This window comes from Nicrophorus vespilloides, unplaced genomic scaffold (genome assembly GCF_001412225.1).
Source record: "Nicrophorus vespilloides isolate i.1.1-1 unplaced genomic scaffold, Nicve_v1.0, whole genome shotgun sequence".
In the NCBI taxonomy this organism is placed as follows: domain Eukaryota; kingdom Metazoa; phylum Arthropoda; class Insecta; order Coleoptera; family Silphidae; genus Nicrophorus; species Nicrophorus vespilloides.
The window spans coordinates 1,038-145,216 of NW_017096042.1; the positions used below are offsets into that span (position 1 = coordinate 1,038).

At 34.6% G+C, this 144,179-nt stretch overlaps 13 protein-coding genes and 1 long non-coding RNA gene across 26 annotated transcripts; 5 read left to right on the forward strand and 9 right to left on the reverse strand.

Moving 5' to 3' along the window:
* Positions 1-382: 382 nt before the first annotated feature.
* LOC108569211 lies at positions 383-1,301 on the reverse strand (the record flags this gene model as incomplete). Its single annotated transcript, XM_017930672.1, has 5 exons — positions 1,236-1,301; positions 970-1,174; positions 814-917; positions 491-736; positions 383-430 (listed from the first exon to the last, which is right to left on the reverse strand). Coding segments are annotated over exons 1-5 (655 nt in total), but the record flags the coding sequence as incomplete, so codon positions are not given.
* Positions 1,302-7,801: 6,500 nt separating this feature from the next.
* On the reverse strand, positions 7,802-9,047 carry LOC108569220. Its single transcript, XM_017930682.1, has 6 exons — positions 8,975-9,047; positions 8,707-8,920; positions 8,547-8,653; positions 8,244-8,492; positions 8,135-8,182; positions 7,802-8,071 (listed from the first exon to the last, which is right to left on the reverse strand). The coding sequence occupies exons 1-6, from the start codon at positions 9,024-9,026 to the stop codon at positions 7,935-7,937; spliced, it is 807 nt and encodes a 268-aa protein (XP_017786171.1). The 5' UTR covers positions 9,027-9,047; the 3' UTR covers positions 7,802-7,934.
* A 17,460-nt stretch (positions 9,048-26,507) lies between these two features.
* Positions 26,508-27,374, reverse strand: LOC108569221 (helix-loop-helix protein delilah-like). Its single transcript, XM_017930683.1, has one exon. It carries the CDS (start codon positions 27,217-27,219, stop codon positions 26,569-26,571), a length of 651 nt encoding a protein of 216 aa, XP_017786172.1. The 5' UTR covers positions 27,220-27,374; the 3' UTR covers positions 26,508-26,568.
* Positions 27,375-28,818: 1,444 nt separating this feature from the next.
* Positions 28,819-31,329, reverse strand: LOC108569224 (glycine N-methyltransferase). 2 transcript variants are annotated; one of them, XM_017930691.1, is made up of 7 exons: positions 30,540-30,774; positions 30,068-30,284; positions 29,880-30,007; positions 29,682-29,817; positions 29,337-29,457; positions 29,115-29,245; positions 28,819-29,049 (listed from the first exon to the last, which is right to left on the reverse strand). In XM_017930691.1, exons 1-7 carry the CDS (start codon positions 30,598-30,600, stop codon positions 28,887-28,889), a joined length of 957 nt encoding a protein of 318 aa, XP_017786180.1. In that variant the 5' UTR covers positions 30,601-30,774; the 3' UTR covers positions 28,819-28,886. The 2 variants fall into 2 exon arrangements, with proteins under 2 accessions (XP_017786180.1, XP_017786181.1); XM_017930692.1 differs by lacking the exon at positions 30,540-30,774 and adding an exon at positions 31,243-31,329 and having other exon boundaries at positions 28,887-29,049.
* A 57-nt stretch (positions 31,330-31,386) lies between these two features.
* LOC108569225 lies at positions 31,387-34,964 on the forward strand. The gene is made up of 3 exons (XR_001891326.1): positions 31,387-31,427; positions 31,482-31,586; positions 34,882-34,964. It is a non-coding gene; the product is annotated as an uncharacterized LOC108569225 (long non-coding RNA).
* Positions 34,184-96,684, reverse strand: LOC108569222 (serine/threonine-protein kinase minibrain). Of its 7 annotated transcripts, none has more exons than XM_017930689.1 (9): positions 58,575-58,664; positions 55,507-55,533; positions 45,438-45,676; positions 40,422-40,773; positions 39,353-39,639; positions 38,955-39,208; positions 38,541-38,863; positions 38,215-38,284; positions 35,141-35,217 (listed from the first exon to the last, which is right to left on the reverse strand). In XM_017930689.1, the coding sequence occupies exons 1-8, from the start codon at positions 58,648-58,650 to the stop codon at positions 38,262-38,264; spliced, it is 1,581 nt and encodes a 526-aa protein (XP_017786178.1). In that variant the 5' UTR covers positions 58,651-58,664; the 3' UTR covers positions 35,141-35,217; positions 38,215-38,261. The 7 variants fall into 7 exon arrangements, with proteins under 7 accessions (XP_017786173.1, XP_017786175.1, XP_017786177.1 ...); XM_017930690.1 differs by lacking the exon at positions 35,141-35,217 and adding an exon at positions 37,824-37,908; XM_017930684.1 differs by lacking the exon at positions 38,215-38,284 and having other exon boundaries at positions 34,184-35,217.
* Positions 96,685-101,253: 4,569 nt separating this feature from the next.
* Positions 101,254-109,092, reverse strand: LOC108569212. Its single transcript, XM_017930673.1, has 9 exons — positions 108,895-109,092; positions 108,245-108,451; positions 106,403-108,182; positions 105,423-105,429; positions 105,242-105,305; positions 103,128-104,944; positions 103,009-103,069; positions 102,498-102,533; positions 101,254-102,377 (listed from the first exon to the last, which is right to left on the reverse strand). Exons 1-9 carry the CDS (start codon positions 109,064-109,066, stop codon positions 101,302-101,304), a joined length of 5,220 nt encoding a protein of 1,739 aa, XP_017786162.1. The 5' UTR covers positions 109,067-109,092; the 3' UTR covers positions 101,254-101,301.
* LOC108569228 (tRNA 2'-phosphotransferase 1) lies at positions 109,054-109,963 on the reverse strand. 2 transcript variants are annotated; one of them, XM_017930697.1, is made up of 3 exons: positions 109,849-109,963; positions 109,530-109,784; positions 109,054-109,424 (listed from the first exon to the last, which is right to left on the reverse strand). In XM_017930697.1, exons 2-3 carry the CDS (start codon positions 109,782-109,784, stop codon positions 109,071-109,073), a joined length of 609 nt encoding a protein of 202 aa, XP_017786186.1. In that variant the 5' UTR covers positions 109,849-109,963; the 3' UTR covers positions 109,054-109,070. The 2 variants fall into 2 exon arrangements, with proteins under 2 accessions (XP_017786186.1, XP_017786185.1); XM_017930696.1 differs by having other exon boundaries at positions 109,530-109,795.
* A 172-nt stretch (positions 109,964-110,135) lies between these two features.
* Positions 110,136-111,289, forward strand: LOC108569217. The gene is made up of 3 exons (XM_017930678.1): positions 110,136-110,255; positions 110,526-110,898; positions 110,949-111,289. The coding sequence occupies exons 1-3, from the start codon at positions 110,233-110,235 to the stop codon at positions 111,213-111,215; spliced, it is 663 nt and encodes a 220-aa protein (XP_017786167.1). The 5' UTR covers positions 110,136-110,232; the 3' UTR covers positions 111,216-111,289.
* A 12-nt stretch (positions 111,290-111,301) lies between these two features.
* LOC108569214 (histone acetyltransferase Tip60) lies at positions 111,302-113,274 on the reverse strand. Of its 2 annotated transcripts, none has more exons than XM_017930677.1 (8): positions 113,107-113,274; positions 112,984-113,041; positions 112,856-112,924; positions 112,649-112,793; positions 112,293-112,578; positions 111,830-112,235; positions 111,612-111,774; positions 111,302-111,557 (listed from the first exon to the last, which is right to left on the reverse strand). In XM_017930677.1, the coding sequence occupies exons 1-8, from the start codon at positions 113,158-113,160 to the stop codon at positions 111,341-111,343; spliced, it is 1,398 nt and encodes a 465-aa protein (XP_017786166.1). In that variant the 5' UTR covers positions 113,161-113,274; the 3' UTR covers positions 111,302-111,340. The 2 variants fall into 2 exon arrangements, with proteins under 2 accessions (XP_017786166.1, XP_017786164.1); XM_017930675.1 differs by having other exon boundaries at positions 111,830-112,238.
* A 179-nt stretch (positions 113,275-113,453) lies between these two features.
* On the forward strand, positions 113,454-115,387 carry LOC108569219 (exosome complex component rrp45). Its single transcript, XM_017930681.1, has 5 exons — positions 113,454-113,593; positions 113,651-113,745; positions 114,161-114,604; positions 114,663-114,884; positions 114,956-115,387. Exons 1-5 carry the CDS (start codon positions 113,519-113,521, stop codon positions 115,362-115,364), a joined length of 1,245 nt encoding a protein of 414 aa, XP_017786170.1. The 5' UTR covers positions 113,454-113,518; the 3' UTR covers positions 115,365-115,387.
* A 247-nt stretch (positions 115,388-115,634) lies between these two features.
* LOC108569227 (histone deacetylase complex subunit SAP30 homolog) lies at positions 115,635-117,983 on the reverse strand. 2 transcript variants are annotated; one of them, XR_001891327.1, is made up of 4 exons: positions 117,121-117,980; positions 116,654-116,878; positions 116,254-116,508; positions 115,770-115,861 (listed from the first exon to the last, which is right to left on the reverse strand). XR_001891327.1 is itself a non-coding variant. In XM_017930695.1 (3 exons), the coding sequence occupies exons 1-3, from the start codon at positions 117,289-117,291 to the stop codon at positions 115,733-115,735; spliced, it is 525 nt and encodes a 174-aa protein (XP_017786184.1). In that variant the 5' UTR covers positions 117,292-117,983; the 3' UTR covers positions 115,635-115,732. The 2 variants fall into 2 exon arrangements, 1 of the variants encoding a protein (XP_017786184.1); XM_017930695.1 differs by lacking the exon at positions 116,254-116,508 and having other exon boundaries at positions 115,635-115,861; positions 117,121-117,983.
* Positions 117,984-118,034: 51 nt separating this feature from the next.
* Positions 118,035-129,343, forward strand: LOC108569226 (high mobility group protein DSP1). The gene is made up of 6 exons (XM_017930694.1): positions 118,035-118,049; positions 123,132-123,695; positions 125,246-125,662; positions 126,821-126,981; positions 127,981-128,155; positions 128,228-129,343. The coding sequence occupies exons 2-6, from the start codon at positions 123,138-123,140 to the stop codon at positions 128,345-128,347; spliced, it is 1,431 nt and encodes a 476-aa protein (XP_017786183.1). The 5' UTR covers positions 118,035-118,049; positions 123,132-123,137; the 3' UTR covers positions 128,348-129,343.
* Positions 129,344-132,000: 2,657 nt separating this feature from the next.
* LOC108569229 (brain tumor protein) lies at positions 132,001-137,755 on the forward strand. 3 transcript variants are annotated; one of them, XM_017930700.1, is made up of 8 exons: positions 132,001-132,104; positions 133,013-133,320; positions 134,273-134,417; positions 134,486-135,767; positions 136,181-136,530; positions 136,614-136,971; positions 137,037-137,269; positions 137,371-137,755. In XM_017930700.1, the coding sequence occupies exons 2-8, from the start codon at positions 133,166-133,168 to the stop codon at positions 137,473-137,475; spliced, it is 2,628 nt and encodes an 875-aa protein (XP_017786189.1). In that variant the 5' UTR covers positions 132,001-132,104; positions 133,013-133,165; the 3' UTR covers positions 137,476-137,755. The 3 variants fall into 3 exon arrangements, with proteins under 3 accessions (XP_017786189.1, XP_017786187.1, XP_017786188.1); XM_017930698.1 differs by lacking the exon at positions 132,001-132,104 and adding an exon at positions 132,223-132,542; XM_017930699.1 differs by lacking the exon at positions 132,001-132,104 and adding an exon at positions 132,553-132,892.
* The last annotated feature ends 6,424 nt before the right edge of the window (positions 137,756-144,179 follow it).

Sequence of the window (144,179 nt, forward strand, 5' to 3'; positions counted from 1 at the left end):
AAAATTTTGTTGCGAAAACACGTTTATTTTTAGTTTCAAAAACATGATAGTTTTAAAATGAAATTGAAATATTAATAAAAATAAAACCTATGGTGAATAAATATCAAATTAAGAGATTTAATAATAACTTTTTTTTTTATTATTTTATATCAAACATTCTTCAAAAATGTCGATTATTTCTTAAATCTTAGTACAAGTTAACAGAGGTGGTAAAGTGCACAAGCAAATGGCAGACTCAGTATTCATATAGGAATTATATCTGCTTTGGTAGTTTATTATCAAAACATCACCTAGCTCGTATTCGTCTTCTCCAAAACTACATTTTACAGCTAAAATAAATAAACTAGAAACGATTCAATCAACGTAGATAATTTTTACTTACTACTCGAGCTTCCTGATAGTATAATATGTGTTACGATTGCATTTGTAGCTACAATAATAACAAAAAAGTAATTAAAAGTTTTCAATAAAAAAGGTTATCAAAACATACGTTTAATAAATTGTATCGGGCAGCATCGGACTGGACTATTTAGATAAAGTGGAGCACTTTTATCCGAAATCGGATCGTTCGTTAATTCGATTCCGCACCTGATCCTTTCGCAGAAAGGTGCAACAAATTTCCCTGCAAAGTTTGGCTTGCAAATGCAATGAAGGCAATAACCTTTGGGGGTGAAATACTCTCCTTCCAGGTACAATCGACCGGTAACATTGCATATTTCGACGTCATCAAAACTATCTAAATTAAATATTGATTTTTTTTAAATTTATTATATAACTATAATAGGCATCTTTATTTAAAATTTCTAGTATTACCGCATATCTGATCAATTGAACAGCATTTGTCCAAGGTGTTTGCAAAATAGCAGCCTTCTTCGGGACGCTGGTTACAATCAATAACCATGCGACCGATTCCTGAACTAACAATCAAAATTTAAATTGATTACGTATAATGGTCGTGAATGGTCATACCTCATGCAAACAGCTGGCATACATACATTGGTACCATTGAATCGATTACCCTCTTTGTATATAGTACCACCAAATTTGCAAGTTCCATTTTTAACCGTAATTTGGGGACAATCGTACGAAATTGGACATGTATTGTTGTTGCCTCCTTTTGCTTTGCATCCCAGATCTTCGTAGATAAGCGTTCCCAGCGAATCACAGTTTTTACCTGCAAAAAATGTGATGTTACATATATGAAATTACTATTTATTTCGGGTATTTGAAATCACCTTGAACAAATGCAAGCGCTGACACTAAAATCGCAAACAATATGCTTTCCATGACTTCCCAAACAATACTACTTCAATTTACACAATTCGATTATATGTTATAGCGACAATGATTGCTTTATTTTACGTTCTAGTATATTAACTTTGTGTACGAAGTAAAAATAACACGAAATTTAATATGCTTTAATTCCTTATCAATTTTAAATTGTTTTTGTACTAAACAGAAATATTTTTTTAACAACTTTAACTTCCTTTTGAAATTAGTTTGCATAGTTATAATATGGATTTAAAAAATATTTATACCTTGGTTTACGTTACCTCTGATAACGAAGTTTCAATTTAATTTAATCCGCATTTCAATGTTTCGTACTGAAAATTGTTAAATGAAAGACAATAATAAACACAAACATGATAAGATGACCTTTTAGTTAATAAAACTTTTCTTTGTTCATAAAATAGATTTCTTTACGATGAAAAACGTCAATTTTAGCCATAGTATTTTTACTCTGAAAACGAAGATTCGTTACACGAACGAACAGTATACATGATGAAGATTAGGTTTATGTATTTTAGTTATTTTTTGTAAATTTAATAAAAAAAAAATAGTGTAGATTATTTTATACACAATAGATTTACATTATATATTTAATATCATATGATATGGTACAAATATAGTAAATAAGACTTAGTATTTCAGGTTTACACCGCAATATATCAAATGGAAAACAATCAATTAAAATTTAATGTCACTATAAAAAAATCACATATAAAAATCAAACAATTGTTTGACATCATACCTTCAGAAGGCCGCAAAACTATATAATATCTTACAAAATTAATAAAGTACATTCAAATACAATGAAATCATACCTTGTACATTTATATTATGATTTCTTAGGTTACTTAGTTCTTAGTTACACATAAACAAGGTAAGTTATTCAGTAAGTTTATTTTCGTTTTCTAGCATGCACAACGTCATTATATTAGATGTCATTAAAAAAAATTGTCAAATAATCAATAAGTTGAAAGAAATTTTTTTAATTGAATTTTCTTTCATCTTATTGATTAATTTGAAGCATACATTTTATATTTGTACTATTCTTATGATTGGCTAATCGTAAAACTGATTTATCCAGACTTCTGCTTTCAATAATCCTTTTTTGGATTATGTTACAATTTATAGGAGGCCATGCACATGTTTTCAGCTGCCAGCCAAATTGACAAACACCGAAATGCTTTTGTAATGAACGAGCGACGACATCATCCTAAGCGTAGTGATTAAGTATCGAAATCGTTGGGGATATCGGATCAGTGGGGGCCCAAGGAATTTAGAAAAATTAATCAGTTGTTAATTCCGAGGCAATTAATTAATCCGACGACGTACGAAGGCACCGCTCCGCGTTGCTCCCGTTTGATTGGGTGGTCTTCGGATATGATCAAACAAAGAAGCGCTCACGATGCGTCCGCTCGTTAATTTTTCTTCTTCCCAAACCATTTTTTATACTGCTACCGTATTGAAAGAGGAGAAAGAAAAATAAAAATAAAAGAAACGATATGTTTTAATCGGTGGGAAAGAATGCGATCCGCTCCGAAATGATCGGTTGCTGCGGCTACAGCTACAAGTATATAGTTTTTCGTTGTTTTTCGGTTTTAATTGGAGGATGGATGGATGGGTGGGTGGATGAGCGAGCATCAGGAAACGGATTCCGTTGATTACGGCTGCACCAGGTGAAGTGCTGCAACGCACCGATGGGGCCACGGCTGACCCCTGATGATTGAACTACGACCCAGACGCGTGATACCGCGGTAGTCATGAACACGTCTCACTCAGCGCACTTGTATACAATATGCACGGGATATGGTTGCATCCGCGAACCATCATAATTTACCATTACATGTTATACACATACAGTCTTTAACCATTTACCCTCCCATTCCTATTCATCGATTTTATATGAAATTTAAATGACCCCTATTAAGAGATAATAGTTTTTCCTAGTTATTACATAATGATGAAATACGCGCGCACCAGAGAAGATCGACGATTAAGTAATAGATTGTTCAATAAGACTTCAGCAGTTTCCACGAACGTTAATCTTTTTCTCAGTTTCAAAAAACTAGTTGCATGCAAAGATTCTGCAACAACAAACCAATATTTGATGAAGACATATTTTAACAATGTGTTGTTGCTGATTTGACTTGTTGTTGAAGCGATGTTTATTTATTTGATAGTGTGTAGCTGTCCACCTTTCCAACTTTTTCTATTTATTTTTTTTTTAATAATCTGAAGATTTACACATACTTATTTTGTCCTTATGCCCAGAGTGGGTTTAGTGTATCTATTGTATCTACATTTATTGAGTTGCTTAATCATTTGTATAATACTTGGGACCGGGGGAATATCAGCAATTCCTTTTGAACTTTGTACCGGATTACTTTATATCTACTTTGTGGCCAATAAAGATTGATTATTATTAATGCTGCCAAATTGTTGTCATTAAATCTTTCACAAAAAATGATTACAAATCATTACAATGCCGTTAACACCAAAAAAAGATTCTATTTTTTTAATATTTCCAAGTTCATAAAATTGTTATGTTTTAAGAATTTTAAGTACAGATACGAGAGTGTATTTATTCTGACAAATTATAACGATCATTGAATCACGAAAATAAAAGAGTCATAAAAATACTAAAAAAGAACTAACATATTTAATTAACTCCAAATTCTCCAGCAAACAAAATTAGCTTGTTGATGAAGTTGTGGTTGCGTGGAGTAAATTAATAATTTTAAAAGTAAATTAACTTTTCATTTTCTCTCTCTATTAATTTTGAAACTATTGAGACAAAAGACCCCAAACACACGAGTAAAAAATAGGTAAATAAACAAAGCGCGACTGGTAATTATGTAAATACCTTAATATAATCATCAAAAGTAAACGGTGAAAATCCACTTCTTCCATTGTAATTATCGTTTATTGTAATCATCTTTATACATTTTTTACGTCGTTTTCTGTTGCAGTGTGTTTTTCGCCTCTAATTGAGGCATAATTACAAGCGCGCAGCAATTAAGTATGTAAATAAATAAATAAATAAGACCGACCATTGATGTTGGAATAGGCTAAGTAGTCGAGACGTTCAGAAATAAATTATAATCAAAACACACTCGAATACTCGAATGAGCGTTTTACGACGCATAAAGAAAGAAATTGAGAAAGTACTGAGAAAAAACGGAATGTTAATGAATAATGGTTTGTTAGTTTGTATCAACAATCATAATTTTATATATATACAAGAAAATCTTTCATAAAAAATAATAATAAAGTTGAGTTTATTCTTGAATATTTGAATATAAAAATAAGGTAAATTCTTTTGGAATGATGAATATAACGAGATTGGGTCAGGGTGTTTTTGCATGTTGTGCCATTAGAATGAATCGAGTAAATGTCGCAGATTTTTTTTTGTGGGCTCGTTAGGCTTACGCGGAGTGACTTTCGCTCGTTTCTTCAAAAACGAATCCTTCGAAATTATGAGTCGTTGGAAGTGGAGCGGAGGACTATTGTTTTTCGAGATGACTATCGCTGCACCATAAAATGCATCGGGTCGACTCGTTATTTTTGCGCCGCGATTAAAAAGGATCCTTCTCCTCGTCTCCTCAGACGTAGGCTCATAGTTCGTTAGAAAGAAAAGAACCGATGTCTCTCACGATTTGATTCCAGATAGATCGGATCTTGAAGATCCACCCGCAGCATCGCAGTCCAACGAGAACAGGCTAAAAAAAATAACAGAAAACATTGGAACGGAATGGATTTAATTGCGGAGGAATGAAATGCGCGTCTTCATTCTTTTTAAACATTTGTCCATTGATTTTTTTTTGGTTGTTCTTTGCGATCTGCCGTAATTTATTTGCAAACCCGGAAGGCGTGTCACTATATCTATAGGAGAAGAGTTCTTTCATTTTTCTTTTCTTTTCTACTGGTAGAAAACGGTCGGCACTAAAATAGTTACGGGTTCACGGAGCTCACCTTTGATCTCGACGGATGGATGGATGGAGCACGGGCGCGGACCCGGCTCGCGCTCACCTAACGACCAACTCCTCCTCTACCTTAACATTTTTTTCCCTCTTCCTTCTCCTTCGTCTTCCTTGTCCTTTTTTATATATTAGTTATTTCCCGAATCGTAATCATCTTCCTTAGACGCAGGTGCATCTCCCTAATTAACGCAACCACTTCCAATTACCGCAGACTTCGCAACTTAATATCAATGAGGAATTAATTTGCAAAAACATTGATAAACATAATCAACATTTAACAGCAATTATTAAAATATTTGTGATGTTGTGATCGAATCAATTTCAAATAATTTCAGATTCCCTGCATTCGAAATCCTGACATTATCTTTTATTATTTGACAATAAAAAATAATCTAAAATACAATTAGATTATTAATTGTTGTTATTTATAACAATTTATTGACCAAAAAATATAATATAACATGAAAAATACCCGGGCGGAAAGGTTTATTATGAATAAGTAAAGATTTTAATACTGTCGGGATTTCGAATTTTGGGGATTTTGATTGTTGGGATTTCGATTGCCATCGTTGCAGATTAAGTAACATTTTCAAAATCATGGAAATACAATCATCAAACAATGTTTTTTCTTCATTATTTATTAATCTCTAATAACAATGAAGTTATAAAACAAGTTATTTTGTGATTTTAAATAATTGAGATTTCGAAAGCAGATATTTTTTAATAAATAATACGACTTTATACAAAATTAGTTTGTTATTAATTTTTATGCAATATCAATTTTTTTTATGTCGTATAATTTTATTCACAATCTGTTCATCAATGTGGATAATCTTTCCCGATGGATAGTTACCATTATGATGATTTGATTTTTAATTTGTAGGTTGGCTGTCGTCTTGTAGGTTAACTTCAGTAGTATATTGATGCTCTGCGATTCCACTATTTCCTTTGACTGTGAATCTGCTGCTATCCTTAACACTGTCAATGTCCATCGACTTGACTGAAGGTTCATATGCTGAACCTCATTCATTTGACTGTTCATATGTGATGAACAATGGCCTTATTGCTTTAAGCACCGAGAGGGCTTACAAAGGGCCTGGCCTGACCAGGAATCGAACCGGCGATGCAAGTCAGGAAAGGTGGTAAATTGCAAGTACACTTCGCTGTATGTTCTCCACCGAAGATTAATTTCAAAGTCAAGGTGTCTTTCAGGTTGTATTCGGCGTTTCCAAATTTACATTTACTATCTACAATAAATTATTACAATCTATCACTAAAAAAAACAGTTCTTGTAAAACAGACCAGTATTGGTTCTTGATAATACAACATCTTCGGTGATTGAGTTCAAAAACTAGAACAAAAATCATCATTATTTTTTGTTTTAATTACAATTATTTCAGTTCCTTACGACAGATGTAACGAGATGGACAGCAAAGAGCCGATTATTTTTTGTGATAAGCCAGAGCACAATTTTCTGCAATTTTATCTCCGTCCAATTCCACATCGCACTTGATTCTCTCGCGGTAGGGCTCCTCGAAATCACCCTTAAAACCCTCACCACATATGCAGCTCATGCACGTACCAACGGCAATGAAAATTTCGCCTTCCCTGAAAATCTTTCCGTTGGCTTTGCATGTAACCGAATCATTAAAGGATCTAAATATGAATTAGTAGAATAATTACATTAGTTTCATGAATATTCAAAATTACGGCATTTCTGTCCTATAGTTTATCAACCGTGAATTTCGTACGTTCTGTGACATTGCTCGTTATCCTTAGGACCTAAATTACAATTGGCGATGGCGCAAATTTCGGAGAATCTAAAAAAGAGTTTATCTTAAGTATTACGAAGTTACAAATTTAGAGACTCACGCGTCTATTGCGCAATAACAATTTAAAGTGCAAATCCAAGTTCCATTGATTTCCTGACCATCAGTAAACTCCATTCTGCGAAATTTACAAATACCCGGGGTTAAACTGAAATGGGAACAATCGTAAGATGTGGGGAAACCGTCTGTTCCCAATGTTGGGATGCATCCCAGATCATCATAGAAAAGTGTTCCCCGGTTTTCGCAATGCTTAGCAGCTGTAAGCAATTTATATTATTTTCGCTGTAAGTTGAACCAATCGTAAGGTCACCTTTGATGACTACTATGAAGAGCGTAGGCACAATGAGCGACGTAAGTTTCATGTTGCACTAAACACCATTCGCTGCTTCGCTCAACTTTTATAAGATCCAAACACTTGGGAAAACCGTTTTTTATTCTTTAGTTTTTGCAGAGTAGAAAAACTCAATTTTTCTCATATACCGAAGAACGAACGGCTTCGGCTGTACGTATCGTGATAAGGAATTTCCAGAATCAAGGTAGAGTAATTTGTATGTTTCAATCGAGCATAGTAACCTGCAGAGCGCTTGCAGAATCATGTAATATCGCAACTTCTTTAAACAGTTCTTAATTTCTTATACCAAATAGTATATTATACTTGTAAAATTGTACAATATAATTCTGAAATAATATTCACATATTCATGCATTTTTATTTTGTAACTAAATTTTATTGTTTGCTATTTATTGCGATTCGGTCGCATATAATCTTATAACGTATACATTCCGTGTCATCATCAGCATCATCAGAAAAATAAACCACAAATTTGTTTATTCTTAATTTAGTAATCTAAAGTGCAGGTCAGAAGAGGAGGTAAGTTGCAAGCACACTTCGCTGTATGTTGACCACCGTAGGTGTATTTCAAAGTCAAGGTGTCGTGAAGGTTGTATTCGGCGTTTCCGAATTTACATTTACGATCTGCAATCAATAAATTATTACAAATTATTACAATAAATTATTACAAATTCTTGAAAAACTGACCACTCTTGGTTCCTGATAACACAACATCTTCGGTGGTTGATTTCGACTCTAAATTAATAAGAATGATCAATATATTTTTGTTCGAATCACAGTCAGTTTAGTTACGTACGGCATATGTAATATGAAGGACAGCAAAGTGCCGATTTATTTTTGCGATAGGCGGGAGCGCAATTATCCGCGATTTTATCTCCTTCCAATTCCACGTCGCACTTGATTCTCTCGCAGAAAGGCTCCACTAATTCGCCCTTAAAGCCCTTACCGCAAATACAACTCATGCAAGTACCATCACCAACAAATTTCTCGCCCTCCCTGTAAGTCTTTCCATTCGCTTTGCATGTAGCCAAATCGTTGAATGGAGCTACATATTGACAATTAAAATAAATATTTATATTTTATGAATATTAGACTTTACGGCATTTCTCTCCTGAAGCGCAGCAACCGTGCAATGTATACGTGTTGTAGCATTCCTCGTTGTCTTTAGGACCGAAGTAACAATCGACTATGGCGCATTGAGTAGCTCTAAAAAGCAGTTTGGTTTTTTAAACCGAAATTACAAATTGAGAGACTCTTACGATGCTCCTTGACAATAACATCCTCGATTGCATCTCGAAGTTCCGTTGATTATTTGACCACCAGTGTATTCTTTTCCGCGGAATTTACAAACACCCGGAGTTACACTGAAATTGGGACAATCGTAAGATGAAGGGCATCCAACTGTTCCTAAAGTTGGGGTGCATCCCAGATCATCGTAGAAAAGTGTTCCCAGATTATCGCAATGCTTAGCAGCTGTAAGTAAATGAAATCTATCTAGCTGTAAATTTAAATTTAGCGATTGGTCACCTTTGATGGCTACTATCAAGAACGTAGACACGATGAGCGACGCAAGTTTCATGTTGTACTGAGCACAATTCGTTGCATCGTTCGACTTTTATGAGATCCAAACGTCGGGGAAATCCTTTTTCCTTATTGTTTAGCTTTAGCAGAGTGCATTAACTCAATTACATATTCGTGCCGTATTCCAGCGAACGAACGGCTTCGGCTGTACATATCGTGATAAGGAATTTCCAGAGTCAAGGACGAGCAATTTGTATGCTTCAATCGAACAGAGTAACCTGCAGAACGTCTGCAGAATCATGTAATATCCCAACTTCTTTAAACCAAGACAACCACTATAACTTATATAAAATTCTATATCATAATTTAAAACTATTAAAAGAATATTATTATGCGGAAGATTAATTGCAAGGAAAGTTCACAAACTCGCCTGTTACTGTTCATGCATTTTTATTTTGTACATAAATTTTATTATTTGCCATTTATTGCGGCTCGACCGCATATAATCTTATAATGTATACATTCCGTGTCAACACATTGAGTTGAGCGTGCGGCGCAATGCTAGGGAATCGGGATGGTCATCAGTTTGGTGCTTTATGGCGACGACGATGAAATTATAATATCATTGAATGGCTCGTCGTGATTTATCTATCTGTTTTGGGAAAAAAGCGGCCGTTTATGCGTTCCCCGCCTTTGTCCACAGCGTTGATGTATTATGGACATTCATAACGCGCTTTACTAAACGGCGAACATCCAATAAATTATTTATTATTCGCCTATCTATTTATGCTATACAATGTTCGTTTACTATAGTAAATAGCGAATTTGTCTCTGTACATGTAAATAAAAAATTAAGATAAAAAATTAAGAGGTTAAGTATTTTTATTACTTCTTCAACAAATCCAACTTATCGTATGTTATTAATAATCCCAAAGAATAGAAAATTGCAAGGGGAACTTCTGTCATCTGGATTAACCAACATTTACTGAGAATACTGTAATATTTCCAGTTCATATCAGTCCAAACATTTCTTCATCTCCAAGAAGAACTCAATACATATGATGGAGTCGGTTTTTTTACTATACAATAAGATTATTTTCCTCTATCATAAATTAATTTACTAAAATATTTTTGTTTCTTAAGATTGAAATTCTTGTGTATATAACAGCAATAAGAAAATTTCTATTTGGAATGTATCATGTTTGCAATTGAAGCTATATAAAATTGTTTATATCTAGATGGATAATAAAGTATTGTTTTGTTGGTAAGTTAGAGGGGACAAAATGAACAATTGCAGTCGGTCGAAAGGGGAGAGGAGTTTTACAGCAGCGGTAGTAGCAGTCGGAGGATGAAAGTTATTGTTACAGTTTTCGAACGACATGCACGTGCGAAATGAAATCATCATAAAAAGTGATTTGTACACAATCGGAGGGGCACCTTACACACTCGCACATGCACAATATGCAAGTGCATATTACACCATCAATTTATTGGAAATACAATTGAATATATCACATCGCACGTAGTGTATGTTTATATATATATATATATTTATATACAAGGGAACGGTGTTATGTTCTACCACCACTATTCAATATTTCACTGAAATTGCCTTTGTTATATTATTCCAACATGATCGGAAAGCTCAAACAAACTCAACATCCGGCAGGTTTCGAATGGATACCCAATTTCCGCATCGATATTGTAAATTTAGAACATTTTAGAAAAGATTTGAATATAAATTAAAGAAGAAAGTTACATGTTTTAAACTAAAAGATGACATAAATGATTGTTAAGTGTACAACTGCTATGCATAAAATGGTAACTCTGAAAAGAGTGTCACTTTGATGATAATAGAAGTTATTAATTACATTTAGGTTGTCGTAGGTCTTAGACTATAACAAAAGATGCATTCTTGAATCTAACCAATATTTTTTCGTAAATCTCTCAAAATCTCGGATTAAGCTGTCTAATGGATAAGATGGCCTTGGTTATATTTGAGCATATTGAAGACAAGATATAGTGTGGATGATAATTATGTATTTCTGCATCGATTAGGTAAATCTAATGCTGAAAAAAAAATGAAATTTCCGATGAGAGTAAATAGCGTCGTTATGCTAATGGCACAATATCAACAAGTGTTTTATGGGAATTAAACGGCGGGATCGCAGTGTTCTTGTGTCGGTGTATTCCATATAAGAGCACGAGTTTTCCACTACGGGAGTTCTAAGGCGCGTGTCTGCATCTGACCCTCGACTGACCCGATACTGGGTCACACTTCTGGGATTGCACACTTCATAGGTGTGTAGTGCAGCATGGATTCCAACGCATTTGCGATTCGCGCGATCCGTTCGCGAATAACGTCCAAAAAAAAAGGGTACGGATGAAAGCAGAGAGAGGAACAAAAATTAAGTTGGATAGAGGGGAGAGGGAGGAGGACGGAGAGCTTCGGTGGAGTGTACAAAAGAAAGAAGAGGTGAGGTCTCTCGGTGGAATGTTTCTCGTTCCTCATCCATTATTCCCTTATAATGAGATCGTTGTATGTACATAATACGTATTTAGTCTAAAAAATGTGCCCTGTAACGCTGTAAGGAGGCTATTAATGACGGGGCCGTGTTTTATTCTCTCCTCTTTATATACATATATCGAAGAGGTTGTCTCTCTCTTCTTCTTCTTTTTTTTGTTTCTTTTCTTTTCGATTTCCCCTTTTCGTTGTTGTTGTTGTTGTTTGTTTGTCGGTCGGTTATCCTTTTCTTTCATCGTTACGCCGAGCATCTCGCATCTTCCTCTACATTTAATTTGAGTTCCATCATCTCTTCGCAGCGTGCTCGAAGCCCTCCAATCCCTTATCTCGCATCGAGAACTAATTGCCCTCGCGGAGATAATACTTTCGGGGTTTTTGGCGCATGACGTTTATTGCTGTTTATTGTGAGTACATAATTGATCGAGAGAAGGAAGGTTGCTGGATTGGTGGATGCGAGGACCGAAGAGAGCGAACGATTTAAAATCAAATATCATTATAATCTCGAGCATCTCGCGGCCGCTCTCCGCCTCGCGAGAGATGCCTATCTCCGGATGGTCCAGACGGACGGAGATGTACGTGGCATCGTACATCAGCTTCCTTATAGAAACGTTGCAGGACGAAATCGCTTCGCGATAATGTCGTAATAAAGAAATACTGCAAAAATAAAAACCACACATCGGCCGTGGCAGGACTAAAGGATTTCTGTATTTGGGTAGTTGGGAAATTTATTTAACTCTCCATCTCCGCGTCGAGTGGTTTATAGACTGCAGATGCGACCATTACGCACTTTTTGATAAGCCCCTTCTCCAATTGCGAATGTAAATCGTCCTGCCATCCCGCACATTGATGTATCCCATCAAAACGCGCAGGGAAAACAAATATCACATAAACTCGAAAATTATACGAAAGGGTACAGACGCAGAGAGAAACAGAGAGATGCGAACGCAGCTGATGGCAATAATAAGCATAGTTTACAATGGACGTACGTATTTCAGCTCTTATCGGCCGTACGTTTTGGAGGCTCTCGCCTAATTTCCCGGGCGTCCAATAAAATCCACCGATTAATGGTTACGACAAACGGATTTGCATTTTAAAGCGTCTGCCCTGCAGATAAAGTGATAAAGAAATCGATGTTCGTAAAATTCGGACACCGTTTCTTTGCTTTCTGCACATTCCACCCGTAACAGGTGTCATCTTACTAACGCGTCTCATAAAAAAATAAGTAATAACCCGATATCCCCGTTGCGAAACGAACATTTTGAGAGATCTGGGCTAATTTCGTATTAAATTATTCCTGGTTCTCCTGTTTCACAAACTCTGTTAACACTATTCCTGAAAAACAAGATTTTTACTAAGTAATTTTACTTACAACTTTTAAATATCCATAAACTCATGACATAATGTAATAAAAAAAATCCATATTGAAATAGATATTTGATGATTTGTTCCCCGGAGTAAAAGGAAATATTTCCAGATAATTAAGCTCGAATTTATGTAGGCTCAATCGCAGCGAAAATTCCGACGATTATGTCAAGTGAAAGCAGGAAAATTCGATTTAAATGCAAACTGCAAAGTCGTTATTACATAAATGCATTCCACTAATCCGAAAAAAAAAATAGCGGAAAATATGTCGAAATATATTTGTAAAATGCGGTTTATTTCATATGTTAAATTGCAATTGCAGGTGAAATCGTCTGTTTCGATTTTTGTTTAATATAAACGTGATTCAAAGAAGAGGATAGGTTTTAGGAAAGTTATTATAAGTTGTTGTTTTTACTTTATTTTGTTTGTTGTTGATTAATCTTCGAGAGTTTCCGCAATGGATGCTGGAGCGTGATCAATGGGTTGCTGCGCGGTTGGAGTTTAATGAAGATATATTTGACCCCTAATTTCTATAAGCAATCAATTCAATAAAGTCAATAACGGAGGTTCGCATCCAGCAAGTGGATTTCGTCTTCTCGGGGGCGGCGGCGGCAGCGGCAGAGGCGGCTCCGTTCCAAGTTATGTGTGGATAACAGTGCGAAACGGGCGCACTGTGTGTAGTGAACCTTGGAGTCGGTCAAATCGAGAGAAAAAAATGTTATTTCGCGCGCGCAACTGGATAGGATACTATAGGATAGGAAGAAAACTATGCGAAGCATTCCCAACGAGCAACACCCATGGGAACATTTTGAATCTTCCGTCCTCTCCTTCTTCCGCACCTTGTCGTTCTTTATAACTCCATCTATTTTTCCTCATAATATTGTAAACTTTCTTAACTTTTAAAATCAAGAAGTATTTAAGTGAGAAATAACAAATATGATGGGAATTCCAGCAATATAAGCGAAATGGGTAGAGTTAAAGATATTTAAGTAAATAATTTAGGTGAAGTTATTTAACTCGAAATTTGCCACAATTTATATTGGTATTAAAAAAAAGCAAATGAAAAAATTTTACATCGACATATGACTTACTGTTACCTAATAAAGCGGTGCGAAGAGAAAGGGATATCAATATTTTACGCTTTAATATGGATTTATGAATAAAATTGCGTTGGTCCTTTTTCGGCCACCGATCGGCGCTTGTAAATCAAGCCTTGCTCGGATCTGGTCTGCCCGCATTATTCAGGTCAGAACGGTCTCTCGAGTATTCAAGAATCGATGGACGAAGTGCAGCATCTCACATCCATCTATAATGCAATTTGCACCGAATTAGAAAACGGATTTTCGCATTTAAGATGGAAAATATTGACCCAAACAAAAGGTCATCCTAAGAAGAAGAAGGAGTGGGTCAGCTCGTTCCTCTCCTTCAGATGAACACGCCAAATGCCATTACGGGTAAAACGTTAATTAAGAGAAATTGTTTTTATTTTGGCCGCCGATCCGAACGAACAAATTACCGTTATTAACGCGCGCAAATATTACAATATTAATCGACTCACGAATAAATAAATTATTTCATTTATTAAATCACTTTGTGGCAATTATTTATTGTAATTGAATGTGTGTGTGTGTGTGTCTGTGAAATTGCATGTACAACGGAGATTACGCCTTGCGCAACTCTTTTAATAAATTATTATTCATTGCTAGAGGTCTCCGCTCGATGTATACTAATTTGCAGTGGAAACTATATGGTTTGAACGTTGTAATCTTGATTCCTATCATTCATTGATTGTTACTTACATTCAATTCATATTCCGCTTTGATTGATAAATAAATGTTACCAGAAAATTTAAATATCTCAACGTAAAATTATTTATATTTTCCGTATTATTAATTTCTAAATAATTTCTGTACCAATTTCACAAATATTTAATTATTATATAAATAGACACACTTAAAATCATTATTTTTTTAGGAAATAAAATTTTGATTTTTTTTTATATTTAATAATAATAATAATAATTTATTGGCCAAACATTAATACATAAGGAAAAAAAGTACATTCTTTACATATAAATAAATAAATTCTAACATAAAAAAAAAAATATATATATATATATTAATAGGCTGGCCAAAGGTCTGACGACCGGGGTCTTTCCGCCCTTTTTTATATTTAAATTTCATAAAATTTACTTTCTTGATAAATATATAATTGTTTATAACTTTTTTAAATGTAAACAATAAATTATTAATGAATATATGATATAAGTGGATTTTAATTGAAATAATTAGATTACGGCGCGTCTACTAGATGCTATAGAATCTGGAGAATGATGGATGATGTCTTTGGTAATATATTATATTTCTATAATAAAAATGTGAAATAAAATCGAAACAATGTGGAGAGCGGTGTCAGTTGGCGCCGTTTTTTATTATTATTATTCCGAACCGTCGAGGGCAGGAGGAAAATTCCGCGCAATTCGTTTCCAATTAATTTCTACGGTTAATCTCCGATTCCGCATTGATGGAGTTATTCAATTCCGATTTTTGCCATTAAGTTATTTAATAAGAGTATAACGACGATTCTCAGTATAAATATAATATAATTGCGGTGCAGAATGCGGCGCGCTCTGGAGAGTCGTTACATTTTATTTCACGTAACTCGAATAATCTCTCAGGTGGAGTGACTGTACGTCTGCCCTGTCTCTCGCAATCCATGGGAGCAGAAGCTGAAGATGAAGTCAAAGGAAAATAAAATAAGTCATTATCTCATTAGGATACGCTCGGATCGGGAGCGATACCGGAGCAAATTGTTGCCGGAATACCCACATCCTTAGTAAATTGACATTGATTAAGGCTTGCCACGTTTTAAGTGTTATTGATTAAGTCTTTAACCGAAGTTTCGTGTACTTTTGTAATTCAAACAAATAACGTGAGATGGACGAGATTAGGGCGTGAGGTCCGACCAAATACACTTTTACATGTTTGTAACCGAAAAGGTATAAAAGTTGTGTTTCCGTGGGCGCAGCCCTTTAATTCGATGCCATAAATTTCCATTAATTCCTCGGATGGAGAGAGATCGACTTAACGATACTTTTCACGGGAGCAGATTAGCAATGGACATATGGAAAATATGATCGTGTGCGATGGCACACAATGCGTGTGGGTTTCGGGATCCGTTCGATTATTTAACACAATGCCGCCTCTCGTGCGCTGGATGAAAACCAATCACTTTCTAATGCTAAGTGCATGTTACGAGATGTTATAACTAGAAATTACACGCTGCACATATACACAAACACATACATACACAGATATATTCTCCACTTTATTTGAATACAATATTGTGTGTATTTACACTGTATGGTTGAAGAACCGCCGGTTATTCGCTCGCTCCATTCCAAAGCAAAACCAAATTACTAAACAAACAAAATCGATTTGACGTCAATGGGCTTAGTAATTGTTGAAATCAAATTGATTTCAATTATAATGCATCTATTCATCAATATTGTTGACTTTGTTATTCGAATCTCAGGCACACAACAATTTGTTTTATTCAATATTTGCTCTTAATCAACTAAAAATTATCCTATTTTTACTGTAGTCAAATGAAGAGTTGGTTTTCATTTAAACATTAGAGCCTCAACCTTTTCGTTGCTCAATCCATACATACCCAGCATAAAACATTTGACGTAAGGTGACAGCTGTCATTTCGTGAGCAACCCAATATTGCCTTATAGTTTGAGAAAATTTGTTGTGGACAACAACGTTTATAATTGATATAAATTATTAAATTAATCATATTTATGACAACGCTAGTTTAACTTTATGGTGTCGTCAATGAACGTTACATCACCTCACTATGACATATAAATTACATTTATGACGTCAGGCAACGTTAATACATCAAAATTATGTCAGGCAACATATTATGATGTTAATCCACGTCAGTATGACTTCAGAATTACATTAGGTCACGTCACCATGACGTTAGAAAACATCATTATGACATCAGGTAACGTCGATCAAAGTAATGATAATGTTATAATCTAGTGATTCTCAAACATGTTGGTCCGAGACCCCCTTTTGGACATAAAAAGTTTCTGCGAATCTCCAAAGAATGAGTATGTGCAGAAAAACAGCCACGATTGATCTGTCATTAATATAAAATATTAATGCGACCCCCAAATATTTTTCACGACCCACCTGGGCCCACACTTTGAGAATCACTGTTTTAATCCGAGCTACGGTCAATTTTGAAGATTTGTAAACTTTAAAAGTAAAAGTGAATTGCTTACAAAAGAGCAATGATTAAAAAATATATTAAAAACGTATATTTTGAAGGAGATCCTGCGTGTCAGTAATGAAAGGATTAACAGGGTATTAATAAATGAAAAAGACTATACATTAAAACAGCGTGTATTTTTACACCGGTAACAAATTCGTATAATTATTCAAATTGAGTAATAACTTATTTCTTGGGAAGGGAGCAGTTGCGTGCGTGCAGTTTAAAAGCCCGCCATTCGCTGCTCAAATCACAGATCATTAGTATAAGCTTTTAATTTATTCGTGCAGAATCACAGGCATTCGTGTTCGAAAGACGATCGCATTCAGTTGATACGGTGGTAAATTCATTCCTGGGCGGATTTAGTGGAGAGCCCTTCTCTGCAGCGAGAGCAGACCGGACAGATGGATAGGAACGATTAAATGCATTATTATTATTAAGGATGAGTCTGAAATTGATTGCATTTTCGTGGCATTTAGGCAGTCCCAGTAATCTATTGTTGGCGTGCACGTAGATGGTTTATTTGAAGAAAAGTTAGAACGCCTTTTAACAATGTCAGTTGACCTTTTAATGTCTGCTTCGTTGTTTGTACACGAATGCACAACAACCTTGCGGTGGGTCGAAGGGGAGGGAGGTGTAACGCCCGCACAATATCAATAATTCCCTGCGAACGGAGTCAATTGAGCCGCGAGTAATTGATCAATTAAACTAATAAGGCCATATAACTATCCTCCTATAAAATAAACACACCGGCGACTCAATAATATCGTCTGCGGCAATTTAAAGAAGGTTAATCTTTGGCGTCTTAATTGCATCAAATGCTTGGCCTGCGCTTTTGCACGTAGAATGCGAATTTACGGCTCTTATTAGTGAGCCCTCTTTTTGCCATCTTTCTCACCCCCTTTGCACATTTTTATAATATTATTAAATCTTCTTTAATTGCCTTAAAAGATGGAGTGGGCTCCATTTCAATAATTTCATTCCGCTGCGAGTAACGCGATTGCGGGGCTCGAATATTTGGAGTCGCTTCCAGCTGCGACTTAATCGAAGAACGAAAGTTACGAGCCAAAATAAGAAGCGTCTCTCGGTTCCAACTTCGAGCAGCAAGAGAAAAAACGATGAAAACTTTGCGAACAAGCTGCGCGTTACTAGCGAATTACCGTTTAATTATTTAATTCCAGTTAGGGGAGAGTACGGTCGAAATGTTCGACAACGAAGGAGTATGCTGTTAAGATGCTTATTAAAATCGAATAAAGATTCGAGATAAACGGAAATTCAGGTAGTTGCTTTTTTTAACTTCATAACGCTATCTGACTACTACTCGTAAAACATTTACTTTATTCCCAAAGTTCACGTATCGAAATTCGATTTCAAGAAATTCGTTGAACAAAAAACCAAATTCCGATCATAGCTGTTTATTTAAATATGTTATGTATACAGATTACATTTGCATCAAACGCATCAAAATTATAAATATTAGTTGAAATCAATATAATATATTATAAACCAAACAAAGGTTTATTATATAACTAATTCGGTAGTTAAAGATAATTTAATGGTTTGTTGGAGCAGTTTGAAGCAATCAAAGGAATCACCTCTATTCCCATCAAAGAAGCCATCGAACCGTTTACTAATATTTCCTGACATTGTACGACTTGCTGAAGACCACTAAATCATCCGCAAAGACCACACCTCGATAAAACTAACGAACACACCCTTAGCGTAAACCACATTTCATCGCTTTAACCACGTCTCTTGTGCATACAAATTTAGCCGGAAGTTACTTACAACCATGACGGCAATAGTTAGAAATAGTTAGAAATCCAATCCGTATTCAAATTATTTTTTGTAGTTTTCAAACGAACAGCTAAAACATTACAATTTCCTCAGCAAAATGTTTAATTTTCGAATTTTCAAGAATTAATGTTTTGAATTTGTCTATATTAAGTAAGTCTAGTATTTTTTTAACTATACGTCGCCAAATGTATTATTTTTTATAAAAATTGTATTAGTTGAAACATGTTATTAAATGTAATAATTTAAAAATTAATAATTTCATTTAAAACTCTGAAGATAATTAATAAGTTTTCGTTGCTAAAAAAAACTGTTGAAAACAAATTGAGTGGTGGTTAACGATACCATGAATTGATGAAGTTAAGTGTGAGTAAGAGAAGGTGACAGGGTATTATTAAAAATAAGAGGAAATTACCGTGAATTGAACCGTTACAAATTGTATTTCACAGCTCCGATCTTTTATGGCCAGTAAATTTCTGCTAGCTGACAATAGAAGCGCGATTAACGTCGCTAATTACCTGAAGTCAATTAGCTCAGAATGCAGGAGGCAGTCGCGCAGGAGCCACCAGCAATCTTTCTCTTGCATCGAGCAAAATCCAATTCGCTATTCTTTCCATCAAAAATGTTTATACGATGTCACCGTTCGACAAAGCTTTAGTTTTAGAAATCAATTAGCACGGAAGCGCAATTATTATATGGACTGTATAATAATAGTCGAGCGAGATTGTTCAATCTCATCCAATTAACTACCTGCATGGTAGTAACTGCAGAGGATGAAAGATTTACGACTCTGTAAAGATGGCAAGAGAATCCGCAGCAAAACCAATAAGTGAATTTACTTCGCCAATACCATTCGCTCTTGGTATATTTTTCGGGTATAAAATGATGATGATGCCTCTAGCCTCTTCCACATTAAAATTTCCAAACAACAAGTGCTAAGTGGAACGCATATGTATGTTGATTTATCGCACACGGCAAATCCGTTTATTCTCAATCACAAGGCTGCTAAACTAATCCAATTGCCTATTTAAAAATGTAAGGAGTACAAGTAAAAGCAATCGACGCTATTCTACTTAGAATTATTTATACAGAAACTCGCCGATCGGTTGTTTTTTTTTATTTTCTGCTGCATCTACCACTTCTTCATCTTTGTCTCGTTCCTCATGTCGCTAATAACAACATTGCATTTTCGTGCGAAACTTGAGAGTTGCAGATGTACAATGATATTTATTTTAAATTAGCCGCAAATGTCACGGACTGTCGCAGCTCGTCACCGCAATTTGGTCACGTTCCGCGCAAAGAGGATGGAAATTGCGATCGTTGATTGTTTTTTTTTTCGAAATTCTGCGGCAAATGAAAAGAATTGCGAAAATTCGGTACGCTTAATTCATGATTGATGTAGCCGCATCGATCTTACATAACAATTTTGTTATCACTTTACCTATTACATTATTGTATACATCATCAGTTCTCAACCTATTGGGTAACTTTAAATTTGTCACCTTTCGTCAAAGCAACAAAATATATTGTAAACATTTGGGTTGCCGTACAATTATAAACAAAAATGTTGGTTTTCCCTGCTAAAAGGTAGACGAACACTGATCTACATAACATCATAATTCTACAAGACTGAGATTTCTTACTTTTGTAACTTTTATGAAATTTTATATTTTCATTTTTCAAAAATAATTATAACATAACTGAAAGGTAGTTATAATACGCAAACTAATTTAATAAAATTAAACAAACACGACTAGCTGATATTTAAAATTAATATTTTCTATGGTCAATAGTCAAATATTTAATATGTTTATTTTTATGTTTCATTCTTTTATGTTTATAATATATTTTTTCAATATAATTATAATGTTATTTCAATATTATAATAAATAACATAAAGTAAGGTAAATATAAACTGTTGAATGAATAAAACATTATACTAAAGTCGATTCAATTTCTCGTGGTCTATGAAATTGCTTTGAGGAAGTGTAAGGTTTATATAATGATCGTAGATTTGGTTCTTCTCGACTTTAAATTTAACGACTTCGCTGTAGAAGTGGAAAAGTCGCGGAAATCTCGTTTGGTCCATAAAATTGAGCACTTCAAAGACCTCTCCTCCATCCGTATATGAGCCTAGTTGTGTTAGCACCAAACATAAATAATACAGAATGTCGCATTTCTGAAAGCGAATCGCAATTGAATGCATCACAAAATCTAATGTATACGAGGAGCCGATTTGCATATCGGACCCAGGATCTGAGCTGCGGAAACGCGTGGGATCGTGGGATCTCCCCCTCTGATCCGTGGACGACACACGTCCTCCTCCTCCTCCACCTCCTTCATTCGAGGCGAAAACGCGGAAAATGTATACAATTCGAGTCTCGGTATTGATCCTTCCTACTCGTCGTTACAAAAATTTCCTCATTGGTTTCCATGCGTTGACTGGACAGCCAATAATAACAGTTTGCATAAATTTCCTGGATCCCAGATGATGGCGTGGGCGATTTGCTGATTCATCGGAGATATTGGAAATCGATGCTGGCTGCTTTTTGGTTTCTGGTTTGGGATGGAATTAATGGCTGTCGAAACGAGCGAACTCGACGGGATTACGTTATTCTCGTTCTTGCATTTAAGGCATGACATCTTTAGGATTCTATGACCTAATATTTGTAATTGAAACTTCCTTCTCATACCAAAAATAAAACGATACAACTTATTAATATAATCCAATTAAAATGAAATACATTACATTTACAACAATATTTGAGAATTAAACATATTTTTAATAAATTAGTTTTGAGAATATCAATAAATGGATTTTGCATATAGCATATTTCTCTTGTAGCTATAATGGTAAGTATTTGTTATATATTTCCTTAATGTACAATGAAAACAAAGCTCTTTAAGTTAAGAATCGTTTAAACGTTTTTGGTTAAGTAACAATATCTGAATATTGTAATAACTTTTTAAAAGGATTCAACTCAAAGTCATTTGGTATTGTATTAATTTGGAACAGATTAAATGATTAAATCAATGAAGATTTCTTAGTATAAAAATTAGTATATTGTAAGATGACTCATTTATTTAGTTTTCTGAAAACTTTTCAGAATAAAGAATTCATTTGAATGAATTTACTTTTATAAATGGAGACGTATTTATGTTTTGAACATGTGTTATTGTAACCTAATATGACAAGAATGTTTGGCATTAAGTAAATGAGTGTAAAAAATAATGTCAGTTGCATCGTTGATGGTAATGTGAAATGGTGATATAAATGTCTTGGATGTTTAATAAATACATGACGGTCAGGTAATATACAGCGAGTGTGACAGTCAATGATACGAGCCTGTGAGATGTCGAGATAAGCTAAGCTACGATTACAACACTTTCCGATCGATAAAGCCGAACAGAAACAGAAACTTTCTTCTTCCTGCATACAAAATAATCGCCTCTAATTTACATAAGAGCCGAAGAGCGCAGAGCCGGCGTTTAATAAAAGTGTTATAATTCAATTGGAGCGCGGCCAATAAGTAAGTAACTACTAAGTAAGTTACTAAGCTGCAAAGCCCGACTCACGGTCCGCTTTTATAATATGCACACGAACGAAGTGCTCTCACCCCGAGGCGATCGTTTCTGTTTGTTCGCTATAAAGTGTACGAATAAATAATCGGTTATAACGACAATCTAAACGACCCGGATCCATTAAAAAACGTCTCGAGTTCGGGATCCGAATGCACCGAAAGTAATGCACGTCAGGGTACATTCAAAAACGCGTTCAGAATTTAATTAAGAAAAACTCGGCGGAACGGATCAGCAAATGATCTCACGAGAAGTCGTGTAATGGACGCGCAATGAAATTTACTGTCGTTTCGGACGATTTTTACTTTTATGTAAACGCAAATGCGCCGTGCCCGAACGTGTTTATTATGCTTTTATATCGTTTTGATCCACATTTGGTTTGATAACTTCTACATAAACGTGTCAATATTTTCCCAATCAGAGTTAAACCAGTTAAATACCACTTGGCTTTCCATTTCTTCTTCTTTTTTTCATGCTTTATCGTTCGATCTAAATGAAACGTTTAGTACGCCGATTATTTATTGATCTTATAATTTCAATTACACTCGCCACTCGTAATTGTTTACTCTATAGTTCATGTTAAAGTAAACACGTTCATGTTAAGAGATTTATGGAACTTGGAACTCCTCTAAATATTTACAACGAACAGCAATTTCACTTAACCTTTCTTACAAAGTATCTTTGTAATTACAGTTTAGTCTATACTTAAATAACATTTAAAATCAAAAATGTATATAATTATTATTTCAATACTTTTGACATATACATAGAAATAATATATTGTTTGCTAATTAATAGAAAGTCATTGCTATATTTTCCAAGTTCATCTATATATGCATCTATATAGTTATACCTTGTTTAACGTTACATCTAACAACGAAGCTTTCATAAAACGGACACTGCAATTTCAACATACAAATTATTCCAATGCATGACAAATATCTCTGGGAATTGTAGTATTCAAAGAAAATAAGATCCAATAAATTAGAAATTAAATTATCCAGATTGGAAAAAACAGTTTCGAAAGTTTATTGAAAGCAGAAAACAATCATCTTCAGTGAAAGATTTTGAAAACCTTGTTAATAATGAAGAGAAAGAGAATGAATACAATTTTTTAAAAAATGCCTTCTTTAATATTTTTACTTTAGTATTTTTACCTTTTAAACTAAAGTTTCGCTTAACGAAGTAATTTCGTGAAACTCATACCATTGATAAATCGAAGCTAATGACTATATATAAAAATGCTTTATTTTTAAATTTGATTTGTTATTCTATTAAATAAAAACCATTTCATAAATAGTTAAAGTCAAAGCAACTGGATTCGATTTGAAATTAATGAAATGGATTACTTTATGGTTTTTTGTCGATAATTATATCTTAATAGCCGTGAACTAATCGTATGAGCTTCGATTAGATTACATCCAGGTAGACCATCACACAATTATTCAATGAAAACTAGTAAATTATCATCTAATCTCACTGAAGATAAATGTGATACATATTATTAAATCACATAATATATTAAACGATCTGTGGGAAAACTATCCAAATCAAGTTTTTTTTTTATTTTACGATCTTTTTGTTAACGTCAATAAAATGTATCAACTAAATTTGATTACCATTAGAATTAAAGTATACTTTTTACATAAAATAAGAATATGTATCTACTATTACTTCAACGAAATCTAAAATATGATAAATATGGATTATATACAAAATATGCTACTATACTTTCATCGCTTAATTAAGGAGAATCTACAAATTGTTGTTTTTAATTGTTACAAACTGGAAAGAAGGAGAATGAGCTAATCGTAATGGACTAGTGTTTGGGTGGAAAAAGACGACATCCATTAGATAATATATAGATATAGGTAGATGGGTATTTGTGAGAGAGCGCGCTTTTTTTCTTGCTGGGATATGTAGAAGGCTTATTTATACAGCGCTCATGTATAAGGACGGCCGCCCCTTTTATGGTATTTGTTTAGCAGTTTTATGGGTTTCGCGTAGTTTTATCGTTGCACAACGCGTCGTTGTAATTTCGACGTTTACCATCAGCGATGTAATAACGCGACGGATGGGCTTAATAAATTCTTTTTTTTAATTTCTTTGGTTTTGGAAAATTACCAGCAAACATCTTTCAGTTTTTGGTATCACTTCGTTTCCATGTTTTGAATTTTTTCTTATTTTCACCAACCTACTCTTTCTTCATCGACGGTCTCACTTATAAATAATACATAGATTGCTAACGATCCGTACAACTCGAACTACAACTTCTGGTTTGCTTGAGTATTTTTTTCCCTTCAGCTCGTTCTTCTTTTGATTTATAATTAGTTTCGTGCGTTTACGCTCCTTTTTTTTATTATTCTCTCCTCTTTCCTTTCTCATTTCGCTCAAATCGTTCGCAATTTATCATTTGCAATTTATTACGGGAGTCGCGCGGAATTGCGAGAAAGACGTGGGGGTCTTTTTCTGGGACGAATCCAAAAACTTGGTCTCCGCCGCAATTAGCGAACTCGGATTCCGTTAATTTCCATTGTTCGTTTCCTGTTTCGTTTGCTTGTGTTTTTATTGCGTGGAATTCGGTTCGGCTCTTATTTTAAATGTAAACCGGGTTGGTTTCCAGAAGTCGATTGCATAATAAGAATTCGATCATAAAGTTTTTTTTTAGTTGCTGTACAAATTTGTATAATTTACGACCGTATTACCATTTCAAAGAGCATTCACTGATTAAGTAATTTCATTTTATAGTTAGATGTTTATATAAATGCAAATTAAATATAAATTTCTTGATTATTTTATTTTTAAATTCTATAGAAGATCAAGACTTCTATAGAATCCTTTCTCATTCTTGTCTATATAAAAGACATTCAACATAAAACGAATCCAATAATTGCATTAAAAAAATAATTGTGTTACGTTAAAAAAAAACATCAAATTTTCTTTAATAACGACAAGCTTATCTAAAAAATATCACTTAAACATTAGGTAGTAACTAATTGGTTATCAGTTTCACAACTAAACGATCATTAAATCACAGAATTTCAAATTTTAATTGGTCATTAAATTTTATACGATATTATAATATGTAAATTCCTCTAGTTGTTAATTTTTTTTGTAATTAAATTACAAAAAACAGGAAAGTTATCACTCAATAATATTTGATTATTCTAGTAAGATTTGAAGAATTCAAAATATGGAATAATTCCATTTAAAATTAAAAATAATTTATCTTAAATAAGGATTAATATTATTCCATATTCTTTTAATATATAATTAATGCATTAATATGAAATATTTATTGTTAATAATTCCTATTTATTACATATTTACACTTTCTTGATAAATTGATATATTCTGAAGAAATATCAAATTCTTATATCTACTTCAAATAAATTTTAATTGTTAATAATTAAAAAATATTTATAATAAATGTATTGTCGTATATTACGATATTATATAAATAGCTTTATCAAAATTATTTATAATTTAATTATAGTAATGTAGTTGTAGTTGAAATGGAAATGAATTTTCGAATGAGAAAGTTTAATTATTCTTTAAATATTAATGTTAGTAAGTAAAAATATTTTTCGGAGGAGTGTCAATATAATTTAGTTTAAATTAAAAAAAAAGAGTATTTTATGATTATATCTGAACGCATGATGCGACAAGAAGTAAATAACTGAAATGTAATCGAGTCGAGGTTGTGTTGTTATATAATAATGCAATTAAAATTTTCATCGTCGCCGACAGGAAAAAAAAGGGAATTCGCGATGAAATTGGTTGTTAAGTTAATATTTAAGACTGGCTTACCTTCTTATTATTTTTGTGTGTGTGTCAGAGAGTATTTTTAATAAAAATAAACGTGTTTTAGTTTGTTTTTTAATAATAAATTTACAAATAAATATAAAAATGTGTATATATATATATAAAAGTATAGTAATAATTCAAAGACTTACAATATAATAGGACATTTTTCCTTAACACTAGAATCGTTAATAAGAATATGTTTAATTTCGAGTTTGCGACCTAATTTTTTAATTTTCTTTACTAGCACTAATTAACTGAAGTCCGCCAGGAAAGGGTCGAAGTGGGTGAGATGATGGCTGAGGTCCGGCGAGAGGGGTGAGAAGTCGTGCGCGAGAGGATCATCTGCAAAGTCTGCCCCAAAGTCTGCAGAATGGTCGGAGAAGTCCGAGTGAAGAGGCAGAGACTCGCCATCGGATTCCAGCAGGAGATCGAGCTCGGAGCAGTCGGAGATCAAGTCGGGAGATGATGAGGACGACGTATCTGATCCACCGGTGAGGGTGGCGCTCAACGTAGAAATGTACTTCATCGCCAGACGGAGGGTGGTGATCTTGGTGAGCTTCTCGTTGGTGACGGTGTGTGCCTCCGACAGTTGTGGTACGACCCTCCGGAGCGTCTCGAAGGCCTGATTGATCTCCCTCATCCGACTGCGTTCTCTGGCGTTCGCCGTCTTGCGCCGATACTTGCTCAACGGTGCGGGCTTCTGCTTCGGCTTAGGACTCCTCTTCAGCACCGGCTGAGGCACCTGGACCTCATCTTCGACGACCTCTGGGTTCCTCCTGCGGATCGACCTAGGCCGCAACGAATATTTGTCTTTCGTGCTGGTCTTTCCGTTGCTGTTATTGTTGGAATCCGTGTATGGAGGCATTGAGAGCCTCTGGGACAGGTCTTCGTCGTACAGCATTTGTCTGGAGCGCGCGGACGGCTGATGCTGACTGCTGGACCGGCAAGCGGTTACTGAGCCAAGGTAGAGCAGGTATTCTCCCACTATGGCTTTTTTCCCTTTTCTAAACTCCCTCGCTTTCTTACCAAACACCGTATCCAGTTCCAATAATAATCTGATATTAAAACCTAAACAGAACCATCAGTGCGTTGACCAGCTTATTTATATTTTCTTCATCGCTTTTTCCTTTGACATTCATAACAGATTTATTACATCTCTCAATGATGAAAAGGCGCGCTTCTACATTTATTCACTTAAATATTACACTGAAAAATAAACTTTCAGTTCACTTTCAATGACTTCCTTTTTACACTTTCAAAGTTTCACCAACCTGTTGCATACAAACTCATTTCTTATTAACATCTCATAAACCAACATTAACTAAAACACAAACAACCTTGATCAATCACCCCACAAATAAAAACGCATTTATTACAAAAAATATACGTAGATAGTAAAAATATTACGAAATTTAATTGCAAAACACATTTGCAGTTCACGAGCTAATAAGTTCATTTCGAATTCCAATTTCGAATCTAGAAATTGCACCGATATTATTAATTAACATTAACTAGATAAAGAAAAAAATATTACATTTCAGTCACTGATGTTTTAACTTCAATTTATTCAATGTCCTGATTTCATAATTGTAAATTTTGCAATTTCTTCGTAATAACTTTTTAATAAATATTAATATCATAAATAACTAATATCAACAACACAATGATTTTCTTTTTAATTTTGTAGTCCTAAATTTTGTAATTTTTTGCAATTCTTTTTCAGAGTTTTTTTTTTTTTTTTGATATGGTTTGCAAATATTAGTCAAAATCCGCAACAAGATTAAAAATTAATATTTTGATAATGATAATAAAATATATTATTGAAAAATATTTTAATTGTAAAATTATTTTAGTGCCTTCAAAAATGCACTTTTATTTATTTTTGTATCTTTCAAAATTTCACCAAAAATATTGAATTGTATTATAATAATGTTATTCGATATTTTCGTTCTATATGTTAAGAATAAACATTTCATTAAATCAACTTTTATTATTGCAATACTCTCAAAATTTAAAAAATATAAATTATTCATATATAAAACATTAATTCTAATAAATATTGTGGAAATTTTAAGTGTATTTTCTAACAATATTTCTTTTAAGATAGTTTTAAAATAATGTACATATTAATAAATTTTGCTACAGTGTGCTATAGGCAACACATTGTACGGTAAATTCCTGGACTGTCTTTTGGTCCATTGTAAAAGGATAACTTTTAGTAATTTCAGATTCTGTTACAATTTGCATAATTTCATAAGATATGTATAACATATAGATTAATACAAATTCCATTAAATTTGCTAATTTTGATAATAATATCAAATAATTTGTTATCGCCCCATGATTTTGCATGATAATAGTTAAGGATGTTTTAATTAAATCGATAATATGATAATTGTATCAGTCGGATTGCAGTTCTTTCATAATTGGCTTTATCGCTATCATAGCCAATGTTTACAAATTAAGTGTTGTTTTTCGCAGGGCGAAAATAAAACTGAGGTTTAATTTAAAAAAATAAAATGTTTAATGTTTCGTTTAGTGTGTATAATTTATAAGAGGTTGGACCGTTCATTTCTTTTCGACGACGTGGATGTAGAAGTTGGGTATATCGATTTCATTGAGGTGCTTAAAGTCACCGAAGATTTTATAATCCTGCTTGGTGTTGAACGCTTCCTTCAGCATGCGCTTGAAGACCTCCAGCATGTGCGGATAGTAAGAGAGACGGAATTCGCTGTGCGAAGAAAACATCGAATTAGGGAAATTCATTATCAATTAAAAAATAAATGTGATTTTTACTTGATGTTCGAGTTTCCGTTCATTGCTCCGCCCATCGGTTGGGCAATGTTGATGAAGTAGTCCATCATGACCATAGCCGGTTTTCCGGCTTCGTAAAGGACGGACGTCTTGATATCAGTCTTGTGTGAGCTCTGCAAAAGGAGTTATTTTGAAAATAGACGATTAACTCTTGCGCAAGAATCTCTTTTCGAACATAGATAATTGTAACTATGTTGGACTTACGTTGTAGTAGATGCATTTGGAAGGCGTCTGACCGGAATACACGATGTGATCGTAGTTTCTGTGATCGATCAAGAGGAGACCGCCCGGTTTGACGCACTTTTCGAAGTTGCTCAGCGCCTGCCTGCAATTTGAAAAAAAAATGAGAAGACTTAGTGACCCCGCTCACCGTAAACAAAGTTGTTTGTTTCTGTAACCCCGGCGACCCGTTGCGATAGCAGTTCCTGCTGATGTTACATAACACCGAGTCGCAGTACTGGTTTCGGCCGGTTGCTAGGAAGGTATTGTTTTTCGCGATATTATTGTTTGTTGATGTTTTTTTTTGATAATCCTTTGAGGTGATCTTACTTTTGCTCGCGTTGATCTCCGAAGTTGTCCATCATGTGGGCAAAGGAGTTGCCCAGGCAAATGACGGCGTCGAAACCACCCCCGACCATGTGACCAATATCGTCATACAAGGTCAACCAGTTGGCTTCCTCGATCACTGAAGAAAATAATAATTTATGAAACTTTTTTTCTTGGAAAATGTTTTGCGTGTCTTGTTACCCCATTTATCGAAAGCTGGTTCTCTCCTCCTGCTCCAGCGCTCCTTCAGGGCGTATTTCAACATTTTGTCGGAAGCATCAACGGAGGTCACCTCGAAGCCCTCCTCCAGAAGCATGATGGAATCAACTCTACAAAAAATGTATTTTTATGATTTGGTTTTTCATTTCATTTATTTCTTAATTAATTACCCAGTTCCGCATGCAACATCCAAGATCTTTTTGCAACCCTTCTCCCTGAGCATGCCAACTAAAAAGTTCTTGTAGTTCTCAGTCCTGGACTTCTTGTCTCCGATGAAAATTTCCCAGACCTTGGCTGCTTTACCATCGGCGTACTGGTCGCGGACGCCCTCGGCGGAGAGGCCCAACGATTTGGTGCGGATCACGTCCTCGGTCATTTTGGAATTCGCTTCAAGACAAGACAAACAAAAAAAAACAATGATGAATTCTGCACAATTTTAACGGTATACGAGTTTTCGGCGTCGGGATGGTAATCTGTGTTACGTGATGCGCACGCGAAATTGCATCACCTTTGAAGATGCTCAGGAGTAGAGGAGACTAATTTCGGCGGATGGCTTTCTCCACACCGATCGCCGCCCTCTTTCTTTTCCCGTCCGCACGTCCGTCTAACAAACACAACAAACTAGATCGCACATTCACTCACCTTTCTGTCGCCGGTAGAAGAAGAAATTACTATTGGTATTTTTGGTGCAAGTGGACGACATCCCGACGCGTCCGGCCCGCTTTCGGAGAGTGCAGTAGTAGTTACGTGCGTGTTGTTTTCAAGAAAAGGTATTCGAGCGATTTGAAAATTCGCAATGTCAGAGTCGGTGGATCTCTCGTGAAAGACGAGAGCAGAGCAGAAGAGGAGAGGATAATAGCCAGGGGGTATCGGCCATTATGACCAACCAACCTGGCAATCAACCCATCAATTTCTCTCGTCGATTGCATCAGCTCAACTCGCGTTATATCACACACAACATCACTTGCAAACATTTACAATTTACTTTAACTACAATTACCCCAAATATAATTTAAATTAAAAAAAAAAACTTAAATCCATCATATTTAAATTGCACGCGAACAAAAAGAGACACGAATTCATCTTATATAATCATATTTTAACATCCTACAATATTTATTCCAGCAAATCATAACTTTACAAATACGCATCCAATTTAACCATACATAATATTACGTTCATTATCAATTCCAACTAATAAATTTTAAATTATTTAAATTGTACATCACAAAAGGAAATTTGAATGAATCAACAATAGATCAAACGCACTTGCAATATTAATAAACCAACATGTCTCATTCGAAATCATTTAAATTAATTAATGGAGAAAGCGGTGGATACTTACAAGTTACTTTTTTCTAATTTGAAGACTTGAAGAAGTGAACTCCTCGATAAATTGCAACTAGATTTTATATTTGGCTCAGCTCTCGAGTGGGGATGCGATTTGAGACGTTTACTACTGTTTTAATGCTGATAAGAAAATTAGTTGCAACACGAGCGATAGCTTCACATACATATGCGTATAAATATGTATTTTAATATACATTTTCTACGTAATCCTTATTATTATTATTATTATTTTAGTGGACGTATCAAACATTATCATCGATGCTGTTGTTTTCTGTATCGTTCGACTCTATGCACGATTAAAATTAGGCCCCGATTTGCGAAAATCCAGCTAAAAACAAGGTCAGTATCTCTTCAACATACATTTGGTATTTCTACCCATATACACATAGAGCATTTCGCAGTGATAATATAAAAATGAGATAACGTGCTGTAATCTAATACAAAACAATGATCGTATTTGTGTAAGGTATTCGTAGCATGCCCCTAACATATGGTAAAGCAAATAAGAACTATGACCGATGTCCTATTAAACTGTAATCAACAATATTTTTCACACCTATCCATCAACATTGAAAATAATTAAAGAATTTATTTTGCATTTCTCTCAAAAAAAATAACATATTAATTACAAGAACATAAGTTGTATAAATTTACCGTTTTTATGTGCGAGAACGATTTTACATCTAACGCACTAATATTCAACATAAACAGATAGTAAACACACGAGATTGTTTGTGAACTAAATACATCATCTGAGCAATATCAGTTAAAAAAAAGAAAAAAATATGTATTGATCAATATATTTTGCGCTAAGACGAGTTAATCTATTCTGGCGTGATGTTTACTTGATGTAATATATGTAATACGTGCATTAAAAACAAACAAAAAAAATAAAATTGATCATTGTTGAAAGGCGATAATTGCTAGGAAATTGAATACTACTGCGGTAGGTCAAATTCGAGTCAACTTCAGCAAATAATCGATAATTGCAATCGAATTTAATGATTATTTTGAATAAAGATTTAGTTATATTTATTTTATATGTTGGTTTTATTGGTAATTTTATTTGTGTCATAGTTAAGGATTGGAGATTTTTGGGAGAACCATAAACGAAGTAGGAAATAAATGATTAAGAACGTAGTCGAGGCAAGTTTAATATTAATTTATTTAATAACAAAGAGCAAATAGGAATTGTATAGATGGCAAAAAATGCAATATTGTATCCTTATACCCTATAATATTATATCTTTATTTTCATCCATCCATCATCCATCGACTGCCCAAAGAATTGCATTCCTCCTGAACCATTCACCAAAAAGTGTTCTGCATTCCAGAATCGTTTTTCCAGTACCAAAAAAGAAATCAATACACACAAATAAATTTCAGTATTTTCCCAAAACAACAAAAAGCTCAAAATAAAAAGGATAATAATAATCGTACAATGTTCGTGAAATTTTATTCTTTTTTTTTTGTTGTAACCTCCCAATCAAAACTAAGGTGTAATAAATAGGACTTGGTCGCAGTTTGCTGCGCAAAATAAAATAAATTAAATAATAAATTAGTGTCGATACTCTTTTTTTTTAGTTTTCATTTTTCTGTTTTCTCGTATAAATTACAAGTTTCTACTCGATTAAAAGATATTATTTACAAAGAACACACTCGATCCTGAAATGATCCAACGATGCAGATTTTAGTTTTTTTGAAGGTATTTACATAATTTGTTTGCTTCGCAAATGTTGGATTGTTCCAGGAGTCAAGCTAAGTACTACCGATATTTTGAACACATTTACCACCGGTGAAAAAGTGGATTGGATAGGCCCCGGTTATAAAAATAAATCAAAATCCCAATATGCTTATTAATATGTAATAAAGTCTCGAACGTACACTGCTCTGAACAGTGCACGCATAATATAACCAAAATAATAAAAGAAGAGAAAATAAAAACGTTTGCAGTTTGCTCCGATCAAATTGATTCATTTTTTTTGGAATTATCGTTTATATTGTTCATGTTGCTTATAAATATATATATATATACCTCAAATATACATGTTTCATAAGAAAGGAAAGTAAAAACAGTAAACAAACATTATTATCACATCGTTTAGAAAATCATCGTAACACTATAAACAAAAACAAAACAAAACAAAAATTGGAAAAGGTTTAACTCATAAAACAGTAAAAGACAACAACAAAAAAATGATAATAGTTGTTTCCTTTTTTTTCAACTACAAATTGAGGGATAACAACGAAATCATTTGGATTCATAACGAATTAAGAATCTCCTGTTTCTTCTGCTTTCTTTTCCTTTTATTTTCTTTTTTATCCAAGCGGTTTCAAGCTCAACTTAGGCCCCTTTTCATGATCAGGTCCTCGGGAAAAGTAACACAAATAAACAAAAAAAAACTTTCCTAACAATAGAAATTGCTTATTTACTTATACAACGTATACATACTTTTTTTTCATTCACTTTCACGTTCATTTATTACATGTATTGCCAATGCAAATATTACTAGCTCTAAGGAGTGGAGAGATATACATTTTTTTTGTTTGTTTGTTTCGAGAAAGGCTGTGAACAACGAAATCAGGGAAAATGGAACAGTAACAAATTATAATTTCAGTCTTGTTTCTTATTTTCATACACGTTTACGTATGCATATATATGTATTTTTTTTTTAAATATATATATATATATATATAATTTTTTGTAGTTGCTTGTATGGTTTTCTTCTGAATATTCGGGGGGCTTAGTAACAACGGATTAAATGAAAAATTGTTAACATTACTTGAAATTAGAAAATTGATGTTTTTTTAAATTATTATTATTTTTTATTTGGAGCGGAAGGAATTACGTGTCGTTATTTTTGTTTTTGTTGTTGTATATGAATGCATTATTATTTTTTTATCGCAACCAGAGCCATTCTACAGAAAATAAAAATTTGAAAAATCATAGGAAACGGATTTTTATATATTCATAGATATTTCGCTATATTACTTATCGTTTAATAATTAAATACTATTATAAATTACTTTAATATTTAAACTTAGTGCTAATCGAAAATAAAAACAAAGAGGATATTAATAATCAATGAAAATCGAATCGTTTATCTTCAGCGCGCGCGCAACAGAGCGAAAGCTCAAAGTCTGTTGTTGTTGTATTGTTGTCATTAGTTCTTTCGCGATAAAAGTCACTTTCTTTTACAACTTTTTTTTTTAAATCACTAGCGAAACTTTTCAACTTCTGTGTGAGTCCTGTTCCTCCTCCCATCGCCCTATTCTTGTCGTTCTCTTCACGGTCCGAGCGTCGTCCAGTTCTGCAGGCTGCTGCTGTCCGTTTCAACATTCGCCCATCGAATGTTGAAACGGATGGCTCACTGTGTGTTCTTCCCTTTATTTACTCAATTTGTATTTACATTTTACAATTCTCTTTATTTTTAATCTTGTTTTTCTTTTATATATATGAACCGCAAATAAAATATTAAGGATACAGTTTACATCGCGACCTTTGCTTTTCTCTTCATTTTAAATATATACATATAAATATATTTATGCATTTATATATTTATATCTATATATGTGTGTGTATGTATGTTACCATAGTTATCATTAAATACAGACTAATCACACTATTCCCTAGATGCTACGGCTCAGTGTATCGCCACTGGACTCTGTTGAACACAAACGCCGACCATCGGACTTTCGCTCCTACTGTCGTTTTGGGCTGCTGCAGCCTTCGACGGTCCGTTCTGGGGAGGATTATGTTTCGGGGGGGTGCCGTCTGGTACTGAGTGACCAGGATAGGGTGCTGCTGCGTAAGGCAAGTACTGCGTCCCGAAGCTCATGTACGGGACTGGGACCCACTGCCTATGGGGATGGCGAGACGACGGCGATGGATCGCACTCCATCGCAGTGTAACTGGAAGGCTGGTAACTGTGGTTCTGCAGATCCCTTGATCTACCTAGCAGATTTAACCCTACAATAAGAAAAACAACATTAGCACATCTTCATCCTCCCCTCTTGTTATCCTCCGCCTCTCAAGACTCACACATACACCCACCTAGACTCGAAACAATGATTAACAACATGCGAAGTGCTCCTTGTGTAACTCATTTCAATTACTTTCATACTACGCACACATCTTCAATCACCTACATCCAGTATCATCTACAAACTTTATTTTCACCATTAATGAAAATCATTACATAAATCACATTCAATTCCATAAACATTCATCAAAAATAAATACATTTTCTCTTAAATATCATGCATAAATATTGATACTTCATATTATCTTTATAATATGCAATTTCTCATTCAATTTTTATAAAAAACAAATCCATTTGAAATAAGTTTTAAAATAATCTATGATTTAATTAATCTACTCAAAAACATTAACTTAATTAATGTATGATGACAAAAATCTAATTATTTTTACTAACAATAATTTTCATCCACTAAAAAGTAATAGTCAAATTTTAATTCAATAAAATAAACTTGGATATTTCTTGAATTAAAATTTGTTTTTAATATATTAAAAAATAAGAAAATTACTATTTTATCCAAACATTAACAGTTCACAATAAGGATTTGTTTCTGAACTTGAAAGAAGCGACAATGTTAAAAAATCTATGATGGAAATGTAGTGAAAAAAGAATGAGAAACTAATATGAAAATATGATTGAAACGAGCTTTACAAGATACATCTATTAATCACATGCACGTAAACGTCTGGAACAGAGATCCAAACCAGATATGAATGCAAATAAAGAATAAGTGTATTCTATACATCCGCAATGCGTTTTTTTTTAAATCATTTTATTCATTTGATATATATATAAAAGCAACCTGATTCGAACTTGTGACAATCTTCATCGATGTTACACTAATCCGATACAATATTGCACATAATATATCATCGTTTCACTGCAAGGGAAGTGAAAAAGAATATATATGAAACTTAACTGAAAGAGCCAAATTTCGAACGACAAAACTGCGTTTTAAACGAACGAAAATAAACATGTTGTTATTATAATAATAAACAGTAATGTCGATAATTTTGAAGAAAAACAAAAGCCTACCTATTTCATACACAAAAGATTGATCCCGGGCCGCAGCGTTCTCATATATAATTCCTTCAACCTGAAATTTGCGTTAAAAATTTTGGTTCTACATTTTTTTTTATTATCGTAAAAAATAAGAAAAAGATATCGAAAAGAGGGATGGTTTTCAGTGTTTCTGCGTGTTTGTTGGTTATTGTTGTTGTTTTTTTTTAATTAATTTTTATAAAAATCCTTACATTTGTACATTTATTTCTCGTGATAAATTATATGCAACATTATAAATAATTTCGACTTTTTTCTCTTCGTTCTCTCTTTTTTTTTGTTCTCGCAGCCTTTAATAGTGGGATGACGAGAGGAGAAAATTGTATAAACATAACTAATAGTATTTCGCATCAAAAAAAAATAATAATATAAAACGATCACAACAGAAAAGAATAATGTAATTGTCCTACAAAAAGATTATCACTCGTATATTCATATATATCAGTTTGTAATTTTGTTCGGGACTTTTTCCTTATTCTTCCGCACTTGCACACTTCATTGTGATATCAATAATTCACGCAGATATAAAAAAAAATACAAGGCAGACGGCTTTCTCGAAGCCAAAAGTCTGGGGACCTTTTCCATGTGTGTGTGTAAATATATATAATATATAACAATCGAATTATGCTATTTGCTTTGGTCATAGTAATTAGGGCGTGTTTGGAAACGACGAGAACCTAATTATCTGACTACAAGTAATAAATATAACAAATAATGATCCACAACTCAATAATAGATTTAGACCTATTACCGTTAATACGACTAAGAACGTGCAACGTCTTCCTTTTTTTCTTCTTGTTCGTCTAAAACTTCCATCAATCCAAAGTTGTACGTTACAACAATACGCCTAGGTGTATTGCTCATAAACTATACACGATTCAGTGAGGATTTAGCGACAGCTCGCGCTTAAATTACTTTACTTCACAACGCCTTTTCGAGTATTAAATCTAAACTACAGAATAATTGCAGCATCGCTAAATCCTCGTTTAAACGTATATTACCATATATAGACTTAAATCGTACATAATTTTCCTAATTACTTAAGAAGCAGATCAAACATACAAGTGATGGAAATTTCGTTAAATATATTTTAATTATTTTTCTCAATTGTCCAGAAGCACAGATACAAAATAAACGTTCTAGAAAAAAACAAATCTCACTATATAAATTTCTTTACAGGAAATCAGAAATTATCCTAGCGCTCTTCCACCTTACGCAAAGCCGTACAAAACACACGTTGCGTCCATAAAAGGACAACCAATCAATTAATTTAATCGACTGTGTTCCGAAAATTTGGTCAATATTGATTTAGTTTTAAAAAAGTTTAGAAATAATCCCTCGATTTAGGAAATTGATTTTGGTGATTAAAAATGAATCAACATTGACGAAATTTACAGATAAATTTAAAGTAAGCCAGTCTAATATATGTATGTATATTAATTAATATATACTTTTATAATATATAAAATTGAATTAAATAAAAAATAATTTAGATTTAATGCCTGCGGCTCCGCCTATACACTTTCATCTTCGCCAATTTCTGTAATTCTGCACGTGATTTCCTGGAACATATTATATAATTTTGTAGAATTTTCTTTAAAAAATACACAATTTGGCCTAATGAGTAACAAACAAAAAAGAAAATGGTCGTGAACAACGGCGTTTGTTTTTTTTTTCAAAAATAAAATTAAAAATTGTCTACGAAACTCTACTCTATGAATAAACTAAGTTATGGTGGATACACTACGCACTCTAAAATGAAAGAAAAAAGTAAGGGAATGATCGAATAAAAATAGACTAAAAGGTGTGCATATATATAAAGAGAATAAGTAATAATAATAAATAAAATCTACAAAGGATGTTAGTACCTGTGTTAGTGTATTTACGGCAGATTTTTGCCGTAGTTTTATGTTAGTCATCGCTGCAATCCGCTTATATCTGCACACAGACAAAAAAAAAACAAAAATAGTAAAGAAAATAATAGAAAACAAAATCAAAACAAAAATATATCAAGAGCTTGGTTTCGTTTCTTCGGGTTTTGTTTCGAAACGCGTGTTTGAATGTTGCTGATGATGTTGTGTGAGTGTGTAAAATGTATATGCATGAAATTGATTCGATTCTTCTCTTCTTGGGAGATTTAGTATTTTGTACTGTATGTGTATGTTATGTTTTTCAGTTGTTTGTTATAAATTACCATGTTGACTGCTCGATGAGGACATATCGAGGTTGACTGCAGGACTCGAGCTGGTACTGTTCGCAGTATTGGTGCCTTCGTCCGCAGTGCGTCTGAAAAAGTTATGCTGGAGTGCGTAGTAAGGAGTTATCCTCGTCTTGGGGTCATAGTCCAGCATGCGGAGGATGAGGTCCTTGAATTTCAAGTAGTCGGACATCGAGTGACCTGGTTCACCGATCCGCCTGCCGCCGGGTCCTCCTGTTTCGACGCCCAAAATGTCGTGCAATTTCTTCGTGCCGGGCAGTTTGTACTTTTTACTCTCCTTCGATTTCCGCAGGATGTACCTAAACAGAAGAGTGGGGGGAATTCGATTTTAATAACCTGCATAACGCCAATCCTCTCCCTCTCTCATTCTTTCTATCTCGTCTTTCCTACCTTCCGTCCGGTAATTTGTCAAAGAACTTTCGTATCTTTCCGCCCTGATCGAGAAGATTCTTTGGGGGCATGCCGAGCACCTCGATGATTTTATTCAATTGGTCCGCTTCATTGGCGCCGCTGAAGAGGGGCTCTCCCGTGTGCATCTCGACTAAAATACACCCTAACGACCACATGTCTATCGCTAAATCGTACTGAATCCCCAGCAGCACTTCCGGAGAACGATAAAACCTCGATTGAATGTACTGGTATATCTGCAACACACGAGGAGAAACGTTAAAAATGCACCAACTGCGTTCCGAAGATTGGGAACAGTTGAGAAAGGGACACGTATAAGGATGGGGATGAGGACGTGGACAACAGTTAAATTAAAGAATAAAAACAATGTTTATACTAACTCGATGGCCGAGCTGACACGAGCTCCCGAAGTCTACGATTTTGATGGCGGAACGTTTCGGATTACAGAGCAGAATGTTCTCGGGCTTGAGATCGCAGTGGATGATGTTCAATTCGGGCGTCGAAAGGAACAGGAGAGCTGTGCACAGTTGCTGTGCGAATTTCCTCGTCAGGTTCAGCGAAACGCCCCGGAAGTTCGTGTTCCGCAGCAGATCGTAAAGATTGTACGACAACAGCTCGAACACCAAACATAAATGATTTCGCCACATGAAGTGCCGTTTCAGTTTAACTGCAACGAAAAGAAAAAAGAACACACAAAAATGCCAATTAATAAATGACTCAATTAAGATCCATTACTTCACTCTAATTTTACTACTAAGCCGTGCTTTGGATACACCAATTATAGCTTCACGCCTTCTTCACCATTTGCTTCAAACTCACACTTTGTATTATTTAAAAAAAAATGTGTGTAACTGATAATGTATTTGCACTTATATTGCAATATATATATTATTATTAAATGTAATTCAATTCTAATTTTTTTTTGTATAATTGCACACAAAATGGTGAACAAGGGAGTGCACTGTAATTTTCTCAACAGCAATTTCGAATTGGCGATACATTCGAAAATGCAATTTTGCTGATAAAATCATACTTTCCCCTGGTTGTATAACTGCAATAACCATTGTATTTTCAATTAGAGCAGCAAAGTACCTGGGAGACGTAAATCCAAGAAAACATTGTCGCGTTAATAAATAGACGTTCATGTGAAAGTAATTGACCACATCCAATTATTTAATGTGACTTGTATAATTTGATTATAATGAAAAACTATTGCTAGTGGAAGTGATGTAATAATCGAAGCAAATTACTATAAAAATAATGATTATTTAATTTGATTCAATGGACTGACTATTTCTTGAATTTGTCTATAAATAATAACTAGTATATTTTTCAGAACTATAAGAAATTGAATTCTTTATATAAAATGGTGCGTCTTATGGTCCGAAAAATATGTACTATATAAAAATAAATAGGTAAATAAGATTGTATAAAATCGTGATTTATTACCTATATAATTATTACCTATGTAATACTTGTTCTCGGCGTCCGCTCGGTTCATCATCTCGAGCAGTTTTACTTCGATCTGGGCCTGATTGAGGAAGGGTTTCTTGTTTTTGATGATCTTGATTGCGACCTGTGTCTGTTCCTCGTGGTCGAAAGCCTTGACGACTTGACCGAAGGAACCTTTGCCGATTAGGGAGTCTATTTCATATCTGTCCAGGAACTTTTCACCGTTCTTCACGATATAATCGTGATTATCGTCGTCGTACCCATCGTTGTACAATTTCCGCTCCTTCTTGTGCGAACTGTCCTCCCCCTGAGTCGCCGCTGCCCGTCTCTTCTTCTTCGCATAGTAAACCTGTGTGGAGAATAAAAAAGAAAAAAATCACATTAATAAAGTATAAGTGCGCATAAAGAAACAGGAACAAAAATAGATATGAAGAAGATATTGTATAAAAGGGAAAAGAATAAGCAGCAGCAGCGTCGGAGGCGGCGGCAACGACTGGAAATTTCTTGTACTTCGAGATGATTTGGAAACTGGGAGGTCGTAAAGTTGGGGGGATACTGCAAATGAATTTTCGCTATATATGACCGGAGCTCTTCTTGCAAATCGCCGGGGTGGGCAGCCAGCATTAAACTCGAGTACTTTATTGTAGTATCATCCCGAGGAGGACGGAAAGGAGGATAGAAGGGAAGGGCGAAACAAAACAAAAAAATGGGGGACCGTGCACGAGTGCGAGAGAGATGGAAGACGGGAGCAGTTTTCCAAACAACCATAAATTATATTCGGTCCGCGAGCGTTGATACAAATTGTTTACATAAAAATGAGAAATAGTTTTTAATCTGGCCAAAGGGGGGAAAACAATGTATATTAGCGATGCGATTTATTAAGTCGCGGCGACGGAGTCTACAAAACCAAGCAACCCCCTTACTTTTCCACTTTAGCGACACGAGATTGGATTTTCTTGCGGGATGATTGAACTGTAATTTATCAAACGGTATTCCCAAATTAGCGATACATTTGAGAATATACGCGTTCGATAAAAAATCGATCTACCCTGATTGTATAACTTCAATAACCATGGCATATCAAATTAGAGAAGCAAAGTATCAGGGTTTTTAAGGAGGAATGGAAACGACGACGGAGAGTGTGGATTCGGATGGATGATGGAATATGATTAATAATGCATTCGGAAATAAGATTGCATAAATTGGAACTGGAGGGCGGAAGGAGGGAGGTCGAAGCCGAGGGTGGATAGGATTTCATTTTATTACGGGAGGGATGGAAAGAAGGAAGAAAGAAGAGTGTGGAGGAAAGAAAAGCAATTATGTGCGAGTGCGAATTGTCTGTTTTCTCGCACTGATGGTTACTAATGGCGCGTGGAAAGGAGGTTGGACGGCCCCGTTTAAATATGTCGAGAGATGGCCTGTCACTCGGCCATATAACTTTGCGGAGGAGGCATTGAAGGCGCGTGTCCTGCATCTCCAACTAGATAATAACTTTCGCAAACTCTTAGACAAAGTCCCACCAATATATATTACTAATATCGCCGCTCTCGATATCTTTCGTCGCTCCTCCGCATCAGGAAAAGAAAGGCAAACATCTCGATTCTCTAATCGACTCTCTCCCTATATGACCTTCCTCCTAGTCTTTAGTTCATCCCCCTTTTTTCTTTCAGCCACGAATCATCCCAAGAAGGGTGGCCATTATGGTCCAGCCATGCCCTTCACGAACACAATTCGATTCAGCACAAGAAAAAATATACCAAAATTACCAATTCACTTTCCACGCATCCTCACAGCAAACAGAATGATAGCAGGAATCAATATTGAACCAAAATTCATGTTTGACAAGATGAATCAACAACAAGAAATACAATTTTCTTCAGGGTTTTTACCTTGAGCTGTATTTCCCCACAATATTTACATATCCACCAATAGACAGTTAAGAACTAGCAGAGTTCTACAAATTTGAAAAGTAAAATACTTATAATTTTGTATGTGCTACGACTTAGTGCAATACAATTCCAGGCGTGTAGCAAATGCGGAAATATATGGAGAATTTACGAGGCAAGTAATAAAAACTTTAGAAATAACGAAATAGATCCTCATAACAAATTACGTACGAGTACGATTAAATTATATTTTTAATAGCATTCAACAATTAAAATATTTAAAAAATGAATATTGTCCAAGAAACATTACACAAATTTGATTACTTCTTCAATATTTTGAAGTTTAATTTTTTACGTTTCTAGAACTATAAATGGAATTGAGATTTGATATTAAAAATGAAGAAGATTTAATATCGAAATGTAATATTTTAAATGTCTACAATATTTAAACGTTTGTTACTGCTACTTTAAGTAATAATTATAATCTGCATATAAAGAAGAGAAGAAGAAAAATAGAATAATATTGTAGAAGATGTGGTGATTTTTTTTTGGATAGCAGCATGAACATAAAAATAAGTCGCTCAGTTTAGTACACATGTAACCGCCCATGTCGTTGTGACAATACAATAAATTCCCCTCAATTGAACTCAACCTGACTGCATTTATCCGCCCATTCAGTTACGACGCTGCACTTAGCAATTGCACCGCACTCCACTAACTCCAAAAAACGGGACCGAAAAATAATTGAGCGGCGAGGGGCGGCGAAGCCTCTGCTTTTTGATTCTCGAACCGCCCCATAATTATCATCCATAAGTCACATTACTTTATTTCCTTTCCTTTTGCGCGCGCTATTACTTCAAACCGGAATTTTCGGTTTTAATTAAAAATTCTTGGTCGGAGGCGGTGATATCGGCAATTAATAATTTTCTCGTATGTTCCGTAGCCTCAGCCGCCTCCTTCTCCTCCTCGCTCCTCCGGGTGGTTCTTAAAGTGCCTCTCGCTGTTGCTACGCGATATATATATATATATACACACACATATATCTATTATATATATATATAATCGCAGCGGCGGTGGCGGCGGCCTTGCGGATGCCAGACAATGGGCGGGCGCCGCCACAACCCGACGCCGGCCGCCTTCGACGTCCCCACGGTGTCCGACCTCCCTCCCTGCACCCCGTTTCAACCCTCAAGTCCCGCGCCGCCCTCACCGCCTCCTCGATCTCACAGCAGCAGCAGCAAGCCGCTCAAAAAGTATATTTATCTAATGACCCATTAAATCCGAGTTCTCAAATCTTAAATTAATTACCGCCGCCGCCGCTGCCGAATCGCACCACAATCAAAATTAATCTCCGTTACCATTAAAATGTAATCCGAATTATCCAGGTCCGCGTCTCTCTGTTTCAGCTCAGACATCCATCAAATCCCTTTTATACACCCTACGTGAGACGTCGAACTGAACAAAAACTACAGTTTTAGAAGAGAACGAACGCTTTGATCCGAAAACGAAAAACTGGGGTAAAATCTTATTTTCCGAAACGAATCTCGGTGAGTCCATTAAAAATGTAGTCTGGAATACGCAGGTAACGTCTGCTCCGTCCATAAATTCTCTACTTTACACTCCACGTGCAATGCCAATGAGAAAACGAGAGTTCACAGCAGAGTAGGAGAACACTTTGATCTGCGGATACCAAAAATGTCGCACGAACTGGGTCACGGCACTTTATCTTCCCAAACTCCTCGCATTTGAGGAACCACATGACAATTCCGTCGATTGAATTAGGATTTGTTTAATTTACTTAAGTCTATTGATCCCAAAACTATTACGTTACAAATTTAAATCAATTAATATTTATGAATTATTTCGTTTTAATTATGCTTCTACAAAACGTGAATTAATTCCTGAAATATTGTAAATTAATGAAAGCGAATTTATTTAATTTTTTAAAACCATTCAGTGATAAAGAAGTAAAATTATTATTTCTCTCAAAATTAGAATGTTGAAAAAATAAAATTACAATTTGCAAATATCTTGTAATTATTAAAACACACAAAACACATTTTTTATATAAAATTAAAAACTTGTTAGGATTTGCAAACATTTCCCAAATCTTAATGTTGAAAATGAAATAAATCGAATTAAAACATAATTTACTTGATTTCTTATTGTTAATTGGATTCAATTAAAAGGAAATTAGTCAGGCGAATAATCCAATTAGAAGCGATGACAATAATTCACTATGTCATCTTGTTGCAGATAAATCAAATCAAAGCACCGATGCAAATTGAATTCGATAAACAGCAATGACGGTTGTTCGTATTCAAAACGATTTCCCAGTCGCAATATGCATAACAGTAAACACGATTTTCGAAGGAAAATCGAATTGCTGGAAATTTCGTTGATATTTCTGTATAAATCTATTTTCTATTTATAAATAATTAAAGCAAAGTGAAGGAGAGTGGGAAGTGCGTGCGCTCGAAAAGTCTCCGCAATCGAAATGATCAAATCCACCGAAAGTCATTCCTTATTTACCGGCATATTTTATCGATTGCGACCGATTTAATTTATTTAAGTGCGGTTTCGGTTAATTCTTAATAGCGATATTTCCAGTGGAACTATGTGGGATTATCGATAATGGTGAGCACCCACGGTTTCTTTGGAATTTTTTATACAATTCCGAGTCGGTGACAATTTATTGACAGGTCAATCTGCATTTGTTTATTCCTGTAGTTAATTGCTTGGTAACTATGTAAATTTGCGTTGACATTTATTGTTGTTGACGGGAAAGATCGTTTCCCACGTGAAAAAGATAAATCGAGATCACGGGAAAAGATGCAAATGCTGTTGTTGTAAGGATGTGTCCATTATTAGCAAAAAAGCGTCAATTACGGTAGTTGTTAATTATGTTAAAGTTCTTTATCATCATAGCCAAATCTATTTTGTAATGCAAGTTTTTGATTTCTTAACTAATTGTTGACATGTTCATAATAAAGAACAGAATTATATTTGGCTAATTTGAAGTGGATTCGGGATGATGAGGTGTCCTGCGACCGGAAGGAAATTCACTTGTGGGATGATGATGAGATATATAAAAATATTTTGTGTGATGATGAGATGATGTACTGACCTCGTTTATGTGTTTGTATGTTTTGATGAGGTCAACGGAGAGTTTCCTGAGGGGCGCACTTGCAGGTTCTCGGAAGGTATGCGGAATACGGGCTTGCATCGCTTGAATGTCGGCAGGGGCTCCGGTGTTGAGGCCGAGCTGCTCCTCTCCAACAAGTCGTCCATAAAGGGGCACATGCCTTTGCCGCCCCGACGGCTCCGACCCATTGCCGCCTCCTGGACCCACTATACCTCCAGGCACTAAAACAAAACAAAACACACGTCGATCGATTAGCACACGAATCAAATGCAAATTTCGCAGAGTCGAGTAGTACAGGTGAATGAGGAGGCTTTATTACGGCCAAGTCTGCGACGCGCATACAACACAATCAACTCGAATATCAATACCAGGTAGTCCTTCACAATCTGAGCTACGAACTTTCCTCCAAACATTGTTTTCAAACCGACCCGCAAATGCAAACTCAATTGTTCGAACTTCGCTGTCCGAAATGATAATGAAATAACGAAGAATCCGGATTATCTTATCCTCATAAGAATTTCAAATTTATTTAAATTTTAATATAAGCTTATCTTTGTCCACACCAACTTCTATTTTTTTTCTTACAAAAAAAATACAATTATAACTTCTCAATTTCTTAGCATAAACTCAAATCAAATTGTATTTCTGTCTAAAAATTTAATGAAATAGAGAAAAAACAGACTTTTTGTAATTCATGACACATGCAAAATTCATTTTCTTGAAAATTGACTTTATAAAAAGGTCTACTATAACAAGAATATGGAGGTGTCAAATGGTTTGTATTGTATAAGTATTGCAGTTATGTCTCAATTATCTTTTCCTCATTAAAATTTTAAATTTATTTATATTTTAATATAAGCTTATCGTTTTTCTTCCATGTTTTGTTAAATCAAGTAACTTCAGATTATAGTTATTTTATACACAATAAATGCAAATGACAAAAAAAACTAAATGTAAATATTTCCAATGGTATATGAATAAAAAGTAATTACATTTTAAATTGTTTATCAATTTTAAAATAATAACTTAATTTTTAAGAACACAAAAATTATAATTTAACACAATAAATTATAATTTAATCACATAATATATTTAATGATATAAAAGAACAATAAGTATATATCTTTTTATTATGAAGTTCAATATTTAAAAAAAGTTGAGAGAGTAGAGACAAGAGTTGTACGTCGTGAGTGATTTTTCAAATGTCGCCGTTTTCTAATTGGTGAAAGAAGGGAATGCAGTTCAAAGCAATCAATTAAGCAATGAAGCGGTAGAAAATAGGTAACAAATTGATCCATATGTCATTTATGTGGTGAACTTCGGTTGAAGGAAAGAGGAGAAAAGACGAGGAAACCAGCAGAGTTGAAACACAACTGAGGATAAAGAAAAAAAGCCTGCACGAGTGGAGCGAGTTAAATGCAATAAACCCATTAAACATTAAATGTAGTGACGCAATAAATCTTCACCTCATGTTCACTTCAGCAACAGTTCTCTAAAATCCGAGCAAAAAGCCAAGAGGTGTGTGTTTGTGTGTGTGTTCAACACAAGGCTATGATTTACAATAACAAAAACGGAAGAGTTGAAGAGAAGGTTGTTCCCTCTAAACAGAGAGAGAGAGTCGTCGTTTTCTGCTTCTTTTCAACTTCGGTACGCTTATCGCCCGCACTTAGCGTGTCTTGCGTTGTGTGTGGAGGCGGCGGCTGGAGACAAGGGGTGGCGGCTGCATAAATACAATAAATATAAAAAGAACGGTGCGAGGGTTTGGGGGTGGATGTGGACCGAGGCCCGAGAATGATATACCCCATTCGGTAGTTGTACAATGAGCGGACCATTGAGCACGTCGCAGTTGCAGCTTGCTTTATGCGGCTGTTATGATCGTTATTCCCTATTAAAATGTATAGTTCTTGCAACTTTTCCACCCCGTCTCGCATAACTCACCGACAAAATGGCCACATCCCATGGCCAACTTTATTATTGCATTAGACGCAATCGCGCAACGAAAAGAAAAAAACTAACGTTTATCTATCACGATGATAATGAATCAACTAAAATCCCGAAAAGTGTTTAAATAACAAACATCAACACAACATTTATCAATTAAACTAATATAAACTTGACAATTATTTAGTTGAAAACTAAGCTATATTAGGGCAAACATTTTACAACCTTTCGGGGTAAACCCTTAGTGCTATTCAAAGATTTTCCATAGAAATTAACAATGAATGTACTACAAAGTGAATATTATATTATGAAACCCATTATTTAATTATACAGCTTAACTTAAAGTTAAGGGAGACCCCATTAAATTTAGCTAAAGAGGTTAAAGTTTCTACAACTGTATACTAACCAAATCTAATCAAATACAGGTATCCCCCGACTTATAAACTCTTACTTACTTACGAACAAAATTCTAAAACTCTTCCATATATCTTCTTATTCCAAATTAACTGTTCAAATAAAAATAGATAATTTCTTTAATAAAATATAATATTTTTGGAAGATGTACTATATGTGATTTTGTTTCATTTGTTGTTTTGTATTTTAATTTATTTTTTCAAATTTATGCAGTCAGTAACACAGAATTTAACTTACATAAAAGTAAAAACCATGATAAAGTGTGATAAGATAAGTATATAATTTTTAAAATTCCCCCGACTTACGAACAAATTCGAATTACGAACAACCCTTTGAAACGGAATTAGTTCGTAAGTCGGTGGATACCTGTACTACTAAAGTTTTAATAAATACGTTCCATTAGTTGATTTCTTTAGTTTAAATATAAATTATGTTTGTATAGAAACAATATGAAATATATCTAATGTTGCACTATAAAATAATCAAAAATGAATTAATGAGAATTGAGAAGTAGAAACTTTTAATAAGAAATACATAAATGTCAATTTAAAATGCATTAACTTATTCACACCACGATATTTGAATGGTCTGAATGGGCAGAAATAAAGAAAACCCAGATACTAATGTTTACGTAATTAAATATAATTAATAGTCATTAAAATGCGTTTCGATGTATTTGAATCGTTTGAATTTCCGGAGGGTAATTGCATCGCATGTGCAACCTCACGCGTCGAAAGGAACAAATGTTTGTATTTACTTTGCGCGCAACGCCCATTTATTCCCTTTCCTTCTGTGCGTTATTATATGCATTTTTTTTATTTTGTTTGTTTTTTTTGCTAAACAAAACAAAAACAGGAAAGAAACGCGTACATAATGTTGGAAAGGAGAGTGCGTGAACCTAAGCAACGAGTGGCCTTTGACCCCTTTCCACAGGCACGTGGACTCCGATTATCTTATGTTTGTGTGTGTATATATATATATATAAATACAGTGGAACCTCGCTTAACGTGCATAATCTGTTCCAGAATTTTACTCGTATACTGAAACATTTTTCTTACAATTCATTTTGCTCGTTAAGAGAAATGCTCTTTATGCGAGATACCGCGGACTCCTAGATTATAAAACTCGTCGTATATTTTTATATTATTTAAACGAAACAAAAACACACATTATAATAATGTATGCATAAAAATAAAATAGTATTTCTAAATAGCATTCACTTAATCATTCGGGTCACACAGGTGTGCACGACGGGGGAAAAATAATCGAATTTTAGAGCGAAAACCGGGTCACGGACTTCACAATAATGGATCTTTGTTTACCGAGTATAGTTAGTGAATGAATAGTTTACGTTTTAAAATGTTATATGAAACGTAGAAGCCCGGCGCATCCACGCAAAAAATATCGACACTTTTTATAGGCAATAGAAAATTATTAGAAATATTATTAAGGTTAGTTAACGTTAAATATATTCTATTCAAAATATTGAAACCTGGTACATTCGACAGATATTAGAAATTTGTTAAACTAAAACTAAACAAATAATTGACACATAATTATTTAAAAAAACACGTTTTCAATTCAACTAAATCTTAACTCTTTCAATTATTATAAATAATATTATTCAATAAATCTTCAAGTAATTTGGAATTGTACAAAAATTGGAAGAAAACATATGTAACTTACCCTATGTTTTCTAAATAAAAACGCAGTTCTTGCGTTGCAAATAGAATATTTTAGAATGAATTGAATTTCTTAAAAGCCGAATAATTGTAGCAAATTTAAAAAATAAATATGGAAAAGAAGTTTTATCAATTTCGTTTTACATTTATCACCATAAAGAAAACAACTTTACGATATATACATTTTAAAATTCTGGTAAGAAAATATCATGAAATGTAGAAACTATTAATTGATATATAAATAAATAAAATACTAGAAGATTCTATATACAGTGGAACCTCGCTTAATGATCATTTCGCTTAATGAACAAAATGAATTATAAGCAAAATGACATGCGTAACGAGCGACGATGAGAAGAGAATTGTACACATATTATGTGTATTTTTGAATATGTTACACTATACGAGTATTTCACTAAGCGAGTAAAAATCCGAAAATTCTGGAACGGATTGAACTCGTTAAGTAATCATAAAGATTTGATTAAAACTCCATTATTTCATTTTGTAAAGAATTAATTAATTTTTGCTAATCAAACTATTTTAATGATATTTATAATAATTTTGTCATATGGAAGTAAATAGAACCAAAAATCAAGAACATAATTATAATTATGTTTCATTATTGTCTGGAGTATTTTTTCAGCCTTCTTTGAAGTACGAAATCAGTATACATAAATAATTTTGTGTATGAATGGAATATGTGGAGACACAAGTTGGCGCGTTTCTTTTAATTTTTCCATCACACACGTCGAGCGCACAAAGAGCGCGAAAGAAATACTGAACAAAAAAAACGCAACAAGAAGAAGAAATAATAACATTAGTCCGTAATCAAAGAGAGACAGCTAGAAATATTATGTACACAAAGAAAGAGATTAAATATCCGGTATGCACGTATGTTTCTGCATAGCATTTTTCTTTTCACCCGGAAGCGTGGAATAAAAACGTTAATTACCTGAGATAAAGGAAAGAGAAAAAGGAAACGAAATACGAGGTGTCAGTTTGTTATACGCGCAATCATGAGAAGGGGGGCGGCGTTTTGTTAATTAATTTGTAAAATCTCGAGGGTGGACCGCCCGTCGTTGTATCAGCTATAAATTAATTAGAAGAGGAAAAAAACAAGAGCCGATAAATAATAACCCCGGAAGGAATGAGGAAGCAACAAATAAATAAAAAAAAACATTAAGAATAACGCTAATTTACGTTCTTTTTTTCGCTCGCATTCACCATTTACATTTATTATAAGCGTACATTCTCCCTCTTCCACCCTGACCGTAACTCACTTATAATCTATTAAGAAACCAGATCTTATTCTTACGTAAAGCGCCGCTCGAATAAATCAGATCCGGGTAACGAGATTACGGCCGCATTAATATATATCGCCGGGAATTTCTTGTGAGTGATTGCCGTATTTATCCAGAATGGATATTATATTACGTACACAATGGCATCCATGGTCTTAATGTGAGCTTGCAAAGAACCACGGTTTAATCTTCATTATCGAGTAGTTAAAAAAATAATGAATAATTAAATAGAAATGTTTCGAAATTCGAACAAATATTTACTTCCAATATTTGTTCGAATTTCAAATCCGATTTTGAAAATTCAACAAAAACTTGAAAGTAAAGAAAAGCACACGTTTTAAATTAAAACAAAAACAAATAACAAAATAGTTTTTATACAAAGGAATATCAATATTAATAAAAAATCACTTTGTAGTGAATATAATTATATAATAAAATTATTTTTCACTAGAATTTTCTCAATATTTATCAATTTAGTATATTTTCTTAATTTTGTCAAACGTTTTCTTTGCTAATCCTTCGTCAACTTCGTTTAAGATTTTTGTGCCAGCAAGAAACATTTTGGAAATCTGAAAGTAGATTCGAAGTTCCACTGTAGTTACTTTTACTTTATATATTCTAGTATGTAATTATCAATATTTCAAAAGAATCTAATTGTTATATTAAATTTGTTTATGATGTCTGTTTTAGTTGAAAAATGGATGTGAGATTTCATTTAAGATTATGTAATTAATATATGATATAGGTATAATGGAGATTGAGAGAATGAAGGGATGATGTCTCGAGTTATCTGGAGGAGACGATTGTTAAAACCGGGTAAGGGTTGTTTCGTCCGAGAGGTCGAGGAAGAAATAACGAAATGCTGAGAGTACAAGCAAAGAAGAGATAGAGAAAGAAGAAAACGAAAAAAAAATAGGGAACAGGCAGAGAATACGAGAAGTTCTCGAGATATAAAATCAATCTGTGAGGAGTGTATAGATATATGAGCAGCAACCATAGACGTTCATTGGAGCGACGATTCCATTACTGGTGAAGAGAGTGGCCTGCTACATGCAGCACTCCCTTACAGATTTATTATTGTAAAAGTTCTCCGGACGTAATTAAAAAAAAGGCGCACACAAGAGTTGCCGTCTCCAAAATAAATAAATTAAAAAAAAAAACAGAAGAGAGAATGAGCACAAGGGAAGAAATCGGAACGCCAGATAAACCACATGCACACAACAATAATAATAGTAATTATTATTATTATGTTGGAGAGGAAGCACTGTTTGCCTCCCTCGCATTATTCGCCGCGCAATATCGTAATTACCTTTAGGTTTTAAATTGCATCTTGTGTATGTGTGTAGCGTGTGCAATGTATGGACGCAAAACTAATTATAATTATAGTGTATAAATGAGGAGGAGGCGGAAGAGAGGGGCTGTTATATAAATATGTAAATTAAATGATGATTACCGCTCCAACTTTCTGGCCCTCTTTCTTGCGCGCACAAAAACCGCAAACGAAATTGAAGAAGGAAGAGCAAAGAAATCATTTGCACACAAAAAAAAACTCTTTTTTTATTCTTTCTCCTTCGCCCTTTTCGGTCCATCTTATATAAAATTAATTATCTCTGTGCACATTTATTGCAAAGACACGATAATTGCCCGGCATTCCTTTTGTTCCACTTCTAAATGTTTTAACGTGTAATCAACACCAGCGCGATTTTTCTTTTCTTTCGAGGGGGGGAAGAAACACGCAGAAGAGTGATTAACCTTTTGAACTGGATTTTATTCTAACTTAATTGATTCAAACCATTAACATATCGCTATACAAGATTTCTTTTGTATTGGTACAAATTCATAGTTTTCATCATTTCTAAAGCACAAAATACAATAAACAACTAAATTTGCTAGACAATGACTGAACTATGTATCAATTTAGATAACAAACAAGAAAGTATAGAGAAATATTCCCTAATTTTTTATTTTATATTTAGGTGCATTGTGATCGAAGCAGTAAATTAATATCTTAGCTAAATTCACCAAAAATATGAAGAGAATTGTATTTTTGAGCTTTTAATCAAAATACCTTTTTTAATAAATATAAATATTACTTTTGTGTATAATTATTTTTTGATATAATATTAATTTATATAATATTTAGTGGCAGAAAGGCTTTAAAGCGGATCTAAATAAAATCTATAAATTTTATAATAATTAATAATTTGTCTTTCGTAAAATTTCTACTTTATTATTTAAGTTACAGTAATGGTGCATTGAAAGCAACATATGTTTCTTCTTGTAAGTAAAATAATGTTGATATATTTTCCACACGTTCATGTAAATAATATAAATCTAAATGCGTATTTGCGATTTCCATAATGTCTTTATTAATCAAGAGAGTGCGCTTCCCCCATGCTGGTTCTTTTCTGGATAATGCGACGTCCCGACTAATATTTCCTTCCCGGGATGCCGTTTTTCAGCACCAATTCCTTCTCCTTCTGCCAGTTCTTCTATCTTTTTTTTTGTGTGAGCAGTCGAGATTTATTTAAGATGAATTTCGGGGAGGAGAGTTGATGATTCGGGCAGTTTATTGAATCCGGAAAACACTCGTTAATATGTCCTCTCATCGCCGTCGTCGCATCGTTCCTTCTGTGCGACGACGATCCACGTTAGGACCTCTGCCAATTCCTTGCAAAGCCAAAAACATTCACAAAATGGGATGGGGCGGGTATGATGGTACTAGGACTATCGAAGAAATGGAACGAGGACACTATCGACGCCCATCATCGTAACCATCATAACTAATTCCAGGACGAACGATTGATAGTTGTTGATGGTTGTGTCTATTTTGTCTGAGAGTTTTGGGGGAGGAGGAAATCGGAGACAGTCAAGAATTTATCCTCGATCTGTTTTTGATTCCTTTTTATCCGCACTAAATTCAAATTTATATATATTATTCCGGTCGACGCCACCCTGCGAAGCCATTGTTATCAATCCCCGTGCAAAAACCCACCCCCCATCCAGATCCGACGCTGAAACGGTTTAAGGAAACAATAAAGGAAATAAATGCTTTTTACATGCCGGAAACGACGAAAAGATGGTTTTAAAGTAAGGTGAATCGAGCGAAATAGCGGAATTATGTTGTGGCCGGACCCGATGCACCACCTTTGTGCATTTGAATAATTTGCGAGGCACGAATCGCCACTTAATACCACTAAATTATATCACTTAAACCACACCGATTACGTATATTATATATCGTATATCAACGTTAATTTGAAAAAAAAACTATTTTAAATACAATTTTCACATAAATCTGAGATATTATATATTATTAGATAAGTGAAATATCAAGAGCGAATTTGATTATTAGCAACACTTTAGATTTATAAAACTAGTCATTCGATGATTTTCAGACAATAACATATTTTTATACTGTCAATTCATATAATTGCTGTTAAACTTTGCTTTTAGATATATTGTTAAGATATTAATTTATCCAAAAACAAACGTGTGTATCCCAAATGCAAAAGACATCAAGGATTTGTAATCATCAGGTAGTCGATTCTGTCAGCTTGCCAAAGTTAAGCAAGACTTGGGGCGAGATGCAATCGGAATAATCCAATTGCACCATGAAAATAGCATCAAAGATGCGCCTCGAACGAGGAACTTTGATGCAACGCTAAATCAATTAAGCAGCAATTATTAAATTCTTGCGAGGATCCGGCTCCGAGGATGCGCGAACTCCGTACTATAAATATATTGGGGGGAAGCGGAATGAGGAGGAATAAGAAGAGGAGGAGCGGTCGAAAGCGTGGGCGGAGGATTCGTTCGTTTATTTCTGTTTCGACCAATCAATTTGGTCACGGCTATGTTAATGCAAGGGAAATCGACAAAATGTGCGCGCGAGTATATGTGAGTATATGCATTTGTTTGAATGTGGGTGTGTATGTGTATTTGGCACAGAAATGAATAATTTAAATAATTGGCACGGGGATGGCCAAAATGATGAATTTTAAATAATTCACTGGGGCTACTGAGTACATAGTAAATGCATAAGGTGTATTCGTAACCCCGACCTGTCAATCTCAATTAAAAATTTCGCTTCATACCCCCCGCCACCCCGAAACCCATTCAAAAATTGGTAGGCGAGCGAGTATATCGATCTGCCCAACAAACTAACTCTCATTTCTCTTTCTCTCTCTCTCTCTCTGCAGCTTCCGTTCTGCTCCTCTAAACCGTTGCATTTCACACGTACACGTGAGATCCGCAAACGAGCAAACAGCATAACAGACCAGAAATAATACAGCTACAACTAAAAAGTGCACACACACCATACAAACATCGAGTATGTTCCTAACACAATAATGAATGAAAACTGTTTTTATTTTTAGCCTTCTCCCTCCGCTTGACGTTTGCATTCGAATACTACTCGGAATCATCGTGTGCGTCACTGGAACTCGACTCTCTTCCACACAGAACAACATCAACAGGGAATACCGAAGACGTGTGAGAGAGAGAGCCAATGGTTTCCGCATAAATTAGGACTCTGAATCAGGATTATTGCAGTTAACACAATGGAGACGATGCACTTGATTATAAGATTTATTAGCCGCACGAAATGGACGCATAAACCAGCTCACATCTTAATAGCCAAAACATAAACCGCAACGACAAACTAATAAGAATATCGCCATAACACCAACCATCAATTTCAAACCTATACTTTACCATTGCTTCTACTCTTCGGACACTCACCTGAAACAAAATAAAAAAATAATTAAAATGACTGAAAAACTTCAATCAATATAAAATTAAAACACTTATAAAATCATCTAGGATTTTCATCGCGAAAATCGCAGGTTTCGATTATTAATTAACAATATTATATTTATATATATATATACACGTGCAGGCGAAACTTTGCCCAAATTAATCTAAACATTTCCACAAACGTACCAGCGAACCTAAATCTACAATCCACTGCTAGAACAAATATTAGTGGCAGCCGTTCTAATATTTTCTTAATATCTAACAAATAAAATTGTATACTGAATGAAAATATACCCCGATATGCTCTAATGAAAGTGTTTTGTCGATATATATGGGAATTTAGAGAATATTTTGATTTTAGTCAAAAGTTTGAATTTAGCAACTATAAAAAATGCTAAGTTGGATAACAATAATTTAAGTATAAAGCTTAAATTAGAAAATATTTTTTATTGCATATTTCATATATTATTCTAAAAAAATATTAAGATATTACTGATATTGACTTATCTTAATGAATTAGGGAATTTAAGAAACAACATTTTGCAGTTTTAAATCAATAATTATATAAATAATTAATTAGAAAGGTCACGTTAATTGATTCCGATGAATGAAAGGAAGTGTGCGCTAAAAATAGATATTTTCTTATACAAGATCCGGATCCAGTTAATGAAATGTATACTACACTGGTGTCAGGAATAGTGATGAGCAATTAGAATCTATTTTTAGTCCATTCAACGCAACACATACATACACACTCATGACTCATTCATAAAAATGTCATACAAACTATTAAGAAAAACCCAGTAATTAATGTATTCGAATTAAGAAAATAAGAATTCAGACTGCGAATATGGAAAAAATACATCCGCTTTCAAATACAAATATTGTTGAAACTGGCAATAATTGAAATGCAATAAAATGAATAATATTCCCTTTGGCCAGCCTATTAATATATATTTTTTTATTGTATGTTAAAATTTATTTATATATAAATTGTACTTTTTTTTCTTCTTCTTATGTATTGATGTTTGGACAATAAATTATTATTATTATGAATAATATGCAATAAAATGAAGACTTATTTTCATAGGTATTTCAAATTGCAGTATCCAAATAATAATTTGAGTACAAAACAAATGGTTTGTTCAAACTGGAATCTATCAAAATGGATACGTACTTTTCAAATGTTCATGGGTATTTCAATTTACCAACATAGGTTGAAACGCAATATGAAATATTTAATTTGAGGGAGGAGGAGAAGGACGTGCCCTGAGGGGACTGCATGAAAAGTTCGTTATTTATGAAACGAACCGAATGATTCCAAGCACGAATAAATTACGTTCGTGGTGTAAAATTACAAGGGGATCGCGATACTCTGTTTAATTAATACATTTCAAGAATCTTGAATAATGGATGCGTGCGTGCGGTAATGCGACAACAATTGTTCAAGTTTTTTTCATCGATACATCTTTGTAACGTATTTGTTGAAGGAGGACGGCTCGGTTCCCCAAAATGCGTATAAAAATCCATGAATTTATAATGCAAAGTTGTAGTTGGCTTGTTGTTGTTTTTCTTTCTGAGTAGTTCAAAGGGTGAATTTTGTCTGTGTTTCTTTCTTTCATCTTTCCCGAATATTATTTTGTTCGTTTTTTTTTCTCTCTCGGTCTTATTGATGATGGAATCGATATTTAATAACATATCGGATGTTTTATGCGAGTGTGTCTAGACTCCTGAATGTGTGATCCGTATCTAAGTGGAGTATCAACCCCTTATAACGTGTCGGCTGTGCCCTGTGTGCCATTATGTAAAGGAGCCTTAGGGTAAGGTGCATGGTTCCGTTATAGTGAACGATAACGATACTCGATATGGTTAGAAGTAGTGGACAATGGCCGGGGCCGTATCCACACACATACACTCACCCCAAGCCTTTATATATGTACACACATAACTATGTATATAGTATACAAGTATATGCATGTATGTGTCCAGTGGGGAGAGAGATCATTTATATAATGCACATTGTGGACGCGCTATAAAAGGATTTTGCTTTCCAGGACCAGAACGACGTTGATGTTGAGATAGGTCCTCACAGCGCACACACACACACAAAAAATCAAGATTATTTTATACTCCAAACGAAAAAAAGAGACATAAAAGCACCCTTGATTCACTTTGACACCACCACCATCATCTGAATAATAATATAATTGCTTAACTCTGAACCAAATAATCGGATCATCGACTTTTTCTACTAATAATTAATCTAAATATATTTTTCCCTTGAACCTGCATGACATAACCAAATAAATTAGCTTGCATAATAATAATAAAGCTGGTGCAGATGTAGCAAGTTTAGATAAGTGGGACTTTCGAATATGCCATTAAAATTTATACGCGGAGACAGTTGGCGGAGAACAACCATAAAGAGTCGTGCCGTTCGTCAGTTCAGATCATTGACGTAGTACGAGCATTAAAACCGCTACGACCATGTACACATAACTATGGATAATTAAAGAAGAAAACATGCACGAAAATCGCTAAGGAGAAACATGCCGAACACCGTTTACTATGACAGTGGTGAAATATATAACTTTATAACTCGCTGTCAAGCTAAGGCTAATATACTGCGGGATCACGAAATCGCTAAATGCATGTTGCATGAGGCCACGGGTACTACTAATTATTTATAAAAAATAAAGAAAAACGATGTAATCGGTTGCTTTATGAAACGGTACTAGTTTTGAAGATTGATTCATTTTGATACAATCAAATAATTTGTACTTAGCATTTCAAAAATCATTTAAACAAAATAACATAAATAACATGAATTTTAGTTTTTTATATAATCAAATTTAGTTGAAAACTTATAATCTTCTTATTTATACAGTAAAAAATCCAAAACTACATAAGACTTGTGAATATAGTTACTTATATAATTTGTCAATTACTCTTCAATTAAGACCAATTTTTTACTGCAGAACTTATTTGTTTGATATTAAAAATAATAAAATAGTTGAAAAACTTACAATCTCGTAACAAACTGTTTCTCTTTTCATCTATTCTCCAGGAAAAATCCAAAACCGTGTAACTTATAAGGAGCATTTTCTGATGAGCTATTAATTCCAACTGCAACGAAAACTTCAATTTGAGCCTTTATATATAAAGAGTCAATGCAATTTCGTATTTTTTTTTTTGGCCGAATCCCCAAAACTTGGTGATTCACAACAAATGATGATTTCCGCGAAATGACACATGCACAGTACTGATTCAGGTTCAAAGTCATTATGAATCTGAGTCGAATCATTGTCTAGACTTAATCACTCGTAAGAAAGCGAGAGCCTTAACCTTGCTGCAGCGAGATTGACCGGAAACGAATGCGCCGTTGAAATTGCTACGAATGAACCAATTTCATTTAATTGTTTTCATCGGTGATCTGCATTAACGAACGGTGAAATTAATACCGCATCTAGAATATTGAAAATATCGATATTTATGCATGTAGATAAATATATATATATTTTTTTGTTTTAATTTCGTGGGTGGAAACGCTGGAGTCATTGTGTCGATATCAAGATCGTATCGAAATCAACATACAATTTAACATGCTATTATCAAAATGTTATTCAAATGCATCTGATCGATATTTGATGCACGAGGGCAACAAAACATTATTAGTGAAGCTACTCTCTTTTTTTTGCTCTGTTTGAACTGCATTAAAATATATGAGGGGGTTGATAAAAAAAAAGCGAGTAGGCGATTCCGAAAAGGTCAACAGACATTATTTTCATGCAAATTATATGTTATTTGTAAGGATAGACATATAATCTATATTCGTAGTCACAAACCCTACAACATCACCCCTTCCTCCCTCATCATTGGAGTTTCCACAGTGAACATAACAGTGGAAGCGCGTAGTGTAGAATTGATTGTTAATTATCGATTTCTGAAGTAGTGGCAGGCTGCAGTAGCAGCGAACGTCTGCTCGTGTGCTGTATGGATGTATGTGTATTAATAGATGGTTTGAAATGGGGTGCTAGCAATAACTAAATGCATGCACCGAGGATGCAAATACGTGCACACGAAGAGGAGGAGGAGACAGAGATGGAGGCACAAGTGCAAACGTACGTACGTATGTATGTATAAGGGAGGAGAAAGAGGAGGTGGAACTGGATGGATGTGTCTGTATGGCAATGTTTTGCATATTGCACACGGACATCATGGCTTAATGCAAGTCTGGATCAATACGAAACCGGAGTGGAGTAGAGTAGAGAGACGACTGTTGCATTACATTGAGGTAGGTTATAGTAATACAGCCGACGTCTGATTGACGTGACCCATTGCACCCAAACACTCACATACGTTCACCTCGGAAATTTATTCTTTCGTCCAGCCCCGATTCGCCCGTTCATCTCCAACCACCTACTCCTCCCTCTTCGTCCTTTCTCCGTGGCCACTGCTCCGGCAATCACACTTTGACTTCAAACTACACCACGATGACGTACCTACTCAGGTCCTAACTTTATTAAAACCCACATCGATCCAATTACCAGCCGTAACGAATCCTCGTCAAATATTTCGATTTCTCACAAACTTCTTTACTATTTAAACCTTGGGACACCTCAAAATAACTTACATTTTACATAACAACTTATCACTTCAACAATTGAATGATTTTATAATAACTCAATTTCTTTTTTCCTTCATTTTATTAATCTATTCTCTTCAAATATTTTAATTTTATCCTATAAATCACATTCATTTTCATTATTTTTTAACATTTGTAGATCTACCAATTAACAATATTTTATTTATAACTTTAACGAAACGAAACATTTACTATTTGTTATTGACGATTGGAGATGATTTAATAAATATGTTTTATAATAATCATTGAGTACTATAAATAATGGACGGAGCAAAAAATTGAGAAATCTACAATTGCAATAGAAAAGGCCTGCGTAATAAGCGAAGCAATTTTCAACCGTCGGGTAAATTATGCAATATCTAATGCATTCGATGACAAATTACCCCAATTACCGGCCTCGTTGCATTTTACCAATGTACTTGGTACGTATTACTTTGGTATCGACTTTATCCACACCAATGATAACATCCGATGCTAGTATAACTTTACACAAATTACTTCAACAGTAATGAAGGTAATAATGGTGTAGTCTCAATTATTGTTGAACAAAACACTTTATTACTTTTATTATTATATTTCCTTTTTATAAATTAATATTATATTGAATGACTTTCTCGAAAGATTTTTTTAATATTTTATATACAATATTTGAATTTTCTAATGGTGTATTTCTTTGTAAATAGGAGATGTATGTATTGAAGTATAATGTTTACATTCATATTTAAAATAAAAAATCGTTCTTACTTTATTTTGGGCGTGTATCCATCCATTCGTTATGCATGAATACTTGAAATGTTGATGCACGTTCACCAAAAGACTGCGCTTAATTAAGAGAAAAGTATAGAGAAGACGAAGCGAGGATTTCGTACGAATTGTATGAGGATCGGAGACGTCGCGAGGCTCAGGTCAGTCAACTGAAGGGCTCCCCTGCAAATACCGGACTGACCGAAGGGACGACAAAAATTTGTCAGTGAATAAAAACCGGGCGCATAATGAAAACATACCGAAACCGGACGGAAAGGACCACCCTAACAACTTAACAAAGGAAGACGAGTACCGGCTGAGGGAGCAATTGAAAGAAGGAAGAAACACCCTTCGGTACAGTCTGAATTTTAAAGATTGAGGATGTTTTTTTTTTGCAATTCATATTTCACCCTTTAAATCTCTGAACGTTCGCGAATTAACGTGTTTAACATAATCGGTGTATTTTATTTATGGTAATTGGCGGTCGCGCAAAACGGGAATTACGTATTTTCCCTGCGGTGCGCAAAAATTACGGAAACGGAACTACCATTTTGCAATTTAGTCACAGCGCCCTTCTTTTCGTCGCTCGCCTCATTTGCATCAGACCGTATTTATTATATCTTCTATATACTATATACATGTATATTCTAATACGTTTCAATTTTTGGCCGCTTGTTAAATGGACAAGTCGCCAAATAAAATCGTGCACAGCATGATGGCACGACAAGAGTTTTCCAAAGTAATTGAATTAATTTTGTTGTCATTCCATGTGTTTGTTAGGCGGGAAGGACTCGGTCGGGTTTAACAGTGGAGTACGGAATCCTGAAATTGTAGTTTTAGTGTCCGGGAATGAAGCGCACAGAGTGAGGACGTCCTTGTGAATACTAATTGCTGCCTGCTGCAACTTCACTCACAAACTGAAAAAAAAACAACTAGTGCTGAAGAGAGGAAAAATAAAGCGCACGAGTCCAAAACCCAAAAAAGCGGACAATTAAAATGTTCCCATCCCTGTTTTATCCGTCATCATCATCTTTGCCTTAATTTCATTTTTATCCCTTTTTCGAAAGTGCTTCGAGTTCCGCGATCCGCCCACGCCGATATTAATAGATCATCTTTCTGGTCGTTTGATGCGTGGGATGAACTCTCCGCGTCGTCATCGTCGTCGACGTCGTAGTCTCGTAGGTGGCTACATAAATAAAATAAATGATTTTTATTTTTTTCACTTCTCTCTTCTTCATCGACCATCATCAACCATTCCATGGACAAACACCGCCGGTGATGGTTTTAATTGATGATCGAGGGTGCAGAATTCGGTTTTAATAACTCTCCACTTACACGATATTTTTCGCATCATACCGAGATTAATCATTCTATCCTCTCTCTTTTTTTATTCCATTGAAACATCCATAGTTGCAACAAAGCAGATAGTAGGCGGTGGTTACATGCGCTCGATAAACTGGATCAATGCAGTGATAAGTGCTAGGAACAAGATGTACAGTCCAGATGTTTGGAATTTCACATAGATTCAATTCATGTACTACATCCTTACACGACACATATCAAAGAAGACACTTTGAATTACGTTATATAACAATAAAAAAAAACAACAAAGAAAATCGTTTTAATAAAACAAAAAATCTTATATTTTGTGTTATGAGAATAAGAAATTAATATTTTCATATTTGTCTTTATAATTAAATATAAGTTTATAGTTTGCGTACCAGAAGTAATTTGTAAGATGTATAAATAAAAATGTTAAAATTGAAAGTGAACGTAAGTAGGAGGACCAGGGTCGTCTTGTATTTTTGGAAATTTCCAAAGTTGCATCCATCCAAGTAAAGATGTTTGACTAGTATTGCAAATATGGATTATATTAATATTGTTTTGTTTGTTTAAATATAAATATGGACGGCTGCTGCTCATGACAATGGCAAACTGATTGTAGTTAATGCTACCGAAAAAGAAAATTATGTGCGAGGAGTATCATGAAAATATAGATTGCAGCTGGACGTTTCAAGTTAGCGCGCGAACACCGTTGGTGGTCTCGTTATGTTAATTGTGGTTTTTAGTCACCGCAAATAAATTACCGACGACAAAACATATGATCTCATACGTGTCCACCGGCTCATATATATATAAATGTAGTTCCTCGTCCGTTCGTTTCATGAATGTTCTCTTTCTCACTTCTTCTGCTGTTGCTCCTGATTGTGGTGTGATGTCGCAAATCGCAGAGGCCGTTCTCATGACGGTACATAGCATACCATGGCATATGGTCGTCGGCAAACGATCTTGCATATGCCTCGCATTATCACATTAAAACCTTTCACCGAGGACGCGGAAAAATCCACCCAAACAAAGACCGTTGCCGCCGTCGCCGACCGGATCGGATCAGAACGGACTGGTCAGTCGCTAGGTCGTGCTGACTCATTGCATTGAATTCTTTAAACACAACGATTGCTGAAAACCAACTGAGACAGTTAGGCATTACTTTTTTTAACACCCTCCCCAATGTCACCGACAAAATTCATCATTTCATAAACATTATGACCTACAAGCAACATTGACTGCACATAATAAAGTACATATTTACGTTTATATAAAATACATTAAAAAATCAACAATAATTGTGATTTATTTTGTCTTGTTCCTAAAAATCAAATCTAATAATTCTCGCCGTCGTTATTTATTATTTTTAATGTATGAATATATAATATGAATGTGGGAATCAAATAGATCCGGCAGCAATTAGTGAATCATCAAACAATTGCGAAACGCAAGGACGTGAACTGAATGACCTAACTATATGGCTATATGCATTTGCGTATGCGTGTGCTCCGTATTTCTAACTATGCGGTTTATGTTGCTCAACCAGCACACCTGGTTTTGCATTCCTCGCTTTACAATTTTGCAGCTGAAATTAGAAACACACAGATCATAATTCGCGAAGACAAAGAGCAGTTATCTCGAAAACGACCCAATTACAATTGTTGCAGTAACCTTTTCTATTTATTAGGAGATTGATGATTTATTGCATATTTCCGTTGATTTATTTAAGACCCACTGTATACGAATTCAATCATTTATTTTGTTTTTTTTTATAAATCCAGTATACATTTGCAATGCAAAATACATTTATATTTATAAAGCAAAAATTTGCATCATTGACAAAAATAAATTGCAAGTAACTTTCTTTTTTAATTTTCTTATTAAGAAATGTTTATTGAATGGTTTCAATTATTCATTTCAATTAATTATTTTGAAATGAAGAATTTATGATTGTTGTAATAGTCACTATATTTCAGTAAAATATATTTGTGAAATAACTTTGATTATATACTTGCTTAATAGGTATAGGTTCTTTGAGCTTGAACAAGAGCTTGATTCGTAATTACTTCTCAATAATAGAGTATTTTGAATTATTTAGCAAAGGTGTAAAACATTTAACAACTGTAAATGATAAACAGTTAACAGCGGTTATGTTTATTTATGTTTCAAATATTGTTGTCAAGGGCGACCTATCATATGTTGTTCCGATTGCGTCATTTCCTTACTTCCATGCACATATGATCGCATTCATACATATTTATGCCGACACCGAAACATAACATGCTCGATTATTTATCGATCTTATATATTTATACTTCGTATGACTCTTTCGTCGTTTCTTTCGGCCCGAATTTCATTTTCCATCGTCGTTTCGACAGGCAATAAATTCGGACTCTGCCCAGCCTGCCGCCAAACCGACCATTATGTAATTCATTTTTATATTTTTACATGTATTATATGCAAATGTAAACGCATTGTTTATTTATCGAATGCAAATGATTGAAATGAACTCATTTCGTATATTAGATCATACAAAAAACCTAAAAAAAAACTGATCATGATATTATTTGTGTTGCAAAGTCTCCGATTCAATTAATAAGAGGACAGTGCATGTTCGAGTTGAAAAGCTCTTGCGGTTTATTCGCATCCAAAGGAGGAGTAAAATAAATAGCAGAAGGAAAAGCAATGATTGTAAACGATGGTTTGTTGTTGCTATATGAAATATATTTTATTTTTTTCAACGTCCTTGAACTTGCGCGGCAGACAGAGGCCAGACGCAAATCCACGTTTAATTTAGAGCTTGTGCACGTCGTTTCGCAGCTATCGAAACAACACTGAATTTTCAAGCAGGTGCAATGCATGTTGGTATGTGCAAGTGGTGTTACGTAGACTCCTGCTGGCCAGCAGGATCCACGGCTGCTGCTGCTATTGCTGCTTGCTATGACGCAACGCTTCTGCGAGAAATATGCACAGCTTCTACCTTCTATCTGTCTGTTGTTGCTAGGCGAAGCTTCGCTCCTTCACTCCACATCCTTTCAGTCTACGACGAGTTAGAGAGAGATACAGAGAAAGGGAGTTAACGAGGGAGCGACAAAGGCCGGGATAGAGACCAGTCGCGCGGTCTTTCAAAATAAGTATGTGTATGTGTGTTGGTATATTCATGCAAATTTATACAGTTTATTGGCCTAAATGAATAAAATAACTCATTAGTGCACGGAGCTGACCGTGTAAATTGCTGATTAAAGTCCCGCGTGTGCCTCCAGACTACACACACTCAATATTGTTACTAACCCAAATGAAAAAACACTTGGTTTATTTAATGCTCTTCTCCTCCTTCTTTCCAAGCAATCCCTCGTCTTCTGTGTCTGTCGCGAGTCAAGGCCAATAAACCCGACGAAGAAGCGCGTCTGGCCATATCGCATCAACCCCCGAAGGGCGATTTCCCAACTTCATTTGTTTTTGTAAGGAGATTCTTACAAAGAGGGCAGCACCATTTAGTTCGATAAGCTATCGAACATTAAAAGTTTGACACCGTCGTTTTGTGTCCCATTATAACGTCGACCGAAGAAGGTATTCCATTCTCATCCAGCATTGTGCGAGTAGGTTTTATGTGCTTCTGCTGCTGCTGTCGTCGTCTCTCACCCGGCCCAGCCACTTCAATCGCTTATTAACACTTCATCACTAATCAAATCAACACTTGAGAATCTTCACTCGCTGACTGACGCGTTCGCGAAATGGAATTTTCATGTAGTCTAAATACTATTAAGTCGATACACGTTCAAGGAAACATCTCCGTCTGCTGCTGCTGCCTTCAATTTTCTTCGCAGACCGCCACCCGGGCTCGGGTCGTGTATATAACTTTTATTTCGATTCAGATTAAGTAACCGATTTTAAAACAAACGCACGTCGTTCGCGTTTTTGAAACACAAGCGCATTAACACCTCAACGCTAATCAAATCAACACTTATTATTATTTATTTTAAGAATCTTCTAGAATCTAAATGACATGTTTATGTCTTCGTGAACGATTTTAAATTGAGTTTTCTTGTTCAGCTTCTAGGATGCAATATTTTATTTATTATTTATTTTAAAGATTTGTATAACTCAATTTTAGTCTTGAAATGCTTTATAACAATCTCAAGTTGGACTAAAATTGGATTAAACCATATAAATATGTCTTGTCGGACTTATTTCATTTACTAAAATTGGAAGATTTTTTTTGAGGAACAAATGTGAAAATGAGGGAGTAGTGAGTGGGGTAATTGAATTGGATGGAATCAATACGTGTATGGTATAAAATTGTCTGGGTGGTACGAAAAGTGTAAATGTTATTACCTAGTTATTAGGAATGGACGTTGTTTTTGCTATAGCCTGAAGGCTATGCTATGATGCTATTACAAAATAGGGTGTATGCGGTTATTGAGTTGGGATGAAAAGAGGAGGAAGATGATGAGGCGGGAATGCGTTCTGTCCGTGTGCCAGGGCGTCGGACGAGTGGCGAATTTCAAAAACGACGACAACGACCTTTTTATTGGCACCGAGATGCAGTTATTAGATAACCGAGACGAAACCCGAACCATTAATCAGCTCCAAGTCCGAGGTGGGCTCATCTCGCGCTTTCGCTGAGGAAATGAACGGTCCTAGGCCTATTTTTAAAGGCGGAGGCGGCGACGGCGGCAGCAGCTGATGCTATGTCTGCGGAGTGACGCAACGGGGACGATTTTATATTTAAACTGCCATTTTCGGCGCATCCGAAGAGATCCGGTTCTTTACGCTTTCTCCTCGATATTTTAAATATGTGCAATGACTGTGAGTGGTTTTTGGGGTGATTGTACGTTGTCCAAGGGAAGAGCAGCGAAGTGGCTGAGGAGGAGCCGTAGTCGGCGTTTTATTTGACTAGGCCAGTCTATTTGATCTTGCAATGTGGAACCGCTGCGGTGGCCTTATTGTCCGTCAGCGGTCGAGAGAAGCTTGTTACATTCCTTGCGTGCCGACGCGGTTCTTCACCTCACCAGCGCTCCATGGATCATTGGTCTTTGCCCGTGTGTAACAATGAGGAAACTTGAGATACACCAACACACATATCCACTATAGTGCACCATACACCCTGGACTCTCTTCCTTTTTTCCTCTCATCCTCTCCAACCAAAATCACATTTTTAAATTTGTAACAGGGATATGCCTTCAGATCATATTTTCATATACGTCAAATTTAAAATTTAGAAAAATCAAATTCTATTCTAACAGTACGATTTATTGGCAGAATATACCGAAAAAACAGTGCTATTCATAAAAAATATGAGTCAACATTCATTTATAATGTCATAAAAGGAGTGTTGCCAAAATAGCTTTTGTTATTTTTATAAATGTTGAAGTTCTATCAGTTTTCATTCAATCTAATCTTGGAACGTTTCACCTTTCAAACACGTGTTATTGCGTTATAAAATCATTACCAAAAGCAATCAACCGTCATGTTGAAGAACTTGGAATAAATCGGGAATTCAATTGAAGCAAGAGCAATAAGAAAATGTCCATAATCGAAGACAAAATGTCTTTAGGCATTCAATATATTTTTCCAATTCGTTTATAGATACATCCAAAATCATGCAGTCACTTGCATTTAGCTAGTCCACTCGTATGCATCCATCTAAATCGTATTTTTCATCTACAGCACAGAAATGTCATTGCCTATAATCAGGTGGCTCCGGGGCACATTTTCAGTAGCCTTATTTATTCCACCGTCAGCCGATTGAAATTTAATTCAGGACATTGCCTGTCTACCGCAGACTCCCTCAACCCCCCAGAGAGGACGTCGTCGTAGAAGAAGAAGGGGTTTCAGCCAAGCTTTACCCCTCAAGCCACACTACTTAATTTACTTCGCTCGCTCCGTATTCTTCTTCCTCGTCCACCGCAAATCACATCACGAAAACCAAAACGAATATAACAAGGAAAATATTCTTGTTAAATTGCCTTACAAACTTATCTCTCCAAATTCTATCAAAAAAAAATATATCGTATAATATTTATTTACAATCTATTGCAATGTATTTTATATATTAGCTAACAGTATTATTATATTTTTTGTAATTGAACTATTTGAGAGGTTGTCATGTAATTAGTATATTGCTATGAAACACGTGAATTTATTTATATGTTACTATATGAAACAACAAATGTATTTTTTCTCATCCGTTTTTTATATATTAACGGTTGAAATTTACTTAAGAAAACTTTATCAAGCACTTTAGGTAATAATCCATAAGCATCCCATAGTTAAATTAATTTCCCCTCTCAAGATGCTAGACCGCAACAAGAACAAAAGAAAGATCATACAGTTTATGCATGTCTCTGCCCGTGTAATGCATACTGGAATATTGATACTTGGGGACCCGAGGTGCATTATGCAATTTAAGATTTAGCGGCGGCTTCGTTAATTATTGACTCCTCCCGGAGTTTAATAGAAAATGTGCTTTATGCGACCCTCCGTGCGCCACCAGGCTTTTAGATGGCCCCACAAAGTGTGATCTTTATTATCGCATCTCGACCGAATTGTGAGAGAAAGAGAGACGTAATCCTTATGCAATTCGGTCCTCCGACCAAAATAACGTGTTGTTTCGTAATAAGATAAAGTGAGGAATGGCTAATGACCCCACACTTTTATTTGCCAAAAAATGTCCTACTCCGTTCTATATTTAAACGGATTAAATAAATAGTGTATATCAAATGATACACCGAAAAGCAGCTATGATTAACCAAAAAAGAACTAATGTACATATTAAATAAATATCATATAACATTTCTTAAGCCGTTCCCTTTTTATGAAATTTATTACATTTTTGAGAAATTCTGCTGTTAGTAAAATTTGCGAAATGAATCAAATTTCAATTAAAATTTAATTGCCTCTCGTACAGACGGTAAGGATAATTGTGATCAATCGAATATGTGATTTTCTTCTGGCCTGTATAATAATGATGTGATGAGTTTGTGCGCTGCGACTGTAAGTGAGTAAATGGGGCGTAGTTAAAGGACTAATTCCATCCGAACTGTGCAAGTAATTGATACAATATAATCGTGCGGCTATCGGTAATATCGGTAACAAGAACACCACCGGAATTACATCGGATTAAAACCAATAATCCGTAGCGCGAACAGCGCGTTACATGTGCAACCAATAGGGTTTGCTTGCATCCCTTGCATCGCGCAACACATACAAACATACACACGCGTTCACATACAAAAACAACAATTTGTTTTCTTATTATTCACATTGTGATTTGATTGATTGATTGATTATATAATAAACTCATATGATTGAATATTTATTGCTAAATAATTAGATGGTGATATATTATGATTATGAGAATTTTTTAATTATTTCAACTGTGCAATGCACTAATGTTAATTAGGTACAGTGATTAATAACGTCGTTGGCGCTGAAACAAAAACTCGGTTAACGATAAGATAAATACACTGGTCTCAAGGTCAACCTTTGTTTACCAGTCTCCCAAAGCTACTGGCTGCTGCTAAGCCGGATTGTAAAGCGTCTTGAGATAAACATTGAGAATAAGAGACTGGGGAAGTTTAAAATTCAATTAATTATGATATGCAAGGTTACTCGACTATAATAGATTGTAAGATATTATACAAAAAAAAAATGCATTTGCAATACAAAATCTTACTTTTATTTTCTTCGCTCGATGATTATTATTAATTTTTGTAATCTTCACCATAAGGCAGACAGCATCAATTGAAATCGAGTCATGCCGAGCTTTGTGCGCGTCTAATAATATACACATTATGATAGTGCAACATTATCAATTACAAAACAGATCATTTAACTCGGGACTATTAATAACAAACATTTTCATCCTGTTTTCGAACTGCTCGAGCGATTTGATGATGCATACATTTCGAATAATTGCATAAGTGAGTTCCATATATTTATTTATTTGTTTCGTTTGTATTGTTATTTTAGTCGTTTCGCGCTCGTCCTTTCGTCGCATCCTGTGCGATATGATATTTCCTCCTCTCGCATTTTTTTTTTCCATTATTTTCGGTTCGAGAACTTATGCGCGTTTAGTTCCGGCGCCAAGATGCAAAACGATCATAAACTTATGTGCTGCAGATCATAAAGCCGAGTTTACAGCATTTCGCGCAAGGACGCTCGGCCGACCGACCAAGGTTGTAACCACTGCAAGTAGACGTAATGATAGGTTATTTTTTATTTATTTACTTATTTTTCCTCTACGTTTTTTGTTGTTGTTATTATTGCATGTTATGCAGAAGGTAAGAGAGAAACAGAACTCGAGAGAGGAAACAGGAGTGACACAGGCAACATTCGCGCGCGCATTAATTATGTGCAAAACCGGAAATAGCTACGCAAAAAAAGGATCAAGTGAATATAAAAAAATTAAATTGTTAATAATTGTGTATATTTATAGATCTGGGAACTGAGAAGACTGTGTCCCGAGAAGAAAGAGTCTCAGTCTCAGCATTCCAATTATCATTTATAGTTCGTAGATTGGAAATTGGGTCACAGGCGTATCAATGTATAATGCTCGGCCTAGATCATAGTCCTTCCTAAGCGCAGATAATGCATAGAAGATTTTTTCAGACTAAAAATAATGCTGCGACCTGACGTTTTATCTTCTGTAGACATTTATTTTTTTCTTTCCACATGACCTACTGCTTTCATCTCCGACTTTAACATTCCTATAAAATACTACTAGATAGTTTCAAGTTACGTTAGCCTAGGTCGGATTAACTATTACACTTTATGTCCTTCATTACCAAATCAAACTAAAGTTACATTCCTACATCAAATGTTAAAAAAAAAAAAAAAAAATGGAATTAAAATATTTTTATGTGTGATAACATAAAATAATGTATTTGATAATAATTAAAGTTAACATATTAAATTGAAAAGTAGATAAAAAATGAGTTTACCTTTCATGGTTTGATCTTAACGTTCAGCACAAATGTAAGATGGTATTGGTGGATAGGCTCAACACTTACCTGAAAAAAAAGAGAAACATGAGGTGAATAAAATGACTCAAGGTGTTTGAAATTTAAACATTCCGACGATATCATCATCATCTTTATTATTATTGTCTGTTGCCATCTGGAAAGCGAGTAACCTTGCTAGGTATTCGCTCTTCTCTGCAAGCAAGTATATTGCCATTTGGCTCCTAACGGTACATCCGCACAATAGAAGGAAGAATGGAAATAAAGAATAACGACGTTTTCTTGCAAGAATAAGCAAAATCTGTGAAGTAGGCGTTTCAATGCATTTTGGTTCTCCTACGCTCCAAATGATCTGCACCAGCAAAAGCAATATGATGCAGAGAGCTAAGAATTCCGCAAGTCGGTGGGTTTTTGAAAGTGAAGAGGAAGGAAAGATAAAAATGGGCAGTGCTAGTAGCAAATGGCATCTCATTAAAGCACCGTTTTATTTATGATTTATTTTTTCTCATCTTAACTCCTTCCTTCCCTACTCCTTCATCGCAATCCACGACGCGTGGGCATTTTCATTCACTCTCTTTTTGAATACAAACCCTCACCTACGCCAACTTATGCAACTTCCTTTCGTGATTAATCGTTGCGAAAAGAGTGGATGCATGAATTAAATTAAATTTGTTTAGACGAAGGCATTGTTTCCTTCTGCTCCGAAGAGATTAAGTGTGCATGCCCAGGCGTGGTCGGATGACAAATATGCAATTCCTCCGGTGAAAATAAATTTCATTCTTTTTCCCTGTTCCTTTTTTTCCACGAACACACGTGAGCATTAATTAACGTTTGATAAATGCGCCGAGCAGAAGTAATAATTCGCTTCTTAGAAACACATCAACTAGGGCAAACTCTTATCAGCTGCAAGGAAAAAATCTATTTTCAATGCATTTCGAGTGGAAACTACCCAAAAAAGGCGACAGCTGATGGTTTCCATAATGGCATTATGTTCGAATAACATATTTTCACAAAAGGTTTTTTTTCTATCGCTGCCAGCTGTCATTGACACCTTACCCAAGAGATACGTAGCTATGAAAGTATTACGTTTCGGTTAATCGACGGCTATTTCGCAAAGAATGTATTCATTCCTTCGCTTTTAACAATTATTACGTAAGTTGCAAACTTCGCAGTTAAATTAAAATTAATATCAATTAATCGTAGCTAAAAAGTTTTCTGTATCGTTCGTACAGTTATATTTTATCCTTCAGACAATTGTACCAATTAAAGGACAATTCATATCAATCGATTAAAAGGGAAACTTTCTTACGTTGCTTTCCTTTTTTTGCGTAGCTCGAAACATAATCGCCTATAAAATAAAGTTGCTTGTTGATCATTAAATGAGATCCTTCCGCGTAATCCAATTTGAAGGAATTAAATCCACCAACAAGAAGGAAACTAAAGAAGTATACATAAAAAAAGAAGACCAAAAGTCCTTAAAGAGATTATAAACTTGGTGTAAGAGAAGCCAACATTTACGTTCGTGCGAAAATTGAACAAAAGTAACATCAGCATATTGTGAAATTAATATTTCCATTACCTGATTCTTTTCTCTTTTTTTTTCATTACTTGAAAGTTTTCAGTGATTTTTTGCAGCTGCTACTGGTCATAAAGGTTAGTAATTTTGGGAAATGAAACATGGTCAAACGATTCGTCCTTTGAGACGATATAATTACGAGGTAAAGGGCCCTCTTCCTCTTTAACTGCTTATTTCCAGTTAAATTCTCTACATTATTTTCTCTCTCTTCTTCCGTCGTTCTTCAAAATATAAATAAGCGTTTATTGAATCGTAACAAAAGCTTTGTCAGATGTAATCGCGCTGTCTTCGTGTAACAATGAGACTTCCTGTGCGAGATGGGAGACGACACGTAACAATAGCAGAACGTTGTGCATTCTCAGCACGTATACATGTGATCGGATATCCCCCAAAGTGCATCGCACATGCATGTATGCGGTTACTATTTTATTTTACGTGTGGTGTGGTGCTCGCCCTCTGGTCTATCTCTATCTCTCACCTAAAGCCGGATAACATCTTCCATCGCACAACTCTGGGGTGGTGCGATGTGGTCCGAAAATATATCTATTTCCCTTTCTGGTCAACTAACAGACTAAAGAATTTTATGGGCATCCTTATTATTCATTCCGAGACGCAGACCTGGCAACACACTAAAGTTCAACCATATTCTGGCCTGTTTGTATTCTCCAGCTATTACCAATGAAGCCAGTTTCATCTACCAAACAAACTACATTAAGAACATCATTTCCAACATTTCTATATAATATCAATCTAAACGCAATAAACACGTTTAAAATATAACGTATTTTTTCAGATATTACAAAGATTTGTGAATATTTTTAAATAATTTCAAATTCCATACTTGCCTAATAACTTTGAAAAGAAAAATTAATAATAATTGAGAAATTAAATATTTACTAAATAATTTTATATAATCAGCTTCGTTTCATTGAAGATTAACTAAATTTAATGATCCTAAAATTAAATTCCCAATTTCTTAAAATCTTTGATCTACTGAAAACATAATATTTTAACTGTTAATGGATGTTTTGATAATGTTACTGCTTTAAATATAAAAACTCTAAATATTTCATATTAATTATATAAAAAACTAATTTTATTGTTTTTACAAGTAATCAAAAGAGGGCGTTAATAATCAATGTTGAGAAACTTTGATTTCGATAGCAATTAGAGGTTTGTATGGGTTTACGTTTTCAATGCATTTTTGTGGGAAATTTAAACTTGTTGGAGTAACGTTGTGCTGCTATCCTTTTAGAGGGTAAATGAAATATAAATATCGATAAATGGATAATAAATATTTCGAAGTGAGTGTTTGCATGGGTGGTGTACGGTTGGTAAGGCAGTGAGACGGGGCGACGGAGGAGGGTTGGATGCTGCTGGCACCGGGGCTGCTCTGCAATTTATTTTGCACTCGTTGGAATGACGGTAGCCCTGTGATAATAAGGAGCGCGCGCAGTAATAAACCGTGGGATTAACAACCCCCCGCCGTTCGAGCCACCTTCTCCCGGCTGCCGTCTCCACCGACGCCGCCGCCACCACCTTAAACTACCCACTCTCCGCCGCCCCAGCCATCTCTGGCTCACACATTCCGAGACGATCCGCAGACCAGAGAATCCAATTTCCTGTACCACACACTCTGCAACCCCTCGCCGTTCGCACATGCACATACACACACACTGAACCCTCGTAGACGTTCACATATTTTATAGAAAAATGGGAGTGCGACGCACAAATAAAATGCCGCCTCGACGACAACCATCCGCAAATAAAGGATGCAGAGGGCGCGCAAACAAAAAGAAAATTTTATAAATGAATGGGGAAATAATACGGCTCTGTCAGACTGAATACCACTCGATATTTTAAGCTTTTCCGTTTCACAACTGCTTATTTCATTCGACAAAACAAAATAAAAACCATATTGTTTGGACTCTCTGCAGTAATCCCACAATATGTTATCAAATATTAAATGCAGCTGAATCAGGTTTCCCAGTGGATAGTGTTTAGAGTCCTGTTCTATATCGTCAATAAACTAAAATCCGAATGATCAGATTGAAATGAATATTTACAAAGATTAAAAAAAACTGTCCTTCACATTGCAAATCCCAAACTTGATTCAAAATAACTCAGTTTATTGCATGTTTTTAGGAATTGAATGTTGCAAACAACGTTTTTGTGTATAATTTTTTTTATATGTAACATGATGCATCTGCACTCGGTACAGACAATTAATAGTGCAAGTCTCTGCACAATGCGCGACAGATATTCGAAATCCCGATTAAGTTCTGCATCGACATCAACACAAACAATAGGCAAGGAAATTGGAGATTCTCCGATATTGACATTATGTTTCGTAACACTGCATAATCCATATTCAGTTCGCGCTAATTGTAGACATCTTATGTAAATTACATATCTTCCCGTGCAGTTCAGTACTTTAATTAGAGTTACTATAATTGTTGCGCGCTTAATAATTTAAATGTATAATCATATCCGATACTAAAGCAAACAGAAACGGGGGTTGTTTCCCGTAATACGATACTTAATCAAACGCTTTAAGTCATATCCAGTGTGAGGAGATTTACGGCCGCTCCGCACTAAACTCATCCGATGGAAAGGAAAGAAGCAGAAAAAAGGAGAAACGAATCTAGACACCAGGCAATAATGTACATTTTCCTAGCTACGATTTTCTCCAGTTTTCCTCGTGAATTATATATGTTTTCATCCCCGTCCTTTACTTCTCACCCTCCCTACTTTCTTCCTTTTCTTTTTCTACCCCCGTCTCTTATATTCCGGCGCAATTCTTCGCGGAGTGGACAAAGTGTAGTGCTAAAATAGATTAGAAGAAAAGTGCATTCTAGTGTAGTTGTGGCGTCGAGTACTGTCCTCTTTGAACGCCGGCATATAACTTTCCAAGTTGACTCGATGCGCACCAACTACCACCACATCCACCATTCCCAGATTTATTCTCCTCTGCCACTTTTTATGCATGCACTCTTTCTCTCTCTATCCTAGACTCTACGGATTTGTTATTAAAATATAAATCAACGGATGAGACTAAATAAATTACACATTAACGAGCACTAGAAGAAAACAAGCAAAAAAAGCAAGAAACAAACCAAAATCCGTGACATTTTTCTCACAATAACAGCTCTCTGCATATTCATTAAAATTGCACATTACGGTGATGTCATCCCATTCGATGTTAACCAATCCACGACTCTTACAACATCTCGATGTTTTTTTTTTGTTGTTCTTGTTAACTCGTTCTACCGTTATAATTGACGAGTGCATTAATTTTAACCAAAGTTTAACCAGATTTAAATAAAAAGCTAACAAAATTTATTTGAAATGTACGTAAATTATGCAATTTTAAAGTTCGCCATTCCGAAGAACCTTGTCTCAATTAAACTCCTGTAAGTAGGCTAATATTAGAGGATCGTTGTAAAAGCCCAAGCAATGAAGCAATTAAGATTACAATCTAAGTCCCTCGATCTTTTGCGCGTCGAAACAATCCCGACGACGTTTTCGGCTAACGCTAATTCAAATTATTGGGCAACAGATGAAATTTGCGAAATACTTCTTTATTTCGTTTTTTATATCTCCGAAACAAATGATTTCTCTTTGGGTTCCCAATTTGACTTTCGTATTGCGAAAGAATACACACACGTGTGGTCACCTAAGTGGGCTATGATTATTTTTAAATCCAGAAACCAGGAAAAGAGATGTCCCGGATATCAACGACATCGTGAAATGTGTAGATGCGAACTTCGCAGCATCGCGTTTTTAATTATGTTAATGTTGTCAGCTATATTTGGATAAATGAATGTAGAAGAATGACTTGACGTCATTCGAGAAAAAAAAATGTCTGAGATCATCACCTAGAAGACAATCTATTTATTGGTTGTGATCATCATTAGTGTTAATTGAATAATGTAAATATTTTGCTCCCTTAGAATTCCGCGAAACTGTTAGTTCAAAAATACATGGTGAAGGTAAATGTTGTAAATCAACAGCGCGTTTGAGCAGCGGAGGCTCAGGAAAAGCGTATGGTTTCTTGAAAGTATCGCAAGGACCGAAGAAGCGACGAGAATCGATAATCTGTTAATGTTGTATATTTAGTAATGCGTGTGTTCCAATATTTGCGGAGCGCACTGGAAATGTAAATATTTTGCTCGCTGCAGCAGGTAGAGAAGGTAGCAAATGTTTTGAACGTTTTCTCGTTATTATTATTGCTACTTCTCTCTACCATTTGCATCTATATTTAGAAGACAACCTTGATGCATTATTTATTACGATATCCGAGAGACTGCGTTAAGAAGGAAACAAAGTCAACGGCGAAATAATGGTAGTCTCTCATACTCGTAAATGCAAAACCCATTCGATCCAATAAACGTATCCGGGATTTCTGGGAAGAGAAGTCTTATCTAATCTGAGAGAGGGAAAACGGTGATTTCGCTGCTGTTGTTGCGTGTTCGGCGCGCGAATTTTTTTCCCGCCGCTCGCCTTTTGGCGCCGCTAATTGTTTTTCCACTTTCGAGCACGAATAATCCGGATTTTCCCGAAAAATATGTTTTCCCCGCGAATGTCGATAACGCAGGGCTTTTCCCTCACCTCCCAAAAAGGAAACAACAAACTGTTACTATCAAACAAACAGCAGAAAAATAGTTTTTGCAACTACTATGATAATAATTGTATTTAAAAAAAAAACAGGAACGGTGTAAACGCGGTATTTTCAAAAGCAATGTGCATAAAATGTGACCTTGACATAAACACATTTTTTTATGGTGGTTATTATTATTTTGGCACGATCGTAAAATGCAATACCTTGGTTAGTTAAACGACATGAAAGCGCTTTCATATTTCCATTTGGTCGATATTATTATATGCGTATTACAAAACCTATAGAAAAAATATTTTGTGCGTTGCAATTATTAATAAAGATTTCTTAGATTTCTGAGAATAATTCATAAGAAAATACACAGTGTTTGGGGTGGCGCTATCTGCAGTAGACAACAAAAAAAAACATTGATAGCAAATTTTACTATTGTCTTCTAAATAATTTCCTTTTAAAAAAAGATTTATTAAATCAAAACAAATAATGTTACCTGTATTCAAATAAATTGAGAAATTGGTATTTACAACTATTCATAGATGTTTAAACTAAAGTGGAAAACCACCTTTTTGGCTCATGAATGAATGCATGAACAAACAGTTGATACTTATAAGAACATAGATATGTAGGTTTATTCAAAGTTCAGTTCGAGCGGAAATGGCTGTCACCGTGAAAACGAGCCAAAAGATGTAGTAGCAGCAGCGACATGCCTGATGAAAATTCCAAACAGAAAATTGATCGAGAGCGTTGAGAGAAAAAAAAGCATACGAAGAGTAGAAAAAAGGAGAGGTAGGCCAAGTACATTCTTTTAATACCGCTTCATTTTCAGCGTTTGCATTCGGCACGCGATTCTTTCCTCCACTTATTAAATAGATTAATTCAAAATTACATTCCCTTCGCTTTCGTAACCCAGCATATGTATAACAGCTGAAATAGGTCTGATCTATACACGTCTGATACAAATACATTTTATAATTGACCTATTGACCATAGATTTTTCGTAACGTCAAATATGACATTTCAAAAATATAGTATCTGTCACAAATCTATAACAAAACAAATGAAAATCCTTAAAGTGAAAAGTAATCATCTGTAACTGGAGATGATTAGTTAAATGCCGTTGTGTTGATTAACTAAAACAGAGTTTCCCCTCAACTGCAGTATTTCCATAAACACAAGATTTTAATCCGATGCCACAAAATTAACTAATTAACAATTCCAACTTTGTTATGTGGGCGTCGCTGTCGGGAGGCGGCGGTGGCAGCGGGGATTCCCCGTCCCCCCATTCATTGTGTTTACGTTGCGTACATAACCGTACGTACACGGTTTTTCTGTTGACGCGATAAGGGGAAGGAAATGTCCGCGCTGGATTTAATTACAAAGCAATCAAAACACATTTTATGCCATGGCCTTAAAATGAAGGAAAAACATTGCTGGGGATGGCGTGCATTCGGCCGCATATGCAGAACTTATGTTTATATTCGATATTACCTGCATAATTGGAAGGTAACATTGATTGCGAACATTTGGTGCGTTCATCACGAAACGAAAAAAACAAAAAGTACATAGAATATGAAGGGAAAAAGAAGGTTGATGAAGATGGAGTAAGTAACAAAACCACTCGAAGGGGATACATTCGTAACGGCGGAACGCGATCGCTATCGGCGCGGCATTAAATTTCATTTCGAATGGAATTTGCTTAGGCTCAATTAAAAGGCAGTAAACATCGCAATTTATTCCGGAATTCGTATAAAATGGCATTTATTATGGCAACGCGATTATTATAAGTTTATTACCATACGGCTGAGCCAATTACGGAACTTAGCTGTTTCCTCCAGTCGCTGGATAAAAGAGAATGAAAAAAAAGACATCGTAAAGATTGCATGGCACAATAAATAGTTGGCCAGCAATTAGATCGTTTACCATTTGTTTTTAAAACTAAACCAAAACAAAAGATTAAATTCTCTTTATTTCTTTCGTTAGTAATTCGGTGCATAATGAACGAAAAAACTCATATATTTTATAATTATTAATTTAGTTGGGAATGCTAATGAATTATAGAGTTGAAGATTCATGTAAACGTTAATGTCTATTATATTAATATTATTTATAAAAGAAATATTATGAAATTAATCATTTTCTTTATATAGAAAAATGATTAATTTAGTTATTTTTTTAAGAAACCATTTTATAAATTTTCGTTGGAATTATTAATAATAATATTTCATAGAATTTTAATTTCCCATTTATGTTTTCGTATACATCAATACTAATTTTATTATTTAACATATAAATAAAGATGCAAAATAATCTATTTATTAAATTTAATACAAGTAAGTTTGTTTTTCACTAAATTAGAGAAACGTAAAATAAGAAGTACATTTACAAAGATTACCTGAAAACGTATTTAGTTGGACTTTGTACGTGCGACGTTCCAGGAAAACAAGTTTTGTATTAAATCAGTAACTTACGTATGTGAGAGTAATCTGGGAAAACGCTGATAAAAACCAATTCCATCGAAAATGTTCCTCGTTTATTTGCCGTGTAAATATTATTTTAAAGTTGAAATTTATAATATTATTACCGAAATACCCAATCGTCTAGACTTTCTAAACAAATTGAACAGAAAACAAAAATCAGATTTGCTTACACTCGTACAAAATATTTTGTTTATCGCGATTTGATCATTCCTTTAAAATAGTGATGATTGTGTTATAATACTTAGTAATTAGTAAGTGATAATTAAATTTCGTCTAATATACTAATTTTAACTTATCATAAATATAATGATTCTTTACTTAATTAGAGGATTTTCATATTATATTCAATAAAGTGTGTTAAATTAATGGAAAGTGTTAAATGATAAAATTTTAGGAAGTCTCTTGTAATAAGTGCACCTATTCCACTTTTTTTTCTGCGCCATAATTACTTTGGACTTCAAACAAAGGGCAAGTCAAGGTTACGAAGATGCGGCCCGATTTTACGAGTGTAAATTAAAGCAAAGAAAGAAGAGTCGTTGATAAAAATTTAATGAGAAGCCGAGGAGAGATCCAGCAGCCGCGTTGCCGCCTCTTCATCCGGCAACAACTCGTAAACGCCTGCGAAATTCATCCAAACACTAGACTCGATTATTTCCTTTTTTGCTAATTGAACTTTGCCTCCCCCTCATCTCGAGTCTCATTCAAACACTTCGCGTTTTTTTTTCTTATAATTCTCTTGTCGGTGGTGAAAAAACTCGCCCCCCATCCCGACATATTAATAATAGTTTTTTATTTTTTTAACATTTATTGCTTAAAAAGCAGCACTTGTTTTATGGTAATTCTAAGCCGTTGTGACAACAACGATTTGCATTGGTCGTCCAAAATTTATGTATTTTCTACGAGATGTCCACTATATGTATATACTAAACCCCATCAAAATTCAAATCGTCGGCACCCAAATTTTCACAACAATGAGTGAGCAGCAATTAAGGGATATACGAAGGTCTTGCGATAAATCCCCATTATCCCGAATCTATACACAATCGGGAACGGAAACAATCCTTAAAACCCAGCACCGCCGCCGCCAGATTAAACAATACCCATCCTCCAAAAGGACAACGATGTTTATTTTATTTATTTAACCCTTTTTTTTTCGTGCTATTCTAGTGAACCAAATTTATTTGTTTGTTTGTTTGCGAATGCGTAAATTCGCTCGATTTTTGAGCCGTGTTACAGTCATTGTGTTGCTGCCGTTGTCAAAGGGCGCGTACATAAAACTGGATTATTATAGGATTTATAGTCATAACGGCGCATCACAATTTAACGCCGCGATAAATTCCGAATTTTCGCTTATTAATTATTTAATTAACGCGATCCACCGCAAACAACGCCGAAGAAAAAGTGAGTGAAACCTATCCCAATATTTCACGCAAATCGATTACGCACGAAGTTTAAAAGCACGTTTGCTTTTTTTTTGTACATTATGTAATTAATTTTTTATAAATCAAATATTCAGAGTATTTTGTTTACATAAAAATTCAAAATAAATTAAATCATTTCATTATCTAAACTAATTTATTATAATTGTTTATTCAGTAAAATGCCGATTATCTGTTGTAATTTGGGAACGTCAAAGCACGGATAATTGATAATTTGGTCGCAGACCAAAAAGTTTGAGAAACACTGGTTTAGTTAATAAAATAAGTAAACACTAAGTCGCCAGCAACCACTACTATTGGTGTTTTACTGTAATAACTTACATTATTACCGAAGAAATCGAAGAAATCGAAGAAGATATAATTTAAAAAGCGTTGACTATTTAATAGTTTCATGAGATTATTTATAATGATGATTTGTTTGAATTACACATCTTCTTAAGAAGAATTATCTGAACTAAGAATTGATTTGAAACTTAATTATAGTATTTGTATATTTTTACTGGTCCTAATTAAATTAACTAAATCTAAAATAATTATGATGAGAAAGATTTAGTACATTTTGTGTTTATTTGTGATCTTGAATCTTAAAATTCATTGATTTCTTACCATAAAATAGCATGTTTTGGAAATACTTGGTAAGTATGAAATAATCAATAGATAAGTAGTTTTTTTTTTTAATAAAAATAGAAATAACATTACGTGAGATATTATAAAAATTATTATAAATACGAAAATTTATAATGCGAAAATCGTATACATCTTTAAGATAGGAATGATAGCAGAAAACTGTTGAGAGGGTTGGTTTGCGTTAGGTAATAAGAATGAAGTTTTGGAACGGTTATATCACCCCCATCTGTGGGGCGCCGCGCGAAATTTACGCGCCGTGCACGATGAAAACATATTTCAGGTTTAAATCATTTCCACGGAAGGATCCTAGCCGAAATCAGATCAATTACCGAAACTTACAACCCCAAAATTGCGTAACGTTTTATTATATGCGCAACTATTGCAATTATCTGTTTATAAACATAATTTTCGTTCGCATTAGTATATTATGCTTATCCAAGTCGTTCGTTCGAGATGCATATTTAAAACAATTGTTCTGGTAGGCGTGATGGGTTGGTTTAGGCAAAATTGAATTTTCTCGTGATGAGTTTTGTTTGGCGAATAATGGAGGAGGGACTTGTTAATAAAATAGGGGGCGCGGTGGAGGGTGGATGAGGACGGAAGCGCCAGATATAAAGTTCTGGTTAAAATAGTAAACTGGAGAGATTGTATTTAAGAAATTCGAGCCGAAGCGAATTCTCAATTATAGAAAATAAGATGCGCATGCATCCCTTCGTGAACGGTTAGGGAAAAGGGAAGATGGCGTTGGGGGATGGGTGTGGGCTTTTCTGCTGCGGGATTTATTATTTTTGGTTGCGAAAAATCGCGGCGGCGGTAGCAGCAGCAGCAACAACAACAAACGGCAACAGAAGCGCAGCGCACATCCTTCTATCCCTCTCTCTCTCTCTTCCCTCGTTGTTGTTTCTGTTTGGAGGGAAGGCGGATGGATGTGTCGGTGTATGTATGGATAATGTATGTATGTAGTGAATGTAGGCGCAGTTATACATTTTATCTGAACGTCGACGGCGCCCAGCTTTGGCGCTGCGCGGCGCAGATCAATATAAAAGCAACAGACCGCCCCTCCGCCCCCGCATCCACCCCGCGCTCCACGGCATCGGCAGCGGCGCGGGGCGCATCGTCTCCACCTTTGCAGGTGGGGACCCCCGAACCATTCTGCGAGTCATTACCTCCGCCAAAAGTGTCTGACGGTCAATCGAGACATTTTATTATTACAGAAAATTACCCCTCGTCGCCCGACCAAAGAAATCAATAAAAATAATGCAAACGAAAAAGAAGCGCACGATCCCTCATTTAAAAAAATAAATAAACAAACAACTAAACAAACACGTGAAATCCCAAAAACACGTCCACCTTAATTGATTTCGACAAAGCCAACCGAATGCAAATAGTTGGGAGATTTAATTATTTTTTTGCGTACGTTTGAACCAAAATTCCAAACATATTTCAATCCGCCAGCGCTCTTCCCAAAGTATTATGGCGTTAATTAAGAGAGCTTTGCTCCATAATTTAATTACCTTATTTAATATTTACGGCGCGGAAATAAGATTGAAACTGCGTGCGACGATAACGCGACGTTTAAATTGCGGAAACAACGTACAATATTCATTACTCATATCACATTCTCATTTATATAATCAAGAATAAAAGGACTTTTTTCAAATATCAAAGACGCGAAATTGCACTGAACTGACTAAAATTTAAAAATCTCAACCAAAACATTTAAACTACTTAAAAAAATAAGTAATATTTTAAGATACCAAAGAAATAGAATATATCGTATATATTATATAAGACTAAACATTACACTGGAACCTCGCATAAGGAGCATTTCGCTTAACGAGCAAAATTAATTGTAAGAAAAATGACTCGATTAACAAGCGACCATAAGAAGAAGTCCCGGATTGCGCGCACTCTACATCATTTTTAAAACTTGTGTACACATATTATGTGTATTTTTAAATATGTTTCACTATTCGAGTAAAAATCCGGAAATTTTGAAACGGAGCAGGTTTCCACATTTATTATAAAGAAATTTGTAAAAAAAAATATTTGTTACTAATTTTATTAACTTTAAACATTGTATTATAGTGAATCTAGGATTTGCTTTTGGGAATAGAAATTCTATAAATCAAGTGGGTTTAAAATTTGTTCAAAACAAAACACTTACTATTTGAAACCTTGAAATTCCTATAAAATTAGAATTCTTAAGTACTTCAAAAAAAAAAGAGTTAACATTGCGTGCGTTTAAATCTATTAATAAATATGGTTAAAATTGACATTATTATAAACTGCTGGAATATTGCCGTCCATGTTTTTTTTAATATACTAATAAAGTGAAATATATTTGTACATATAATGCTTACTCTTTTTGTTTATATTATATTACATAATAATTTAATAGTTTGATTGTATACGAAAGTTAAGCACATTTGATGCAAATAGTATATGGATGAATCATAAAAAAAATATTGTCAATTAAATTGAGTCGTGATGAAAATATTGGGAAAAAGTCTGGTGATAAATTACGTTGTTTCTTATAGCGTTTAGCGTAATAATAAATCTGTAGAGGAGTGGAAAATAGGTTTTTCGAATTTGTATTTAAATGTCCAAAATAGAGTACGAATGTGTTAAATGTGTGTGTGTCTGTCTGCATTATATTTATATATTGCCCCAGTTGTACAGTTAGTGTCTCGCGTTACGTAAAAATAGCCGGTTATGCAAGTGCGGCAATTGGAAATGATTTCTCGTTTGAGAAGAGTTTCACAAATAGCCGTGACCAAAAAAAATGAGTTTATATATATTTATATACCTGGCAAAATAAAAATACACAAACAGAAATATGTGGACGTGTGAATGGCCCGAAATAATCTCGTTTCTTTTTTTTACTACAGTTTTCCTGAAATTCCTCCTCACATTTTTATTATATTTATAATTGCGCAAGATCTTGCTCAATTTGGATCATTCTATTCAAAAATAAACTGAAATAAAATATTTTATAAGATGAATTTGCATTTCTCTAATAACATGAAAATATAAATTAAAGTTAATACAAATTTTGTAGAGAATAGAAAATTCTTCAAAATCTATTTATTTTACATATAGAAACATAACAAATTAAGGATCAAGTAGGTCCTTTATATACAGGTATCCTCCGACTTACAAACAAAGCTTGTAACTTGTTACAAGGAGATATAAAATGATACAAAAATTAATTGTCCAAACAAAAATTGATAATTTATTTAATAAAATATAATATTTCTGTTTTGTTGCATTTTTTCTTTTATTAAATAATTGTTATGTCTACATTGAAAAGTATTTGTAAGTATTTTGTTTATTTTAATATATTTTTTCAAATTTATGCAGCCAGTAACACGGAATTTCACATATATAAAAAAACAGTAAAATGTGTGGTCTGATAAGACTATTATGAAATTTTATAAATTCCCCCGACTTTCGAACAAATTCGACTTACATACAACCTTTTGTAATGGAACTAGTAAGTCGGGGATACTTGTATAAGCTTCTACAAGAAGTAACTGATACTAAAATAGTTTCAATTCTCTATTTTCAACTATAAATTTAAATGATAAAGCGAATGAAACTTTTCAAACCGGAAATAAATTTAATTTACAATATGTACTGGGGAAAAGATTGTATTATTTATGATCTAAAAATATCATCATTAAGTGCTCGCAATTGAATCAATGGATTTCAAGGGAAGGGAAAAAAAACAAAAAAAAGTAAAGGAAGGAAGCGTCCGCTCCGCAATGAAAAAGGACCACCGAAATCTAATTAATTAGTCCGTCTGCGAAGGTTAATTGTTAATTAAAACGCTCATAATATCTACATACATACACACACACTATTATTAAATATGCCGGAAAGTGGAATGGGCCCCAAAAAGGGTCGCCGGATGGCATAGCGTGTTGTGAAACGAAGAACTTTGATAATTAATAACGCAAATTGTCTACTTGACTAACGAAAACAACCCGAAATAATATCGAGAGAGAAAAAAAGAAAACACACAACAAAAGCGTAGAAACAAAATGCCCCGTAAATTAATTAGTTATAATTCGCATTGATCAATTTTTGAAACGAAAAAAGAAACTCATTATTTTCGGGGTATCATCATCAATCTAATGCAACGATAACAACCAGAATACACAAGAAAATCATAAATTCCCAAATTGCTTTTCGCCGTTCTTGTCTGTCCTCCCCATTATGAAATCCCTAAATATTTATTTAATTTATTTATTTTTTATCATTCGCGCGCGAAATTTATTGTATGTTGTTTGTACGTGTTAATGCGTAAAGATTGATCGTTCCATTCGAAATGATGTGCATCCGAATTTATGACACGGCGCGTTTTCGCTGTGCTGTATGCTTTTAGGCCTACGTACTTTTTTTTTTCAATGACAAAAAAAAAGATCATACATATACGTACTGAACAATAAAAAAAAATAAACATCCCGTAACGTCGGCGTTTCGCAGATTCAGACACGCAATTATTGCATCCATTAATTACATCGAAAATAAAAACAAATTAATTCAGTCCTTCGAGTTTTAATTGGACCGTAATTGGATGATCGATGTTTGTGTTCTTGTACCTTTAACATGTGAATGTAAGGTCCAATCATACCAAAATAGAACAGCTTGTAGGTGCATGTATCGGGTGTTAGAACTATTTATATTTTTTTTTGCTTTAAATCTATTTTTTCCGTTGGATACAAGGATCCAAACTCTTTTATCTTTTATTCTAGTAATGTTTCCAAATTTAAACTGCAAATTGTTCTTGATTTTTTTTTGTACGTCTAAATTTAAATATTGTTGTAACCTTGAGTATTTAATAACATTCCCTCATTGATTATTATTACTTTATCCACCAATATTAGCAAAAGCAACTTTAGAAGTATATTTTCTAGTAAATTCAATATATTAAATTTATTTTAAGTTAAATACTAGTAAAAGAACCATTGTGGTCCCATTACACGCAGTTATGAAGACTAAGAAGCAATTTCAACATTAAATTACTTAATGGATTAAAATCTCATACATTTGTCATATTTAAAACTAAAAATAATTAATTCCAATTATTATGCAAATGTGATATTATGATATAAAATTTGTAGCAATATTTTCGTTGCCAAAACTTGAATCACAATGCAAATGTTTTGTTTTCGGAAATGCATGTTTGCTCGTGGTCTAGGATAGTCAGATAAGCAACGTAAACTATTTTTAGATCAGATCAGTACCGAGGTTTAGTATTCCAAATAAGCAAATTCCGAAACGATAACGGAATTGGTTATTTTGTGTTGATGGTGCATGAAGTAAACAAACATAGAACTCGCACATATATAAATATAAGCAATGCGGTATGTGCGACGCAAAGTTCATAGTCCATGTGCTAGCAGCCTCGATTATTTATCAATTTTGCAAATAAAGCGCGCGCAGAGTTTGAAAGAAAGGACTTGACACTTCTTCTCGATGGTTGCCTCGCCAGGAAAGAGATGCTGCATGAAGCACACCGATGATGGCTCAGCAACATTTTGTTGAGCGAAACGCAGACGACAGTGTGTAATGCTGCTTATCGGAACATTTAATAAATCGGGCCAATGTTTAGCAAACAATGCCATGTGAAAGTAGCCGTGAATGTGATCATCAGTTATTTCCACGCGGGCGTCGACAAATGATTGCGACAGAAACCCACCGACTACCACCCCTCCCGGTAATACTCGTTTATTTTGTAGAACAGACATTGTCTGCGCAAGGAGAGGAAAAGAAGAAAAATCACGAATACGAACCTATTTATTCGACAATCCATTTAATAGCAATACCTTCAATTAGTCCAAAGCTTTAACAATTCCAATTGCTTTGTTTCATCAAAGTAGTATTACTCTAAAAATAAAACTAATTAAAATATGATTACTATTTAATGATTGCAATATTAAAGTTTCCAAATTCATTGACGAAATATGTTTACCTATTAATTAAACAAAGTATTAAAAAAGAAGACAATGATTTTAAAAAAAAGATCGTGTTATTTTAACAGTAATAAAACATGCAGAACAACACATAATAGTACTTAACGTGCCTAATTGGTTTCTATAAATAAAACGATGAAAGTTCTTCGAGGAGCATTCCGGCTCACAGAGTGAAACAAACGTCGAGAACGCTTAGTAAATTGTCGATGTGTAGACTTTAACCCAGGAAACGCAGTAAATTGGTAACAACTAATGTGCTATGATTGACCCTTGGCACTCGTTTGGTTCTAAACAAAGGCTACGTGGTATGGCTTTAAAGACTTTGGTGCGAAAGGCATCTCTCCTTACACTAAAACTTCTATATGAATGAAAATAAATAAGTACACAACACTAACAAATTAAATGTTTTGCACAAGTACAAAGCTTTCAAAATTCAACAAAGCTTCTTTTATTTATATATAAATAAAAATAAGTAAACACTTCAGTAACTACAAAGAACGTCGGAGTAAAACGCATTTAAATTAAACACGGAAATTCGCAAATCATTTATATACGTTTCAGAAATAAGTCTGAATCACACGTGGGTTAAATTGCGTGTGTAAGGTACATCTAAAAATGGACATAAATCCAAAATTCTTCGAACTAAATATATTAAATTTGCAAGTAACAGCAGATTAGTTTCGTTCTTTACATTCATAAATACATGTTGTTTTGAATTTAAAATTATTTAGAATATAAGTGTCTTTAATTGTTAAAATAAATTTAAAAAAATTTCATCATACTTTCAAATACATAAAATCGTTATAAAAGTAAACAAATTTCTATGGCGAATCTTTTATTTATTATTATGCATCTTTCAATATTTACTCTTTGATTTGTACAAATATTATTGCCGTGACCGTTTTGGTAGATAAACTCTCAGAATTGGTCGAATTTTTCGGGCCTTTTTCAACTGTTTACATATAAAGTAAAAGCCATCGTTGATAACGTGTGCATTATCAAATAAAAAAAACATTTTGGGCATTCTTCTTTCGCACAGTAATGCCTTGTGCTCGTACCGCCTGCCTTCCTTTCCACTTTTTTTCTTAGCGTCTTATCGACCTTCGACGTATCATTTTCTTCGCACGTCAAAGGTTAGATTCATTCTTGGAATTGCAATAAAATCGAAATACATTCTAGTACAATAGAGTTTCTTATAACTCTCATTTTGTAATATTCGGTATGAGTAAGTCTACTTGGAAAAATATACTTGAACAAAGCAAAATGCGTTTGAGAGTTAGATTCGAGGTAAGTCATTATTATGTTCAGATAACAAACTATTTACAATCCAGTGGTATATTGTTTTGGAGAAAGTAATTGAAATAATTCAGCGATTACAATAAAAAAATGCGAATTTATTGAAAAATATAAAATAAGGGTTGATTATAAAATTTGTAATAAATAGTTGTATATAATATAAAGTACTGTTGCAAAGAAAAAAAAAATGTAGTTTATTTGATTTATTATGAAATTTTGTGAAACGTTTCTTTATTGGTCGATCGCGATTGGATCAAAAGTCACTAAATTGCAAGTGTCAGTCGTGCCATGTAAACGATTTAAATGCAAATAAGAGTGTCTAATATTGCGATAGCAGAGAAAGAGAGCTGGTAATGGTCTGAATAATATATTCGGCTTCGTGCTTTCGTTCTTGCAAAACAGAAATATTGGGCGGACACGTGAATTCGATACTGCACCAGAAAATAATTTGCGCGTTTCTTTTCGGTGAAAGAAGAAAGTTGATGTGAAAAAAGTGTAACTGGACGACGGCAAGTGTGGAAACGGATCGCGTGCAGCAAATTTTTCATTTTTCATTATATATTTTATCCTCCGCATAATATAAATATATTGTAATTATAATTCAAATATATTTACTTCCATGAGTTATAGTTTCCAAGATACGTAAACCCTTTGATTTGTTAATTTTTGTATACATATATATATATATAATCATTAAACACACCGAAAACGCCCACAATTTTGCCTTATCTGCCTTCAACTTATTCGCATAGTGTTATATTTTGTTCCATTTTTATAATTCGCTTCAGTCGGCACGTGATATTTATTGCCAGTTCGGTCTCGCATAGACAGTATATCATACATATCTGTGCGAAACTATATAGTTTTTCTTGTTGCGTTCCGTATTCGTGTTTCGTGATTAATGCGCGCGCATTCATTAGGTTTACGCGCATTATCGCGCGAACACTCGCCGCATTTAATTAACATAATAGCAATCAATTATTCGCGAGATGTTTGAGTGCGTCGCGAGGCGTATGCGAGTTTACGATATGGGGAGGAAGCATGTCTTTCTCTCGAAAACTACCCTCAGCCCTCCTCTCTGCGGCCCAAGCAAATTGCCGGAATTTATCTGGATACAAACAGAGACATATCCCAACCTAAAAAAAACGAATTAATACACCACCACTCATTAGGTAATCGTCGCGTTCTATCATTGTCGAGTGGCCCGTCATTAAGTGATTAGACTGGATGGGGTTCGGCTTACGAACCATCCACAACCCCTCTCGAAACCGAGATTTTTATTCCCAGCCGCACTTGAAACCTTATTTGTACGTTTATTTTATCATCGTAAAATACACCGCTTTAGTCCTGGATTGAATCGTAAAGAAAAATAATATCTGTCTGTGATTTTTTTTTCGTCAGCAACGTGATCCCACTAGCAAACAACATGAATCTTAATTTAATCCTATGAAACATATTACTTCAGTCGATTTGTTATCCGAAAATGTTCAGTTTCGATTATTTAACAATGCTTCGCGAAATGAAGGAAATTATAGTAAACTAAGGGAATAACAGGAAATCTCCGAAATATTTTCAAACATAACGAAGCTAAATTGGTGTGAGCCGACTATAAATACTGGGCAGCAGTGAATCATGACGGGGCGTTAAGTATAGAGTATTTCGATTTCGTTTCGGAGCGTTCTTGCTGGAAGGAAGGAAGAAATGAGAGGTGGAGGAAAAAAAAAATAGAGAAGGACAACAAAAGCAAAGTCGAGTTCATTTCCTAATGATTTCGCATTAAGGATGCTAGTTGCGGCCAGGTTCGGTCCGCTAATAGCTAGTAGATGACTTCTTAGCAATGCGGTCGACTCTGTCTATTTTCAGGTTGCGTCTGCTTCGCTTTGTAGCGAGACAAAGCGCCTAGGTATTTATAGCCCGCCGCGATCTTTGTAAAGAGAATGAGCCCTAGCCATTTCCTCGACGCGCTGCACCTACTACACACTCACCACACTTTTAAAACAACCGCATCGGTGCTTTCCCAACCATATATACCTGACTGACATCATCTACTAGTCATATTATCAGCAAAAACAAAACAAAAAACACAAAATGGTTTTGCTTTCTTTCATTAATAATGTAACGTAATGAGAAGGACAAGGAAATGTTTATGCAGAACAAAGGCACTTATAAATCAAGTCGCAGCCGATTAATTAATTCCGAGAGTATTCCGTTTCGGCGGCCGCCTTTTATCGCCGTTACCAATCGAGACACGCCGCTGAAAGTAATTTCCGACCACCCAAATGAAAATGATTCAATATTAATCGCCTTTCATTATATCTTTTATACTATTTAAGTATGCATTATCGGGCGGCGATCTCGAGTTAATAGACCCATTCGGGCGCGACAAGAAACAGCAACACAAGCAATCCACAACGTAATTAAACAAAAGCAAAATACGACGTCGCGATTGCTAAATTACTGATTGTAGCTAGTAGAAGTAGCAGCATAAAACATCTACTTTCGTCAATGCAATTCAAACAATAACATAAGCAATCAATTTCTAATAAAAGCATAAAATGTTACAACTATAAGAAAACTACTGCTGTATAAATTGATTTCAGTATGAGATGCATCAAAACTAATAGGAATTAGTAAAACAACCATTACTTACTTTCCAAATCCCATAGTAGATTTCGCTGTAAAATATAACCGCATCGTGCAAGTTGCAAAGAAAAATAACTCGCGGTTTCGCTCCGCATCTCTTTTTATCCGTTAACTTTGTTGATGCGCGCTACTTTACAGTCTCGAAGATCCGGTACAGCACAATAATACCGTCCATCTCCGGCACGCGATGATTATACTGAGGAAGTCTATGATGAAGAAGGTGACTCTCTAGCGCACTCTTTTAATTTAATAATTATCTTCGAAATAACTAACGGCCGAACTGCACGTCGATTGCAACTAGACTAAGTCTGAAGGTTATTACGAAGAAAAGTAATAAGCGAAAAACGCACAATCTTGGATCAACTCGCGTCCGTGGCCCTCCTGAACAGATAACAGCAGAGAGGAAAACGCATCATTATCTTTCTTGCAAATAAGTGAAAATACTACATTTCAATTCGAAAGTATTTGTCGTCTAAAGTTACTTAACTATATTATAATCTGTTTTATGAATCAATGTTATAGGGTTAATGACCTTAACTCAACATCCTCCCCCTATGTGACTACTTTAAGATGCATTTAAGGTATTTGTTATACCGGAGTTGGATTTAAGTGCGCATTTGACTGGATCAACATCTTAAAATTAGGCCTTCTATTTCGGTTCAAGGATTATCTACGATACGAAAATAAATTTATTTAAACTGTTTGTAAATAGATATGCACTTTAAAAACGTCAGTTCAAATTCATAGAAGTTTTCCTTGTCAAATACAAGTGAAAGTATTTTATTTCTGACGTATTTTGTATTTCAAAATCCTCAAATGAAGGACATTACATTTTGCTCACCAAAATTCTCATTAAATTGGTGCATGCAGCAAACGCAAGACCGGACGACTCCTCGGAGGGATAATTTGGACCGGCTTCAGGGACCATTCGAATTCCTTCAAGTGCATATAGTAATGATTATGATTATAGAAAATTCCGACGGGTCGAATGAGCAAATTATGAAAGAACTGAGAAGCAATGGAACAATAATCTGAAGGAATTTACGTAATTCGAGATGTGTGCATAGATGCGCGTTCTCTGGAGAAACAGTAATTAAAGTAAATATTTTTTGGCGCCAATTAAACTAATATTGACACAATCTCCGAGACGATAATGAACTAAGTAAACAAATCAAGTGAGGAAGGCAAGATAATGTTCCGTTTGTTGTTACTTTAGTTGCTTTTTTTTCGTAACATACACATTTATAGAAAGTAGAACATATATTTAAAAATAAGTAAAACTAATATAAACCCTTAATAAAAAAATAATCACCTCAGAAAACTTCTTATTGTTCATTAATGTTTAATTTAAAAAAACATGAAATATTTGTTATATCGTTAATTTTCAAAGTTGATTCAATGACTTCCGTTGTTACTTGAGAAACAAACAGCAATTTAATATGTGCAAATGATGAAACAACAACAATAAACCAATTGTGTCTGGACTGTCGGTTAGGTAAGGTTATGCCATGTTATGTTGTGCATCCTCCAATGACGTGACGATTGAAGCGATCCGCGAATCGCAATAATATACGGACTGCAATTGCGTTTCGTAAATAAGTAATGGACTGTTGTGCACTATTGCGAAACATCATCGATTCCACAAACGCCACTGAATAAATAAACACGTGAATAAGTGAATAATAGAAATAAAGAAAAAGTCTGAGCAAAATCCGTCATTACGTGACCTTCCTAATTGTTAAGAATTTAAAGAGCGGAAATCAATGACTGTGGGAAGTACAAATCGAACGTTTTCTTTCTGCTGCTACTGCAGCAGAAACAACAACAAAAAATTAAAAGAAAGTAACCAAGGATTCACGTGATCTCTGCGTCGTTTCTTAGTTAATTATATAATTAAATGAACAACCGCAAATGCGTTACTAAGGTAAACGTATCCTTCGGATCGGCCTTCCTGCTGCAAGGAGAATGTTTTTTTTTTGCTTTGTCATTAATATTTTAGCCGAAAACTGGATATCGCGCTGCAACGCGAGAATTTTAAATAATCAAAAATCCTGTTTCTAACCTTTCGATATTTGCGAATTCGACACAAAATAACGGTATTAAGGATGTCAATGTCTTCAGCATATAATAATCGAAACCCGAAGCTTAGCTATTTTTCTGTTTGATTTTTTTTTTTTCAAAGAAACGTATTAGCTGCTCCGATTCTTGTTTAGTATTGTTTTCTTGCTAATTGGGAAATTCTTCGGGTTTCCTAATGGCTGCAATCAATAAAGCTTATTAGTGCTGTAGCTACTAATTTAGATGTTAGATTTTTAACCTAGAATAAATAAACATAGTTTGCTACATTCATTTAATAGCTGTGATATTTGTGGAAAGTTTCGCTATTACACTGCAAAACTATAATGGATAATCATTTCAAATTTGTAACACAATTAAAATGATTCAATAGTACAACTGTGGTTTGTTGTCACTAAGAAGGGTGAATTCCCAATATTTCATTTATACATTACTATTTGAATTTATGATGGAAAGTTACATTTTTTTTATTACACAATAATAAGTAATGTTTCATAACAGTTTTTACGTACGATATTTAATTAATGAAAACATGGCAAATATGAAATAAATACTGACAATTAAATTAATAAAATGTTAGTATATAAACATTTTTTATAATAACAATATTTTAATTTATAACAAAAAATAAATGATATACATTGATTGATTGATAAATGATATACATTGACATTTATTATATAAAATATTCTTGGTTTGTTTAGTATTAGTACGAAAACATAATAAGTGAGAATTTTTAAATCCAATATTAATTAACAAGAAAATTCTGCAGATATATTATAGTAATTTGTCATGTAACTTAATGGAATGTTTTGAAACTATTATTAATTATATTTTTGTTAATAAATGTACGTATTGAACATTCGTTTGTCAATATAAAAATAATAAATATTTAGTGAACAGTTTATATTTAGCAACTGTATTATGTTTATATTGTTAAAGTAAGTGGCATGTATAAATTAGATTTCTGCAGAAGGATTTTCTTGTTTGCAAAGTCTAATGTGCACTTACTTTTAGGTTTTGATAGCATGTGGTGTTCGTGCTTGTGCCACGCCATAGGTTCCATGGACGGGGCGTCCAACTGCCCCTGGGGCTCCAGGTCTCTCACAGAAACACTAACATAATATCACTCACTCACTAATTGAAGACCGCAAGCAGCATATCTTTCGTCAACAAAGTATACTAAAAATTCCAAGGGTGTTATTTTGTTGCAAGAGAAGGAAAAAATTAGAACTCTTGTGTTTGGTGTTTAGTATGAGTGTATACAAGGATGTTTGTTGCGAGGGGGTTGGTAAAAGGGCGCGCGTCCGCCGTGTGTCGGACAGAGAGAGAGCAATCGGTTCAATAAAATTTGTTTGTGGGGGGTTCAGCGGGTAAACAATCCGGCGTGTTCGGTGTACTAAGGGGGGCAGTAACCTCTGACGCTCAAGGCCAACTGAGTATGGATGCTGAAGCCTCCCGACAGACAGAGCAACTTCCGCCCCGCACTTGCAAGAGCGAGACAGAGAGACAACAAACTATGTCCTCTCTATCTCTCGCACACTCGTTCTGTCGCTCTAACTCACTCGCCGCTCGTGTTTGGTCAATTAGAGCTACCGACTTCCGGTTGCATGGGAGGCAGCGAATGAAAACAATCGACAACCGTCATATTCTGGTGACGCTTTCCTTATTCCAGACACCGGGCTCTCCTTTCTCTTCTAGCACTCGACATTCCTCCTCTTCGCTTTATTCTGCGTGTTTCTAGGGGAGTCGAAACGGCGACGATCATACGCACACATCCACGACCAGCACGGTGTGCGAGTGTGCATGGATTGTGTATGTATATATATATATATGCGTGCGCCCCCCGTCTGCGAGAAGAATGGACTCTACTGGGCCACCACTCGGCTCGTCATTGCCTTAGCGCTCTCTCGGGTCAAAAGCACACAAGCAAAATAATAACAAATGTGCATGGGATTCACGTTGCCAAGCCCGACCGACTCGATGTCCGCGCACTTCGCACCCCGTCGACAGCGATGAGGATGACGACAACACCACCACTCTGTAGGACTGCAAGGTCCGTTCTTCCCTCCCTCGCGCGCACCCAAATCAACAACAACAAACGCTGAATATTGCAGCTTTGGTCACCACTTCCTGGAGGACCAGGATACTAGGAGAATGTGTTGAAGGACGCGAATTCGGGATCACCTGTCTGCGCGCCTTCTTTCTTCCTTCGCCGCTGCACTCTTCTCGCTGAAACGACTGGCCGCAGCAACACGCTCTCTCTCTCTCGCACCCACATGCAAGCAGGGCTCGCTCACTCCCTCTGGGCCGCTGTGTAGCGCGGATCCCTCGGTCCTGTCGTCTACGAACCACCACCTATGCGCTATAACCGCATCCACGACGCCTGTAACAAGCGGTGGAGTTGTCCAGTCCTTCTCGATGTAACCCACGTGCATCCAGCGATCCACTGCCTGACTCTGCACCCAACCAACACTCGGATCCGCGACGGCGGTCACCACGTTCGTTTGTTTGTTTGTTCGTAGCCAACAACAACACACTCCGATGCGATGCGACGATAGCAACGCACACGATCGTAATTCACGACGGATCCAATGAAAACGAACACACGACGGGCCTCCGGATCTTCCCTGATCGCTTTTTTTTTCACAACTTGCACTACTGGTCTTATCGCACGCCCTGACTGTATCGCAACATGGCAACTGTTACTGGGCGCAGGCGAATATTTGTCAAGGCGTATCGCGTCGGTGCTGCTCGGCGGGGCGTCGAATTCGACCGAACCTAGGCCGAAGAGCCGCCGGTGCCGGCGTGAGCGACACGATGGCGTTGCTTTCCAAGAAACGTAAACACAAACTACCGCACGCTGCCAACCAGATGAAAATTAAAACTACCTAAATCAAATACGACACTCATTTCTTTTTATTTTACTATACATCATTAATATTTATCCTAAGATCAATATACTTTTAGATTTTTTCTTCATTGTCTTTAAATTAAAATAATTAAATAATCATTACTTTTGACTCTTAATTAATTTATTATTTTAATTTTCTAAGCAACAAATCTGATTTATTATTATCTTTAAATTACATTAGTTATTATTTATTTAACATATTCATTGACCACAATTATGACCAAAGCGCTGAGAAAAACATGTAAATAAAAATTGTAATGTTATTTTCAAAAATTATTTTTATTTTTTTTTAAACCGTGTAAAAGTAGAAAAAATTAAAGAAAGTACAGTGTAAAACGAGAAATAGGTGTACTCATAAATATTAGATAATCTCTTACAACTTTGATTAAGACTTCAATTATAAGAAAATTAATATATTAAAAACCCAATATTTTCCCTATTTATCAAATAGACAAATCTTAAATTTATGATATTTATATAGAAAAAAAATATACACAAATATTATTTGCCATTTTATACTTCTATTACCTTTGAAGTCTTTTGGACATTTTACCTGTAAATTTCTAATTGATTTATAAAGTTCGATCTTATATTTAAACTCTCAATACCACAAATGGTTAGACTCAAATGCTATTTATTTACTAATTAACGGGTATATTCCATCAATTGTAATTATTTATATTTGGTTTGTTTACAATTTCTATTAGTCTATTTTATGTTTATGTTATACCATATTTATTTTAATCTTAAGTTCTTTATAGTATATGGTTCAATCCTAATAGATTCACAATTATATTTATTAACAAGCTATGGAACGTAAATGAGTGAAGTAGAAGATTTTTTTGTTCAATACTCTTTACATTTTTTTTATTATTATTTACAAAACAATCTATCTACAATAAAAAGAAAAACAGATAACATGCTCTAGTTCTGTGCTTAATAGTGAGAAAATTTAAAAATATATATTGGAAATTGATCCAGCCAAACTCCACAGAATGCTTATAAAAGAAAAATTCACGAACACATACACGCAAGCAAGTCTTATTGTCAATTTAGGCACTATCAATAACTTTAAAAGAGATTAGGGAGGTCCTGTGGTTTCAATCTTCGTCGATGAGATTCAGTGTGTGAAAGTTCAGGGGCAAGTTGGTTTGGATGGTCCTCCAGCCGATGTTGGTATTTGCTGCTGAGTTCCGTTATCTCATCCTTCACAAATCGGACTCCAGTGTATTGATGTATGTACTCGTTAGTCGAAAACCAGGGAGCATTGGCAATTGCTTTGAGCGTTTTTGACTGAAACCGCTGTATGATGTCAATACTTGTATTACAAGCAGATCCCCATAGTTGTAATCCATAAGTCTATATCGGTTTTATTATCGTTTTATATATTAAAACTTTTTTATATATTAAAATTTAGCCATCAGCCAATGTAATCTCTTTACTGTCAGTCCCAACTGTTTTCTTTTTGTCATAATATGCTTTTTCCAGGTGAGTCGACGATCCAAATGCATGCCAGGATACTTAGCATCATCAGCCTGTGGTAGAGCACTGCCAGTCAGTGTAACAGGTGGACAAGTTTGTCGACTCATTGTGTACGTTACATGCACAGACTTAGTTTTATTAGTCTTAATTCTCCACTTTCTGAATCAATGTTCTATGCTATTCAGACTTTTTTGAAGTATCTGTGAGGCCGTAGTTCGGTTTTGGTGAGATGCTAAAACAACGGTGTCATCAGCAAATGTGGCTATTGTGGCGTGCTGAGGGGTTGGTAGATCAACTGTGAAGATCAAATAGAGTAAGGGTCCAGAAACACTTCCCTGCGGGACACCAGAGATGATTGGGCGTAGCGAGGTATCTTCGTTCTTGTGCTTGACCTGGAAGTGCCTCCCATTCAAGTACGATTTGAATATGACGTAATATTCATATGGGAGACACTTTTTAATTTTATATAGTAATCCTCCATGCCATACTCCGGCAAACGCCTGTGAGGAAAGCTGCAGAGCAGTACCTCTCTCCTCAAGACTTTTGCCAATCACATCCACCACACGATGCACCTGTTCCACAGTGCCATGTTGCTCACGAAATCCGAACTGGTGTTCCGGAATGAGATGACTATCCAACAGCCAGGGCTTCAGTCCTCGCAGCAACAGCTTCTCGAACAGTTTAGACAGTACCGGCAGGATGCTGATGGGTCTATATGAAGACGCCGCGTCCGTTGGTTTCCCAGGTTTGGCGATGAGTATGATTTGGGTTACCTTCCACTGTGATGAAAATATACAGAGTCTCAGGATTGCGTTGAAGATAAGCGTTATAACCCTAATGCCTATACTGGGGTTACTGCCTCAAGACCTCTGCTGCAATCAGGTCATATCCTGGCGCTTTTTTTAGCTTTAACTCTAGTATAGTTAGCTTAACGTTCTTATTAAGAGCGGAATTTTCCCATACAGAAAATGTACAATAATTTGTATTGCATATCTTTGCTTCTCATATATGTTGTTAATCGACTCAAAATATGCAAGTAAAAAAGCAACAAGATATGTCTAGAGATCTTGGAAAAGCATTGGGTATTTTCCTGCGGCTTAGTACTTTCCCCGAACCTATCTTAAATACGTGCATCAAAATATACAAATATTATGCATATTATTATGCATTTCCAGAAAAGTCATGATTTCTTCTAAGAACGAAAATCGGTATATATTTTCGCTTGCTATTTTTTAGAAATATCAATCAATTATAAATTAATTTATTTTGTAATGTAACTTTACTAAATACTATGACAGCTATTTTTCAGGATAACTTTAATATTTTGCTATAATAGTTAAGTCCATTATTTAAATTACAAAGTAGATTTCTATAATATTTAAAATAAAATTTCAGCCAAGTAGAACATGTGGCTCCATCTGTAATCTAAGACACGTTAGCTAAAGTTAAGTAACTTACTTGAAAATTGTAGACAAAAATCCAGCAATTATATCTGCCATATCTGTTACACAATCGTCAATTTAAAAGGAGTTAAAAAAAAATCGGTTACAAAGATAACAATTTCAGGTTGCAATTTATTTTTATAAATCTGAAATACAATACACATATTTTTGTTAATGAATTTTAGTTATTAGACTGTAGACCTAATTAAAATATGATTTCACTTTTTTTAAATCTGAAAAAAGTTTTTTTTATTATTAGAGTTTCTCATATAAACAAAATCTTACTATTTTACATATATACTTGATTAATTACAGTTCATTTCAATAAACATTTATTTTTATTAACTAAACTGCACTGAAATTGAGATGATTTCCAACTTATTCATAAGATAAACTGTAATATTATTCATATTCACTGAACATAATTTTACCTGATAAAATCTTCAACAAATTTAACTATGCACTGCTCACTTTGCACAGGGAAACACTTTCACTATGCAGACAACCATCTAAATTATATTGTAGCAATAAATAAATATAATTATCTTTATTGGTCGAAATAGAAACAATAAAATTATAATTATTAAATTTATATAAGAGTAATATAAAAAAATACATAAAGTTTAATACTTTTGAAAAAATACTTGAAATCGAAATTAGTTTTTTCTAATTAGCGTAAAACATTATCAGGGCCATTGCAAACAAGGGCCAAAGTATTATGATATATTTTGTGATGCGAATGGATGGTATGAAGAACATAAAGAAAAGTGAGATTATTGCGAATGATTATTAAAATATAGATTACGTAGACGAATATTATAAAATATCCACAATTAAGTTCCAAGTATTTATCATCATTTATCAATGAAAATAAATTGATTTCCAAAGACGAGTAATAAGAAATTGTAATTTAGTGTAAAACAATGTAATCTTAATAAGACCGAAAACCACATAACGTTGGTTAATAGTTCAAAAGGTAAACTGAACAGTCAAATCTCGACAATAGGTCGTAGTTGAACAACATTCTTTTAAAACATTTTATTTCGAGTTATGAAGTGAAAATACATGTATCTGTATAATGAGTAATAAAAACTTTTGAACATATAAATAAAAAGTTAATACTATTCACTTTTTCAGCCAATCAACAACCGAGTTTCAAGAAATATAATGTGTTTTCCTTATCAGAAAGGGAAAATAATAATTTTAAATATATTTATTGTAATTTTTAAACTTTTTTTCATGACGGAAAACATAGGTAAACATTTAATCGACTAACAGGTTCAAATAACATTGTTTTTATAATTGTAGTTCTTGACTTTTGCCACATTTATATATACATGATATATACAAAATTGGAATTTTGTAATATAAACGATGGCCTAAGTTCAACTTAAATATATCAAATATAAAATTAAAAAAAAAGAAACAAAATAAATTTGTAAATTTATATTTGGTAGACAAGTGTGTATATATATACAAATAAGTATATATATATACAAATGTATGTCTAGTATCTTCTTGCATTGAAGAAATGTCCTGGAGTCACATCTTCGGTGAAGCTATCGTGGGATGGTCCGTTGAAGTGGGCGTTATTAAATCGTGAACCTCTCTGCATCAGCGGCGGTGGATAGCGGTTGGTTACACTTCCACTTCCTCTGCTCATATCATCCCAGATCTCAGATTCCCTCCTGTATGGTCTATTATAATCGCCGCCGTACCTCCTCTCATAACAGTCTTCCCTGGACCACCTGGTGTCTTCCATCAATGGTTGAGGATCATCCGCGTACCAACTTTCTTCCACTCTCCAATCCAGTGAATTGGACCTCCTGTCATTCCTGCTGGTATCGTAGTTGTCCCTGGACCATCTTTCCTCCATTCTGCTGTCCTCATCCGGTATAGATCTTCTACCTTCCATCCTGTCCGTCGAATGATCTCTGGGCCTCCTCCGATCGTAATCTCGGCGAGTTGCATCAGTTTCAGTTGATGGCTTCTCTGTAATAACCTCGTCTGACTTCCTTGAAACAGACACGGTTTCCTTCAGGGATTCAGCTTTTTCAGAAAGCGATGCCAGTATTTGAGCGGGGGTCAAAGAAGCCAAGGACTGAGTCTTGATGAGATTCTGCAAAGCCGATCGGGCAGTAGTCAGGAAGTCATCTTCGCGCACCTGACATCCAAAGTCTACACTGCCAGAACTTTCACATTGAATGCCGACATCGACGTACTTTATCTGATTTCGTTGCTCACACTTCTCACAAGTTTCTGGTTCCGTTTGAGTCATCCTCGCGCACATGCTTTCCTTCGGAGGTGGTTCTACCACATCAACATCTACGTCCTCTATTATTGGTTGATTGCTCGTAAGTCCTAGCTTGGCGAGCAGCACCGACATCGGTGTCCTCAGAGGCCTCTCGTTCTTTTTAGTGATGAAACTGAGACGAGTGACCGGAGTTTTGCGCAATGGTGACCAGTTGCTCAAAACTTCCTGTTTGTCCGCCAATTTGTTTACAGTATTCTTAAAAATAAAACGTCCAGACGGTGTGGAGTACTCGGTTGCTATTTTTATAGCATCCTGACTTTGGGCTATCACTGGAATCGGAGCGGATATATAAACACCAAATAGAATTTGCTCAACATATTATTTTTTTGTTTCAAATTATAAAAAACAGAAATAAACAAATATTAATTCAACTAAAAGACGATACTCACCTTTGATCTTATTGCCTATATTTGCAGGTATTTCATCTATTGAAAAAGATAAAGAAAATATAATCATTAATCTACATAATGAAAAACCCGAAAAAAAAAATACATTAATGGACACTCAAATAGTGTGCTCACCTCAGGAATCGTTACGTGTGAACATAAAACATTTAGGTGGAACAATAACTATTCGAATAAGATACTCCTAATAAGGTTTCAAATATCTCCATTAAAAGCACATATATTTATGCTGTAAATAGATGTAAAGTAGATATTATTGTATTTTTAGTATTTTTTTTTATATATAACGACCTAATTGTGTACCTACGCTATACTTAAATACAAGTATAATAGAGTAGCAAAAAAAATATACTTGAAACTATCTGATATATAAATACTATCTGATATATAAATTTCCTGAAGTATTTGTAAATAAATTTCAAAAAATGTACTTCGTAAATATTGCTGATAGTAGATTAACACAGGTATGTAACATATCTATTAATTAGATTCTTACCATTCGCTCGACTAGTGATGCACAAAAAGTCGGTCAGCTTAATTTTATCATCATTGAAAAGCTAGAAAAAAAAATAGTCAGGTTAATGTGTAATTAAGTATATTAGTTTTTCAATTTACTTTTTCAACTTCGTCATTATGATTTTGTTGAAATGAAGAATTAGGCTGAGCATTATACTGGTTGTATAAATTTGGCTCTGGTGTAGGTTGGGCGTACGTTGGATGACCAATAAAATATTGTTGGTCGTAAAGTACGGATGCGGGATGGTTGTACATTTGCATATTGTATGGCATTATTTGAGGTTGTACCATTTGCTGCATGAGTGGAACTATGGGCGGAGCAACTGGCATCGGGATGGGTGCTGTGACAGGCATTGGAGCGGGAACGGGAGCTGGTACTGGAAGAGGAGCTGAAACAGCGGCTGCAGCTGCAGCAGCAGCAGCAGCTCTTCTGCCGTTGATTTTTTGTTGTATTTCCTGCAAACGCTTCTGCGCCAGTTTCTCGTCCAATTCCTCGAGAAATGTTCTCTTGCGGGGCGGTGAATCTCGTATCCTGTCTCTGTTCGGAGAATCCCGGCTCCAGCTTCGTCTCCTTTGTGGAGAAGGTCGGATATACCTTGACCTGAAAGGAGATCTTCGTGGGGAATATTTGCGAATCGGCGATATGCTGCGCGATTGCCTGAATGGCCGAACGCGTTTTAACGGGGATGTCTTACGCAAATTATCCAACTTTCTGTCAGGAGAATACCGCCGATCGTAACGTCTATCGCAAGAACGTTTTGGTGACGGACTAAGTGACAATAATGGCTTGTAACCGGATGGACTCCTAGTGCGTTTGTCATTTTTTTTAGTAGTGAACATATCACAATCCATTTCTGTACCTGGTGGGACCAATCCCGTCTCTACTACACGCAACTTTTCAGAGATCAACTTGGCTTCTTTGTCTTTAGCACATTTAAGTTTATCACGCTCGATATCTCTATCTCTTTTTTTCGGATCCCTACGAGTTTCCAATTGCTTAGCAGTTTCTTTTTCTTTCTCTTTTTGCTTAACATCTCGACGAATATGCTGCTTTTTTCTATCATCGGACTTCAAAGAATCTTTAGACTCACTTCTTTGTCTTTTAGTTCCGTGTTTCTCTTCCACATTTTGCTTCACTTTACTATCCCTTTTCACAGTTGAAGTTTCTTTAGTATTTGCACATTTGCTCTTATTATCTACAACTTTCTTCGGAGCACTATCTTCAGGAGAGGCAGTTTTAGAACTATTCACAGAGCGATTTGAGTTTTCCTTACTTCCATTCCCAGATGGCTTTGTTTTAGTACTAGATTTTGAATTTACACTTTCCTTTTTATTAGTGCATGTTTTATTAATGAGACTATCAATTGGTTTTAATGAGACATTTAGTTTCTTTTCTTCATTTCCTTTTTTTATTTTAGTATCATTCACTTGACTATCCGTGGATGTTTCTAGCTTCTTGGAACTTCCACTATCACTTGGTTCTTCTTCAGCATTAACTGCAGAAGTTAACTGTTCCTGTTTCAAGTTGTTTTCTGTTTTCTGTGGCACTTCCAATTCTTGTTTAACCAATGTTTGGATATCCTTTATATCTTCATTTTGTTTCGCTTCAAATCTTTCCATATCACTTTTCTCTGGAGATTTTTTAGTTTTATCAACTTTCTTTGGTTCAATGACCTGAGTTGCACTAGTTTCCTCAATCTCCTGTTTAATTATATTAGATACATTACCATCTATTTTATTTGTTGATACACATTCCTCTTCAACATTCTCATCACAGACATCCTCTTTAGCATCAGACGCCCCATCCCATGCATCAACGACATCCAATCCAGCAAGAAACTCTTTATTCGAAAAGTCATCAAAGAAATCATCAGGAACTTCCTCCAATCCTGCATCATCTTCTTCATCAGAGACATCTAAAATAAATTATATATATTTTATCACGTAACAATATTGTTTAATTGAATTATTTATTATTAACTTTAATTTGTTGACATTCATCATTTTACCATTAGAAATTCACAACTTAATAATATCATACTAATGGGTAAACTGAAGTTCAAATTAGTCAATAAACAATGAGTCAATCACTTACTACATGAAGCAACTGCATTGATTACAAATAAACATTAATTTTAATTGTTGATGAACATCAACTAAACACATATGAGCTGTCTTGTTTATAATATAATATTAAAAAAAAAACTACTTACGCTCCACTTTTAATTGGCAAGTTGCGTCCTTTACATCCATTGCAATCAGTTCATGCAGTATAACCTTAAAATATTATTCGCTTTCCAGAAATGTATCACAAAAATTATACATTATATAATTCTTTAAGAGTAACCTCGATGGCGTCTCTCCAATAAAAAAAAGTTTACCTGTGCAATTTACGTCAATACTTTAATATGATAGAAGAGATACATGAATCAACTCCATCAAATATCGTTCATTCCGTACAATTCCTTTTTGACAACACTAATTAGCCATTTTGTTTTTTAAGCAGCAAAATTAAGACTTTAATAAATAAAAAAAACAAACTCATTTAGGAAAGCAATGTGTTTGTTAATTTTCCTTATTGACAATAATTCTCTTTGTCAAAATACAACTGAAAGCAAATACAATCACCAATCTTCCAAAAGAAGCCACCTAGCGGCGACGAATGTCCTTTCATTTGGCGCGTTTTTTGTAGTTAAGATGAAAATATGTTGACAAGGGTCTATATCGCAAGCCCGACAACCGAAAGACCGACTACCATAATCCCGACTATATCGAAATCCAGACAGTGCCTTTTATTATTATAAATTTCTACAATAACATTTTTATGGTAGTCGGGATTTCGATATAATCGGGATTTTGACATAGTCGAGATTTCAATATAGTCGGGATTTTGTGCCAGCCGGGATTTCGGTTGTCGGGCTTGCGATTGTCACCGGTTGACAATTATTATAAAGCGAATAAATATTATATCTATATCAGTTTGAATGTGAAATAATTATAACTCACAAATTTCTTTTTATAAAAAATCAAAGTCAATTTATTTGTTAATCTTAAAATCTTATATACTTATTTTCCAAGTATGATAATTATACAAAAAATAGAATCTGTACTTTACAATGAAATAACTAATATAATCTTAGAAAGGTAAAAGCTAACCAGTACTGTTCCTTAAAATATTAGCAAACTAACAAAAATACAATTTTACAACATCATAATATAATAACGGAATACTCATTGAATTATGTATACAAATTTAAAATGAAATCGACAAAATAACGAATGATATAATCTACACACTTATGCATATGAAAATAAAGGATCTATGGCTCTTTCTACTAAAAGGTTAGTTAAGTATTTTTTTTAATATATATCGCTATATTTTGGTTAAAGCATCTGTTTTGATTTCCTTGTCAGTTTCGTCTTTGTTCTTGCCTTTTGCCTCGGCCTTGGTAGTCTTCTTCCACTGGTTCAATTGGTTCTCGTGGTATTGATTGTACCACTGAGGTATCCACATGACGAAACACCGCGCGAATGTAAAAAAGTCGTTGTTCTTGGTTTCCCCCGTTGTGAGTCCTAACTCAAATTCCATACAGGTCGGATTTACCATATACTTCATTAGCAAGGAAAACTCAAATATAGATGTTTCAAATGTAATATCTTTGTAGATGACTTCGGAAATGTAATTGGAAACTTGCATTTGCTTTTCCAAGACGTTTAAATTAATATCTATATTCAAGTCCTTCGCGATAAGTTTCCGACGTAGCCAGGTATTCTTCCGTTGCACGCAATTGAATTTCACACAGTCGACGCTCTTCTTATCATACACATCGGCTTGTCCATCTAATTTTATTGCTTTCCCTTTAATTTCCTTCTTGCTTATATTTACTTCCGACATGAACACTTTCTGCAGCACCATTGTTATAAAGGTATTGATGGATTCATACCAAATTTCACGGATTTCGTCATTTGTAATGGTCTTTTTTTCAGCAAACATATAATCCAGATTGCATGGCATATTAAGTTTAAAAATACACTCTCCATCTTTGAGTTGAAACTTGTCGTCGCCGGTTTCCTCAATGAACAGTCTATAAAGACAAGGCGAATTTGTCAAAATTTCGTGGCCGTGCTTGCAGAGCTGCACGAACTCCTCTAAAATCCTCGAAGTCACTGCTCTGGTGATATTATACGAATGCTCAAATGGATCCTGCACACATATCGCAGTATTCGTGCAGATCGGTCCTATGTACTCGATGTTACGGCAGTATAAGTAATATTTTTGCGGCGGTAAAAGTTCGGGTTGCATAAAATGTGTTCTTGGTATCGAGCAGCCCAAGTATGGCGCAATCACATATAACGCATAGTCAAATTTAGCGTAAAAATCGAAAAACTGCACAATGATATCAATCATTCTCGTGGAGTTTAGCTTTGACAGTAAAGGTCTAAAATTACCATCGATACCACCATTCCATCGATCCTGTATATTAACAGGCGCATTTGGATGTTGAAGTACTTCAACTGTGGGTAATTGGTAGAATTTCTGAAGAAAATGGATAAACATTATCATCAAAGAGTATGAGGAGAACTTTGTTGGGCCCACTAGGTCATGAACCTTTCCCCAGAATTTCAATATAACCATCATTGGCTTAATCTTTGGGTCAAGATTTATATAATAACGTATTAGATAAGAATTGCAGACGCCAAGCATATTCTTGAAGTTAAAATCGCAATTTATTTGCGTAGGCACGTGTAGGCATTTAACGATAGGGGTTTTCGCTCTAGGTATTGAAACTACATGTGCAAATCTGTTATGCTTCTCTAGATGCCTCTTGGATTTGTCAACATGAATTGACGCCATATTAACGTTATTTTTTACGTTGTTTTGGGGTACATGCACATATGCATCGACATCGCTACCAGCGAAATCGAGACCCGTCACCGTCGATCCAAACGGATAAACAACGCACACGTGGAACAGTTTCTTCAAAACCTCCTGCAGGTCTCTACACAGGCAGTCATATTTCGAAATATTCTCAAACTGACTAGGTTGCAACCATTTCAGCAGTTCTTCCAACTGCTTGTCAACACCATCGACATGTTTCAATTTCAGAACGATGGCTTTTAGAGCGTCATCCGACGTAGTTTGGTAATCGATATCTAAAGCAATCAATAAAACGTATTGTAAAGAAAAAAATAAACAGATATGATATCAATAATACCATGCCTCTCGCGAATTTTTCGTTTCTGCACTTTTATTTCCTTCCCGTTTATTGTCAGTTTCTTCTTCAACATCTCTTCTACGACTGAAATATCTCTAAACTGCACAAAAGCGAATGTGTTGTTGTGTCCTAAATAACAATCTGCGATCTCGCCAAATTCGGAGAAATACTCCATGATCACTTCCTTCTTTTCTATGTTTGGTAAATCTGAAAAATTATGATTTTTATTATCAATCAATCAAAGGAAATATACCAATTCATACTAGATTTCGTACAACAACAAACACAGTTGAAACATGCAATGATTGTTAAAAGATTCAAATATTTCTGGCATTCCATTTCTCAAAATAAATGTAATTCTATGCTCATAGCTTGTTACTTTAAGTGGTCAACAATCCGACACCAAGATCATGAGTTTGTAACTTGAGAATCAGATTTTTTTTTAAATCAAAAAAAAGAATGAAATCTAATTATTACTGTGTATTTTAGGAAATAAAATATAAACATAAAATATTTAATTATATGTACTAGCACAATATTTAAAAGTTTAATTATATACAAGAAATAATCTTATTTATTATAATTATAGTACATAAATAGATCTTTAAGAGAATATTCCTATTATAATATATTTAATAATTACAACTCACCTGAAACATAAATGCTATGTGTTTCTTTCACATTGTTGATATAAGCACGATGTACTATCATCTGATGTTTATTACTCTTCAGGTGATTCTGATATAGGTTGATGTTCTGAAATGCCAATTTGCATATTATGCAAGTGTTCTCAGTGGTTGAATTACTGGTTGAATCAGCCATCTTTTCAAAATTTCAATATGTTCCCAGTCTCTTTATCTACAACTCTTAGGAAATACCTAGGTAGAATTAAACCATCCGCATCACCAGGGCTAAGCACAACCCCATTGGAAGACAAATAGAAGGTCAAGTTATCCAACAAAGACTTGTCAAGATCTATGTAAATGTATAATTCACAATCCTTCCTGATTCCACTGACTACACTTTCATGAATACCAGTGGCAAAATGTATATGAAGCCTATTCATGCGATTTAATCCTGTTTTCCTGATGCTATTCCAAAATTTGTAATACGTGCCATGTACAACAACAGGTGCATCAGCTGCAGTCAATATTGGTGTCAGCTCCAGATTATTAACAGCCTACAAATAATAAATAGTTTCAATATTTTTTTTTATATAAATATATACTTTTTGAATATTGTGTTTGACATTTTATATGGATACAGATTTTAAACAAAAACTAACCTGAATTGAATGTCCTTGATTAGCTCTTATCAAATAAACGTCATCTGCACTGAGAACCAATTTGAATCTTTTCTTATCATTGCATTCAACCACCCTCTTGATATCATCAATTGTTGCTTTCTTCAATTGCCTGTGCTTCAGAAGATCGTCTACCTTGATAAATCCATCACTCTGAAGAGGAAATCCCTCTTTAACAGCAGCATGTCTCAGAAGCCAAGATAATGTTTTGCTGATATGAATGTCATTGGGGTTCATCTATAAATAAGCTTTTTAAGACAAAGGGTTGAGTTTAGTTGTATAATAGATACATTGAACTCACCCAATTGTTATATTTAAATTAAACAAAAAATGCACCTGTATGATGATCGGAATACGAAAATAAAATTGCTGATTAGGAAGTTTGACATTTAACAATTTGGTCATGTAGCCAACATTGGAAAATCATTCTTGCTTTATTATTAATTTGCTAATTTAATAAAAATATATTCACTGTTATTATTAATCTATATGAACATATATTAATAATATTAAATACGATATTCATTTGTTACCTATAAAGTTTAAATATCTGCAAATTAGACTTCACATTCATACAGTTTCTTAGGTTATATTTTGTGTTTATGTTTTTTACGGCTTATGCAGGTTAATAATATCAAACATATGCCATATATTTCTACATTTAGTTACATATTGTTTATAAAGAATGAATGAATTCAAGAAACAAGGGTAAGTTATTTGAAATAGTTGTGTAGCTAAATTGTTGTTATATGTTGATAATTATTTAATCACCCATCCAAGTGCCGCGAAACAATACACTGCTTAACTTTCATAAACTGTCAATATAAAGAGCAGTATTCTGAATAATAATATTTATTGCAACCATATAAATTCAAAATAAAACCTTAATACAATAATAATTTTCTTTCTGCCCTCGGTATTTGATAATTTACGCACAATGTGCATCTTTTTAAATAATTTATTTTGTACCCATTTCAGTCAATTGCATCACCGAAATAAAACTCGTTTCAAGGATCATGCGAAGTTCGCTCCTAAGGCAAACGGTCAACAGAAAAAAGATTTGCCCGTGAATGTGCTTCCAAAGAATTGGTCCAGATACGATGAATCCGACGATGAAATTTTGGAAGATGACGAAATTGTTTCCTCTAAAGACTTTGGTGTTTTGAGTCAAGGGCAAGTGTCGCAGGGCGCGTATTTCCAGTTCAAAACTGATAAACAATTTTTACCTGATGATGATACCCAACTGCAAATCGACAGCGATATTTTCCAATTGGATTTAAATGTTCTCAATCTAGGAATCTCCAGTATTCCGTTCTACGAGAGGATGAACATCGATCCAAAGATTTTTCTAGTACATAATTTTAATATATAGTTCTTTTTTTACTTATTTTTTATTTATAGCCTCAACATTTGGAAGAGATGCATTCAACAGCTACCAAGAATAAAGCAATTTTCGATACGTTTTTGGAGGGTCACTCGATCAATAAAGAAACAATCGTTGAAAACAAATCATTCACGTCGAATCTTGTGGATATGATCGAAAATGTGGATATATGTGATAATGAGATTAATGATCAGTCGGAAAACAAACCTGCTGACAATAATATCTTTACCAAGAACAAGGACGTGGAAGAGTTAGAAGATTGGCTAGATGATATTTTAGGATGACTGCTGTTTGTGATTTCCAATAAATCATATAGTTACTAAACTACGGGCAATAAATAAGAATGTTGGAAATAAATAACATGTATCTTTTTATTTTTTTCAGTCATTAAAATAATAAAAAGTATTTTTTACCATTTTGCTCGTTTACCCCAATCCTTGGGTGTCCAATGCAAATACTTAGGATCTATCCTAATCAATCGCACTTCCATGGCTTTCCTATGGCTCTCGAGAATCTCTTTGTTTAGTGTAATAATATATTGACCTTTATAGTAGTTAATTAAATTTAAATTTTGTAACGTCGATATCACATCTTCTTTTTTTATACTCGTGGATTCGCAAATTTCGCTGCAAATTCAAACATAAGCCAATTGCATGGTTATAAACGTAAAAAGAACTCACTTGATTGTGATTTGCGGCTTTTCGTTATCACCGACCGGCTTCATAGAAAGCAAAATTTCCATAATTGTTTGCGCCCAGTAACTCCTATAAGATAGCAGACCTAAATCAGATAACGGTTTCTCGGGAGAACCAGTTTTACCTTCAAACTTGGACAATTCGTAACCTAAATCATGAAAGATTAGTAAGAAACAAAGCTGAAGGGAAGCTGCTATATTAACTGAATTCTATGAGAAGTTTTCCATATCCTTTTCGTTGATACGGAGGCATCGTCAAAATGCAAGCGACATTGTAATCCTCCGTAGATTCCTTTTCTTTAGAAAAGTACCCGACTATGTGAAAACCGCGGTTATCGAACACTGTCATGACGTAAAAAAGGAAAGGATCTGTATCATAGTACAAAGTTTTATGGTCGAGGAATAACTTGGCCAGCAGGCAGAGATTTTGCGCGTAATTTTTGTTCTTTCTGCCGTCTATCTCGAAGAACGAGATGTGCTCTTTCCTGTAGATTTCGTTGCCTGGAGGATGTTTCAAATTGCATTTAACCATGTGCCTCTCCAGACATTTTCTGCTCTTCCTGTACTTTAAACAATATTCGCATATATAGATGCAAGGTATTCCAACCATCTCCTAAAAATTGTAACTGATTTACTAGCACCACGACAATATTGGGGTAATAATAACCTGTGGATACGGGGCAAAATACCAAGGTTTAATTCTGTGTTTGCCTAATTCTATCATATCAACGTTCTTCATCCGGGTGATGACATCGTCGTGATGTGCAACCATGCTCCCAGACTGCCTAGGGCCAGGTAGCGCAGGCTGTTGAGCAGGTGGCGGCGCATCCTGAGAGTCTTCATTTTCTAATGATAAACCCTTCCGTTTTTTATTATTGTTTATCCTCTTTTGTAGTGCAGCTGCTAATACAGCACTACCATTTACAAGTTCTCCAGTAACAGGACTTGATGGCCTAAAATCATAACAAAAACATTAAGTAAATGTTCATTTAAAAAAAAATACTAAAAATAAGTATAGGTCACCTTGAGACAGATTGGCCACCAGTTCCTACTGGAGCCCTCTTTGGAGTAGATACACCTGTGTTTATAACGCAGTCTCTTCTGGGAAAGTGCACCTTCCTTGTGTCCAATAAGTCTTCTGTGACCCATTCATCTAACCTCTTATTAACTGTACATCAAAGTTAATGTATCAACAATATATTAGTTTAGTTAATAAATTAATCAACTTACAATCAACATAATGTACATAATATAGCCTAAATCCTGGTGATTCCTTAATACTGATCAGTTCCGCCAAAGCTACAAAGATATGAGAATTATAATAGCATGCATTTCATGTATGTAAGTAATAAACCTACGCCAATCATCAGTGCCTTTCATACGCACAGGTAGTCTGCATCCTTCTACCAGTGAATTCTGTGGAAACAAAGCGGACTTTTAGGTTATATTTACATACACCCCAATTAAACTGTTTTACTGACCACAGAATCACAAATTGTCGTGTCGTCCAAGTCATCCATCATTTCCACTTTCATCTGTACGTTAATTTTGTTTACTTTCTAACAAAATACTATTACAATTTGCTTTTAATACAAAACAACCACAGCTTTTCAATCTCGAGCCCATTTACTTGAAGTTAGACAAAAACAAATCACTTTCTCTCAAATTCCAACAACTACATTCAATAAATAAACACTAAGTGTACATCAGAATGCAATTAATTGCAATTAGAGTATCTGAAATTCTTATTTGCTTGTTGTTAAAGACTTTTTAAGTAAAACAAATTATTTTAAAATTTCAAAATTTGTCGCTGCAACTTCATGGTAGTTGTTTTATAAACATGCTTTGTACGATAACCTCTTACAACAGATTTTAATTTAATATAAGATTATTATGTCCAAGTTAAGGGATTCCGTGGTTTCGACCTGCGAAAAGAAATTTCTTTTAAATTTACTTAAAGAATCGAAGGTAAGTGTCTTTGTTTCATTCAAGTGCATTAGAATTATTAACCTTATTTGCATTTAGAGATTGGATGGAAGAGCCTTCAATGAGTTTCGCGATTTGAAAATCGAATTTGGTAAGGATTGGGGTTCCTGTTTCGTTTCTTTAGGTGAAACACAGTGAGTACAAAAATTTTCAAGTTCTACATATTAAGTGTGAACATTTTAGGTTTGTAGTTTACTACAATCTAATGAAGTAGTTTGCATAAATAAGCTTAGGTAACTTTCTTTTTCATTCTTATACTTTTACTTGGCTCTTGACAGTAATGTACCTGTAGAGAAATTGTTATTATTGTATAATTTTAGGATTATATTTGTCATATTAATGGTTTACTACCTTTTAAAATAACTCAATAAGAAGCAATTATATTTAGTAACAATATTGTAATTAATTATCAAAATGAAGACCTACAGACAACCAGATCAATTTTGGAATTCTGCTGAAAGACTTCATTTTAGATCATACAAATTTATAGAAATGAAAAGTCTTACATTGTCAATCTTTAAGAACCATCCTTCTTCATATAAATTCCAGAGTTTTGGCCCAAGTTTCCTGTGAAATTCAATTGCCAAAGTCCACGAGACCAAGTGAAGGAATCCTCTATATAAATTTGGAACTGAATCCAATTGCTGCGCCACAATTCGAGGCCGGTAGACAATCCGATCTCTCCGTGCAGTTGAACAGAATTTTAGAGAAATGCATAAAAGATTCGAGAGCCGTAGATTTAGAATCATTGTGCATCAAAGTCAAGGAGAAGGTGTGGGCTTTGCGAGTAGATTTAAATGTACTAAATCACGAAGGCAACATCTTGGATTGCGCCTCGGTCGCAGCACTCGCAGCTCTCAAGCACTTCAGGAGGCCTGATGTGACTTGCGATGGAGAAAACATTATAATTCACACGTACGCCCAGCGTGATACGATCCCAACTGTGATTCATCATTATCCTGTGTGTATTTCTTACGCAATCTACTCAAATGGGTAAATCTGATCGGAGTGATGTTCAAGTTTAGTTCAATAATTAGATTTGGGTTTTCAGTGAAATCATTTTAGCGGATCCCAGTTTATTAGAGGAAAACGTATCGGAAGCACAACTCATGTTAGGTTTGAATGCCTACAAAGAATTGTGCGGCTTTTATCTAGGCGGTAGCGCATCCGTTAGTGCAGATGTTATTTTGAAAGTCACCAATAGAGCTGCCAAAAGAGCTTTAACTGTGATTGATCAACTCAAAGAAGCTGTCGAGCAGGATGATTTAAAACGGTAAATTTTTGATAAAAAATTTATTTTTCAGCTTCAAGAAGTTTTTATTGAAATGTTGTTATTGCTTTTAGGCAACAAAATGAAGAAATTGGTTTCCAACATAGTCATTCATTCAGCAAAGATTTGTCACAGAACGGAAATAAATTAGCAGACATTCTGAACGCCTGGAGAACGGTGCCTACAAAAAAGAAAAAAACGGAAGTGAAACCGGAGATAGTGGAACAAGCAAAGGTGGAACCAATAGGAAAAGGAAATCAGTCTGCGGTTCTTCTTCCACCCGAAACAGAAAACAGCCCTTGGAATGTGAGCAGCGACGAATCCGAAGAAACAGAAAACTCGACAACCAACAAAACCACAAATCAAAACAACAAACAGGAAATTATGGAAGTCTCCTCTGGTTCCGATAGTGAGGAGGACCAGGTGATCGTATTGAACGCCAAAAACAAGATGAAAAAGACCAAAACAAAAACGAAAAAATGATTTAACTAAACAATAAATTTTTTGAAAAAAAAAAAAATCGTCATATGTATATTTACATAAAATGTTCATGGCTTCTTTTTTTACAAATCTATTTAGTAACAAAAGAGAAAAAATAAAAGGATGTTCATAACACACAAAAATTAATAAGTAAACAAAAACAATAATTGCACTTTTAACAGGAATGTCAAATGTGGTTGCTACATATTATATATATATATATAAAAAAAACATCGTTTAAAACCAATAAATACAAGTCCAAATCATCTTTTCTTTTTTTTTCTTCTTTTTTTTTGTAACAAACCAATTTGGAATCCCTATTAAATGATACAATAAATAAAATCAATACTCTGTCTTCTTCATTTCGCACTTCAAGTGTTCTCACTGTTCAGGCCATTTTTTTGGTCGAGCTTATTACCGTTCGTCTTCACAGTGTAGATGAAAAATGTTAGTACTTCCTTTTCCTTCACCGGTATTGATTTGAAATGTTTCATCAGCGTCTGAAAAAAGAACAATATTATTAGTAATGTTTACTTCTGATAATTATTTCATTCATATTTCATCTACATTCTAAAGTTCTGAAACCATAACAAAATTGATCTTAGATAATAAATAACTTGGTACAAATAATATATGATAATTAATATTATTTACTCCTCAAACAAAGCATTATTTGTAAAGGACCTGAATCAATGAGTGTAGATATCAAAAGACTAATATTTGATTAAAAATGTAACTGTAATATTAGATAAAACGAATTTTGATTGATTTCAAGCATAAACAAAATATACATTACTCATCATGCCTCTGTTTGATTCATGTGTTACATAAATTACATTATCTAAAGTATAAAATAATTATGTTTTAGAATCAAAGGTGGATGTTAACTTACTTCTGCTTATTGACTTTTATTCAGGCAAGTGCAAAATTTGAACATCTATCATTAGAACACAGAAACGCCATGTGACGTCCATCGGGTGATGTTAGATGGCATACGAAAGAAAAGCAACGTTTGGATCGAATTGTACTTGGATGGGTGATCGTTACTTAGTGGAATTGAAACGATTAATAAGTCTGCACACCACACACTATACACACGACACTATACACATAGACCTCGTGGTTGGTGACCAATTGGAAGGGAAACCTAACATACAATGAAGTATCACACATTTTCCCTTAATTACAATTGATGAAAATTGGATCTTAATTATTTTAATGAATGCAGATAGAATATTTTTGCACATAGCTCTTTAAAATGAACTTGAAATGGTAATTTTATGTAAACTTACTTCTGCTAATTGAGTTTTATTCAGACTTGGCCTGGAAGTTACTTTGTAGTAACGCTTATATCTTCTGAGAGTGTTCACTTGCAGTTGAAAGAGATCAGCTTCAGGCAATTGTGTATCCACTGTGTCTGTCTCATTGCTATCATCTTCAGAATCTTTTCGGCGCCTCTTGTTCCTTGCTGATTGGATCATCATTTTGTGGTAATCACAGATATAAATGTGCCTAACCTACAAACATCAGATAAATCAGTTAAAGCATTTCTTACATTTAAATAAAATGTGCTTCTTTCATTCAGATGAAAGTATTATATGAAATGTATTCTAATTGAATTTTGTGAATAGGAATTGGATTGTAGCATCATGCCATATGATGTGGTTGTTGCTGAGTTGGGAGTTGATTATGGTGGTGGCTTTAAGTAGAGCTAAGGCTGTTGATGGTTTTGGGGCTACTTTGAAACGTGATTACATACAGAACGATCTCTGTCCAGGGGTAGCCTCCTTTGTGTGACGGTCTTCTGGATTCGATTGCTGTAGGATGCGTTGCCAGCGGTCTTCTGGCAGCGTTCCCCGGAATCGAGGAGACAACAGGTTTGGTCTGTGGGACCGCGAGAATCTTCCTCGCCGGTGCTGAAGCCGTTCATCCTTTAGGGTTTTGGGGGCCCTTGGTCAAGAAGATCCTCATCTGACACTCACTCACACGCGAACCGTAAACAACTGGCGGCCGTTGTCGACTGTACTTGAAGTAACCAAATCAAATCTGACAGATTCAAGATTCGGGACGTTTGAAGAAGGAACAAACGAACCGATTTTAATTGACAATACCGCAAATAATCGTATAATCGCTTTTGTTTATACGCTTGTTGCTACCAACTGAGGGCCTGCCAATGAACGACGCCCTACTTTGCCCATTTGTTTTCGGAAAGGTGCGCTCCAATTGGTTCGTTCGAAACGGGACTACTTTTTCCTCCTTTTACCATGAAATCATATGATTATTTAGTTGGATTGATATGAACATTTTTGTGGCGAACATCCAAGGGTCCGCGAAGCCACGGATAATTCGAAATACAAAGAAAGCGTTTGTATGGATTCATGCGGCGTTGGTTGGCTTTCGTCGGATTTAGTTTAATTTCCAGTTTCATATAAAAAGGCGCGGGTTTTATGTTTACGTACACAAAAAACTCATTCCTACTATTGCGCAACTGAAAATATTATTGGCTGTCAAAAGAATTGTAACTAAAATGGGAAGCCGCGTTGCGCATTGGACGGTTTTTTGCGGCAGATTTGAAAGCGGCCAATAGCGGCGCCGTATGGGACCCTATGTTACTCTTGTACGCGGCGTAAGTGGCGTGGGGTCACGAAATACAAAGCTCTATCTTCAGTTTGTGCGAGGCTTGATCAGGTAAGAAATTTTTATATTTTCGCTTGTAGAAATTGTCACTTGTTCACGATTTATTTACGCGTTGTACTGGATGCTGTGTTTCCGAATTGTCGTCCGTTTTAACGCATCCCATTTGCGATCCGCTGAAACTTAAATGTATAAACCGATACGTGCTACACTATATAACAGGCGAGCAAATGGCTGCCATAAGCAATGCATTGGGAGAACCGAAACGGCGATTCCTTTAATTTTTATCTCGACTTGCCGGGGCCGCAGGGGCTTCGCGTATTTTTTTCCGGGGATCTAATTTTCCGCTGGATTTTCTGGCTAAATTTCAGCTTCCCAGGCCGAACGGGTCTCTTCTATTTTCGATTTCTCGGCCGGCCCGCTTTGTTCATATGGCAAGCCGTGTATAGCGCATAGGACTCCATTAGCCCAATGTATTTCTACGTGCAGGCAATATAAGCCGTATACCGTGCCTTGGCCTATGCTCTGATATACGGATTTCTGCATTGGAAATTACACTTTTTCCATCGAATTATCAATGCCCAACAACAAATTCTTATCGATTCCAACATTTTCAACTAATTCATCTACAGTTTCATTGATGACGTAGTCTATTTTTCGAACCTTTGTTCCAAATTACATCAATACATTTTCAGACATTCCGTTTTGCCGCCAATAATAACCGACACTACTTCACATATATATATATATATACATATATACACAACACTATCCCCATATACACAATGTATCAACTTACATATCAATCAAAATTATTAATAATTATTATTCAATCAAATTGATTTTGTTTTTTCAACATTTGCACCCTTCTGACATCGAACAATTATTTCTCATGAATATTTACAGTCCGGAGTCAAACTAATATTATCCAAACAATGGCCTCTAATTACTTTGCCTCGATTCAACTAATAATTATCTGAAATATAAATTATTATTTAATACATCAAACACCAGGAATTTATTTTGAAACCAGAATATTCTCTTTATTATACATAATGCTAGATTATTCATAGATGATTATTAACACTTATTTCTAAAACTATATACACCTCTCTGAAACTAGGTACTATATTTAGTAACCATATAATATTCAAGCCAACTATTACTGATACAAACAACAGTAGTCATAGTTCATCAATGTTATTAAATCTCTAACAAGTAGTACTATTAAAATAGAAGAATTATTTAATTGTTAATATTTAATATAATGCCAATTATCCATTTAATACAAAATGCTATAACATTTATTAAAATTATTTAATTTAACTATCTAATTAATGTTCAATTTATTTGTAAATATATGCAAATTCAATTTCTATATGTATTTATATTATTTTAATCAATATGAAATAAGAATAATTTGAGTATTGTATTAAATTACCATTCATAATCATATACAATGATTACGAATTATTATTCAACGCTTTTAAAGTCTCAAATCCAATTACACAATGCCTATCAAAATGATTACCATAAGCATATTAAGTTTACTCGAGTTATTGTTACACTTAATATATAATATATTTCGAAAACTAATATAATTAGTCAATGTTTATAAAGCGTTCAATTTCAATAATAACGATATTCAAGCAATGTGCATTGTTACAAGTCCAGTATGAATGAGTCCGCATTTTCCAATTCGACAATAATTCATAACCATTTAGCGTGCAACACAAGTATCCCAGATTAATCGAAAACCCGTTGACTTGCCTTAATTGAACTATCCTATTTGCTCTTTAATAACAAATGCATTACAGCACTTCCCTTAACATATCACACTGCAATTATAGAATTATCTAAAGACTGTTACATAATTGTTACTCAATTTAGTTAGAGAAGGAAATCTTAGACTTACAATATGTAACCAATTATAATTGCGTTTACAAATGTAATTTTATTGTTTGATTTCTAATTGTTCTTATTAATTTTGATGTTATTTAATTAATTACCGTGAGAAATAATTATCGAATTGTTAATTAATTGTTTATTTGCATAGTCATTTTAATTATCGTTAAATCTCTGTTTTAAAAACTAATTGTCGACAAATTATATAATTAAATCCGCTTCATTTGTGTTTCTTGAATTTCAATGTTCTGGAGAATATTTAAAACATATTTTCGTGGATATTTGCAGCTGAAATTCATTCCTATAATTTTCTTACAAGTGAAAGCTTTCGCAAAGCTATTTCGAACTATAGTTTTATTTTTGGCAATTGCCAAGCATTAAATTCTTGGCGATATGTATCATGGAATATTCTTTACTAATTAGAAAATAAACATCCGTGCATAAGTATGACCATTAACCATTAAATTTCCATTTAGACTCTCATATGAATTTAGCACCTTTAAAGTAAAATGTGGCTGTAGAATACAGTATTTCATAATTGGTATTATTTATTTTCACAATCTATCAAAATAGTGACCTTTGATTAAATTAAAAAAAATAAGTTTTATAAATGCCAGAGACTAAATCAAAGAACGGTTTAGATAGTTTCATATTTCGTTTTTCAATACTATATAAACATAACTATTTTTTGTATCTATAAGATATGGGGTAATCTTGATAAAAAGAAGGCTTGTTTGGAAGCATTATAAAGAGTGATAAACATAATCAAATAATTGAATGTGTACAATTCATATATTAGATATAAGAAAATTTAATATCTAACGTTATTTCCGTTTACATGTATTTAATTGTTACAATTAACTATGTCTTTCAACGCTATTGATTAACTTCGAGCGTATATATTTTGGTTTAATATTAATGCAGTTAGTTATTATAATATATATAATAGTTTAAATCTCTATTCTCTCTTGTATGTATAATTAAAGTAATTTAAATAATCAGGTATTTGTTTTCAATAAATTTGTTCAATTGTTGCTATTGAGAAAATTAAATGTAAAATGATACTTTCAAAAAAATTACCATAGACTTGTTCAAATATATAGGTTGATGCTACTTAAATTTGGGTCTGTCGTTGTGGAAGTCGATAGATATATAGAGAGAGTGCGTATTTCGAGAGATATCGTATTGAGAATATAGATTTCTTTTCTGGTCTCGCGATCGGTGCCGAACTCTAGCGGTGCGTGTCTGGAAGCAGTGAAAGCGGGAATTTCTTCTTCGACGAAAGAGAGGTTAATGCGAGAGAATATACTCACACTCACAAAAAAAGGTAGACCCACTTCTGCCTACCTGGGTCTGGGTATCCCTTTTGTTGTGTTCGTTGTTTTCTCATGTAGAAGGAATTAATGCCGCTGCCATTTCTACGGTATTGATCTAGTTCAGGTTTTTGTTTTTTCTCTTATATCATTTCGTTTAGAGAAATCCTTCCAGAAATTGTTGCTATAACTAAACCCTTGATCATGAATTTATATTAATTTTGTATTAATGGCCCAGTATCGTTCTTTGTCCCTTTTAATTTTCTGGAAGTTTCCAGATTTGTTTGCGCATTGATCTTCGTTATATTAGGTTGATATATTGTTTTTTGTCTTGCATTATTTTGGAGGATTCTAGATTTACAAATATAATTATTCTTAATATTACAAATTTTCATGTAGGAAGATTAAATCTTTAATTATAATATTGATCTAAAAATAATTGGGTGTTAATCTTTATGTTTTCTATTTAAAATTCTGATATTGTTGATTTGTTTCTGGAGGGATGCGGAATTTGTTGTTGGGGACGTCGAAATCCATGTTTTAAGAAAATATATATTATACTGGAATATATGTGCTAGTCTTTTGTATTTGAAATTCAGCAAAACGGTTTTTGTTTTACGAGTTTAATTTTACCCTCCGCCATCGCACTCGTCTGTGCTTTGAACTTGCGGGGGGTGGCGGCGGTGGCGAACCACCATCGCCGGATGGTTGAAAGGAGAGACAGAGAGAGAGTGAGAATCGGTTTTGGGTGTGTTTGTGGGAGCGGGAGGAAGGAGCGTGTATGAGAGAAAGAGAGAGAGGTCGACGTATGGCGGATGAGAGAGAAAGAGAGGAGCTGCGCCGGGCCCCAGGCTAAACCCTGGGAATGTCTTATTGACCGGTTGTGCTTCTGGGTGGGGGGCTGAAGAGGGGAGACGCCCCCCGCCGACCCCGGATCTCTCTTGTTCCGCGTGTGGCCACTGCGTGCGGTGGCGCTGTTGAGTATTGGCGTCCCTTAAACCTGCCCGTGTTGCCAGATTTCAGCAACACTCACGCCGTGTATCGAAAGGAATTTTACGAACCAACCAAACCAAACCAACATACATACACACATACCACGAAAACTCGCGTGCCCGAGCGGGGCAATTTCGTTTCAGAACCCAACTTTTTTTTACCCTTGTTCGTATTATTTCTCGAAACGAAAAACAATAATAATTTTAATCGCGAAGGAGCGTCGTTCTATCTCCTCATTACGCATACGTACCGATCTTTTGAAAACCGCCGTCGCCGCCGCCGTCGTTTTTCCACCGCCGCCAACGTCGTCGTCGTTATCCGTTCCTCCTGTGCTCGTTCTGTGTATGGTGGTGTGCGGAGTGAATGTGCGAGAGTGAGTAAGAAACGTTCCGAAGTTTTTTTTTGTTGGTTCCATCTGTAATTTGTGATATACATCGTGTGGTTGGTGTGCGTCCTGCATATTTCTTCGTTTACCTTTCAACAACGTCTTCTTGTTGGATTTACCTAGAGCAGCAGCATACATAGCCGAGTATAACAACCATCATTAGTGAAAATAATGTGGACCGGAGCGTCGTGGTCTCCTAGGAAAATCTTAAAAACATTCACGCTCGCCGGTTTCTGCCGTCGGTTGTAAGAAACCGAAGTCGAACTTCATCTTCTTTCCACCCGACGCACACTCACGTCCGTTTCGGCTCTTCGCTCTCTTCCGTTGTTTCGTCCTTTTTATCATTTATTTTTTCATTTTATTTGGTGGTCGCTTTTGCACACTCTTATAATATTTATATATTATAAATATCTACGTACACACGACTATAGATAAATCTCATTATATTTTGCGTACTATTTGTATCCGATTTCTTGGAAATCGCATGTTCTTGAGCGCCCATAAGATTGAGTAAAACGGGTACGACTTTGCTACCCCTAGGTAGTCATGTCGGAACATCACAGAGGCAATTGGGGCGGTAGGGAAGACGGGATGTGGTGGTCTGGAGCGGTCGCCGCTGATCAGCAGACCCTGCAGCATCACCAGCACATGCTGCACCAGCAGCAATTGGCGGCGGGGCAGCCACCCCCACAACAGCAGCAGCCCCCATCCCAAGCCCCTCAGCAGCAGCAGTCGCAGCAGCAACAACAGCAGCAGCAAATTAGCACGGCAGCCCCGACTCAGCAAGAGCAAATATTTTCCTACAAAATGGCCAGTAGCTTCCAGAATCCCGCGACCACCATCTCGAATGTGTCTTCCACGTCCCCGGTCGGGGCGGCGGGTATTAGGGGTTATGATTATAGACTCGGGGGCGGCATGGCGGGCGGAAATCCGGCGATGAGCGCGCCAGCGCCTGCCGCCCAATGGTGGTATCCTAGTGCAATGGACAATTCTATGCAAAGTAATAACATGCAGCAGCCTCAAAATAACGGACAAAACAATATGCAACAACCGAACAATCCTAATATGCAAAATATGCAACCTGTACATACTCCTCCTCCAGTGGTAGGTATATTCAAAAATTACGAAAACAATACACTTACATAAATCTCTCTCTCTCTCTATCTATCTTTAGTTATACACACATATTTTTTGTACTGAAATTCAAATAACGCGTGCATATAAATTGTAAATTACAAGCGCCCCCAGCCCCGTTTCGTGCACAAAGCAAAAAAAAAGAGAATGTATCGCCATACATCATACCGACCCTACGGACGTCCAAATCAATTGCAACTCGCAAAATTTCTATTATGTAAAACCCACCCTACTACACATATAAATCAACCCCCTCTTGCTCCGGCTGCAAGAATTTATTACACTCCAACGTAAATAATATTTAAATTAGCCATGCTCCCGTACTTAATTATTACAAACCGTTTTTTCTTGTTTCATTTATATATTTTTTAGGCCTCGATCTAATTTAATTTCGCTCTGGTCTCTCCAATGTAATTTTATTCATTTCTTTCTCTTTTTTTTTATTCTTTATTTATTTCGGAACGTGATGGTGTCTTCCAATGGCTCGCCACGGTTATAGGGTCATTATCTGTTCGCCTCATTGGAGGTCAAGACAGGTGGTCTTGGTTCTTGCTCTTGGGTGCGGCACGACCATTGGCGCTCGTATATATATATACACACTCACACAGCCTCTCATAAAATAATTGTTAAAAATCTACTCTATAGCCGAATCGATTGGGCCCGAAAAGCCGTGGGTCAAAGAAAAACCCGTTTTTCTGTTCCACGCAACGTGAAACATGTACGAAGCACATTTGGTACGCGACGGATCGATGGAAGGAAATTCATTAGATTAGAACATTGCGTTCCCGATATCGATCGAGTCTAGTTCGCTAAATATCCAATCTCCAAATTGTGGAAAAGTACTGGGCTCGTCGCGTTACCCAGGTATATATTATTTTCCATGGTCTAACGGAAAATAGCCTTAGGGCCCAGCAAAGGGGGTCCAGCTCATAAATAAAAGATACCCGACTTCTACGGAACAACACAATGCCTTTAGAATTTGAAAACAATTTTGGGTAGAAAAACTAATCCTGAGAAAATTCTCAGGTATATGAAACCCTAAAATGTTGAAAATGCAATAATAAATTACGTTTCGCGCCGCGTAGCTTTAATAATAATGCAATGAGAGCGAGAATCATTTGCAGCTTCAATTGAATATAATTAAAATACATTAATGATTTCATTAGCAGCACAGGAAGTAAATAATTTTACTGAAATCTGCTGTGCGCGCGTTCTTATATAGTTTCATCGCAACAATAATAATATTGGGACAATGGGACCGTAAAACGGAACGGAAACGCCGAGGGTTTAACGATTTCAGAAAGTTTCCACGACCTTTTTTTTCTCGTTATTTTGTTTTGTTACACGTCCAACCTTTTAGTTTTTCTACCTACCCCCTACTCTAATTCGTACCCTTAACAACATTTTTGGATGGGGGGAGAGTCGTTAGAAATTAGAGATCGTTTGGCAATGCTCATTGCAAAATAATATTTACCCTTGTGTGTGCAGTTGTACGTAAAGGCCTATTGCTTTGGTTTCAGTCACAGTCCCAGCAGCAGGCTAACTTTGCAGAGGCTCAAAGGCAAGAAGTACAGAGACAACAGGCAGAGGCGCATCATAGACAGCAAGTCGAGGCGCACGAATTGCACAGGCAAGCCGTTGAAGCAGCACATAGGCAACAGCAGGCTAATCACCAGAATCAGTTGCACAGTCAGCAGACGCAGGGCCATCCACCTGTCGCAAATCATCAGCTGAATCATCATCAGATAACAGCGGTACATCCACCTGTACCTCACAAGACCAGAATGCCGCGTGGTAAAGCTGATGCTAGACCCAGGGGTCGCATGACCGCCTACGCCTTCTTCGTTCAAACTTGCCGCGAGGAACACAAGAAGAAACACCCAGAAGAGAACGTTGTATTTGCCGAGTTCTCGAAGAAGTGTGCTGAAAGATGGAAGGTAAGTGAATAATCGTACATACATGTTTGTTATCCTTTCAATGGAAGCTTTCATTATATTAAGAAAGCTCAACTCGTAAGGGGAAAATCAATTTCGAGCCTTGCTTGGGCTTCGAATACTTTTGTTTTCCGCCTGCATCCTGGGCATTACTTCTGAAATTCAGTAATAAATTTAATAGAATCAACTTTCCTCTCGCTATCTACATAAGCAAGGAATGTTGTTTACGTGGAAGGGAACACAAATTTGTTTCCTATCCTCTTACCATTCCTCCTCGTGTTGGCGTTGCCCAGGGGCGGTGTGACGTAAAAAGGGGTTGAAGCTATTGATTTTTTAATTCTCTCTCCCCGGCTCTTTCATCTTGCGTGTGCTCCCACGCATAGCCAATTATAATTTCTCCTAGGCCTAAATAATTTATAGCGGGAGAGATGGAACGGGGTGGGGTGCAAAAAGACATTACTTTATACATAATTATTTTTCTTGTTGTTCTTAAATTGCTGTCGGGTCGAAGGTTTATAGGAGCCTTAATTTTTAGAACGGCGGGCATTTCATTTAACCCCGACGGGCAGGCGTTATATTACCTATCTCGTTCGAAGGTAAACAGGTTTTTCGATGCTGTAGCCACAACATATATATATATCCTCTCGCACACACATGCAAGTATATAATATAATAGCCATGGAGCAGCGTTGCCAAATAAAATAGTTTCCAAAGAGAAATAGCTTATTCAATAAAACATTCAATATTTTATGATCACAACTTTAATTTGTGTTATTTTTTTAGTTACCCTTGAAGGTTTTGGCTGATCAAATGAGTTTCAGTTCATACGCACGCGCATCTTTTTACTTTATGAAAATCAATGCATGGCTTATATATATATGTACGTGTGTGTTAGTGACTGTGTGCGCTAGGAGGGTTGGGAAAACTCATTGGAAAAGAGAAGGCGGTAGATCGAAAGACTGAGAACGATATATATATATATCTTCACATAAATATGCATCTATGGTTTTGCAAGAAAGAGCAGCTACGAAGAATGCCTTTATGTTTGCTATGTTCAACCTTTTTAGCTCGATTCTGAATTACGCGCGAACAGTTTATTTTAATTAGGCGTTATGTTTATAACGTTGTTTTCTAACCGATCTTTCGATGTTTTCTTCATAGACAATGGTTGATAAGGAGAAGAAGCGTTTCCATGAGATGGCCGAGAACGACAAGAAGCGTTACGACCTGGAGATGCAACATTACACACCACCCAAGGGTGAGAAGCAAAGGGGAAAGAAAAGGAAGCAAATCAAGGATCCTAATGCTCCCAAGAGATCTCTGTAAGTACTATTTCATTTTTCATCATTACATATATTTAAAAATGTGTACTACCTTTTTGTCGTAAAGAACAATATGTTTATAATTAAATAGTAATTGCCAGTTACAATCTTCAATTATTCTCGGCACAAGTGCTCTACAGATTACTTGTTACCGAGAGGCAATCAGGAAAATGTTTATATATTTTCTTATCAAGTTATAAATAAAAGCAACAATTCATTCAACGCGTTTTATGCTATCGCATATTTAATACGAGAATAATCTTTTTTTTTAATGTATATATTCTCTGAACTGGCGACTGACTACACAAAGAAATTTGCAATTCCGCTTTTATTATTATTTGGAGCAGGCTGCTGGGAGCGTGACAATGGTTGAATCTGTTTCGAATTAAACTCAAATAATTGTTTTGTAAGGGATTTTCAATTTCGCCGCTCGCAGCATCCGAAATTCGTTTTCGGAACGCGGCTGTATCAAAGCTCTCTCCGGGACTACTCCATTCCCTCCCCCTCACTTGGTTCGCTGCCACTCTTTTTTCCCTTTCACGTATACCAGGGGTTGGGATTGGGTTAGGGGAAAATGGCGTTAATTCAGGGAATACATTAAAGTCCTGGCTGGCGACGTCGCCTACATGTTTTAATTAAATTTGCATTTTAATTAAAAAGCCTTATTTATGTGCATTTTCGGAGCGAAGCACACGCGGCTGGAATTTCGATTTCGATAGGTTCTGCTTCTAGTTTATTATTTTCATTGCGTGCTTGCATTTGACTCGAAACAATTATTACTTATTTTGTGATTTTAGGATTTCATTACATGTCTTGTGATATTGAACATTTCGCTTAGATTGCTCGAGTATGTAGGTCAATATTAATTTGATATGTTCAATCCCAAGTGTAATAATATAGATATGCATAATCTAATGGATATGCTTGTTATGCGTATATGTAAATGTGTATTTCAGACTTCATGCGTTATTGATTTTCTATTTTGTTTCGAAATTTTAGATCCGCTTTCTTCTGGTTCAGCCACGATGAGAGGGGTAAGGTCAAGGGCGCTAACCCCGAATACGGCGTTGGTGATATTGCCAAAGAATTGGGAAGAAGATGGTCAGATGCAGATCCGGAGACCAAATCAAAGTACGAGCAGATCGCCGACAAGGACAAGGCTCGCTACGAGAAAGTAAGTCACATCTTGATTGTCACCCTGACGAAGGAACATCGGCTAACCGTTTTTGTCTATTTCTCTTTGCAGGAAATGACTGCTTACAAGAAGAAAAACAATCCTCTCATGGTGCAACAGCCGGCACCTGTACCTGAACCGGAGGAGGAGGAGGAAGAAGAGGAGGAAGTAGAAGAAGACGAGGACGATTAATCATAAAGAAGAAACGAAAGTCTAAGTCACCTCTCGCGCATCGCCTTCATTCATTCCTTTGATATATTGTACATATATAGCAGTGTTGTGTTCTCATATTTTTACATGCGTCTGTTTGATTGAGCGTACTTACAAGGCAAAAAACAACAACAACCAATTCAAACAACAAAATTATTAGTATATATAATTATATATAAACTGAATGTGTGAATGATTCTCTCGAATGATTCGTGAACCGTCTCAAAACAGCAAAATTAATTAAACTTCTTATAACTTAATAATGAGAAGACTGTTTTTTTATCATTAGGCTGGACCACACTCAGCGGAACAGCTGAGGAATAGGAAATGTTTATATATTTCATTACATAAATATCGAGTCAAATTTTCATTTAACGTTACTTATCTATATATTATTTTTTTAATTATATTCGTTTAACCGATGTCTCGAGAGACCCATGAATAGAGCGCTTGTCGTCATCTAGGAGGAATTGTATTTTGTTGTCAATACTTTAATTTAATTTTTGTTTTACTTCTTTAAGACGGGTTCAATTTAAATTCTCATATATCCCCTTACAAAAAAAACATGCATACATCCACCCCAGCCCCCCGATTCACGTTGACACACAAAAATAAAAAACTTTGATGGCAATCCCCCCATTGCTTTTCGCACGTTTGGACGAAAGAGCAAAAGAAGAGGCGAAACAATTGATCAGGTGAGTACATTTAGTTCAAATTGTGCAATAAATGGAGAAGTGATATAAGTACAAATAACTTTCGAGATATATTTCATATTTTTCTTTTAATATTTATTGCCACAATTGGAAGTAGATGTGCCGCATCGGATTGCCTAAGAAAGTATTTTCTTATTTGTATTTTATATTTTTTTTTCTCTAATTAGCGACGGCATACGTAACACTATGTATGTATGATGTACACGCGTCGCTCGTAATCTTTAGGTTTTAATTGTTCGTTTGTTTATATATTTTTTGAGAGAAAGATGATGATCATGTGAGAGGGTGCGCTTTACGATAATATTTCTCCTCTATAATAACAAACCCTTTTTCCCTTTATCATACTCTACCCATTTTTTCCCTTACATTATTATTTTTTCACCATCCCAAACTTCATATAAATTATATAAACTATATAAAGTTTGGATATTCTTGTTTTCTATATATTATATAAGCAAAATAAAGCCACATGAATTTGTAATTTAATTTAAACGAAAAAAATAATAAAATAATATGTTTCTATTCGCAAATTTGCTCTCTCACCCCTTTTATGAATATAACTTTGTTTCTCTTCAAATATGTTTTTTTTTAACGGATATAAAGCGCATAAGATAACTTGTAAATATTAGTTATGTTATTCTCGTTTTTAATTAACTATTATAAATTATTTATGTGGCTTTCATTACTCTGGACAAAAAAAACATTTTCTTTGTAAACCCCCGTAGGATAAGGAGAGCAGAGTATTTTTATTATAATTTAGATATTGTTAAATAATATAATTGTAAGGTTTATACAAAAAGAAACGTAATAATATGATATGATAATGAATGATTTGAGTGCGCGATGGCTGGAAGGAAGAAGTAATCTTGTATAACACGATCCTGCGATTTTATGAAGTAAAATCAGTCGTCGATGTTTTTTTTTCTTTCAGTATTTTTTAATCTGTTGGTTTAGGATTTGTTCTTTATTTTTTTTAGACTTATTATTTTTTTGAAGCTATAACAATTAAAAGTCTCCGTAATCCAAGTTTTTAGTTTTTGTTTATTTTCATTGAGAGGGGAACACTTGAAAGAAAGAAAGAAAGCGCGAGATTGAGAATCTTGAATCTTGATAAAACACAACAAACCCCCCTGAAAACCAAGGCACACTCTGTTACGTATTCTACGTAAAATATTTTTCTTGAATGATTGGGAGCGGTTTCATGTATTTGGAGATGATGCGTATATTTGTAACTAGACTATTTTAACACTTATTTTTTAACTATTGTTTTCCAATATTAATAAACTAGTGTTCTTTCTATATGTATTGAAAAGAAAATTAATGAAATTAAGATGCTAAAAAAAAGAAGTCAATTTTATTTTGTGAGGAAAAAAAAAATACAACTATATTCACGCGAACCTAGATTGAACAGTCTTGGTGATGATACTGTTGGAATTTAATGATATCTGTGAACAACATTACTCTCTTCTCAGCAACAACAAAAAAAAACACTTGAACAGCAAAAACATAAAATAACTAAATATACAAATAAACGTGCTCTGTGTTATTTTAGGGAGATTGCGTTAAAATAACTGGAGACTAATAATTGATGAATAACTTGAATGAAAAAAAATCATGAAAACCTTTTTAAATAGAATGAAGCAATGTTTGTTTTTTGTATCTCATAGGGATAAATAATAAAATGAAAATCTGTAATGAACATTGTTTGTCCCATTATTTCCAATTACGATAGTAGTTACCTTTCTATTTAGGATTAGCAGGAATTTAAGATGATTCGAATATATAATCTACTTCAAAACTTATAAATTTATATACAAAAATATCTCAAATTGCTCAATTTTAAATTTGTATTTTTAAAAGATAACAATTCTTTGCAAAATAATTTCAGCTTAATCCAATATTAGATCTTTAAAAATTAATGAATTCAATTCATTTATTTTAGTTTTCTTGAAATTATAACGAAAGAAATATCTATTACTGGAGATTCTTTTTGTACTTTAAGAATTTTAGTTGAAACATGCATGCATTTGAAGATGGAAGCTGTTTTACATCATAATTATCATTTATACTTGTATATAGGATATTATTTTCTACTTACAAGAAAAATAATCTGCATAACAAATGATTTGAATAATTCACCGTTTTTACAATCAAGATTTATGACTATAAATAATCATCGATTTAAATAACTACCTATATTTGCATATCCATCGACTATAGATTACATGAATGTATAAAATAAAACAATACGTTTCGTCATTTTGTATATACATCAAAGTTGTAAATGGTTTCGAAATTATATTTTATTATGATCAATTTATTACACATTTGTTTTGAAAATATAATTTGCTCTGACTGTGATTGCCAGATGATTTAACTGACTTAATTGGATTAAACGTAGAACAAGCTGCGGTAAATGAGCTTATTGCTTTAAGCAGTTTGAATTATGTTAGTTTGTGTTTAGTTACATTTAATGTATGTGTTGGTAGCATTACAATTAACTGGTGCTAAGTGGAACTAATGAGATGAATATATCAATTTAAATTGATGATAGATTTGTACGTTATTACAAATATATTTGTGTACCTATTTAAAATGATTAATTATATTAATCGTTGATTTGGTAAGTTAATTACTTTAAGCAGATTTTTGTTTATTTTTTTTGTTGCTATTAATTATTATGTTGGTATCGTGACAACTGGTTTGAATTATGTGGAACATATTAGATTATTATTTAAATTTTAATTTAAATTTCTGAACGATTTGTTTGTTTGTATGCTAATTATGTATTAATAATTGAAATTATATTGTATTTTTAAATATTTGATAGTTGCATTGCCGGTGTAAACCGATTGGGAAGACTTTTGATCGGAGTAGTCTATGATTAGGAAAAACAAAAATTATGTGCAAACAAAAGTGGCCGGGGACGCGGTTAAACAATTGCAAAACTCTTGTTATTTCGATGTGCCTCAGTAGCAGAAAGACCAGACGTTTCAGGTAGTTTCTACAGGAATCGCCGCTATATGGTAAGTGTAACTCTCGTTAAATGTGTTTCGAAAAATGGTAAATAAATGTGTGTGAACGCACTGAGCGGATAAAAATAATCATTGCACGCGATAACCTAAAATTATATTTTTTTGGCCGTTACATATTATTTTCCCTCGTAAGAAGAAAAACCGGAAGCATTTGTCTAACGCGTTAAATAAGTATCAAGTAACAATTAACCCCCAAGTATCTTTGCTGGGGGTGCGCGGACAGATCGCGTAGGTTTCGCGCGTTTCCGGCCCTCATCTCCGCCGAATCACGAAAAAGTCCCTGGCTCGAGTCTTGCGGATATTTCGGTGCCCCTCGTCCCGCGCCCATGCGTCCTTCCGCCCGCCCTCCCCACATCGTGAATGCCCTTGCGCTGCTCAGACGCAGAGACGCGCCATTTGCTAAACAATTCCCTCGTCATGGCACTACTGGTAAGTTTCGAAAATACTACCGCACCGTACCATACGACCACCTAAAAACCCAGCACCCATCGACCAATACCAAATAATACCCTTTACACACACAACCCACCAACCATAAGGCTATCGCAGTGCATCGGCAATGGATGTACGGTGTCCCCTGCACACCTAGCCTGCATCTATGTGTCCTGCGTACATCCACACGCATATATATGCCAGAAACAGTTCAAGGTTTGCAGCAGCAGCAAAAAAAAAATAATGTTTTGTGTTGAATACTGTTGTGTGCATGTGTATTAGAGGAGAGCTGCCAAAAGGACTTCTCGCATCTGCATTGAAGCGATACCTCTCTATCCATGTCCTCCGTAAGTTCGCCCCAAAATTCCAATTGGAAACCAGTCGGAAATCTGATCGATTTTTGTTTATCACGCGTAACCACCCCCTCCCCTCACATCTATTTACATCAAACATTTCTCTGTCCACAGATGAACATTTCTTGGAATTGAGTACAACACATTTGTTTTGCAAGATAAGGCCTACCTACAGCTACCATTGCTGACCAACTACCAACCACTGAAGGAACAAGACCACTTATTGAATTTTGTTTGCTGCGGGTGGCTGGAACTTACGGTGCTGCAATGGATGTTGCAGCAGGTTTGCAGGAGGTCGCTGACAATAAGGAGGAGTTTGGGGATCTGGCAATTACAATGTTCGGTGATGGAGTCAAGAGTGGCCATTCTAGTCCATTGGAGGATGCTCTGCTGGGTGACCCAGACAATTGCAGACTCTGCAGGTAATTAAATCAATATATTCATTTTACTTATATATACACTCGGCTCTTACCTGTATTATTATGCAACTGTGATTCACATATTGAATTATTGTTGTCTGCAGTCTGCAAAATAAATGTTAAATTAATGTAGCTTTCAATCTAACTGAAAATCAATTAAAATCAATAACTTACATCACTGCAGTATTAAAAGTTTTTTTTTAAATTGCTATTAATAATTAGTGATTTAAAATACACACTAATTTAATAGTATATGTTTTTACTGGATATCTCTAAAGTTAAAAATAAAATTACATTAATAGAAAATTAACAATATTCAGATTCACCCCTTCATTTTTTTTTTCTTATATAGGTTAACTATTAATAAAATTGTAATATCCTTATGTTTTTACCATTTTTTTTTTATAAAATTGTTTATGTTATAGTTTATTCTATAAGTGTGCATGATAATGATTCAATTATTAATAAATTTTAAGTGTTTCTTAACTTAAATTGAATTTTTCATGATTTCTTCACTTTTTAATAATTGGGAGTGTTCTTTATGGGGATGATACCTGTTCTTAATAATTCAGAACATAATATTATTGATCACTAGTTTCCTTCAAGTTCCAATACATTAAAGTTTAATGATAAAGTTACAACCCCACAACCAAATGATCAACTGAAATATAGAAAGCTTATGTAATATTTATTTTTTTAAAGTTTATTTAGTTGAAACATAGTTTGTATTCTATTTTTTTTGTTAATAGTTAATGTTTTCGGTATTTTTTATAATTATTAATTTTCTTTCCAACACTCTCATTTGTGTTTACATATTATTATGTAAGTTTCTAAAAATATTACGTAATAAATTTACCTGCCTTGTCAATAATTATAGTTTACATATAGTGTATTAGTGTATAGAAAACATGCCAGAATGTTTATATTTATAACCATTATTATTTTTTTCTTTCAGTGGTCCATTAAATGTGCCACGTTTGTTATCATGTTTGCATGTATTTTGCGAACATTGTTTAGACAAAAAGTTAATTGACGAAGGTGGTGATGCTGGTACATTGAAGACATCTCTAATATGCCCATTGTGCGAGCAAGAGACGAAGGTTGTAGCATTACAATTAAACGATTATTTGTCAACAATTAATGTTTGTGTTGTTCAATTAATTTATAGGTGGGTACTAAGAAATTAGCTTCCCTGCCACTGGATGTAATGACTACAAACATCTCCGATGTTACAAACTCACTAGAATTGCAATGTACTAGTTGCACCGCAAAAGAAATGGCAGTGTCGCGCTGCTCAACCTGTCACAATTTGTTATGCGGCAATTGCGAGAAGGCCCACCGCTTCATGCGCCTTTTCGAAAAGCATGTCGTGATCTCTTTGGAAGATATGCGCAAGGAAGGCAAAAAGATCACGATTCATAAGCCGTTGATATGCCCCCAGCATGCGGGGGAACATGTTATTTATTACTGTAGTACCTGTAAAGTGCCCGTTTGTGCTGAATGCGCAAAAGTTGAGCATCAGGGGCATCAATACGATGCCATCCTTGATTCCGAAATGCGTGTTCGCCAAGAACTTGAGCGAATGTTGGAGGACACCAAGGCAAAGAGAGATGTGATGATGAAAGCTTCGAGCGAGATCGATAGCAGCCTCGAAGAACTGGCTAATCAGAGGAGCTCTTCTCGCGATCTGATCAACGAATCGTACCAAAGCTACAAAGCAGTGTTGGAGAAATGCCGCGACAAGGCTTTGGTTGATCTGAATAATCTATATCGTGAGCGAGAGCTCAAAGTAATGGACATGACTCAGAAAGTTGGAAAAGAAATCGACTTGCTAGAGGATGCTTGTAAGTATGCTGCAAGGGTTCTTGAAATAGGGACCGTTGCCGAAATTATGTACCTGCGAAATGTAGTTGGCACTCAACTACAGAATCTTATAAAGAATACTGCGAAACCGGAATGCAAATACTCATTGGAATTTCTTGCCGATTACAATGAGTTCAAGTCGACTTTGAAGAAGGTTTTTGGACATTTCCGTACCGAGAATGGTGATACGTGTAAACAAGCCAAAGAAAATGGAAACTTGCCCGTGAGTTTGGCGCCGCTCGCAATTAACGGCCCACCCGCATTGAGCAATGGCTCTCTGTCCAACAGCAGTCCCATATCATTGCCCACGTCAATGCAGTCATCTTTTGACGGCGGGGATTTAATATCCAATCTACAAGGACTGAACTTAGCTGCACAATCGCCTCCCGTGTCACAAATCAACCAAGGATTGCAAGGATTCTCGAGCATCGCCGAGTACAATTTAGCTCAATTGGCTAGCTTAGCTGAAACTAATGAAAGCACTACTACCTCTTCAAATACACAGCCACTTTTTACAGATTTATTTACAGACACAGCCTATAAAAATCTGCAATCGCTTGCCAAACTGGGTAATTTCAACAATACAGGTAATTTTAATTTCTTAGATCAATGTAACTGGTGGAATTAGTCTACCAAGAAAAAAAAACATCTAAAACCAAAAAAGATAATCAAAATTTTCCGTGTTAGTTCCTTTCATGTGTGCTGAGTATGATTGTCATGTGTGTGATTTTTTTTGTAACGAAAATTTAGCTAAATTAGTTTACTGGTTGAAACCAAAAATAAAGACATTTGCTTTTTACAAACTACACACGAGTTGCTTATTTCCTAAAATTAATAATCTGCATTATATTAACACTTCCCTTGCAAATTTGATCATTAACATTAACTAAACATCACCGAATTCTTTTCTAGACTTATATGGATGTTATAACATAAACCAATTTACTTATGCATGCTAATATTAAATCAAATTTAATGTGATTTTCTTCGTTTTTAAAAGACAACGGGATTGCTAATGGAGGTAATATGCTGGTACGTCCGAATTCGCCTGTTGCTTTGACAATTTCCAATAACTTGCTGAATGGATTCGGCGGAGTCTCATCGTCAACGTCACCACTTCTATCAACTCCGGACGATATGCTACCAGATCCCTTATCCAGCTTAGTACAAGCTACTACAGCGAATGTACCAACTACTGTCACGCGTGCTGCAAAAGTCAGCCCCATGCAGATACGTTGCAAGTTTGGTCAATTGGGTCCTGGAAAAGGCCAGTTTAATTCCCCTCACGGATTTTGTCTCGGTTTGGAAGAAGACATCGTCGTCGCCGATACAAACAATCATCGTATACAGGTAATTATTTAGTTGACTGTCTTATAGTATTTCCAAATAACATTTTATTTATAAATATATAAAAAAATATATTTAATTTTTAGATTTTTGAAAAGTCTGGAACATTCAAATTTCAATTTGGAATGGCTGGAAAGGACGAAGGTCAACTCTGGTATCCCAGAAAGGTAGCAGTTATGAGGTCCAGTGGAAAGTACGTGGTTTGTGACCGTGGAAATGAAAGATCCCGCATGCAAATATTTACTAAAAATGGACACTTCCTGAAGAAGATCGCCATTCGTTACATCGATATAGTTGCTGGTTTAGCGGTGACCTCAGTTGGTGAGATCGTGGCTGTTGACAGCGTTAGTCCAACGGTATTCGTGATCTCCGAAACTGGTGATTTGATACGTTGGTTCGACTGCAGTGATTATATGCGTGAACCCTCTGACATAGCAATCCATGGTTTGTAACTATTTTTTTTTTTGAAAATACCGTAGGATACAATGTTTTTTTTATTATAATTATAGGAAAGGAATTTTATGTGTGCGATTTCAAGGGCCATAATGTGGTCGTATTCAGCGAAGAAGGCAGTTACATTAGGCGCATAGGCCAGGAGAATATTACCAGTTATCCCAACGGAATTGACATCTCCGATGCCGGCGATATCCTCATTGGAGATTCTCATGGGAACCGATTCCACGTTGCCGTTTTCGGTCGTGATGGAGTCCTTATTTCCGAATTTGAATGTCCATATGTAAAGGTAAACAGAGTATAATTTACAAAGTGTAACTTTGATATAATTTAATTATTTTACTTGATTCCATAAGATATGCAATTTGATTTGATTTAATTTGATTTTAGGTTTCAAGATGTTGCGGATTGAAGATAACATCTGAGGGATATGTGGTGACATTGGCCAAAAACAATCATCACGTGCTGGTGCTCAACACCCTCTACATTCTCTAGAGCCTCCTTGCAAGTAGTATGATCTCTATTTAATTTTATTATTTTAATTATTTAACCTACAGAACTGATTTTATTGTTTATTTAAGTAGATGTAGCAGGTGGTATTTAGTCGTACTTTATTTTTTTTCTTTTGATTCTATTTTCGACTCAAGAACAAGTCAAGTTGTTGAGACGCACTTTCTTTCATTTATTATAATTAGCTTTAGACAAATTTATCGAAACACAAAAAAGAAATGAAAAGATAATGAAAATATTGTGTAAAGAATTGCCCAAAGTTTATTTATACATATATAGATTTATATATATATATTTACATACGTATTTGCTACACTTACTTTTACGTATATGTTGAGTTTTTTGATTGTTTTTTCTTTTTTATGTTGTTTATTTCTTTTATTATTATTATTTTTTAAATATTATTTTTCGGAGAAAGAAAAAAAAGATGTAAAGAAAAAAAGAAATGAAGTTTATATTTTAGCAACAGGCATAAATATGGTTCCTAATTATTGTTTTTTTTTAATTATTATTGAGTATATTCGTGTGTGTCAATTAGTAAATTTAATTACGTAAATTGTGTATGAACGCAATGGCAACAGATACTTCTCATTCGAGGATTCTTCACCTTTTGTTTTATTATTTTTATTAGGAATGATTGTGTTTAATTTTTTGTTTTATCAAAAAGAGGAAACAGTGCCAAGTTTTGTTTTGTTTATGCACAATTTATGTCAAAATTTTTGAAGGAATTTATTAGATTGATTTTTCGGTCCATTCGAAGAAAAGCTAAACAAAAATCAAGTGAAAGGAGGAAAATTGAAAGATGGAGGAGTATAAAATCGTTTTTTTGATACACTCTCAGGTTTTTCATTGTTTATCGATTCTTTCCCACTCTTATGTGTCTCTCTTGAACTTCGATTTTGTAGATTTTTCTTGTCGGCGACCTTCGAACTGTGCCATCCCTAGGTTTTAGAATGCACGCTTGTCGGATTAACCGAATCTGATGTATATCCTCATCATTGAATTCGTTGCTGTCAGACGATATTGCGTGTAGTATTCCAAAATGTGTGAAATTTTACTTTTTCGTTGTGAATGTGGTGCGTGGTGTGCGTGTTCTTCTGATATCTCTGTGGCCTCTCTAAAAAAATACAAATCTAAAGTAACGTTAAAACAAATCATTGCATGAATGGGCATACAAAGTGAATGATGATGATGTGAATGCGTCCCATCGATTTTTTGCCATAATTCGCCGGCATGGGGCGCGATTGGCCACGGTGAACCGTGCCTGTGATAATAGTATCTTCAGGATAAGTTGTGACCTTAGTCTGTCGTTGTTATTTTGTGCGCGGGGGCAGTTTTTTTTTCTTCTTGCGAACGCACTTGCCGGGCTTTTCGTCAATTCCGTAGCAAAAGGAAAAAAAGAAGGAATACAAGTAAATGAGAATAATAAAAAAAGATCAAGGAAATAGTTGGACCCGCGCGCAAGAGTTTTTTAAATTATATGTATATATCAGATATATTTGAGAAAATCTAAGACAAAAAAAAAATATAAATAATTAAAAAAATTTAAAAAAAAGAAGTAACTAAGCAAACCTCGAATTGTTTTATGAAAATAAAGAAGTAATAATCATGGTACGTCTTATACACTATATAATATATTACACTTCTTGAAGAGTTTATTCTTCGAAATTATATGTGATGTCAATATTCTCACAAATTTAACTATCGTAGTTGTTTTATTAATAATTATTATATTAATAAAACACAAAAGTGAAGAAAAATACAACAACAAAATATAGTAGCCTTAGGTGTTTTTTTGTTTTTTATTTACTTAATGACAAAAAAAAATAAATACAAAAATTGAAAAAAAAATATGAATATTTACACTTAGACATTTAGGAATTTTAAATGTTGTGCATTAGTAAAAAAAAAAAAAATGTTTGTTTTTCTTTTGATTTTATTTTTGACCAAAGTTATATATTTTTAGGGAAATTACAATTTATTTTTTTTAATATAATTTTGTATTTCGATTTTCGTTATCGTTGTTTCCTTTTGTTTCTTACTATTTTAATTTTTTTTTACTAATACACAATGCATTTTTTGCTTAATAATTCATTGAAGAGAGGTTTCGACGATGAAATTGAGATATTTATTAATATACATTGATATATAGTGTTTGCTCATGTCGTTTATACATTTTTTATATTTTGAAAAGATTTACTCCCACAATCACAGAAAGAATGATAAGAAAATGAATTGAAAATAAAACAGGAAAACAGAAAGAAGAAGATGTAACGTTTTCATAAATTGCGAGAAAAAAAAACTGTTGATCTTTTTCCCTCTGTGTGGTTGATGTTTGAATAAAATAATATAAAGAATTAATGGTAAAATAATAAACTCTGCAGAAATACGTGTTTGTTTTTTCGAAAATTTAATATAATATATATATTAATGTGATAGATTTTTGATGATTTTACAATCACAGTCTTAGTGTATGTACAAACAAATCGTTTTTTAGATATACTCGTATACCTTATGAAATATTTATTATGCTTTCCCTTGAATCAAGTACAATACACCAACATGTTAATAAATGTTTAGTTGTTATTTTGTTTGTTTGTTTAATTTCCTATGGATATAATTAGGAGAGAGAGATCGAAGTTTAATTTAATTTTATACTTTTGGATGTTCTTGTTTTGTTTTTTTTTATTCTTTCCTTTGTTTGGTTCTTATTTGAGGGGAGCATATTTCGCCATGTACGTGTCTTTTCTTTCGATGTATTCAATTCAATTTCCAGTTGGTCGGTTCTATAAATTAATAATATGAAATAAGGAAACGATTTAATAATAATAATAACAACAACAACAGCAAGAAACAATATGTTTAATGAAATTGAATAACTATTCAGCTAGCAATAAGTATTCTCAGTCAGTATTGGAGTGAGGCGTATATAAATATATAATTAAAAAGAAAACATTGAAGAGAAGGTTAATCATTCCATTCAAATAGCGCGAATGTGTCGCCAATTTCTCTTTTTTTTATATTATTATTATTATTAATAATGTATTATTTTTTTTTTTTTTGAACTTTTACATATTTTTAAGCTATGGAAGGTATGATCTTTGGTTTTTTACGAACTATGTTACTTAATGCCAGGGGCGTGATTTTTTTATTTCTATTTTTTTTTTAAGTATATTAACTTGTTGAGAGTGCAAAAGGATGGATGCGTTCCAGGGGATCAAATGTAATTATATTATGTTAGGGTAGTTGTAGAAGGATATGTATAGGAGGGAGGGTGAGAGGTTTCATCGGTGACCATTTTCGTTACGCAAAGTGGTTGTGAGTGTTGTGGTTTATTTGTCTGGTTACTAAAAACATTCTTCGTGCAATAAAAGATCGCCCTGGATTTGAATGATTGAGTGTGCGAGTGATTGCGAGTTGATTGCATTCCGAAGCCTTCTGCCCCGGAAGCTGAGGACACTACCCTCGGGAGGCAGTCTCGTTATCCTTCTTCTATTTTCTTTGTGTAAGTAGATTTAACGGACACATACCTTACATATTATTAAATAATATATATATATTAAATAAATATATGACTCTGTTATAGTCAGTTGAAGTACAAATCTTTCGGTGTGTGTGAGTGTGGGTCGACATATCATTTAACCCCATCCCAGTGTTCGTATGTTACGTATGATGATGATGACGACGTTTAAAAAGCAAACAAAAGAAAAATGTAAGGAAAACGCAGGGACTTGCGAGAGTTTCTCTGGACACCAACAAAAAAAAATAAATAAAAAAATAAATATTTTCTTATTTTATTTTTTCGTGTCGAATAATAATAACAACAACACATATTATTTACATTGACAAAAAAAAAATGAAGAAGTATATATATATGAAAATAAACGAATAAATCACTGTGTCTTAGTCCTGTCATATTATAATTATATATATATATATTGTAACGAATTAAGAGAAATGCGTATACATTTTTGAAGTAATATTAATTGTTAACTCTTTCCAAAGATTTTTTTAGTAAGTAATGTTGCTAAAGCCCAATTTAAAAGTAAAATTTAACAAAAAAAAAAATTAAACTATTAAGATAATTATTATTATTATATAAATATTAAATTTAAAAAGAATGAATAAAATGCTATAGGCTCGTAGTGTCTCCAAGTTTTTAAATGATAAATGCGCTCCGCTGAAGAAAACTATCTACGCTAGAGGTGTGCGGGTGGGTGACGAAGACTTCCGTTTTCTTAACATATTTTTCCTGGCCCTTGAATCTTTCCTGTTTGTAAATGTTAAATTTGAAAAAAAAAAAAAAAGTAATATGTGTATGTGAACGTTTGTGCCGCTTAACTGAAACCGTAAACGAAACTAATCCAAAATTGTTCTGAAAGTTATGTATAGATTTTAAGAACCTCACTGTTTAAACTAAAATTACGTTGTTGCGAGTCGTTTTGAAGCGTCGTAATTAGTTTACAAGTAATTTAAAAGTGTGTTTGTTACCCCCGCCTCGTGAAAAGCAGCCGAGCTGAGCTGTCTGGCATTTACGGTGTTTTTTATAAAAGTATTTTTGATGTGAACATGAAACCTAGGCAATAGGTTTCTGTTGATCGCACTCTTGTTAAGCGCTCGAGCATCAACAGAGATTTATTCCGAAATAATCAAACAATCAATTTATAGGCAATGAAGACAAAAAAAAGGAAAATTAACGTTTTGCAAATCGATAACAATTGTATCATCGGACTTTATCTCCGATTTCCTCTACATGTACTGTATTATATTTAACTCGTGTTTTTTACATATACATCTATATATATATTATATAGCACACTCTTGTTTCTCTGCTTAACCCCAGATATATACAATTGTACTTTGTTTCATATTTACTTATATTTATATATATATGATAATGTTTTTAACAATGTTTCGACTGCAGGAAATCAAATTTATTTAATTATATACATACATAATATACATTATATACAAGTGTGTTTGTCCCGCCGTTTGCGGTGGGGGAAATTTGTATTTCAGTTTTTTTTATATGTATTATATATATTGTAATATTGTATTCGTCATTTACAAAGCCAATTTGTTTCCGTTCTCTCTAACATAAAAGCAAATGCAGAAAAAAAAGACAACTGTAACAGAAAAAAATCAAATGTCCTATATTGTCGGGTGAATTGTAAAACAGAAGTGAATATTTATGATATATTTAATCTGAAATCCAAATTTTTTTCATTGTATATATATGATATTGAAGTATATATATATATATTTAGTAAATAAATGAAATGAAAATATATATTGCGCCTTCTGTTCTATATGAAAACTAATAAAAAAAAATAATAAACAGTGGTTATTCAGGGTTTCAGGAGCTGTTTAAGCTTCATATTTTTGGAAACTGTTTAATTTATTTTGAAATGTACTGAGGTTGTTAATTTGTAAGTTTTTTGGTTTTTCTTTTTGAAATAAATATTTATAAACGATACAAGAGATGAAAAAAAAACGAATTGCGGACAGGCAAAAAAATGTATTTTTGTTGTTTTTTTTTTGCCGTCGTCCATTCTTTTATATCCTAACGTCCTCTCATCCATTCCAAAAAAAACATATTTTCTTGTTTTACAATGTTGAGTTTCACAATTCTCTACATGAAAGCAAGCATCTGGAGCTACAGATGTTGTATTTTTTTCAGAAATGAAACACAAATGTATACTTTAGCGCCAGATTAAAAAAAATGTTGTTTACTATTTGGTGAGTATCAAAGACAATCAAGGAGACGATGATCAGACGCAATTACTCATAACAAGAAGCAGCGTTATAAAACCTCGACCTTCAATTCCGTATTTGATAGAGATTTCCCCCAAAACACTACAATCGTGCGAGGATTCTCTATCGGACATGCTTCCGAGCTACGTTAATCAAATGAAACAATCCTTGCGAGAGTGGTATAGAACAAAACAAATAAAGTTAAGTCTTAAGTCCTTAAAAACAAGAATGTTGCCGGAGAAGTACTCTCACCCAATCAGAAGAAAGCTCGAACCTTAGATGCAACCAATAATGCAACTTTAAGCAAAGCAGGAAAGAGAATTCTCTGAAACTGACTTTTATGCCTAGATCCGAGGACGATATTAAATCGAACACTATTCGCCAACTGATCGATATCCTTCAGCAAGCTCAGTATTCGACTGCGATTTAGCGATCGGCTCAATTATTTCATCTATAGATCTGTTCCAATCAAGGAGCAATAACTACGACTTTAATACCGCTGAATCAGACATAACTTTTTGACTTACAAGCCTAATGTTTATTTGTTTGTTGAATTTATCTATTCTTATCGGTTTATTTTATAGTTTGTTTATTTAACTTTTTGTATAGATGTAATTAATGTCTACTTGTTGATGCTTGTACCTTATAACAGCTAATATGTAATTTTATTTAGTATTTAATACGGCATTGACTTGGCTACATGCACTCCATTGTGCGAGCTAAGTTACATTCTTCCGCTCTATTTCAGAGTGGAAGAAACAGAACAGAACGGTTTGGTGATTCTTGTTTTCTGGAAACAAGTTAAATGTACACACAGTTGTTTTATTGGTAATTTAATGATGTTGAGATTTAACTGCAAGCTGTGGCATAATATTTCGTGGTAATTAAGGTTTTTTTATACATGAGTCAACGTTGGAGTTAATTAGGTAAGTTTT

Coding starts and splice junctions, on each gene's coding strand:
- LOC108569219 (XM_017930681.1), top strand. CDS start 113,519: ATGTCCAAGTTAAGGGATTCCGTGGTTTCGACCTGCGAAAAGAAATTT. Junction 113,746..114,160: donor GTTTCTTTAGGTGAAACACA/GTGAGTACAAAA, acceptor TATAAATTCCAG/AGTTTTGGCCCAAGTTTCCT. Junction 114,885..114,955: donor GAGCAGGATGATTTAAAACG/GTAAATTTTTGA, acceptor TATTGCTTTTAG/GCAACAAAATGAAGAAATTG.
- LOC108569221 (XM_017930683.1), bottom strand. CDS start 27,219: ATGCTGTACGACGAAGACCTGTCCCAGAGGCTCTCAATGCCTCCATAC.
- LOC108569226 (XM_017930694.1), top strand. CDS start 123,138: ATGTCGGAACATCACAGAGGCAATTGGGGCGGTAGGGAAGACGGGATG. Junction 123,696..125,245: donor TACATACTCCTCCTCCAGTG/GTAGGTATATTC, acceptor CTTTGGTTTCAG/TCACAGTCCCAGCAGCAGGC. Junction 125,663..126,820: donor AGTGTGCTGAAAGATGGAAG/GTAAGTGAATAA, acceptor TTTTCTTCATAG/ACAATGGTTGATAAGGAGAA.
- LOC108569227 (XM_017930695.1), bottom strand. CDS start 117,291: ATGAACGGCTTCAGCACCGGCGAGGAAGATTCTCGCGGTCCCACAGAC. Junction 116,879..117,120: donor CCCTGGACAGAGATCGTTCT/GTATGTAATCAC, acceptor TGATGTTTGTAG/GTTAGGCACATTTATATCTG. Junction 115,862..116,653: donor ATAAAACTCAATTAGCAGAA/GTAAGTTTACAT, acceptor TTCTTTTTTCAG/ACGCTGATGAAACATTTCAA.
- LOC108569222 (XM_017930684.1), bottom strand. CDS start 58,650: ATGCTCCTTATAAGTTACACGGTTTTGGATTTTTCCTGGAGAATAGAT. Junction 45,677..55,506: donor TCCGAAGAGTAGAAGCAATG/GTAAAGTATAGG, acceptor GTTTTGTTTTAG/TGCCTGGAGGTATAGTGGGT. Junction 39,209..39,352: donor CGTGTCAGCTCGGCCATCGA/GTTAGTATAAAC, acceptor CGTGTGTTGCAG/ATATACCAGTACATTCAATC.
- LOC108569214 (XM_017930675.1), bottom strand. CDS start 113,160: ATGAAAGTGGAAATGATGGATGACTTGGACGACACGACAATTTGTGAT. Junction 113,042..113,106: donor CGACAATTTGTGATTCTGTG/GTCAGTAAAACA, acceptor TTGTTTCCACAG/AATTCACTGGTAGAAGGATG. Junction 112,794..112,855: donor TTATGTACATTATGTTGATT/GTAAGTTGATTA, acceptor TTTGATGTACAG/TTAATAAGAGGTTAGATGAA.
- LOC108569229 (XM_017930700.1), top strand. CDS start 133,166: ATGGATGTTGCAGCAGGTTTGCAGGAGGTCGCTGACAATAAGGAGGAG. Junction 134,418..134,485: donor TGTGCGAGCAAGAGACGAAG/GTTGTAGCATTA, acceptor ATTAATTTATAG/GTGGGTACTAAGAAATTAGC. Junction 136,972..137,036: donor CTCTGACATAGCAATCCATG/GTTTGTAACTAT, acceptor TTATAATTATAG/GAAAGGAATTTTATGTGTGC.
- LOC108569212 (XM_017930673.1), bottom strand. CDS start 109,066: ATGGCTGATTCAACCAGTAATTCAACCACTGAGAACACTTGCATAATA. Junction 108,183..108,244: donor AAAAATTCGCGAGAGGCATG/GTATTATTGATA, acceptor TGATTGCTTTAG/ATATCGATTACCAAACTACG. Junction 102,378..102,497: donor TATAGGCAATAAGATCAAAG/GTGAGTATCGTC, acceptor CTCCGATTCCAG/TGATAGCCCAAAGTCAGGAT.
- LOC108569220 (XM_017930682.1), bottom strand. CDS start 9,026: ATGAAACTTGCGTCGCTCATCGTGTCTACGTTCTTGATAGTAGCCATC. Junction 8,654..8,706: donor TGTTATTGTCAAGGAGCATC/GTAAGAGTCTCT, acceptor ACTGCTTTTTAG/AGCTACTCAATGCGCCATAG. Junction 8,072..8,134: donor GTTATCAGGAACCAAGAGTG/GTCAGTTTTTCA, acceptor TATTGATTGCAG/ATCGTAAATGTAAATTCGGA.
- LOC108569228 (XM_017930697.1), bottom strand. CDS start 109,784: ATGAACCCCAATGACATTCATATCAGCAAAACATTATCTTGGCTTCTG. Junction 109,425..109,529: donor ATCAAGGACATTCAATTCAG/GTTAGTTTTTGT, acceptor TATTATTTGTAG/GCTGTTAATAATCTGGAGCT.
- LOC108569224 (XM_017930691.1), bottom strand. CDS start 30,600: ATGTCGTCCACTTGCACCAAAAATACCAATAGTAATTTCTTCTTCTAC. Junction 29,818..29,879: donor ACCAGCTTTCGATAAATGGG/GTAACAAGACAC, acceptor TATTTTCTTCAG/TGATCGAGGAAGCCAACTGG. Junction 29,458..29,681: donor GGAGATCAACGCGAGCAAAA/GTAAGATCACCT, acceptor TTCAAATTGCAG/GCAGGCGCTGAGCAACTTCG.
- LOC108569217 (XM_017930678.1), top strand. CDS start 110,233: ATGAATGAATTCAAGAAACAAGG. Junction 110,256..110,525: donor AATGAATTCAAGAAACAAGG/GTAAGTTATTTG, acceptor TACCCATTTCAG/TCAATTGCATCACCGAAATA. Junction 110,899..110,948: donor TCGATCCAAAGATTTTTCTA/GTACATAATTTT, acceptor TTTTATTTATAG/CCTCAACATTTGGAAGAGAT.